The sequence below is a fragment of the Lissotriton vulgaris genome, chromosome 1_1, assembly GCF_964263255.1.
Source record: "Lissotriton vulgaris chromosome 1_1, aLisVul1.2, whole genome shotgun sequence".
NCBI lineage: Eukaryota > Metazoa > Chordata > Amphibia > Caudata > Salamandridae > Lissotriton > Lissotriton vulgaris.
The window spans coordinates 957,082,403-957,226,581 of NC_141685.1; the positions used below are offsets into that span (position 1 = coordinate 957,082,403).

Below are 144,179 nucleotides of genomic sequence, written 5' to 3' on the forward strand. Positions count from 1 at the left end.
CACGCTGGTAGCTGCCCCTGGTCTGCGCTATTTACTAAAATATCATAAGGTAAGCTCAATGCTCTGTGCAGATTGAGCTTCCAGCATTTATACGAATATGGACCTTTTTTTGAAACTAGTTTTCTTTTTATATATTCTTTACAGCATTCTTTTTTTAACATCTCCATATCGGGAGGATTATCTATTAGAACATTTAAAAGTGACTGCATAACCTTTATGAATATCTTAAGGTAAGCGCCACTTTAGTATTCAGATTAAATCTCCAATATTGACATGAGGTTGGATTTTTGGTCAGGTGAATTTTCGTTTTCTACCTCACTCTTTTCCAGTATTTTAAACATCCCCATATCAAGCCGATCACTTTCTTAGAAGTTTTTACACTTGCGTATTTGACTACAGACCAGGAGGCACACACTATCCTTGCACCATCCAGGTATTAGAGGGATTAGTCTTACTTCTATTCCTACCCTGTTGCGTGCAGTATAGATACAATTGTAAGACATTGTGTCTTTTTCCTATTTCCTAGATTCGTGTCTCACTTGATTACACCGACGAACCCGCTTTGGACGACGCTCGATAGATTCATCGATTTTAAATTCAATTCAATATCGGCTGCTCAATGCGAGTGTTTTAGGTAATTTGTGATCACTGAAAAGCCTTAGACAGAATAAAAAAACATAATTACATTTCTAGGAAGACTAAATATCTGTGGTCTTTATATTTTCAGACGCATGCAATATGGATTGCCCATCTCGTATATTGTGAAGGACTATTTAAGTCAAAATCATCGTTTTTGATTTTTATCAATATATAAGGTAAACTTTTTCTTCGCAATTAATTGACGGGTGTTTTTGTTGAAAACTTGATTTATTTTTTAAGTTTCTTCAGGAGTGGCTCACCCTTCACTTGTGTCCCCCCCTCTTTTTTTCATCTTCGGTGATATGAGATAGTAACATAATTTGTTGCCTGAAGAAGACTTAAAAATTCAAATACGATGTATCTAAGAATATTATAAATAGTCAAAAGATCCATCTTATTGTCCTAACAGCTAATTTCACTCTTATTTGTATACTTCAAGTGATGACAATACCAAATAAATCTAAATCTAAATACAATGAATTTATCTTCACAGAAAACTCTTTTCCTCATTCAAACGGCAAATGGAAAGCAAGGTATTTTGCGCTTTACGCATTTCATGATTTAGTAAGTATTCTCATCAATGAATAAAATATTGAAATCTTTTAGTAGCAGAATTGCTCTATATATTTATAAGCCCTATATAATTAGGAACCTATATAGAAGAACCATATAAAGATGTTTTAACATTTTATAAATTGAGAAACCCTTAACACAAATGTACTATCATGTTTTTGTTTAAATATGACATCATTATCTAAACGCTTTAGTCCCTTCAATAAGGATATGAGTTCATCATCTTGAGAATACCTATATGTATATTCCCAATTGCCTTCTTTTTTATCCAACACATATGATTGACCTTGAGAATATGAGCAATGAAATAATTGAATTAGTTTCTCGCTGCTTGTCAAAAAATGAGAGGTTTATAATTGCTAATGTTTTTATAAAATGTTGAAAGTTTCACATAAAGGTTGTGCAATCGCCTTCTTTTTTATCCAACACATATGATTGACCTTGAGAATATGAGCAATGAAATAATTGGATTAGTTTCTCGCTGCTTGTCAAAAAATGAGAGGTTTATAATTGCTAATGTTTTCATAAAATGTTGAAAGTTTCACATAAGGGTTGTGCATATTTGCTCATGTATTTTGATTAGTGTAATGTTTGTGTAAATGTACCAAAAAGTATCTATTATGTATATTTCTTTGTATCTTTATAGGTAATACGTGGCTACTCCTGAAGAAGGCGCTGGTTGCCGAAACGCGCGTTGATAATATTGTTGTGCCACTGTGTTGTTGTTTTTTTTTAAAATAAGTTTTCTTTTATTTTAATAATGTTCGTAAAAATGTATGATATTTTTTGTTAACTCTTGATGTATTGGCTTTTGGTCTTTAAGTCACACATCTTTTTGAACAACATGCTATTATGTATAAACCCTTTTGATTGAATAAATAAAAAGCAGATTTTTTATGTCATTGATTTTTTCTTCCTCTCTATTATTAGATTTGACAAGCAAATAGTAAATTGCCTAGGTTGTTAAATCACATATGAGACAGATTCTTTAGCCATTCTGTTCTCCGTGACTTTGTGGTGTAATCTTTTTCGCAGACCCACCACCGGTGTTGGTATTGCTGGGGTATCTAGTCTAAGTTAAGGAATCTATCACTAACGTGTATCTTTCATATGCACAAGTTACTACTTGTGTAACGATATATCTGTAAGAGACATTAGTTAGTGATAAATTCCTTACCACCCCAATCATCTCCCCGTTCTGTGAACTGATTACTAGGGTTAAGGACATCCCTTTCAGGGCCCTAGTTTCAAGCCACCAGTGGTCAGTTTCTTGCATGGCTCTGCGTTCCTGGCGCGGAAAGCCGTGTACTGAACTGACATCAGCACGCATGAGTGGCACCTTAGTAGTCTCTTTGACGCCATCTCGGGGCATACGACACCAGCGACCGACGCGGAGCCGCACAACGCCACCTATTGACACACAGGGGTACTGCTAGCAAAACTTTCTGATCCAGTCTGACGCCTGGGGATATTCAAAGGTAAGGAATCACTAACTAATGTCTCTTACAGATATATGGTTACACAAGTAGTAACTTGTGCATCAGGCACCTTGGGGGCTTTTGGGTGAACAGAGGCAACCACGCAGGCATCGCACAGGACCCTGCCCTGGGCCCAAGACACCGGACTCTGGTCCCATGGTGGCGAGGAGCCTCCTATCCGGATGGCTTCTTATCTGGCATCCTCCCCCGGATGAGTGCGGCTGCATTGAAGCCTGCCTCCGCCAAACTGGACAAGATACTGGCTGCCATTGCTAAGTGTCTGGTTGTGTTTGAGGCCAAATTTGACTCTTTTACCAATGGTCTGAAGATCATTCGCTAAAACCAATACAAGATATCTGAAAAGATCGACGCCAATACGCAAGCCCTGGAGGAGCTGCGGACGGATTTTGAGAAACAGACAAGGAATGTCGAGGAGAGGGCGTGCATTGTTGAAGGTAAATTTGAGGATGCCGAGGGCCACTGGTGCCATAATACCATTTGTCTTATTGACCCTCCCCGAGTCTGGGGTAGGTGCGGACCCGATACAGTTTCTGGAACGTTGGATAAAGCTGGATTTTGCCACCACTATGCTTTCCCCTTATTTTGTGATCATGCATGCACACAGAATCCCCGCCCGCGTCCCCTTCCAGGGGCACTCCCTAGGCCTACGGTGGTAAGGCTCTTGAATTATCGGGACCAGCATGCTGTGCTGCCAGCGGCTCGGGATAAAGGTACTGTGCGGTACAAGAATGTCAAAGTGATATTTTTCTCGGACTATACACGGCGCCAGTGGGTTTCCTTCTTTCAGGTCAAACAGGGGCTGGATGAGGTGGCCTCAGTTGCTCTCCTTTTCCCTGCTAAGCTGCGGGTATCAGATGATCAACATACCCACTTCTTATCACGGCTGGATGAGTCCTGGGTCTGGGTGGTCTTTCACCAGGCACTCTCAAGGCTGCTCGCCCTTCCCTCCCTCCTCAGAGCCAAGGATGATTCAAGTTACTGACACTGTTCGCCTACTGCACCAAAAGCAACCGAAGAGAGGGACACCCTCTCCTGCCCAATGCCAGGAGGAGCAGCACAGTGCTTTCTTTAACATCATACATACTCACATTTGACTCTGCAGCCTCTGAGGACAAACTATCTGGTGGCTCTGGCTCTGATGCCCCCCAACACGGTCTTCACAGCTCTGTCTATTTAGGACCTGGTGTTGACTCATGCCCTGTGATGCCTCAGCTGTGTCAGTGCTGCAGTGACTTTCCTTCTTCAACTTAGAGGCTGTTGTTCGACTGACTTTGTATTGGTACTCAGTGTTATGCTCCTTGTTGAACTGTCGATCTGGGAATCCCGACCTTCTACAGTTTTCTGCTCTGCCTTTGTCCACATCCCTGCACTTACTGCAACAGCCTCTGCTGTTGGAGTTTTTATGGTTCTAGTGCTTTTCTCCCTCCTTTGCCCCCCCCCCCCGTTTAGGTGCTTTTGTTTTTCTTTCCTTCGAAAGGGTGTTTCTCGGTTTTGGATGGTTGCACAGTTGGCTGTCCTATGGGTGCCTTTCATGACCATTCAGGGTTTAGTTGGTGCCCTTCTGATCATTTACATTTCCGCCAGTAAGGTTCTCCCTATCCCTTGTATGTGGTGCCTGTATCCTGGCAGGTGCCACCATTTTACAGTCTTTTTTAACACGGTATGGTGGTTAACACTTATAGCTTCCTCAATGGAAGTCTGGGGAATGAACTCTGTGCATAAGTTCCATGCTGCCTTGGTCCGCTTGGGGGGTCCTTGTCGCACTTCTACAGGGGACGCATTTATTGTATACAGTAGTGGCTAAACTGCAATCCAAATGGTGGGGTTGGGTGATCGATGCAGGTTACTCAGCCTATTCCCAGGGAGTGGCACTCTGTATCAGGGAGGGGATACCCTTCAGGGTGGACAGGACATACGTGGCCGCAGACAGCCGCTTCCTATTAGTTGGAGGGACCATTAATGGATGCCCGTTGACCATCGGGGTGGTTTACATGCCTCACTCGGGCCATTTGTCTTTTTGGTCCTTGGTTACTTCTGCTATGGCTAATTGGCCAGTTGTGCCTTGGGTCATTGGTGGAGATTCTAATACAGTCCTTTATGACTCTGGATCATTCTACACAACTGCTGCCTCAATCTCCTGTGCTGTTGAATGCTGTTCCATTTCCTTAGCTAGTTAACCCATTGGACCCTCGCCGACACTTGGTGCATTAAATACCCAACGTGCTGTGACTTTTCTTTCTACTCCGCAGTTCACAAATTGCATTCCCGCCTAGATTGTTTTGTTTGTCCAGCATCTATTCACACAGCGGTGCCCACCATTGGTTACCTGCCCCAGCTGGTCTCAGACTCTAATTCCAGGTCATGAAGTTGGCTTGAGGGGGAGGGGGGCCTACCTCCCCGGTTCGTATTTGGTGGCTTCTGATCATGATGTGGGAGGACACGGGTATCTGTCAGATGCTGCTCAGGCACATTGACACCTTCTTCAGGGTTAATATGTGGTCGGCTTCCTCGCTGTTGGTGGACGGGAAGCATTTATAGTAATTACTAGAGGGATTTGTATTAAAACAATGGTCAAAGTGTGCAGGGTTCTGGTGAGGGAGGTTTCAGAAGCAGAGACTGACCTAGAGTGAGTGGAGCGGGCAGTGGTGACTGACATGGGGGCATTGGATGCCCTAAAAGAGGCACGTACCGATCACTATGACAAACTTGAACTGTTCCGCTGTAATGACCATGCTGTGTATGTTGTGAGAATACATAACTAGGGCAACAAATCCGGTCGCACATTGGCATGGTTGGTCTTGCCCCGTTGCTGTGACCCCAACCAGCTACTTACCAGCCTTCAATCCGGGGAGGTTGCACACACCCAATATTCTATTAATGTTGCTTTTCATGATTACTATGAATCACTTTATGTGCCACAGCCATTGGTCCCCTGATGACTTTCAGGCCTTTTCTGAGATTCCATTTATTTGTATTTTGCCAGAAGCTCGGCCAACCTTGGATGAGCCCCTTACAAGCCAAGAGATTGGTTCTTGCTTGAAGGACCTGGCTGTTGCAAAGTGCCGATCTCCGACAGCTTGCCTGCCCAATTTTATATTCATTTTGGTGCGACACTGGCGCCCAGGTTGCAATTCTTGTTTCACACATTATGATACTGGTTCTCTTCCCCCAACACTTAATGCAACACTCATTACCACCCTGTTGAAGTGTCATAAGAACCCAATGGAACTTGGCTCCTACTGGTCACTTTCCATCCTCAATACAGATTATAAGATACTTGCCAAGACTCTTGCCGTTAGGTTGCTACCATTGTTATCTGATCTCGTGCACCAGGACCAGGCGGGCATTGTTCTCAGCAGTAACACCTTGCATAATCTTCAAAGTTTGTGGCATGTCAAGGGGGAGTCTGCATCTTCCTTTCCCTATGCATAATGTCTCGCTTTGGACTTGGAGAAGGCTTTTGACTCTCTTCATGGGACTGTATGCACGATGTGTAGCAATATTGTGGGATAAGACCACAATGGCATTGGTGGATACACTTCCTCTACACTGCACTGACAGCTTCCGTTAAGACAGGTCTATGTATCCCTGGGGCATGACTGTTCCACAGGTATCAATCAAGCAATTAATCAAAGCATTTATATAGCGCACTACTCACCCGGAGGGTCTCAAGGCGCTAGGGGAGGGGGGTCCGCTGCTGCTCGAACAGCCAGGTCTTGAGCTGCTTCCTGAAGGCGAGGTGGTCCTGGGTCAGGCGGAGGTGGGTCGGGAGGGAGTTCCAAGTCTTGGCGGCGAGGTAGGAGAAGGACCTTCCCCCTGTGGTGGCTCTTCGGATGGGGGGGACGGCGGCGAGGGCGTGTCCGGTCGATCGGAGCTGGCGTTTGGGAGCGTAGAAGTTGAGGCGGCTGTTGAGGTATCCTGGGCCTTGGTTGTGTAGGGCTTTGTGTGCGTGGGTGAGGAGACGGAAGGTGATTCTCTTGTTGACCGGGAGCCAGTGCAGGTCTCTCAGGTGTCCGGAGATGTGGTTGCGGCGGGGGATGTCCAGGATGAGTCGTGCAGAGGCGTTCTGGATCCACTGGAGTCTCTTCTGGAGTTTGGCGGTGGTTCCGGCATAGAGGGAGTTGCCGTAGTCCAGGCGGCTGGTGACGAGGGCCTGGGTGACCGTCTTCCTGGTCTCGGTGGGGATTCACCGGAAGATCTTCCGTAGCATGCGCAGGATGTTGAAGCACGACGAGGAGACGGCGTTGACTTGTCTGGTCATGGAGAGGGAGGAGTCCAGGATGAAGCCCAGGTTGCGTGCGTGGTTTGATGGTTTGGGTGCGCTGCCTAAGGCGGGGTGCCACCAGGAGTCGTCCCATGCGGAGGGTGAAGATCCCAGGATGAGGACTTCCGTCTTGTCCGAGTTCAGTTTCAGGCGGCTGTTCTTCATCCATTCGGCTACCTCTTTCATCCCTTCGTGTAGGTTGGCTCTGGCGGTGGCGGGGTCGTTGGTGAGGGAGAGAATCAGCTGGGTGTCGTTGGTGTAGGAGATGATGTTGAGGTTGTGCTGGCGTGCAATGGCTGCGAGGGGGCTCATGTAGACGTTGAAGAGGGTTGGGCTGAGCGAGGAGCCTTGAGGAACGCTGCAGATGACTTTGGTGGCTTCTGATCTGAACGGGGGGAGGCGGACTCTCTGTGTCCTTCCGGCGAGGAAGGAGATGATCCACTCCAGTGCCTTCTCCTGGATTCCGACGTTGCTGAGGCGCTGCACTAGGGTATGGTGGCAGACAGTGTCGAAAGCCGCGGAGAGGTCTAGGAGGATGAGGGCCGCTGTTTCTCCGTTGTCGAGCAGGTCTCGGATGTCATCGGTGGCTGCGATCAGGGAGGTCTCGGTGCTGTGGTTGGCCCGGAAGCCAGACTGCGAGAGGTCGAGGGATCCGTTCGTCTTGAGAAAGGCGGCCAGCTGCTTGTTGACGGTCTTCTCGATGACTTTAGCAGGGAACGGGAGCAGCGAAATGGGGCGGTAGTTCTTGAGGTCAGTGGGGTCGGCAGATGGCTTCTTTAGTAGAGCGCTGAGTTCGGCGTGCTTCCAGCTCTCCGGGAAGGAGGCAGTGTCGAAGGAGGTGTTGATGATGTCTCGCAGGTGGGGTGCGATGACAGCGTCGGCCTTGTTGAAGACGTGGTGAGGGCAGGGGTCGGTCGGAGATCCGGAGTGGATGGAGTTCATTGTGCGGACGGTGTCTTCGGTGCTGATCGAGGTCCAGGCGTGGAGGGTGGTGGTGGGGGGCGGTGGTTCGGTCATGGCGTGCGTCGGTTGAGTGCTGAAGATGTTGTGTATGTCCGTGATCTTGTTGTGGAAGTAGGAGGCGAGGGAGTTGCGGAGGTCTTGCGAAGGGGTGATGTCGTTGATTCCGGTGTTGGGGTTGGAGAGCTCTTTAACGATGTTGAAGAGCTCCTTGCTGTTGTGTGCGTTGTTGTCCAGTCGTTCCTTGAATGCAGTTTTCTTGGTGGCGTGGATCAGTTGGTGGTGTTTTCGGGTGGCGAGCTTGAGGGCAGTCATGTTGTCCGGTGTTGGGTCTCTGCGCCAGGCTTTCTCGAGGGCTCTGCAGTTCTTCTTGGAGCTCTTGAGTTCGTCGGTAAACCATGGGGCTTTCTTGCTTCCGGGTCTGCTGGGTGGGGTCTTCAGAGGGGCGAGGTCGTCTGCGCAGTCGCTGATCCACTTCGTGAGGTTGGTGGCCGCTCGGCTGGGGTTCGTTGCGCTGGTGGGTGGGTCCTTGCTCAGGGAAGTCGCGAGCTGGTCGGCTGTGATCTTGTTCCAGCTTCTGCGTGCAACCTGTTGCTGGTGGTGGTGGATCGTGGTCCTTCTGAAGCTGAAGTGGACGCAGCTGTGGTCCGTCCAGTGGAGTCCGGTGGCGTGGCTGAAGGCGATGTCCTTGCTGGATGAGAAGACGGGGCGAGTGTGTGTCCGGCGTAGTGTGTGGGGGTAGTCACCAGTTGCTTGAGTCCGAGGTTAGCGAGGTTGTCCAGCAGGGTGGTACATAAAGAAGGGCTGCCCACTGTTTCCTCTGTTATTTGCCCTGGCTATAGACCTGTTGGCAGGTTGTTATGTTATGTTAAAAATTATTTCTATAGCGCGACATACACTGGGTAGGTTTCTTGGCGCTGAAGGACTGGGCGCTGCAGCAAAAGTGGGTTAGATGAGATAGGCGGACGTGAATAGCCAGGTTTTAAGCTGCTTTCTGAATTTAAGATGGTTGTCAGTTAGTCGTAGGGAGGTAGGGAGAGAGTTCCAGAGCTGGGGAGCCAGCGTTGAAAAACACAACCTGCCATGTTTATTTCGTTTATATCTTGGGGTGCTCAGGAGGCATTGGCAGGATGATCGAAGGGTGCTGGAGGGACTGCATTTCTTGATCTTTCTGGATATGAATAACGGGCCGGTGTCCGTCAGAGCTTTGTGGACAATACAGCCTAGTTTAAATGCACAACGTTGGCTCACAGGGAGCCAATGCAGTTGTTGCAGCAGGGGTTTGACATGGTGGCGAGGAGAAAGTTGGAATATGAGCCTGGCTGCATGGTTCTGTATCAGTTGTAGGCGTTGCACTTGATAGGCTGGGATACCGGCATACAGTGAGTTTGTATAATCCAGTCTGGAAATGATTAACGCCTGGACTACCAAAATGGCTGCTTCTTTTGAGAGGAATCTTTTTATCTTCTTTATTTTCCGCAGCATGAAGCAGCAAGCGGAAACCACTGAGTTGATTTGTGGGTTCATAGATAGATCCTTGCCTATCATGATACCCAGGCTCTTCGCAGTTGCTGCCGGGGCAGGAGGAGGTCCCAAGGATAAGCCAAAAGTTGGAGTTCCAAGGGCTGTTGTTGCCACCAGTCAGGATCAGGTTGGCAGGTTGTATGCACCGGTTCAGAGAGGGTGGGATATCTCGGTACATGGCCGGACACACACAATCTCATTGTATGCCGATGATTTACGGTTGTATGTCCGGGATGTCTCTATGGACTTGTCCTTCATCGCTCAGTCACTTTCAGATTTTGCCGGCGTTTCAGGACTTCAGGTTAACTGGGCTAAATCCTGATTTTTCTCGCTTCAGTCTTCTTGCCCTCATCCTTTGCTGCCTCTCCTTGCACCCCGGTTGTCATTCAAGACTACAACATTTCACTATCTGGGGCTCAGGTTCATTATTCACTGGTGGATTTTAGATGGTAGCTTGGGTAAAGCCACTCATGCTCTCCAGTCCCAGATGTCTTTCTGGGAATCTCTGCCACGGTTAGTGATTGGGGGGGGTGGCTTTGGCAAAGATGGTGGTTCTCCCTTGACTCCTGTATTATTTTGTTAGCCTTCCTCCTTTTATACCCAGCTCTTTTTTTCGGCAACTTGATACTTGGTGACTCTGCTCTAGGGTACTGGTTTCCACCAAGGTGCGCTTGCTATGCTGAGGACGCCTGTGGAGGCAGGAGGTCTTGCTCTTCTGGATTTCGAATGCTATTACATCGCAGCTCAGTTGCAATGGGTGGCCCGCTGGTTGGCAGGCTTCTCCCTTTAAGAAACAGGGCCTGGCGGGGATTGATTTCCAGAACGGGCTGCTGCATTATGCGCGCTATCCTTCCACGTGCAGTACCATTCAAACCACAGGCCTGTTTTGGGTGGCTAGGGTGGGTAAGCTGACGGTGGAACACACCCCTTTCAACCCCTTTATCCCTTTGGTGGACCTCCCAACAGCTACGGGCCGGTTATGGATAAGACAGTTCCTGGCTTGGCATACAGTGTGTGGCCTCTTCCAGAATGGGGAGCTGCAGCCCTTCCCTATCTTAGCGGCTGAGTATGACCTACCCCATAGACAATTCTTGACGTATGAATGTATTAGACAATCCTTACATCTGATGTTACGCATCTGGGATGTGATGGCGTCCACGCACAAATGTTTTCCACATCCTCCACATGGTGGGTTTATGGGGAAAACACATTAGATGGCTCTACAGCGCCTTTCTGCAGCAGAGTGATCAGTCAAGCACAGCGCTCCGGCCGGACTGGAAGGGAGATCTCTCCTATGCCCTGCGAGACTCAGACTGCCGTAGGGTACTTGAATACCGCTGCAGTGTCCTGAGTGACCCAGTTCCAAGTCCATAACAGGGCTTATCTTAGCCAGAATCAATAGGATTTTCCCGAATGCGACCCCGGTCTGCCCTCGCTGTGCCCTGCTCAGAGCGAATCTCCTTCACGTTATGGACTTTCCCTCCTGCAGTAGCACTGGGCTCAGATCATACAAATTCTGCTGACCACTATGGGACTTGCCCCCCTGGACTACCCAGCAGGCTTGCTTCTTGGCCGTTTCCCGTGTCCCTCCCTGGAATGGCCTGCTACTAAATTCTTGGACTTAGCCCTCATCTTGGCCAAGCGGGCGGTCACTATGTAGTGGAAGCATCCGACCGCCCCTTCTTTTGCTGCTTGATCCCAGGCGTTGCTTATGTGGGGCTGTGAGGAGAGTACACTGTTGCACAGGGAGGAGCGGGCAGGTTTATGGAAACATCTGATCTCACAGACCTGAGACCTGCTTCTTGAGCAAATTAAAACCATTATCAAAGACGACTCCCGCTTGCCTTGAGGGTTCTCTGTTGTTGTTTATACCACTTGCTTCATGATAGTTGGGCATGAAGGGATCTAATTGTGTTGGTGCCCCTCAGAGTCGGCATTGGCATGGTCGTAGCACAGTTTTCCCAAAGGTCTATGGGCTCTTGGGGGGGGGGGGGCTTCCATTTCCTCCCTGTTTATTTCCAGGACGCAGTTTTATGGCTATGCGATGAAGTTCAAGGGCACCGGGTTGGTGGAAGGATTGCGGGTAGATAGGGATATTCTAGTTTGTATGTTGTTTCTTTATACCTAAAAGTATGGGTGCATACTCATAGCCCGCACTGGCCAAGGACTGGCCCGTTACCTGCACTGTATCCTCTTTTCTTGGTTCATTCTGTATACTTTGTAAACAGTTTTGCACATACCACATGTACCTGTACACCAATAAAAATGTGTTTTAATTAAAAAAAAAGATTATTTTGAAACAGTAAATGAGGTCCATGCAGTGCCTAGAATCGTACTGATCTGGGACCAAACCATTGGTAATAAAGCACTACACAAATGCAGAGAACCTACCTTTTGAGTCTGTGCAATATGAAGTGCCTTATTCACAACAGGAAAACCGAGCCTGGATGCATAAACTCACAACATTACACTAGGTTCTCCGAAACTGGGGTTCGTTGAAACAGGAATTTCCAAATTCATAAATGTAGAAGTGGTCCCACATAATGTGAAAGTGTGTGGTGATCATTTTCCTCGCTACAGACTCTGCGGTGTTATTTTTAGGTGTTGGAGCTGGTTTCAGAAGCCCTCCATAGTTTGTGGAATGCCCTGGGTTTACTGTGCTGCAATCTCTTTGACTGTATAAATGGCCACATACTAAAGTCCCCTGCTGGGTCTAAGTTGACACTATGTGAAATAGGGTGACCAACCGTCCGTAAATTTCACGGACCGTCCGTGATTTGGATCTCACGTCCGTTGTCCGTGAGGATCCCTTTTACAGATGCCTTCTGTCCATAATTTTGGGTATTGGGGAACATCACTGTTCCCCTGCCAGAAGCCTCAGCTCCCTGATGAGGCTACCTTGCACTCCTCTAAAAACAAGCATTTGCAATGCAATAGGTCTCGCATTAGGAAAGTTTGAGCTATTGGTATTGTAAATGACAAATTTTGTATTTATGTGTTGGTTTTGAAAATAGCTAAATTAATTGCTTTGTCATTTACAATTCCAATAGTTTTAACTTTCGCAAATGTGACACCTATAGCATTTGTAATGCAATATGTGTTGTATTTACGTGACTTAGATGAATTGATATTACAAATAACAATGGCTTTTAATTTTTTTAAATAATTAATACTTAAATAAAAGTTATTGTAATTTATAATGGCAACAGCTTAAACTTTTGTAAATAACTTTGGTGAAGATAATGTTCAGTGTATTATATTGTGACGAAAATTCAAGAACAGAAGTGAAATATTGACATCTTTTTGTGACATTTGTAATAAAGCTTGAAACATTGAGAGTACATATTTGAACCAGTGATGCTGTGGTGTTGCTGAGTGATGCTGTGGTGGTGACGAGTGATGCTGTAGCGTTCAGTGATGCTGTGGTAGTGCATAGTGATGTTGTTGTGCCCCTGCGTGATGCTGTGGTGGTGCTGAGTGATGCTGTGGTGATGCAACAGAGTGAGGGCGATAGATAGATAGAGAGAGGGCGATAGATAGCTAGAGTGAGGGAGGGCGATAGAGTGAGGGAGGGCGATAGATAGGGTGGGCAATAGATAGAGTGAGGGAAGGCGATAGAGTGAGGGAGGGCGATAGATAGATAGAGGCAGGGCGATAGATAGATAGAGGGAGGGCGATAAAGAGAGGGAGGGCAATGGATAGAGTGAGGGAGGGCGATAGAGTGAGGGAGGGCGATAGATAGGGTGGGCAATAGATAGAGTGAGAGAAGGCGATAGAGTGAGAGAAGGCGATAGAGTGAGGGAGGGCGATAGATAGAGGGAGGGCGATAGATAGATAGAGGGAGGGCGATAGAGAGAGGGAGGGCGATGGATAGAGTGAGTGAGGGAAATAGATAGAGTGAGGGAGAAAGATAGATAGATAGAGTGAGGGCGATAGATAGAGGGAGGGCGATAGATAGAGGGAGGGCGATAGATAGAGTGAGGGCGATAAATAGAGTGAGGGCGATAAATAGAGTGAGGGCGATAGAGTGATGCTTTGTGCTAACTTAATTTTTCTGTTCGCAATTCTGTAACCGGATTGATACCGGACTACTGAATGAAGAGTCAGAGATTCTTAAATTTGATTGGAAAATAAATCCCTTTAAAACTGCTCATTATTGGCTAAAATGTTAATTTGCCTTTTATGAATTGCTCATGTTTATGTAGGAGCTCTCTGGTCATAAACGGTGGCAAAGATCCATTGACCTTTAGCGGAAATCCGGGTAACGGTAATATGAGATAATCGTGCCACATTTCCTAGATTTTCCAAAGCTAGATTACTGAGGGAATTCCCCTGCAACACAACCTAGCTTTTATTGACCAGCCTCTTTCAGCCATTGGCTTGAGACCTCGCCAATCAAGTCTTGGCTCCACACAAAAGAGTATTTTCCTCTCACCTAAAGCTGTTGGCAGTTTGGGCGCACCACTCCACCTGCAGTGAGTGTCTGAATTGGAAAGCATGAGAAAATATTTTAGACCTTCCAGACTATCAACTGCTCATGCACAAAGGCAGCCTTCTGCATTTCCTTCTTTACATGGGTTGGCACATTAAAACCATACTTACTGGCTTTGTCAATTTTTGGTAGCTAATGATTTCGTATAAAAGACTGCCTCCAAGGGTTCTGAGAATGTTACTTTAAACAATAGTTTATCAGCCAAAAATAGTTACATTGCAATCATGTTCATCTATTGAAAGTGCACTTTGACCTGCAGAAATTCTATTTTGCCCCAAATATATACTCTTTTGGTATCTTCAAACTCTGCTTATCAGGGAACAAACATGCCCACACTGCAGAGGCTCTTCAGTGTGTAACCGGTGTATATAGCAGTGTGCAACACACTATCTGTAAGCCATCTTTTTATTCAGTTGGTAAAAAAAGTTTCCCTGTTGACGGATTCATCTGTCTGTCCTGGATAAAGCACTTCTTCTCAGGAGAAGGCTGGACCAAGAAGGAGGGTAGGGACAAGCGCATCTGCATCCAATCAAAAGAGAAGAAGGACAATCATCTTCCCTTTGAACGTCTGAAGTCCTCTTTATTTCTAGGAGTCTTGTTATACCTCTTCAGGATGCTCTGCCTCTGCAATAACTCACGGTCCAGATACAGCTTTGGTGATATCTAAAACATTGTGGGTCAAGCGAGAGGACAGCCGGAGTCTCAGAACTGGCACTTTCCACCATAATAAGGGTATAGAACCACAAATCATTAAATTAGGTTCTAAATAAACAAGCTGATGTGCAAGATAACAAAGGCTATTTGATCGCCTAGGAGGTAGAATTTTAAAAATATTAACGTAGGCTTTTTGTTCTCAATTGAGTATCTCATTAGAAGCATATGCATTGTGGAAAAGGACAATAGTAATAGTAACTAAGGCTTTAAACAACCAGCCAGATACTGACGTTGATGCTATGTTTTTGTCCCCAGCTTTGCAAGTACTTCGAAAATGCCTGGGGTTAACTAGGGAACATATGCAGTTCAGCCGCCCATGTCCCTTTTAAACAAATGTCTAAAAATTACTAGTTTATACCTTTTCAAATGCTGCATTTTCGAAAGTGAGATATTGAACATTGAAGTTAAACTGCTTACTATTTGCACAGATTGTTAAAATATTATACCTTGTACTTTTTTTAAATGTCATTCCACTGTACAAATGGGAGCCATTTCCTGCCAAATCATGAAGATAACTTCCCTAGTGCAACAAATTCGATCCTTGGCCTGGCGTGCTCCAGCTGGCGAGGACGACTTGTTCCCCACTTCCTAAAATGCAAGCACCTCAAACGGAGGCTAAACAGGCAAAGGTAGCATGCATGTCTGATAAGGGCAATTGTCTGGTACTTGTAATACAGCAAGCAGGTAGTATACACCTTTGATATTTCACAACAGGAGACCGAACGGGGTTGATTGTCCTACTATTTACTGCACGGAGTCCGGAGTTGTTGGGCAGCTGATTAGCTGCTGCATGGGAGGAGGGGTGATGAGGAGGGGGGAGGTCTGAGGCTCGCTCAGAAGCCGATCCCTGTGGTTCTTGCGCCGTAGAGATGATCCCGGGAAACGATGAGCCTGGCCGATGATCAACTCTTTAACCCGGTAGCGGGGTGAAAGGAAAGTTAAATATGTTTTTGGAGGTGGGAGGCAGGGCACACTACGGGGAGATGGAGCTTCGAAGCTGAAAGCACAGAGCTCGTGCAATGGGTGCCGCGCTACAATGAATAGTTGTAAGTTATTAAACAAAACAGGCGAGCCATGCCCTGCAAAAGTAAGACCAGTTTTTTACGTACCTTTATATAGCGGGAAGTCGGCCTGAAAGTATTGGAACGCCGTACATGAGTAAGAGGGACCCTGCGGCCCGCGCCTGCCTACCGTAAGGTTCAGCCTCTATGTGACGTCAGGCGGGCGTACGCACTTCCGCGCAGGCGCAGAGTGTTCTTGGCCGCTTCTCCAGGTCCGCTTGCTGATGGCGTACAAGAGGCAATGGACGGCACTGGAGCCCCTGGCCGCGTCGCCCCCGCCCGCCGTAGCAGCACTGGAGCCCCTGGCCGCGTCGCCCCCGCCCGCCCGCCCATCCATCGGGAGCCGGGCAGAAGGAGCCCACAAGAAAACAGGGATTTCATCAAGAAAAGAGCCCGGTGAGGTAAGGGGGGGGGGGGGCGTTGTGTATGCAGTGTGTGTGTGTGTGTATGCGCGTGTGTGTATGTGATGGCGGGGGTGGGTTCTCTGTATGTATGGGTGCATGCGTGCATGGGCGCTCGTGTGTGTGTCTCTGTGTATGCGCATGCGTGTGTGGTGTTGGAGCTTCCGAGGGGGGGGGAGCGTGTGTGTATGCAGTGTGTGAGTGTGCGCGAGTGTGTATGCGACGGCGGGGGTAGATTCTCTGTATGTATGGGTGCGTGCGTGCATGGGTGCTCGTGTGTGTGTCTCTGTGTATGCCCATGCGTGTGTGGTGTTGGAGCTTCCGAGGGGGGGGGGAGCGTGTGTGTATGCAGTGTGTGTGTGTGTGTGTATGCGACGGCGGGGTAGGTTCTCTGTATGTATGGGTGCGTGCGTGCGTGCATGGGCGCTCGTGTGTGTCTCTGTGTATGCGCATGCGTGTGTGGTGTTGGAGCTTCCGAGGCAGGAGATGGGCACGGCGCCGTGCGCGCCACAAGATCAAATCTGCGCAAATCTGCGCTCGTGCCACTCTCGTGTCCACATTCCCAAAAACGGCTGACAATAGTTGTCGAGCAGACAGCAATCAATGCTTCGCATTGAATGCAGGTCGAGCTCGACCTAAAAAGAGGAGCCCCGCCCCGCCCATTGTCATTCTGATTGCCGCATACAGAATGACCTGTCCTCTTACTGCATGTGGTGGGCCGCCTCCTGCCTCGGTCTAGGGCAGGACATTCAGTCAGGTGGAAGAAATAAACTAAAACGCCCAGGCTGCTAGGTGAGAATCCAGTTTATGAAAAGGTGGTGAAAGAAGTTTAAAAAAGGGTTTATGGGTCTTTCACGGTCTCATCATTTTAAAACTGACACATTTTCAATGTTACATTCAACAAAGCCATTGGTTGCTGCTTTTTTTATTTTATGCAACTAGCAACCATTGACAAAGCCAATAGTTCTGGCCTGTGGGTGTAACACTACATGTTGTGTTATACATCTGGATGCAATGACAGAAGCAGTAAATTGCCAGTCGGGCGGCACACTATGCTAAGCACAGATTTTTGGCTTAGGTGTTTTAAGCCATGCCCTTAATTACATTGAACGCCCCCTTTGGAGTGAACCCCCAGTTTTTTCATCCCACTTAAAGCCCTGGAAACAACACCATGTCACAGTGGCACTGTGCATCATGCATGACCCATGACTTCCACTTTTTTCAGATTGTCTATGTACTCCCCCGCCCCACCCCTTGCTTTAGGAACTACCTCAAGGGTGAAGACCTGGATGGGCCTTTTCTGTCTGTAACTCAGCAAAGGCCCAGCTCATAATTACTGTGAAATGGTGTGTAAGTGAAGGGTTGGGTGGATAGCTGGATGGATTAGTGAAAAGCTAGATGGATTAATGAAAGGGTGAATGGATGGATAATGAGAGAAAGGATGGACCCAAGCTGTAAAACACCCTAAAAGCTTTAAATTGTACAATGATATTATGCAACTAGTCATGTATAGCATGAATACTGGCTGTCATGTAATGAACTTAAAATTATAATAATACTAATAAAAACAAAAAAAATAGAGAAAGCATGGACGGATGAGTGAGTGGAAGGAAAGGTGAGAGAAAGGGTAAATAGATGGATGTATGAGTGGAAGTGTAGATGGATGGGTAAAAGGATGGCTGGATGAGTGAAAAGGTGGATGGATGAGGGAAAGGGTGAATGACAGGTGAGTGAATGGGTGGATGGATGAGTGAACTGATGGATAGATTGATGAATTGATAAGTGAAAGGGTGAATGGATGGATAGGTGAGTGTGAAACGGTGGATGCAAGGCTGGATGAGTGAGTGAAAGGGAGGGTGGATGGACAGAAGGGAGGATGGATGAGTGAAGAAGTGAAAGGGTGAATGGATGAGAAAAAGGATGGATGGGTGAGTGAAAGATTGAACGGTGGATTGATGAAAGGAAGAATGAAGGAGTAAAAGGGTGGATGGATGAGAGAAAGGATGGATGAGTGATTGGGTCAATGGATGGATTCATGAATGGATGAGTAGATGGAAGGATGGATGGCTAAATGAAAGAGGGATGGAGAGAGAAAGGATGGATGGATGGATGGATGGATGACTGAAAGGGTGGATGGGTGTAAGGATAAATGACTGGGTGGATGAATGAGCAAGTGAATAGATGGCTGGATGAGTGAAAGGGTAGATGGCTGGATGGATGAGTGGAAGAGTGTACAGATGGATGAGGTGAAAGGATGAATGGAGGGATGGATGAGTGAAAGGGTGTATTGAGGGATGTATGAATGGAATGATGGATGGAAGGATAGATGATGGATAGGTTTACAAATGGTTGAATATTGATATGGATGGGCACACAGACGGAAGTACAGAATGAATGGTGAACGACTTAATGATGGATGAAAGAATGATTACACCTTGTAACCCCCATTATCTTAAGTACATTTCCTATAGATTGACTTTCACATTTATATGAGTCATTGTCTCTATATAATATGTGTGTGATGTAACGCACTTCGACACCCTGTCCTACTTACTTGGGACGAGTAGCACTATAAAAGAAATGAAATACACATCATGAGAGAGAGTCTATGTGAAGAGGAGGGCCACCATTGGAGTGTGTTAGCAAGGGCGGACCGGGCATCGGGCGATTCTCTGGGAGGTTGGAAAGGTAGGAAGGTGTGGGGGGGGGGGGGTTTGGGAGAGGAGAGCGATTTTGTTACCACAAAAAGACCTGCACATTTGCTCAAAGCTGCGTGCATACTGAAAAACCATGAAGTGCACACTTGTCTCAATCTAATATAATCTTCATTTCACTTGTACTTAAGTGGTTGTCTATTTACTTACTCATATAGTACTGCGCGACCTCTTCTGATGTCTCTGTAAAACCTACCTTTTGTTCTGAATTTTGACCTCCTGTCCTGAATTTTTGTCCTGCATTTTGACCCTTTGCCCTGAATTTTTACACTCACCATCCTGAATTTGCACCCATGCCAGTTGGTCACCCTAATGTGAAACCTTTTTAAAATAACAAAACATTTTTCATTACTGTACTCTTCTAGCATGCATGCATGCATGATGAATTAACTTAGTCTGATAAAATGTTTTATTTTGTTAACAAACAAAACACGTGAAGGATAGCTCAGCTTCCCAGTACAACTGGGCGGAGTCAACGTCCTTTGCTCCGATAGGAATAATAACATATAACACTGTTTAGTACCAGCTGCCGGACCTCCCCCACTCCATGCGAGAGAAGAGAGGTAATGTAATGGTGCCAGGGACATATACTGGTCATTGCTCAGCGATAGCACCAAAGGGAATGGGGCCGTGACGGCCATTCTGTAAAACCGTCAATGCCTCATGAAAGAAAATGTCCAGACGTAGACGGATCAGCTGTGGATGGCATCACTGGCCTCGTAGGTCTCCCTAGAGTCTCGTTTATTCCCAGGTCACTAGTCTCATACACTTCACAGTACTCATGCATTCCCTATCACAGCAACTTGCACTAAAATGGAGTCTCTATCACTGGCCTCACATCTGCAAGTTGGATCTTACTCATACCCCATGGCTAGACTCAGACACATTAATGGCGTCTCATTCCCTGATCACCAGCATCACACAATTCAGGGGATTCTCACTCATTCTCTAAGTGAGACTTTGCTGTTTCCCCAAATGCAGTGGACTCCTCCATCACCATCAATGCCAGGGTGCCCCTCCAAATGTCTGGTATCCTTGAGGTCCATTAGCTTCTTTCTAGATGGAATAAAGGACATGCCTCACCCCCTCTTGCCTATAGGTCATCATAATTTAATTCACAGTCAACAGTAAGGAAATAATAGTTTTCTTGAATCAAATCCCTTCCGCCATCTTGTGTTTGGGCTTGGAAAAGCATCTTGTGTTTCTTAATCAGAGTTTAGATATCAAACATAGGAAGTGTCAGTATCACCCTTGATGTTTTGGGCTGTCCATAGTGACCCACAATGTTCTACAGGCTGTATCTTCCCTCACAGTTTGTTATACGAGAGTTGTACGGTTCGAGAAACCATGATAATTTGCTGTGGAGGCAGGAAGGAGGAGATCCGGTAAAATTAGAATAGTCTTGCGCTGCAAAACTACTGTTACAGGTAAGTAATTTTTCGCTTTTGCTGTATGAACCTATTTTAGATTTGCATGCAGTGTATGTGTTACAAATCAGGTTTCCCACCTTTTGCCAGTGGGTGTGTAGAGCTACTAAAAGTAAACACATTATTTAAGAAACTAGCCTTTTGGCGTGCATGAATAACTCCACAGTAGTTCATGCTCAATGTGCTTACTGGCTCCTATGTTGCCACCTATGTTGATCGATGTCTGCTGAAGAAACATTACCAAGGAAAGCTAAGGAGGCTGCTTTGTTCCTTTTGGAATGTGCCTTCTGCCTAATTTACAAAGCATTGTACGCTGACGAGTAACATACGTGAATGCACTGCACGAACCAACTCCAGCTGAGCCTCTTATAACAGATTTCATTGATGTTTGTGGAGCATGTGACGGAAGTACCAGGTCAGACCTTCTTAGGAGTTTTGCCTTCATATACATTACAGCATGTATGACATCCAACCTACATAAAGCTCTCTGTATCACTAGTTCTGAGTCCGTAAACAAAAGATGGGAACTCAATGGTCTGATTAATGTGGAAAAAAGATACAACTTTAGAAATTAACTTTGGATGAGGATTCAACACTATTCGATCCATTTAATTGCAGATTCTCTACCTAACTCTACATAGTGTAGTGTCAACCACATATTTTCTGGAAAACATGAGGCTGGCAAGATAGCTAAAGCTGTCTTTAGGTCACACCTAAAAAGGAACCTATATTGTAAGACGTTTCACCAAAAACATAGGTACTAGCTTAAATAGAGGTTTCATTAGGAGGGCCAATACTATTTTCAAGTTGTACGTTGTTGGTATATATAGACCCTTTTTTAATCCTTCCACACACAGAGCCTCATTTATGAGAAGTGATGCATCGCTGCGTGAAAACAGCGATGCGTCACTTCTCAGTGCGCCCTCCTTGCGACATGATGGATGCGTCATATTTACTGTGTGACGCATCATGTCGCAAGGAGTTACAGATACGTCAGTGTTCACATGGGGCAAGCCCCATGTGAAAGGGCCTGCGCCAGTCTTACGCCTGCTGTGAGGCAGGCGTAAGATATTGACGCATTTGCACTCTAGAAGTGGCGCAGTGAAATCTCGTAGGTATAATGTAGCGCAGGGGTTTACAAAGTGAAGCTTCTGCTAAGATATGTCACTTTGTAAATAGGGTGCAACAGGGGGCATGTTTTACACCGCCGATGCGTCACAAAAAGTGATGCAACGAAAGCACAAAACTGTCACAAGGACTTATAATTAAGGCCCACAGTCTTTTGTTTTAGGATAGGGTGATAGAGTTGACAGTCTCCTAAGTGAGGTAAATATTGAAGTTTATATAGAATTAAAGGAGGAAAAGTTACCACCAAATATTTTCAGTAACAGCATTACGAAAACCATTTCCACTTAGCCACATGAATCCATTCTTTTTTAGTTTTACCGCTTCAGGCTTTAAGCTGTCGAATTTATTGACCCTGGGATCTGAATGTCTAACTGCCTTGGTGTATGGTGAGAATACCGGATAGAGATAGCAGATTATTGAGTGGAACTGCAGACATTTTCATCAGGTGTGAATACCACAGTGGTCTTCCACATATTAGGTGCTTAGAGGACTAGGGTCATGATAGCCTGTGAGGTTTTCTTGACTACCTGTTTGATTGGTGAACCTATTGGGTAGGATATACAAGCAAAGGTCCTAAATCAACTGATCCACAGAACACTGCCACAAGATCCATTTTGTGGGCACCTGGAGACATAGTCTGGATTGTTGTTACTGTCTGTAATGAACAGTTTTATGAAAGGCTGACCCAATTGTGTGAAAACGATTTGCATCACATAGGCCCTGATTAAGTTGGACAGTGTTTTATGACTGATGCCCAAAGACCTGTTAGCGCAGGGGTCTAGTTTCCGATTTGGGTGGTATTTAACACGCCCAGTAATTACCTGGTGCTTTAAATATCTCCCCCTTCATTAAACTGCGGCAGGTTAAACCTGCTGGAATTTAATAGGGGAAAACAGTACAGTATGTACAGTAACAAGCAGCTTTTGGTACGTTGAGCACCAAAATCTGAATGTTGTTCACCGAAAACTCGAAATAGGTGCTATTTATCACACCCAATAAATTCCAAACCCCAAGGCACTTACTACTCCGACCATTTCACAATCAGGATCATAGAGATCTAGTTCCTAGCGAAGAGTGTTCCTGCCACCTTGATTGTGTTTCCCTGACACATACTGGGCTACGTAGTGTTCGTTCTTTAGAGACCAGTGTCAAATGGTTGCTTTGCTAGGACACAGTTATTGGCTTCGTTCTTACTTGCTTATTAAACTGTGGCTGTGGGGATATACAATTTGTACTCATTTATTTATAAACTTTTATATAGCGCGAACATGATCCCGAGGGATATCGGAGCGCTGCACCGCGGTACAGGATCAACTTTAATATCCTATAATTTTTGGGTGTGATGCAGTACACTTTGCGTCCAGTCTTGTGCGTGGCCACTTCTATGGTTTATGAGCTTGATGTATGTAAGTTTGTCATGGCTTGTGGTTTTGAGTTTTCAGATGAACTCAATAGAATAATCCTTTCACACCACCTTCATAAGCCTCTGGCCCGAGGTCATATTTCGCCATCAGTGACAAAATAATGCGAGACTTCACCCAATGGCAGTGGTAAAATGGAGGGAGTAAAATGATGCTACTAGCTAGAGAACCAGAGACTCCGGAACTCCGGCGGTTTCTGTGGCCCTTGCCATAAAAGGACTGACGTGGTCCCATGGGTTGCTGTTGCCATGATGTGGCATGCTGTTGGTTGTATTCTGACAGCAACATCCACTGATAGCATTGGTTGCCCTTTGGCTGCCTTTTGGTTGTTGCTGCCCCCACCCATCTATAAAAGGGCGTTTGTCACTAGAGTTATCATATACCTTTTGCAGTGCCTTTTGTAATGCTTTCTAAAGTGCCATCATCAGTGACGAAGAGGCGTTCATCATAAAATAGCATAGTGATGACGTAACTCTACACATGGGAGAAATCATGAGATGTGAAGTCAGGAATGAGACAAATCCTGTAGTAGTATGTACGAGGCTCGCCCTCCTGAGTTACTGCAGTCGCATGTTTCTTGTGCTCTTCTGGAAAATGCTACAAATATCAAAGTGATGGAAGGAATACCTAAAATGAATCTCAACCATCGGCTTTTATTTGGGACCGCGTTCCTGGTAGTAAATGCTGGATGAACTCCTCAATTATGCCACCACTGTAGAATGTGCAATAAAAGTTTTATAGCTGCAGTGGATTCCGCCTTTGCTACTGGTTCCAATCTTTACACTATCTGTCTGGAGGCTGTCCACCCGTGGGTGTACAAACTCTTTGCTGCAGCCATTGTACGTGAATCTGGAACCATATTCGACTGAATGTAGCTAGGGTTTTGGGTGCTGAGAAACTTGCTCTCCGATCTTGGTGTGACTGACTGAAGGGAGCCAATGTATAAAAGACTTCAGCGCCCCCTACAGAAGCCATTGGTGTAATACCGGCAAAAACAGCTGTTGTGTTGCAATGGAGCCAATTTTTCATTACAAAAAATATTATCCTTATCTAACTAACTCTATCTGATTGTGGTGATGCAAAACTGCCTGGTATGCACCCTTCTGCATCTGGCGGGAGGTCTGTGAAGGATAGGACTCATAATCTCTGCTTACTAATCTTAAATTCTTTCTTACTTGTCCTTGGATACCTCATTGTATTTTTATTTGACCTTCCCTGGTCTGGGGATTATTGTGGAGTGACTATATCCTCCCCATCAGCATGAATACCTTGTAGTTCTTGGACTGGATTGGGGTGTTAGCCCTCAATGGGGTCTGACTCCTCTCTTAGGGGGGCCATCAAGAGTCTGGCGGTCCGTGGACCGCCAGACTCGCGGAGGCAAGGGCGAACTCCTTACTGCCCTATTATCACAGGGTAGTCAGACTGCCATTGCCCTACCGCAGCCGCCAGGGAACCGCTGCAGTGTTACTGCAGTCCTGCCAAGCATATTACGAGTTTCCTCTCCGCCATGGTTTTCATGGCGGTTCCTCCTCAATTAAACAAACAGGCCCCTTGTGCTTCTGTGCCCCCCTACATGCATGCTCCCCAGTTACTGCACGGAATGGACTTATTAGTCCATGCAGTGCAGAAAATCTTTTTGGTGTTCCCATTGCGGTGCTCATTTTCAGGGCACTGCCATGGGCACGTAAAGAAAAACACCCACCAGATACGAGTAATCTGGCGGGCGGCCTGACCATCGGTTTGGCGGTGCAGCATCAGGGCAGACCCGCAACTGTACCACCAAACTCGTAATCAGGCCCTTAGTCTTTAATGAATCCATTTTCATTGCATACCATAAGGAGCTAAAGTTTCCTCAAAACTTTTCTTGTATTTGGGCACCAACGTTTTTTGACATTGAAAGATTTCAACACCTTTTCGGCATTAGTCACATTTGGTGAACACTGATGACTTATCGATGTTGAGATTAGTGGGGTTTTTGGGGGTTGAATTTGATCAACTTTTGAAAGACGTTTTTTGGGGGATTCTCCAGGTCACCTTTTTGACATTATGAGTCTATATATTTTTTTCTTGTTGCAGAAGCCACAGATTGCTGAGCTTGCATTAAAACTGCATGCTACAATATGGCCGTAGGGTTGTTACAAATTTTTGTTTGACTCAATAGCCCTTCTTTTGGGGTTTCTGCTCCATTGATTGTTTTCCTACAGTTAGAATAATTTTAAGAACAGACATCTTTGTGCTACAACCTGGGACTCCTGGTGTTGTTTCCTCGTCTCGTTCCACTATTCGTTGGCTCAGTGTTGGTTCAACTTCTTCAATGTCAAATGTTTTGTTAGCAGTGTAGAAACCCATTCCCTGCGATGCAAGTACTGAAAGCACACTTGTCCCCTGAGCACAGGTTCTGCAGGGGACAAGTGAATACATGGTCCTTATTCATGACACAGTAAACACTTATTTTGGGGACAACATATGATTAGATGGTGTTACAGCTCGCATTTTGAACAGAATTGTCTCGCTTTAATAAAAATACTTTCTGAGGTGACGATGTGGGTCTCAATTTGCTGACCTCCCACGTACACATCAGAATGTGTTTGTGTCTTTAACCCTTTAAGTGCTGCGAACGTCCAACGGTCGTCGCGTGCACTACCTCACTAGTGCTGCGCACGACCGTTGGACGTCCGAATCCCGTTAGCGCGATCGAACGTCCGCACTGGGGCGGAATGTTCGACGCGCTAAACGGGTTAAATGTAGTTTACCAATTGACACAGATACACTGTGGCTTCCCCTTCCATGAGGTCCTATTAGAGTCCAATCACGGTAAGATTCCCTCATGCCTTTTGCCTTCAATGCGCCACCTCTTCACTTTTTTTCAAGTGTGCAGTGAAACAGCATGTTTTGAAGTGAGCATTTTCACAGGTGTTACGTCAGAGAAGTTTCTTCAAATGTTATTACTACATGTATTTTAGTCTTGTTTGAGAGGAGGCAGAAGACTAAAAATGTTATATGATAGGTCTTTCCATGTCGGACAGAATGCTGGAACTCATTTTTTCTACATGAGCAACCACCTTCATACCCAGAGCTAACATTGGTTAGCGTAGTAGGAGTTTAGGTTCTGAAAAGAGATCTTCAATTCAGTCCTTTTGAATTATGCTGTCGCGTTTTGGGCATAAGTTGCTAACGGAAACATTTTGACCACAACAGGACTACTGAGGAAACAGACCCATAGTGTCCAATTGTTTTTTTTTACTTTGGAACACCAATAGGTTTGTTGTTCACCTTCGGTAACTGTATACTGTTTTTGGCAGATCCATAGTTTGATGATTTTTCCATACATTCTGGGAGCAAGTTAAAAAATATCTCTTAACAAGAATTTCCATATATTAGAACTCGTGGAGACAAGTGGAGTTTTTTGTCCCCCAACAAGGTGTAAACCCTGATGATGAAGCATGCTACACAGGTGGGTGAGGGGTTTGCGTCCTTAAAATAGTAACCCCGTGGACTTCTCAGTCTCTTTGTGGAATGTCATACATTGTGATGTTGAGTATCTTAGTGAGAGGAGTATGTATGGCAGACCATCTATTATAAAATCCCTCTCAATTCCTCCTTGTTGATTTGTACCCGGTTCCGACACTACCATATAAAAAATGTGTTTTTTGTGACGTGTGTTATGATAAAAATCTTGGCACAAAAATACTAATATTACAACTTGGGGGAAAAAAAAGCTTCGGAATGGGGGTAGGGTTAGAAAACTTAGGCAAATAAAGTCAGAGCTAGGCAATAGTTTTAAAAAAAGTATGGAAGTGTCTTTTGTAAAATAAGTTATGTTTTACATATATATAATGAAAAAATGGAGAAGGATAAAAGTAGTAAATCGTAAAGGGATAAATTATGCAAGCCATATGGGCGTGTGACCCCATACAATATGTACATATAATACTTAAGAATTAACATATTACTCACAAGCGTATTTAGTGAAAAATTTGTAGATGCAGCAACACTCATCTACCTTTCAAAAAAGAGGAAAATCCGAGAGTATAAAATGGAATTTCCTGAAAGTAATGCACAAGATAGAGGAAATGTTAATCGGAAACACAGGTCTGTGGCGTTGATCTCACCAAAATGAGTACGCCTAAATAAATTTAAGATTAATTAATGCACCCAAGTTGCCACATGAAACCATGATATTCTCTTCAGGTTTTTAAAGCTCATGGTTGCGAAGCACACCACAAAATATGCCGAGTGCAAATCTCCCCGCAAACATTGATTCTAAAACTTCAGGACTATCTATAACCAGCCTGGAAGACCGTTAGAGAAACAAAAACAAAATGTCGGAACTATTGCCTACAACTTGTTTACAACACAAACCAATATTAAGGTTCAGAAGATTTGCACAGGTCACCGACAGTGGTTTTTGTTCCCTTTTTCTTCGGGGTTGGGCTAACCTCCAGTTCACTGGAGCGTTTTCTGTGTTTCAATCCCAGTAGTCTACAAGCTTCTGAATTTAATGGCAGAAGATACAATCTGAAGATGGCTGCCTTATTACCAGGCATTGTATGCTTTCCATCTGCATCAGGAGTCGTATTCACTCTGGCAATAGTGACAAAATAACCTTCCAAAAACTTGCATTTAAAAACAGAGGATGCTTTTCTGAGCCCAGCCACAATGTGTAAATCTAGCCTAGGTTCACGCCACAAAATAACTCATTCAGACTCTGCATATTATAACCTTGTAAACCTGGGCTACTTTGCGATACTTCCTTTAAATCGATCGAAGGTCAGCAATGCATCACCCCTCCACCCCGGGACAAATCAATGAGTCTGCAATGCATGATTAAGGCACATGTGAAGTGCTAGTGGTAAGGCGGATCCTCCTCGTTAGTGGTAAAGGCTGGCATGGACTCCCAAAATATTACAGCAGCCTAGAGCCGCTGGTGAGACTGCCAATGCTTACTGTGAGCTCTGTGGTTGGGTCTGTTCACTGTAGAGTGGCTGCAACTTCTTCACGTTACAGTTGTGGTGCCAGCCAGGGGCACGCATCTTGTCTATTCCGACACCTACCCCAACACCAGGAGGGCAGCGCACCAGGGGCAAGGGATACATGTGTTCTTCTCCCTCACCACAAGTGCGGCTGAGGTCAGTGCAAGTGCCTGGCCCATTCTATTACACAAGCAACAAGGATGTGACAGCAATCTGGGGTCCACAACTCTCCTGCTCCCTCACACTTGCACCACAGGTGTGGTGGCAGTCAGGGGCACAGTGGATCCGCACTCGTAGTCCATATCCACCAAGGTTTGCATGTGTGTGCTCAGGCTGCTCAGGGAGGTACCAGTCCCCGTCTGTCGATCTCGCAGACTCTGGAGGTAGCTCTAGAGGAAGAAGCAAAGAGTACAAGACACTTTAAAAAGAGGTGCAATTTAACAAACTGTGCCTTAAAACAAGTTTGCCCCTATGAAGCAGTCCTTCAACTCCTGCATTTCAAGTTTACTTTGGCTATCTCACTGTTTATCACTGCCCTGTGGCTCCTTTCCTCTGTCTTTTTTTTAAGAGACCCCATCAGCACCCTAAATGTTTTAGGTCTTGCCTACCTACAGCTTTTAACATCCACATGAGTCTGCACTGCTTCCCAGTCAGCCTTTAACTGCCATCCCCATAGAACCCTTAACCAACCTACCTAACAAAGTATAAGAATACTACTAAAACATTCTTAAGCCTGACGTAATACAATACAAAGATATCACAGAATTCTTGTTACTCTGTTGCTTGCTTCTTATTTGAAGGCTTGTCTTCCCCTTCTTGTGTTTGTCTTTCCCCAGGAGAACAGCCTCTTTACCCTCCGTTTGATTGGATGAGTTGTATCCATCCACTGCTCATGTTCAGGGAGCTACTTTTTTGTTTTTCTGAGCACTCAATGACAGAGCATGTGTGTCCTTGCTTTCTCCCTCGTGTGCTGCTCCCAAACTCAAATAATCTCCCCACATTCCACTTGTTGCTTCCACCTCTCCACAACTCCAGCTAGTCGGTCATTTCCACAGCCATGATTTTTTTTTCCTCCCCTATGCCTCAAGCTCCTTCATTACTCCCCAACCCGCTTTTCTTTGCTTCCAAATCCCTGTGTTATCTTTCACTGCCCACTCCATCCAGTAGCTCCTATTCTGCCCCCCGCTCATTCGGATGCAACATTTCTGCAACTTTTTCATTGTGTTAATTTTTTGGGGCTCAGCAGTTGCCATTTGCTGACGGGCCATTCAGTTTTTTAAATTAAAAAGATAAAAAACAAATTACTTACCTTGGGTAATGCTCTTTCTGGTGAGCACTAACCGCAGAATCCTCCCTTTTGAATATCTCCAGGGGCTAGACTGGATCCAGAGATTCTTCTCAGCACTTTCCCCGCGCCCCAGGAGGTGGGGTCATGCAACTCAGCATCAGCTTTATCCTGCCCCAGAAGTGACATCAGAGTCACGTATAAGCACCACCCCTGCACGCTGATGTCAGTTTCTTTCTTGACTGTGCGCTGTCAGGCGCTGAGCTTAACAAATGATCAGTTGTGGCAGTGTGCAGAGTCCTAGATTTGGATCTTTTTGAGATAGAAAAGACAGCATTTCAGAGATCGGAGAGATAGGAGGGGGGAATATTGCATGTTAGTCCGCATGCAACGCATGCTGTTACACTGGATGTTGGAATAGTATAATTTACTATTCCAACTCCAGTCTGTGCAACAGTAGGGAAGGTGTTGGATTTTAAATCTAACACCTTCTGCCTCCTCCTCAAGTCGTTGTTCCGACTTGCGGAGTAAAGGTATGCAATGTAACAACGCGGTCGTTGTAACGACCACGTTGTAATGGCATGCATTGTCTCGCATGCATGGTAAACACTGTTTACCAGGAGGGGGTGAGGAATCTTCATTTAGATAGAGTATCCACCAGAAAGAGTGTTAACAAAAGTAAGTAACTTGTTCTTCTGATGGATATTTCCAAACAAACATTACTCACCATGTGAATAAATCCCAAAGCAATACCTCCCAAGGTGATGGGTCTGAAGAATGGTTCGAACTAAAAAATTCCTGAAAGATCAAACGGGCTAGGAGACTCTCCGCTGGACATGGCTATCACTGCATAATGAATGCACTGGCACCCACAGTGCATCCCAACAGATGTCCAGACAGGCACTCTGCATGCCAAAGCACAGACATTTGACTCTGCTCAAATGATCCCTGTGACCTTCTGGAGGGTGCTTCTTGGGCAAAGCATAGCAGATTTTCATACAGTGAATTATCCACCACAATATGGTCTTGCATTACCCGTGTTTTCTCCAGAGACCCCACAAAGAGCTGACCTCCACCCGGTGTTCCTTGGTACGATCAAAATAAAATCTCAATGCTCTTTTGGGGTCAAAATTATGGATTCTCCCTTTCTCTTTTGAGGGGTGAAGCAGAGGAAAAAATGCTGGAAGAGTGATGGATTGGCTGACATGAAATGGAGTCACCACCTTCGGTAGAAATGTTGCTCTGGTTCGCAACACCAGCTTATCCGGAAAAAGGTTGTGTATGGATGCTGAATAAACCGAGAATGCAGCTCCCTCGTGCAACAATATGAAGTTATTGCAATGAGAAAGACTATTTTAAGAGTAAGGAGATACAAAGGACAGTTGTGCATTGGTTTATTTATTTATTTGAAGAGTTTTATATAGTGTTGGCTAGACCCAAAGGTATCAGAGCGCTTTACATGAGGAATCGTAGCATTACAAGTTGCAAATTACATCCGTTACCAGAGCATAGTAAAACATAGGCAAAACAACAGTGTTACAGTAATTCGTCGAAGGGAGGGGGAGGAAGGAGACATGGCGGGGAGACGGGGCGAACAGAGCCCAATGTCAGGCTGGGTAGGTGACAGCCGAGGTGGTGAGCCAGGGCAGATCTCCTCTATAGCTGTCTAGCAGCTCCATCCGGCATCAGCCATGTTGCTCAGTTCTCAGCGGTCAGGGAAAAACAAGGTTACATTAGTTACGGTTGCATCGACGAGACGGGGAGAACAGTGTCTAATATCCGGCTGGGTAGGTGACAGCCGATGTGGTGAGCCAGGGCAGATCTCCTCTATAGCTTGTCTAGCAGCTCCACCGGGCATCAGCCATGTTGCTTAGGTCTCAGAGGTCAGGGAAAAAACAAGGTTACATTAGTTACGGTTGCATCAAAGAGACGGGGAGAACAGTGTCCAATGTCCGGCTGGGTAGGTGAAAGCCGAGGTGGTGAGCCAGGGCGGATCTCCTCTATAGCTGTCTAGCAGCTCCACCGGGCATCAGTCATGTTGCTCAGGTCTCAGCGGTCAGGGAAAAACAAGGTTACAATAGTTACAGTTGCATAGTCAAACACAGAAGAAACAAGACCCCAATAAAGGAATAGAGGGAATGCGGGGCGGTAGTAACAGGGGGCTGAGAAGCAGTACAGTTCTGGCAGATCGGTAGTGGTAGAGTAATACATTGTGGGGGCCCAAGAAGTTAGAGTAAATGGGCCCATAGCTCGAATGGGGTCACAGAGTTGTTAAGTCCAGTGTCAAGATTAAGGGGTAGGTCATCTCGGCAATAGGGGGGTACCGTGCAGCATCGCGTTCCATGCCTCTGTCTGTGGTATCTGTAGTCCAGAGCGAACCATCCATGCGATTGTGAGGTGTTTAGCAGGCTTCTGCACTATCGGGTCAGAAGTGCGTGGATGCTGAAGATAAGTATACAACACTACAGGGTGGTCCTGTAGTAGTGACACTCACTTAGCTGTATCCTTTAGTCTATTGCTTATTCAGCACATCTACAAGCCTTGCTGTGGTCCTTGATGGCGTCTTTTACTATCCTCGAATTCCTGCATGTCTATGCCCATTAAGGGGGGAAGTAGTTAAAAAATTGTATAGGGCGTAAGAAAATAATTAAATTCCCTTAATTAATCTAAACCCATCAGGACGATCATAGAAAACTATAGATGTACAGAGCCATTCCAAGATGGCCGCTAGTAGCTGTAGTCCTTTGTTTGTCTCCCGTGCGCAGTCCTCTTTCTATTGCCAGCTTCTTAGCATGGAGAGCCGATAGCTGCCATTTTGCAGGGACTGTCAGTGAAATATATCTCTGAGCTCAAAATGGATGAGAAGGTCTTTTTTCAATATTTAAGGGGTAGTGAATTTGCCATGCAACTGGCTACGATCGATTGGGCAGCGAGGGGTTTTCCTTTACCTGTGCACATGCTGCAGCAGGCATCTTAATTATAGTGATCATGCTCCTACCGTTTGTGCCTGTGTTGATCAGGGGAGTCTGCCTCGCAGTATCCGCCGTGTCCTGGGCTGTATAGGTGGCTAAATCCCTGACCCGATGTTTCGAAGTCCGGCCCCAGCCACTCACCACTAAGACCGTTACCAGCGCCCAATAGATTGGTCTTTCGGGATTCACTCGTGGGCAGTGTAATGCGGCAGGGGGTGATCAATGCGGCCGCACAAGATCGCGTGGGTCCCGGTGTCACTGGAATTCAAGACGGGTTCGGAGTGTCCCGTACAGTTCTTGTCGCCGGTCCGTCGGCGCTGTTACGTCTCCCGTTGGGCCCCCGCTGAAGCAACACCGCACAGCTCACTTTCCCCGCTGTTGCTCGGATCGAGGTCCCTGACCACTTGAGGGATCAGAGTGTTGGAGGTCTCCTAGCCTCCATAGCGGCCGCCGCTGGTGCGTCCACCCGCCAGACGCCGTCACCACTCGGGAAACAGGCTCACTCTAGTTCCCGGGGCCGATGCAGACAACAGGCCACAGTTCTCTTTATCAATTTCTTGGGGGGGGTCGCACGTCGCCGAGGTCATGGGACGCTTCAAACGATGCCACCAGGGTCGGCACCTCAGAGCCGCAGGACACTCTTGTCGCCTCAGAGCCCCAGCCGGAGCTCAGCTCACACTAGCTGCATCCTCGGCCGCCATCATAGGCCTCAAGGCAGTCTGAATAGCTCTTGCGGAATTGTCCCTATGCAGAGCCTCTCCAGTCGCACCAATGGCGACTAAATGTAGCAGGGGTGACACTCCATGCAGGGTGGCAGTTTAGATGCTTGGATGCCCCAGTATGCAGAAGATTCGGGACGGATAGGAGATCTGAAGTCCACACCTGGATGGACGAATCAGCTCTCAAGCTGAATGGCTCTAAGACAGAGATAGTGCTGCTAGGGAATAAAGCCCCCTCACTCCCATTGACCAGCTGGCCTAGTTGTATGGGCGATCTCCCCAGTATGAAAGAGGAGATTAAGAGCTTGGGGATCTGGTTGGAACAAGATCTTTCGTTCAGGACCCAAGCTAAAAAAACGGCAGGAGTTTGTTTCGCCCTGTTACGTTCAGCCCACAAAATCTTCCCTCTTCTTCCTTTCCCATCTAGGAAGTTGTTGATTCAGGGGCTGATAACATTGTGACTCGATTATAGCAATGCCCTCTTTCTGGGTGCCGCTGAATCCACCTTTAACAAACTTCAGCAGGTCCAAAATGCGGCGCCCAGACTGCTCATGGGCACTCCCAGAACCGAGTCAGCTAGACCTGCCCTAAAGGCATTGCACTGGCTCCCAGTGTGGGAAAGAGTAAAATTTAAGGCACTCTGTACAGCCCACAAAATTCTCCAGGGGACAGGACCCCCTATTTTGAGAAATCTAGCAGTGCCATACAAAGCGAACAGAACGTTGCGTTCTGACCAGAAACATCTCCTCCTAGTCCCCAGAGTAAAGAGGGCACGCACGGGCGGGAGAAGATTCTCGGTGAACACAGCGAGGCTTTGGAATTCCCTACCTCTAAAACTGCGCGCTGAGACCTGTACTTTGCGCTTTCGCAAATGTCTGAAAACACATCTGTTCCCTGTTTGATTGCACCTGACTGACTGTTTTTATCTGTTGGTGTCCTGTTAAGCGCTGGGATGCCCTAGAGCACGGGTACTCATAGTACGGCCCGCGGGCCAGTGGCGGCCCGGCAAGCCGTCCCTGGCGGCCCGCTGACCTTCGAGACATCGTACCCGTGTTGTATTTTTAAAAAAAAGGAAATCGTGTCTTCAAACACTGCTGGTTGCTGCAGCGCGAGTCTAAGAGACTCTGCTGCTCTGTGGGGGCCGGCCTCCGGGTGATTCCAAGGATAGTGGAGCTGCAGGGGCCTAAGAAGAGGTTAAGTACAGCAAGGCCTCATTAACATACAAATGGTATTTCTAAAGAGCTGTGAAGTGCTCGGGTGGGGCTGTGTGTGCCAGGAGGCTATCTCAGCCCAGGCTGAGACACGCAGGGTGAGGTGAAGAGGGTGACAGAGGGAGGTAGTGGGACTTCCCACGTGGCATAAACAAAAGGCACACTTTGCATTTCTAAAGACGTTTTACATCGGGTATCCCAACAGAGGAAGCAAAATCATTTTTAGAAAGAAGATTGCAAGAGCAATAGGGGTGTCATGGCCCGTTGTACTAATTCAGTCTTAACTTCCACATGTTATATTATTCGAGAAACCTTAAAATGAGACGTGTTTGACAGAATCATTGATTATGTTTATACATTTGTAAAAGAATGTATGATTGTTTGACTGCGGTCTCAGAGAGGTAAAGCGTCAACATTGGTAAATAAAAACTGTGCAGGAACCTGCTGGCCATCATTGTACTGGCATATGATCATGAGTGTGTGCGTTTATGATGAGGCTGGACGTGTCGGCATTCGCAGGTGTGTGTATGGATATGTTTGTGGGTGTATGAAAGTGGTTGTCTGAAGGGTGGGAGTGGGCGTATACTTGTGGCTAGTAGCACATGATGGAACCTGAGTGGTCATATATAACTTTTAGTGGGCAGCTGTACGATGGTGAATGTGCTATCCTAAGATGTTAGGTGGACACATCTACAGTGAGGGTGATGGCAAACTATAGTAGTGTGTTAGCATATGATGAAGTTATTCGTGTTTTATATTGTGTTGTGTGCTACATTTTGTTTGAAAAAGTGGGTAACATAGCAAGACTGTATTGAAGTTGTGAGAGGTAAGGTTAACTGAGTATGACAGAACTGTGATATAAAGCAAAGGTAGAACCATAACTCAATAATTTCATCACTTCTTACATTTTAAGAAGACACTATTGTTAACATATTAGCTACCTTTAATTCCCTTCTGACTTCACATTTTTCTGTGAATCTAGGAATTTTTGGTGCATATTTTTTCACTTTTGTGTGCTGGGTTACAATGTTGCTTTTGTGGACGTATGACCTTGTGTAGTTCTACATATATATGGTGGTAGGTGCTTTTGTGTATGTTGGTGGTTGTGTGGATGTATGAGGGTGGGTGTGGGGACTTATGTTGTTACACATGTTTCTGAGTTACATAGACGCATTCCAAACTTGCCTGCAGTCAGTGCATGTTGAAGCGCTGGTGCGCTTCCGTTCGAGTAATTATGTTATTGCTGGCAATTCCTGTAGTGAAGGAGTATTGGGACCACTCAGTCCAATGCAGGTAAGCAATTGAAGCTGCCAAAGTATTGCGGTCCTTCAGACAAGCAGCGCTAGTGCTTAGGGCAGTGTCTTTAGAAACCACATTGTTTTAAAAAGAGGCAACGTTTCTCAGTCCCGGCGTCGCAATGAACAAGATGCTGGCACTCCCTTTTAAGAGAATTATGGTAATGGCAGCCCCTCACAGATAAATGTGCTGGGGCACTGGGAGGGAGTAAAAGGGAGGGAGATAGAGGGAGAGGGAGGGAAAGGAAGAGAGAGGGAGACAGACAGAGGGAGGGAGGGAGACAGTCAGTGAGAGGGGGAGGGAGGGAGAGGGAGACAGAGGGGGGACAGAGGGAGGGTGACATACAGTGGGAGGGAGACAGAAAGAGGGAGACGGAGGGAGACAGATGGAGGGAGAAGGGAGACAGAGAGAGGGAGACAGAGAGAAGGAGACCGAGGGAGGGAGACAGGCATATGGAGACAGAGGGAGGGAAACAGAGAGAAGGAGAGGGAGACAGGGAGGAAGACAGAGGGAGGAGGGAGACAGACGGAGGGAGACGGAGGGAGACAGATGGAGGGAGAAGGGAGACAGAGAGAGGGAGACAGAGAGGAGGAGACCGAGGGAGGGAGACAGGCATATGGAGACAGAGGGAGGGAAACAGAGAGAAGGAGAGGGAGACAGGGAGGAAGACAGAGGGAGGGAGACAGAGGGTGACAGAGGGGGACAGACAGATGGAGGGAGGGAGAGGGAGACAGACAGATGGATGGAGGAAGTGGGAGACGGAGGGAGGGAGGGAGACAGGGAGAGGGGGAGGGAGGGAGACAGAGAGAGAGAGAAAGAGGGAGACAGAGAGAGGGAGACAGAGAGAGTGAGACAGACAGACAGAGGGAGACAGAGGGAGAGGGAAGGAGTGAGACAGTCAGAGGGAGTGATAGAGAGGGAGAGGGAGTGAGTGAGACAGAGAGGGAGAGAGAGGGAGAGAGACAGTCAGAGTGAGACAGAAGGAGAGAGAGAGAGTGAGACAGAAGGAGAGAACGGGAGTGAGACAGTCAGAGTGAGTGAGACAGAGGGAGAGAGGGAGGGAGAGAGCTAGAGAGGGAGGACAGAGAGAGTGATAGAGAGAGATAGGGCGAGATAGAGATAAAGAGAGAGAGAGAGAGAGAGAGAGAGAGAGAGAGAGAGAGAGAGAGAGAGAGAGAGAGAGAGAGAGAGAGAGAGAGATGTGTGTATGCGGGGTCTGGTGGCTCAGTGGACGAAGGTGTCCGCTGCAGGGACATGTGATCAACCTCATGGTCGCAGTTTTTTTTGTTGCTCTAGCCCCGCCCCCTCCCCCACTGACCCCACCCCCACTGGTGCGGCCCTCGGACACAAACCACACTGTAAATTTGGCCCCCGAGAGAAAGTTTGTGAGTACCCATGCCCTAGAGTAACTGCGCGCTATATAAAATTTTAAATAATAATAATAATAATCTGCTGGGCAGAGCTGCACTAGAGTGCAGCCATCTTGCCCGGCTCAAAAAGTGTACGGGTAAACATAAAGAATGTGAGAACCAAATTAACGTCCATCTGTAGCATCATAAAAGGTTTTGGGGGGAAACATATGAACTGAACCTTTCAGAAAACGCATTACAACTGGTGATTTAAATAATGATGGGTAACCCAGTAAACAAAAACCTGAAAGGGCCGACACATAACCTCTAAAAGTGCCCATAGTGAATCCTTGCTGAGCTAAAGAAAGCACAAAATACAAACATCTGACAACTTTGCTTGCAATGGTTCTGTATGGTGAGGACTACAAACTTTTCTCAGTGTTTGAAATAAACAGATTTTGAGGCTGGACATCTGGCTGCTAGAATGACATCCACAACTTTGGAATGGAAGTAAAAAGCAGACAGTAGTCACCGCTCTGTCTCCACCAATGGAGGAGCAGATTGTGTAGGACTGCGTCCTGCTATTGTGACAGAAGACCTTACCAAAGCGGCAGCCTGGTTGGAGGACAGATGCTCCTGTCCAGAAGTTCCAAGTACCACACTCTCCTTGCCACTAAGATGACTTTGGCCCAGTCATTCTTGATCTTCAGAGCCCAGGCAGCAGAGGCAGCAGCGAGAAGGCACACAAGTGTCTCATGCATGAGATAGCCTTCTTGGGCCCTCCAGCATGTTCTTTGCCTCAGCAAAGAGATGGGGCCAGGGCTCTCACCACTGATGAAAGACGGCGTGCATCCCTTCCAGGTGACGCTGCCAATCATGATCTGCTGTTTTACTGGCTCAGTTTGTCCACCCTGGTGTTAAAAACTCTGGCAACCTTATTCACGATCGGGTAGATGCCCTGATGACTCAGTCAGTTCCAGAGGTACAGAGCCTCATTGCACTGGGCCCAGGATCCCCCTGTGCCCTTCTTGTTGCAGTACCTCATGGCATTGGTGTTTTCTGTGAGGACCTGAACCAGCCTCTTTTTAATCGATGGTAGGAAGGTATTCACTGTCAAGTGAAGGTCCCACAATTCCAACAGACTGATGTGGAGGCAAAGCCCAGAGTCCTCTGATCTCCACCAGTCCCACGTAACCTCCCCAACCCAGCAATGACGTATCTGTCACCACCGTCAGCTCTGAGAAGTGTAGGGATCAATTGCTGTTGAGCCACCATCACTGCAGATCTTATGCGGTTTCCTCCGAAACATGGATGGAATCTGACAGGTTCCCTTGGTGCTGAGCCCACAGACACTTCAAATCCCACTGCAGAGCCCTCGTGTGCCATCTGGCATAGTCCACAAGCAGGATGCAAGAGGCCAAGAAGTCGCAAGAGCCACACTCACTAAGATCCAGGGCCAAGGCTAAAACATCAGGATCATAGCCCAAATGTCCTGGACTCTGAATCGAAACTGCACCGTATCCACAACGACTCAGGTGAATGGCATATGCTTTGAAGGAGTCAGGTGTGACTTCAGCACGTTGGATAAGAACCCCAAACATGTTAAGAGGTCCATTTGGAGGTGGTCCACAACTGACTGCAGCAAGCCTGCCTTTAGCAGCCAATTGTCAAGGTACGTATGACTGGTATACCTGAGCTCTGACAGTGTGCTGCGACCACCGTCATCATTTTAATGCACACCCAAGGGGCAATAGTGAGGCCGAAGGGGAACACAGAAAACTGAAAATGCTCTTGGCCCGCCTACAGGTAACGCCTGTGTGGCTGCAGAATGGAGATGGTCTTTTAGGTCTAGGGCCGAAAGAACTTGGACCAACGTGAACATCCTGAATTTGTCCTTTTTTGGGAAAGAATTGAGAGTGAAAAGTCCTCCCTCCTTCTCCGGCACCAAGAAATAACAAGAGTAACAGCAAGTCCCTATTTACGATGCCAGAACCCTCACTATGGGTCCTTTGTTCAAAACAACCTGGACTTTCTTTTGCAGAATGGACAAATGGTACCTTGAAAACTTGTCTGCTGTGGATGGGGTATGCAGTGGGTTATGAAAGGAACGGTAGTGAGTATATCTTTGTTAAATGAGTGGATCATCCATTTCTCTTTAAAGTGCTCCAGTGCAAAGTCTGCCTAATCTTCAAGGAGATAGGTGCCATCAGCTACATCACCTGGAGGTCAGCAGAGAAGCCCATGGATCTCATCAATGCATATCGCCAAAGCACCACGCTGATAACTGCGTAGCCTCAGTGGTGTCCAGGTCAGAACAGATCACATACTTTGCTGCATCCTGGCACTCCTGGATAATCTGCACTAAATTGGTGCAAACCTCTTCAGGGACAGTCGGCAAAATCTGCCTGACCATATCCCACAATGCATGTTAATATCTTTCTAGGAAGTAAGTAGCATTGACAGAGCGGAGGGCTATGCTGGCAGAAGAAAACACTAGTTTTCCGAATGCTTCAATACATTTAGATTCTACGTCAGAAGGTATTGTAGGAAATTAGATTGGATTGACCTCCTTGTGGAGGTTTGGACATATAGACTTTCAGGTGCAGACACTGGTTCAGGAAGGTACATCTTCTGGGGTCGGATTGTAGTGTCTGACCACTTGCCTATTTACCAGTTTTGCTGAGATGCCTATTAATATGGCAATGAACACTTAAATATACGGGGGAAGTGGCTTCCATTGCCATTCTGGGCTGCAGACCGTCAGTTGGTGCATTAGTCTTGACCTCAATGGATGGGAGCTGTAGGTCCAAAACTTCAAGCACACATCATCTCTAAGATATGTTGATTTTTATGTCAGAGTCTGTGCTAAACACATTGTGGAGGGCTTGTAGGTGGTTTTGCAGTAGAGGCAGTGTTCTGTCTCAGTCAGAATGAGGCTGGACTGGGAGTGGTATATGAAGCTGCTTTGGTCGAGGTTGAGTCATGTTTCTTTAGGAGTCGTACATGATAATTCGGTCCTCCTCCGGTGTCAGGGCTAGCGTAGACACTGCAAAAACTAACCACTTTTCTTTTTCTTGGACTTACCTGAAGACTTTGAATGGTAAGAGGATCTGTTGTGAGAACAGAATCAAGAGCAGGAGCGGGTCCATGCCCTCAACTTCGACTGGGAGCCAGACTTGCGTGCCTTTTGCCGGTGTTAAGCAAAGTAGAGCTTATCCTCACACTCCCGAATAGCTTTGGAGGTTCATCCAAGTGGAGTCCTCACATGCCTTTGAATCTTGCAGTGGCCTTAGACACCAGAGGTAGACCTCATGGGATCCATCACAGACATCTACTGGTGACAGTCCCTAGAAGGCTGTGGTTTTAAGTGGTGACATGTTTCCTTGCACACTGAAGAAGAATTTGAGAAAAAAAGTTTGGGAGTGAGCCAAGGATCTGCATCCAAAGCCGTGGAAAGAAAATGACGGCCGTCAGCACATATGGATAGTGCTGTTATGCAGCTCCAATGTTGTCACTTCCGGGGTGAGACAAGGCTGATGCAGGGCTGCGCCATGCCACCTGCTGGTGTGCGAGAGCAAAGCTGAAAAAAATATTCAGATCCAGTATGGCACCTGGGAGTATTCACACATGCGAGGATTTTGTGGTTAGAAGTATCCACAAGAATATTATTATTTTTATTTACTGCTTTAAGTGGCACCCCCATCTAGAAATGGTAAATAAAAAAATGAATAAAAAGGTGCCCATGTCAATCTGTAATGTGTGATGACCGATGCACGTGCATATGTGGTCCTGCTTTTTTGGTGGGGGTTGCCGATGCTGTGCAAACCCAATAGGTCAGAAAGGTAAAACCTACTGGCTTTGCTAAGGCTTTTTTTCTGTCTGTGTCTTTCATTGCACTTTTTGTTTGTCTCTGCTTAGATGCGTGGCATTGATTCAGGCCTGCACTGCCTGCAGGGTCAGCGATTCCATTAGGTGAGGGAAGGCTAGGCTACTTTATTGTAAACCAATCACAAAAAGGGGTACACCAAGTCCAGAAACCCGCACTCGGTACCCAGAAGGGAAGGAAAACGTTTCCCTGATCAGCACAGGGGTGGCGGGCAGCAAAGAGTACACTCTCCCTCAACAAACTAAGACTCAAAATCAAAGAACTCCCATGCCTTGAAAAAACCAACTCCTGGTCTTCATGAAACTACAGGGAAAGGAATATGCTACTTACCAGTATGCATCTGTTCTTGGCATAGAGGGCTGCAGAGTGGTACATTATGAATAAACCGCCCTCTGGTGTTGGGCTCGGATGATTGCACTTTGTTTTTCTCTTGGAGAGTCTTTTGTATCTTGGTGACTCCTCCTTTGGTTGGTAGTGCGCATGGGCATCGGCTCCATCCTTAGATTGTTTTGCCATAGTAGGGTTAGATGGAGTAGTATGATAGAATACAGATAGGAATGCCCATGTAAGTGTATCTAAATAAGATAATGTTGGAACAGACACAGGTTTCCGGGGAGGCTGGGAGGGCATGTACCACTCTGCAGCCCTCTATGCCAAGAACAGATGCATACTGGTAAGTAGCATATTCCGTTCGAGGCATATGGGCTGCAGATGGTACATTATGAATAGACTATACAGCAGTTCTCTCCCTAGCGGTGGTCGCCCGTGTCTGTTGCAACTGTCTGAAATAAAGTCTTTAATACAGCTTGTCCCACTCTAGCTTGTTGTGTTGTGTGCACATCTACACAATAGTGCTGTGTGAAGGTGTGCGGTGTAACCCAGGTAGCTGCTTTGCATATGTCATCTAGCGGAACGTTTCCCAAAAATGCCATAGATGCTCCTAGTTTACGTGTAGAGTGAGCTCTAGGAGGAACAGTTAATGTTCTCTTTGCTTTCAAGTAGCATATTTGAATACATTTTACAATCCATCTGGCAATGCCCCCTTTAGAGATGGGATTGCCCTTATGTGTAGGAGAAAACGCAACAAATAGCTGTTTTGTCTTTCTGAAAGTTTGTTTTCTTTCTATATAGTACAATATTGCCCTTCTGACCTCCAATGTATGTAGGGCCCTTTCCGCTACTGTTTGTGGTTTTGGAAAGAAAACCGGTAATTCCACTGACTGATTGATGTGGAATGCAGAAATTACCTTTGGTAGGAATTTTGGGTTTGTTCTAAGAACCACTTTATTTTGGTGTAACTGCATGAATGGTTCTTGAATCGTAAAAGCCTGCAACTCACTTACTCTTCTAAGTGACGTGATAGCTATGAGGAAGGCCACCTTCCATGTGAGGAATTGTATTTCACACCTATGCATAGGTTCAAATGGTGGCCCCATTAGTCTGGTAAGTACTATGTTGAGATTCCAGACTGGGGAAGGTGGTCGTCTTGGTGGAATGACTCTTTTGAGTCCCTCCATGAAAGCTTTAATTGCTGGTACTTTAAACAGGGAAAGATGTTGCCTGTTTTGTAGGTACGCCGCTATAGCTGCGAGATGAACTCTGATAGAGGTGTATGCTAAGTTACATTGCTGCAAGTGTAGTAAATAGCAAATGATCTGTTTAGTGGATGCGTCCAGAGGGTTGATGTGCTTACTGTTACAGTGTATCGCAAACCTCTTCCACTTTGCTGCATAGCATGCTCTGGTGGTAGGACGTCTTGCTTGTTTAATGATTTCCATACATTCTGGTGGTAAATCTAAATATCCAAACTCTATGACCTCAGGAGCCAGATCGCTAGGTTCAATTGTTTGGGATCTGGGTGCATTATTTCTCCATGGTTCTGTGTAAGGTGCATGGGTAATAATCTTAGCTTTTGATGTGGTACCTGTGAGAGTTGTAGTAGCGTGGTGAACCACGGCTGTCTTGCCCACGTGGGGGCCACTAGTATCATTGTCATTGAGTGCTGCTGCAGTTTCCGAACCACTAACGGAATTAGTGGGAGAGGGGGGAAAGCGTAAGCAAATTTGTTGGACCAATTTATCCATAGTGCATTGCCCTGGGACCGTTGGTGTGGGTACCTGGATGCGAAGTTTTGGCATTTTGCTTTCTGATGATTGGCAAACAGATCTATCTCTGGCTGCCCCCATCTTTGGAAGAATGGCTGCAGTATTTGGTCGTGCAGCTCCCATTCGTGTACTTGTTCTGACTGTCTGCTTAGGATGTCTGCTATCTGATTTTGAACTCCTGGTAGGTGTTCTGCTAACAGATAGATCTTTTGAGGAATGGCCCATCTCCAAATGTCCTGTGCTAGTTTGGATAGTTGGAGAGAGTGTGTCCCCCCCCCCTGTTTTTGAATATAATACATTGCAGTCAGGTTGTCTGTTCTGATTAGGACTGCCTTGTTTGTTATTTGCATTTGGAAAGCTTTTAGTGCTAGAAATATCGCTAATAGTTCCAAGTAGTTGATGTGCTGTTTCTTTTGCTGCACACTCCACTTCCCCTGCACTGTGTATTTGTCCATATGCGCTCCCCATCCGGAGAGCGATGCGTCCGCTGTTATTATCACTTGTGGAATCGGTTCTAGGAACGACCGTCCTTTGGAAATGTTTGTTGTGTTCCACCACTTCAGAGAGCGATGCGTACGGTCGTTTACCAACACCAGATCTGTAATCTGACCTTGAGCCCGATTCCACTGTGTCGCTAGACACTCCTGTAGTGGACTTATTTGTAGTCTGGCATGTGGTATTAGCAGTATGCAGGAGGATATCATGCCTAACAGTTGCATAAACACTTGTGCTGGTAGTGAGTGTTGTGGTTGAAATCTTTGTATTAACCCGATCATTGTTTGTATCCTGATCGGATTGGGGTATGCTATTGCTGTTTCTGTGTCTATAGTAGCCCCCAGGTATTGCTGAATCTTGTTTGGTTGCAGGTGTGATTTTTTGTAGTTCACCGTAAACCCTAGGTGGTGCAGCAATTGAATTGTCTTCTGTGTGTTGTGAAGACATTCTTCTTGTGACTTGGCCTTTATTAACCAATCGTCCAAGTATGGGAAGACATGTATTTGTTGTCTTCTTAGGTGTGCTGCCACCACAGCTAGGCATTTTGTGAACACTCTTGGTGCCGTTGTGACCCCGAATGGAAGGACTTTGAATTGATAATGTTGTCCTTCCACTACAAACCTTAGGTATTTCCTGTGGGCTTTGTGAATTGGGATATGAAAGTAAGCGTCTTTTAGATCCAGTTTAGAAAGAAAGTCCTCTTTCTTCAGTAAAGGGAGTACCTGTTGGAGCGTGACCATGTGGAAATGTTCCGAATTTATGTATGCATTGAGAGGTCTTAGGTCTAAGATTGGTCTCAGGGACCCATCTTTTTTGGGGATTAGAAAGTATAGAGAGTATACTCCTGTCCCTTGTTGATGTTTTGGAACCTTCTCTATTGCATGCTTTTGTAGCAGTGCTAGTACTTCTTCCTTTAACAATGTCAGATGATCTTGACTCATTGGACGCTGTTTGGGGGGGATGTTTGGTGGGGTAGCTGTGAGTTCTAGGCAATAACCATGTTGGATAATCTGTCTCACCCACTTGTCTGATGTGATGTTTTCCCAGACAGGTAGGAACTGTGATAGACGTCCCCCGACCGGTGTTATGTGGTCTGGGGGAAGTTCTATGAAGTCACTGTTTTGGGGTTGAGGCGTTGCGGTTGTTATTATTTCCGCGGCCTCTACCTTTGTTGTTGTTACCCCTGTAACTACCTCTTCAATTACCCTTGGGTGATGTAGGTGTGAAAGAGATGGATTGCTGATTTGTTCCTGTATTTTTTGAGCCTCCTCTATAGGTGGATCTACGAAAGGAACCTCTTTGTGTTGGCTGCTGCAATGCTCCCATTGACTTAGCCGTTTCTGTATCTTTTTTCATTTTTTCTAAGGTCTCATCTGTGCTTGAGCCAAAAAGTGTTTTTTGATCAAAGGGTTGGTTCAATAAGGACGTTTGTACTTCCTGTTTGAATCCTGAGATTCTAAGCCATGCATGTCTCCTTAACATGACACTGGTGTTGATGGATCTTGCTGCAGTGTCTGCTGCGTCTAGGGCGCACTTAATGGAAGTATTAGTTATTATCTTTCCTTCCTGTATTAACTGATCTGCCCTTTTCTGATGTTCTTTGGGGAGATGTGTGATGAGTTTTTCTAATTCATCATAATGTGCCCTGTCATAACGTGCAAGCAGTGCCTGTGTATTGGCTATACGCCAGCTATTTGCCGCTTGTGATGCTACTCTCTTGCCTGATGCATCTATTAATTTTGACTCTTTATCAGGTGGAGGAGCCTCTCCCGTAGATAATGAGTTCGCTCTTTTACGAGCGTTTGAAACTACAAGCGAGTCCAGAGGTACCTGCCCTTTGATAAATATTGGATCCTTTGGAGCCGCCTTATATTTTTTATCAATTCTTGGGTTTAACACCCTAGCCCTCACTGGGTCTTTGAATATTTCTTCTGTGTGACTGAGAAGACCCTTTAGCATAGGTAGAGTACCTGATGTTCTTTGTGCATTAGGTAGCGTCTCTAATAGGAAGTCCTCTATTAGAGGTTCTGTATGTATATCTACCTTATGATATTTTGCTGCCCTATTAATGAGCTGTACAAACCCTGTGTTATCATCAGGTGGTGAAGGCTTTGAGGGATATAACTGTGGGTCGTTGTCATCATCTGACTCTACATTATAATTTTCCCATGGGTCATCCTCATCTGGGATAGTTTCATCATCCCCTTGAGGTTCTCCCTCCCCTGGATCACTGTCTACATCAGACTGAGGTGTAGATGGTCTTGGTGTAGAAGGTGCAGGAATATTTGGCATAGTGTGAGGAATAGGAGAAGAGGGTGTGACTTTAGGTCGAGGAGAAGTAGGAGGAGTTGTATTTGTCCCCAGTGTTCTCTTTTTTGAAGGAAGAGATTTGTCTTCTATCTGTTCATTCTTCCTCTTCTTCGTCACTACTTTGCCAGTTTGCGGATCGATAAACAAAATCTTTTGTTTGGGATCTGTCTGCTGCTCCTGTATCGGTACCGAAGGCCTTGGTTCCGAAAGGTGCTTTTGTTTTCGATCGTCAATGTTCGGTGTTTTCGGCACCGAGTGTTTACTCGATTCCGACTTCTTCGGTGTCGAGTGAGTCTTCGACGTCGAATCATGTTTCTGTTTCGACATGGAATGTTTCGATGCCGAGCTTTCCCTTGCATGAAGCTTCGGTGTCGAAGTCGATGTCAACCGTTTCTCAGATCCGACATGGTGGGAGACCGAGTGTTTCGGTTTCAGTTTCGGTTTCGTTGCCGGGCCCGAAGGCGGGGCGTCGGAAACTTTTTTCTGCGGTTTGACCGGGCTCGAAGGCGAGGTCGTTACCACACGGGGTCAGTTTTTTGGTAAGGGGACGTCGTCACTCACGGTTTGTTGCACATCGAGTTCTTCGACATCCGACTCGTCCCCTTCCGACCCCGACTGATCCTCCTGATCCTCTTCTTCCTCAAGTTGCTGGTCTCCGAACAGCTCCGGGATCGCCTCCGACTGCATTCTGGAAACCTCGTGTCTTCGAGCTCGACGGTTTCTAATCGTCGACTTGGAGGAGAATGCTGCGCAGGCTTCGCAGTCCCTGGATTCGTGTTCAGGCGATAGGCAGAGGTTGCACACCTCGTGTAGGTCCTTGTGTGGGAACTTAGCACCACACGTTGGACATTTCTTGAAGGGAGTCCTTTCCATGGACTCCGGGCTTGACTGCGTCGAGAAAGGCCTTTTGTTCGTCGATGTAGACCAAAGTTTTTTCTTCGATGTTGAAGTCGAAACGCGCCGGAATGGAAATGAAACGCGTTCGATAACAATACAGTCGAATTGGAAAGGGAATACGCGCCGATAAGTCACTTCTTTTCGAAGTCGATCTGGAGCGTCTCAATCCTCATCCGAACCCGATGGCGGAAAAAAACTATCTAAGGATGGAGCCGATGCCCATGCGCACTACCAACCAAAGGAGGAGTCACCAAGATACAAAAGACTCTCCAAGAGAAAAACAAAGTGCAATCATCCGAGCCCAACACCAGATGGCGATCTATTCATAATGTACCATCTGCAGCCCATATGCCTCGAACATAATTATTTTCTTTTATATGACCCTCACCCACTCTAATAGTGGCATGCTTCATCATCGGGTCCGCCCCAGCCCCTAAAACCCAGGGTGGGCTCAACCAACACTCCGGGAGCACTTGATAGATCCTACAGGGGGGGTTAAAGATTAAAAATACTTCCCTCTCACCAAGGTATCTCTTTATTAGTAGTGAAAGTGGGTATGGATTAAAAAGAAATGTATATGGGGCACACTAGGATATCATGGCCCTAAGACCCTCACTTAAGCCTTTAACATGTTTTAACCTCTGCTGCCTTGCGATGTGTGCCCCCGCCCCCTCCCCCCCTAGTTACCCCGGCCCAGTCACTCCTTCCAGAAGCCACCTTTTCTAGGACAGCACCCGGGAGGTAAGAAGTGTGATGCCCCCGCCGCGGAATGCACTGAGAGGGCGGAGGGCCACTTCTGTTCCCCGGTCAGTCCTTGGCTGATGACGTGCGTGACACCAGTGACTGGCTCACCTGAAGCACTCCCAGCTTAGCTCCCGCATTCTGGTGCCAAGGTGATTGTTGGGGCAAGGGTCGTTGGTATGGAATGGCAGTATTAGGAATTGGGCTGAATGGGTGGGGGATAAATAAAAACACACACGCCGCATGTTAAAAAAAACTGTAAAAACACTTTAAACTGGATCACTTGAGCCAAGTGATAGGCAAGCTACTATTCGCATGCCCTTACTGCAGACAGGTGTGTGCGTCATGGGGCTGGGCCTGGCTTGCCCATGGCAAAAGCGGGACCTAAGTTCTTCCCTGCCTCTGGTTCCTAACCTTTGTAGTTCGTTCCTTCCTTCCTTCCTTCCTTCCTTCCTTCCTTCCTTCCTTCCTTCCTTCCTTCCTTCCTTCCTTCCTTCCTTCCTTCCTTCCTTCCTTCCTTCCTTCCTTCCTTCCTTCCTTCCTTCCTTCCTTCCTTCCTTCCTTCCTTCCTTCCTTCCTTCCTTCCTTCCCAGCTCGCACCACCCTTTCCACCCTCTGGCTCCTCTGTCCCTTCCTCCCTCGCGCTCCTCCCCTGGCCCCAGCCCCCTCTTCTCCCAGCTCCTGGTCCCCCTTCCTGGCACCCCCGGCCGCTCCCCGGGGCCCCTCCTGCCCTCACTCACCGGCGCCAGTATATCCCCGGTGTATCTCTTCATCGGGTTCCCCTTTCGCCGGTAAGTCCCTTCCTGTGACGTGATGCTCTGCCGCTTCTTGGCCTCTTTCTGCCGGATGCGCAGCAGCTGGAGCCGCTTCTGTCGTCGGCTGATGATTACTAGAAGGGGTAAAGAGCGGGAACAACTGTTAATCATTGTGACCGGGCACAGTGAACACGTGTGAACTGTGAAAGAGCGTCACGAACGGCTGAGAGACAGCGAACCGCGAGCAGTTGTGTGTGTGCGTGTTTGTGAGAGAGAGACAGCGACACGTGGGCGCATTGAACCAATATGAACAGGCATGGATAACAGCTGTGAGTGGGTGAAACTCGTGAGTGCGGGTAGAGTGACCAGGCCTAACAGCAACTGTGAACAGGGGCGAGCGAGTGCAAAGAACTTGTCTGCGTGGGCACACAGTGATGAAAAGTGACCTGGCACAGTAACGAGAAGTGAGCGGGCACAGTGACGAGAAGTGAGCGGGCACAGTGACAAGAAGTGAGCGGGCACAGTGACAAGTGAGCGGGCACAGGAAAAAGAATCGAGCAGGCACAATGACAAGAAGTGAGCGGGCACAGTGACAAGAAGTGAGCGGGTACTGGGAAACGAAGTGAGCGGGCACTGGGAAAATAATTGAGCGGGCACTGGGAAAAGAATTGAGCGGGCACTGGGAAAAGCGGGCACTGGGAAAAGAATTGAGCGGGCACTGGGAAAAGCGGGCACTGGGAAAAGAAGTGAGCGGGCACTGGGAAAAGAAGTGAGCGGGCACTGGGAAAAGAAGTGAGCGGGCACAGTGACAAGAATTGAGCGGGCACAGTGACAAGAATTGAGCGGGCACGGTGAACGAGTGTGAGGGGTCACAGATAAACAGCCTACGTGGGCAGTTGTCAGGTGCTGGAGTGGTGCAGAGAGTAGGCGCGCGCAGTCACCGAGAACTGGCACGAAGGGACACAGGATAGCTGCGAGAGGGCACAGATGCCCTGCCTGGGGGCACACAGACCAAATGGGAGCAGGCGCAGAGAACAAGTGCCAGTTGGCACTCAAACAGGTGTGAGCAGGAAAAGGTCATGGGTAAGACAGAACGGAAAACGAGTGAGAGGGTTAAAAAGGTGCTAATATAGACAGCAAATGGGATCGAGCCTAACAAACGTGTGTATGTGGCTGTAAGGGGGGGCACAATAAATGCCAGGCACTAAAAATGTGCTAGCACGGAAGAACAGGAACAGAGAACTTGCTTGTGCACTGAAAATGGGCGCTGGGAGCAAGTGTGACAGCAGGCAGACATGAACAGGCACAGCACACAGGAGTGAGCTGGTGCAGTCAACAGGTGCTTGGTCCAGGAAGGGAGGATGGTACAACCCTCACAAAGTGGCATCCTTCTCATTCTGATTAACGTGTCTACTTCCTGCCTCAGTGTTCTTCCTTTCTCTCGATATGTTGGGTGGTGAGGGGGTCAAAAGTAGCCCAGGCTGGCTTTGTAAACAGTAGTGGGTACACACTTTTTCACACCAGTTTCTGCACAGCAAGCCAGAGAAGTAAATGTCAGCTGCAAGTTCAAACTAAGATCAAAAGAAGTGGTAGTGAACAGGTGCGGTTTTGAATGTTTGGAACACATTAATGTATACGAAAAAGTGACAGATGGAATGCATGAATTAATGTGAGCCACCACGGCCAGACTGGAATCAGAAATCAGCCCTGGCAATTCACCTCGACCAGCCCGTCAAGCACTGCTGCCGCATTTGTTACTGGGGGCCGATATTGCAGCATTGCTGCAAAACCAGCCCCCAGTAACAAAACCGGCTCCCACCCTTCCAACGCATGGGGAAAACACCCGGTGCCCACTTCAGCCAGTTTGGCCCTGTCAGCCAATTGTAATCTCTCTAGGTCACATCCCAGACCGTTATTTTGTCCACCAGCCACCTCAGTTTGGACCCAGCCATATGCAAGTCAGTCTTGACTAGGGGTGGGCAGAATTTGCGTAATCGTGTTACGCAAATCTCAGCGAACCGGTAAAAAATCTCTGCGAACACGCAGAAATTCCATTAACACGCGGAATTTCATGTTCGCAATTGCTCTTTGCGTGCTCGCGGGAAATATCTCGCGAACATGCATTTTGAGAACGCGAAGAAGCAAAAAAATTCACTAAGTCGCGGAATGCAGAATTTTGGGCAATTTTGCATTCTCCGCGGAATGCGAAATTCCGCAAGCGTAACAGAATTTACCGCCCAGGCCTAGTCTTGACCCTGCTCGAATAGGAACAGTCCAGCCCGGACTGCCAGGCCGGGTCCTCCCTGAACTGGAAGACAAGCAACACAGGACTGGTTTCACCTTGATTAGGGCTCATCAGCCGGGTATAGCTTGGTTTCAGTGGCTGATGAGCTCTAACATTAGCAAAACCGGTCCTGAGTTGCTTGTGTTCTGGTTCAGGTATACTTTAATGAGTAACCCTAAGCGGGACGGGTGTGCCCAGACGTGGGTCTTGTGCACACTATGTCGCTGAGATTAATTCAAGCTTTCCATCCATTACTTTTTTGTATACCGTAAATGTTTGGACGGCCCGTCAGGAGTAGTAAGCGCTATATAAATGCAATTACAATATAATACAATGCAACAATCATGTTTACACCTTTACAGCTAAGTGGAAGTGAATAGGTATTAGAATTTTCTGGCTCACTGGTTAGAGGCGGCAGACCCGGAAGCAGAGAACGGCCCGGGACCAGGGTTCAATTCCCGACACGGCAGGGTCGTGAACCAGGGTCAGCGGACTCGATAATTCTCGCCTCTGTGCCTACTCTAACCAGGGATCACATTCGGCAACTCTGGGCATTAAGCTTGCCTCATCTCTACAACGGCCCCCCACATTCGCCGGGGATGCCTGGTTTCACCTTGGAGATACCCAGAAGGGACCATCTCACAGGGAAAGCCAGGACGGGTTCCCTAGCGGTCTTCAGCGCCAGGACGCTCCCGGGCCACAGTGCGCTTTACAAGTCCCACACATTTACATTTACATTTAGCCGTGCTTTCAGCGGGGAACCCTTCAGTAAGTTTTCACTAGTCTATTTACACAAAAGCTTGTGCCAACTGACATTTAAGGCGGTCTTCTCTTTTAAGATAATAATATTACTAATTTAATTTAATTTGATTGTCATGTTTTGTGCGGACGAGGAAGTCCCTCTCCCTTGAGAGCTAGGCCTAGCTAACTTGGATGTACTCTCTAGGTTTGCATCTCTGAACTTTGCAGCTTGCGTGACGCATTTTAAAAGAGGAATGGCTGCCTCCGGCCAGAGATGGCCACTTCTTGAACTTTTCAATGTTCAGTGTCAGGATAGGGACAGCAGGGGGGAACACAAATATTAAAATGTTAAGCAGTTCCCAGGAATTCTTACCCCAGAGATTAACTTTCATCTTCAGTCGAAAAATGAGGGCTTTGTGTATGGCAGAGAAAGAGAGCGGCGAGAGAGATTGCAGAGCTTTAAGTGAGAGGAAAAAGGGAGTGTATATAAATGGCAAAAGAAGCTTAACGAGAAATCCTTTGCAAAGGCCATGGCCTATGTAATGGGCGTGGCCTAAAACTGAGTTCGTGTCCCATCTGTGTCTGTTAGTACGTGCAGACACAACAATGACCAAATGCCCCTTTAACAAGGCAGACCTCTTAATTGTAGCAATTCGGATATTTAAGTAACAACTCCCATTCTTCCCTTCATATTCACTTTCCTCCACTAAATCTGTGTATTAGTCACTTACACCCATTCTCTCTACACATCAGTCTGAAGCTCAAGAACATGCATGTCTCAGACGTCATCTACTTCCTCTCCATTGCTGTCTTTCCACTCTCTTCTTTACTTCCTTTCATTTCCTCCACTTCAATATTCCCCACTCACACTCAACCGACACGCTGCATTTTCTTTTCCTTTGGTGCTACCAATATCTCCCTAGCTATGTTCCTCCTTCAAACATAATTGGTGCATACGTGACAGTCACTCTGAGTGCTCTGCAGAGAGGCCAAGAATGAAATGAGCATATAGTCCAAACTCCTTTATAACACGCTGACACCTGCTGTCAGAAACTCTCTCTGCCTTCAGCCTTCTCTCCAGAGCTCTCAATCGTACCCTATCATGAACACCCAGACACATTCTGATCTCCCCCATACTGCTAAAGACTACTCAGTTTGCACTATACATGACAGCCACGCATCTGGAAACAGTGAGACATGTACAATGCAGCAATAAGTAAAACAGGTGAAATGTAACAGGGACTGCATTTCTGTCGAGTTAAAAAAAATCTGTGTTTTAGCTTAAGAACATGGATAGAAGGCCTGATGCAGATCTGTCTGTTTGAAGACCCGCACTACTTAGCACTACGAGTGACTACCTCTAGGTGGAAACAGACCACAAGGAAAAGCTACGTAATAAATTAACAGGAGCAGTGCCAAATGCCATAGCGTCGTCAAACCCCTGATGCCCCTTGTAAAGGGGGCATAACGAAAGGACGGATCCAGCACACACACTGCTAACATTACACCCAAAGTTAGATCTACACAGATTGAATGCAATGCGTGACATTTTCATAATTTCAGTGTAAATACGAGTGACAGTTCAACGACTGTGAGTGACACTTTCTGGCGAGCCAAAGCAGGCACCATCACACCAGCCGCAACCTGTCACTACAGGCTTTGCTGACTTAGTTCCCATGAGGCACAGGGTCAAGACTGATTTGCATATGGCCAGGTCTCAACTGGGGTGGCATGGTGAGCAAAAGAACGTTGGCTTTAACCCAGATCTTTTGACTGGGGGTGAATGTATTGATTTGTTCTGCATTACATCTATCAATTGTGTGTCTTCTGCTGACTTAGTGACACTTGTCACACTGAGAGGGTAATTTGACAGGCACAAAAGTGGCTCTCACAGTTTACCGACCAAAAACGAGTTAGTGCAAGTGACTACTAACACAGCTTAAAACTGTCAGTGAGCAGACAGACTGCTGTGTGATGCACAGTTCTCAGCTGTAACAGGGCAGGCAGGCAGCAGTGTTACATCCTGGTAAGGAATTCCAGAAGACTTGGATAGGTTACAGATGATAAGTTTATTCTTCTTAGATGGTTAGATAGGTTTTTCCAGTATATATGTAATCAAAGCCCCACCAGGAGCATCCTCTCTGCTGCTCAGCCAAGGATCCAACAGACAGTCCGCTCACAGCATACCAAACACTCCAATGGCATCACATTCACACTAACATTCCACTCACACTGGCTGAACAGCAGAGGCAGAGAAACAGGGAAGATGTAAGGTAAAAACCTTTGATATAACACACCTTCCCTCTTTATAAAATGAACAAAGAGAGAGCGGGGCTCGCACTAAGATCTACAGGATATTTGATTCTTGATTATTACCATCTATATATCCTTCAATAAATCATCTTCGTGTTTTCTACACCTCGGCATCTAATGGACTTATTTACATTATAACAGGCAGCTCAGAAGATGATCATGTCAGTCAACACGCGCTGCTAAAGCAAAAATTTTCTTAGCATCATTTAGCAATTTAGGCCAAGATTACCTCAGTGTCCCACTTCTTGCAAGGCAAGCCCGAGCCGACAACAGTTGACAGACCGTGGCCACAACACCTCGTGAACATTCTGGCTCAGCTGTAGGTGCAGCCTCTCGGCAGCTGAGGAACCACTTGGGTCCGGTCATGGAATAATTTTACCGCGGTACAAGGACAGCAGCTGCACTGCTATGATTGCCAGAAGAGCACCGCAAGTTCAAGTCAGCCGCCTGAGCCGGTGGGGTCGAATCTCATCACCATTTCCTCAGCGGCCCAAACTTCAATGAACAGATTGCAACTTCCGCTCGCTGAGCGCTTGCACCGCGAACGGCAAGATGAACCCACCTATTAAAGTCTGTCTCTCAAACTTAGGGCTCGAGTCGGGGTACCACACGGGTGGACGGCGTCCCCCCACTTATTTTACCGGGGGACACCGTCCCCATGCCAAACAGCTGGACTTCACTCTTTGGCCTCTCTGGGACGAGGAGCTCGAAGCTCACAGCACGCTGCTCACAAGCTGACTTCTCAGATGCGATCGAGCTGACTTCTCAGATGCAATCGCATCTACGGGGTGAGCGAGGGGAGGCAATGAGCCCGATGGTGCAAACCACCTTTCGTGACGTCACTTCCTGTTGTGACGTCACTTCCGGTGACAGCGTCCCCCACTTCTTTTTTTAGGGCTTGTGCCCTGCTCAAACTGATGGGTTGACCTAACCTGGCTGACACTATCTCATTGGGCAATGACTCCTGACATAATACAATGCCGATGGGTGTCATTATGTGTAACACTGTAGCAGAGCAGCAGCTAGAGCTGCAAGCAGCTGAGTCAGGCCAGGAGTGGCACGCACCGCGCACTGCCACAGCTTTCACAGGTGGTATGGTGCATTATAGCACCCTCCAATTTGACAGCTGAGGAGGCGCTATAATGCATGACTTTGCATTTCAGTGTGGTGATGCAGTTCCCTACACTAAAATGCGTTACTCTAACGCTTGATGCATGATACTTGGCAGGGCTGGATTTACTAAAGTCAAGCAGAGTAGTGCATCCTTGGTATGTGAGGAATTCTAGTTGCAAATGAAAACAGACAATGGGCGAGGAAGACACACCACAGCTTTCCTTTGGGCTCTTGTCTGCGGGTGGGGATTTGTATACTAGGCATGTCTCAAGCACAAAACTTGCACAAGACAAAGCTCACTCGCCTATGAGCCATGGCCTAACAATAAATCAAGTTTTTTGTACAGCACAGCAGTTTTAGCACAAGTTAACACACTTATCAGCTCCATGACTTGTCATATGTTTTTCCTATTTGTGCTACTCAGTGCTGTAGCTTTTTATCCCGCGATGAGAGATATTTGGTAAATCTGGCTCTCGATGTGCTAAACGTGGAAATACTGGATACAATTAGAACTCTTCTGTTTATGTCAAAGTCAGAGTCTTAGTTCCGGGGAGTGTGTGGGGGAGATGTTTGGGGTTACATACAAGTGCTTTCAGTCGGGTAATGCGAAGTGTCTGTCAGATTTTACCTGACATTTTTACATGCTAACACTGACAAAAAAAACACACACTCTCACGTCTATGTCTAGAAGTCCTTAAATAATGTTGATTCGTTTGAAAAAGATTGTGTTTTCAGTAACCAGAACAATACGCACTACTCTCTCCTTCCACCATCCCTTATATCCTCCTCAAGTCCTGCTTCTCATAGAATGTATTTTAACAAATTGTCCCAGCATGATTATTGGGAAATCTGAAGCTCACACCCAATCCCCGCCCTACCCCACCCAATCATACTGACCAAGCTACGCCCCTGGTTAAAGTTGCTAAAAACAATAGTAGCCAGTTACTTCTCAGAAATGATTTTCTCTAGCACCTCCCCTGGACAGCTTTGGTTTAGCTTCAGTCCTACATATTATCCAGCAAGGCATTCCATTGTTAGATCAGGGAAGACCCTCCTCAAAAATGCTTGTGCAAAACTATGGCAAAACATGCTTACGGTTTAACGAGGTCTCACACTCCTGTGAAGTCACAAAATCACCCACGGACTTAAAAAATAAAAAAAACAATTCTGATTGCTTCTCCAAAGGTATTATCAGTCTATTTGTAATGGCAATTTACATTAATGGGAGAGCTGCTTTTTAGTGTCTTGTGGGAGATTTTATATGTAGTAAAAATCATGCAGTATTGCATTTCATAAGCAGGCAAACATAGGTATAGTCAATAGGTCTGGGTTTAATGCACTAACACACCCAGCATTAGCACATTAGAGAGACACATAGGAGAGCGCCACCAGGAGTGGACAGAGAGGGCTACTGATGTAAAGTAGCTCCTCTGTGGTTTAATGCAAGCACTGCCGTGGAAGTGTGGAACATCCTTTACCACGAAACTTTCACAATGCGGTACCATTACCACGCAAGTTTTACAACGAAAGTTGTTACAACGACTTTCGCTGGAGGGCGCTCTAGGATAGGGAATAGTTTAATTTACTATCCGACACCTTCCCTACTATCCACGGGGACTGGAGTTGGAATAGTAAATTAAACTATTCACTATCCAGCGCCCCCCAACGCAAGTCGTTGCAACGACTTGCGTTGTAAAACCTGTGTCGTAACGGTACGCGTTGTAAAAGCATGCGTTGTACCGTCATACATCCGTGGAAGTAGGATACACTCAAACAGCCAGTATCATTAGGTGAAAGATTGACTTCTTCACTGGGCTGAGCCAAGACAGGATTGACCAAAGTCTCAAGCCAATGGTTAAAAGAGGCTGGTTGAAGAAAGCCAGTGTTTGAGGAAGGTGGATCCAACGCCCATTCTAAGTATATTGATAGCAATCATACTGTTAGGAACCTCAGCGGTCAAAAACACAGAATTATAAATGAGCTGTCATCAGTGGCCTCTGCTTGTACTAAGCTGGCCAAAAAGCGATGGACTGGGATGCGGGCAGAGTAATTACCGATGGTCGAGATGAATGCAATCGTCCCACGCATCACTTTCTTACATTCCTCAGTACGAAGTCGTAAGTACAGTGGGTATGCCAAGACGGGGGTCCCGTGCTCACTGTGCTACTGGATCAAAGATGCATCCTGCTGGAGTGGCGCAAATAGGCTAAAACCAGTCTGGGGTTGCTTGTGTTTCAGTTCAGAATGTCAGTTTGGACTGTTCCTATTGGAGCAGGACCAAGACTGATTTTGATATGGCTGGGACCTGTCTGAAGTGGCACTGTGGGCAAAAAAAACAATGGACTGGGATGACGGCAGATTATTTATCAGTCGCTGAGATTAATTCAAGCATTCCACCTACCACTTTTTTGTAATCCTCAGTGCTTTTACACAGAACATTAGAACTAGGTATTTTCATTTTTTGGGGTACAAATTTTGATTTTATTTCCCACTAGTACATGGACAGGTGATCTTGGGCTAGTTAACCATTCATCAAGTTATAGTCTCAAAAGCATAGTGAGTTTTGTTCACCTATTTTAAACTTCGAGAGGTGGCGGTGAATTATGACCGGTATGGCCCCCTCTTCAGTGCAAAGGATGTAGAATTTTTATTGAATCATTGAAAGTGATCTAAAAAGTTTGTCTATATGGCTCCTTCCTCTAAAAAGTAGAGCGGGGAAAAGCCCAAAGCCCCCAGAGATTGTCTGATCATCCTGCCCCAAGCTTTGGCAGAATTGTAATAATGTACGGGCGCGAGACAATGTTGACTCTTTCTGTATGAGTTTTCAACTTCCAATGCACTTATCAGCATTTTAATGTTTTGTTTAAACTATTAAGCTTCATTTTGTAGTATTTTAACAACTTAAATCAGGGTTAAACGCCACTAACACATTTTACGTTTAGTTAAGTGTATAAGAACTAACCTAACCTGTCTTAAAATAAAAAGTCTGCTTGTAGCCTAGGGCTTTGAAACGGCTGACGTGCAGCATATCAAAAATGCAGGAAACACTACAACTCATAACAAGCATTGGCAAAGCCAATAGGCCTGGCTTACATGTTGATGATTAAAATATTTCAAATGAATTCTATTGCTCTGAAAAAGCTAAGCAAAAAAGTATTGTTTTCTATCGATAATGCACTTGTGAGATAATGAATTGATTGTGTGATGATTCAGTTCACTTTTGAAATGTAAAGTAGTCCCTCATACATTCCAATTAGGCACTCAATGGGCGTTGGAGTGATACACCCAGTGCTTTAAATGAGCAGGAATCTCCGGTACTGAGTACCGGCACTTCTCAGATTTATCACTCTGAGTACCGGGACTTCTCTACGGCCGTGAACAGTACCGGTACTCACCAAAAGTAAGGCTCACTGGCTGTGCTGGTCAGCCGGAGTGGAATGTGCCTCTGGCAGCCAAGGCGCCGCTTCTGCAGCCCCGATCTTAGCCCCAGCTGAGCCCCAGCTGAGCTATTCAGCAGGGCTCATTTGACTAATGTCCGGGTGCTCACAATCACGCTGTGCTTGACAGAGCAGTGTCAGCTCAGGCCCTGGGCTGTCAATCACAGTCACACTATCCTGCGCATTTGTGCAAATTGTGTCAGATGACAGAGGTTTCCGACGGAGTAGTCAAAAAGAGCATGATACAACGAGTCACAACTTTCATGGAGAACCTGATGAGGCAATGAACGTTTTATTGATAGTGTAAATGTTATTAATGGATGAGTGAACAAGGGTGGATGTATGGATGGATGAATGAATAGATGGACAGATGAATGAAAGCATGGATGACTGGGTGAAAGGGGGTGGATGATTGGATAAAAGGGTGGATGATGGGGGGATAAGTGAAAGATTGGAGGGATGAATGAAAGGAAGGGAGGATGGATGAAAGGGTGAATGATGGATGAGTGAAAGGAGGGATTGAGTGAAAGGGTGGATGGAATGAAAAGGTGGATGGAATAAAGGACTGAAAGGGTTGGTGGATAGATGAGCAAAAGGATTATTAAATGAGTGAAAAGGGTGGATAAAGAGATGGATGAGTGAAAGGATGAACAGATAGGTTTGGAGATGGATGGTTGGATGGATAGGTTTGGATATGAAGGGTGGACAGACAGAATGGTGAAAACTAAATGATGGATGAAAGACTGGGGCAGACGCCACAATGTAAAGGTTAAATGGTGGACATCAGCAGGTAAATGGTAAGATGAAAGAATGAATGGATAGATCTCTGGAAGAGACAAGAGCTATCTTCTGGGGAGGGTCATGATGATTTGCTTCATTTACATTGTGCCATAAGAGCTTTGGGTCGAAGTGGGGGTATTTTCAGTGGGTGAGTGTGTGGATGGATGAGTGAGCAAGGGTGGATGTATAGATGGATGGATGAGTGAAAGCATGGATTGCTGGGTGAAAGAGGGTGGATGATTGGATAAAAGGGCAGATGATGGGAGGATAAGTGAAAGATTGGATGGATGAATGAAAGGGAGGGAGGATGGATGAGTGAAAGGAGGGATTGAGTGACAGGTGATGGAATGAAAGGGCGGATGGAATCAAGGAGTGAAAGGGTTGAGGAACAGATGAGCAAAAGGATTGATGAATGAGCGAAAGGGTGGATGTAGAGATGGATGAGTGAAAGGATGAATGGATAGATTTTGAGTTGGATGGATGGATAGGTTTGGAAATGAAGGGTGGACAGGCGGAATGGTGAAAAACTGAATGATGGATGAAAGACAGAATAGACAACAGAATGTAAAGGGTGAATGGTAGACATCAGCAGGTAAATGGTAGGATAAAAGGATGAATGGATAGATCTATGGAAGAGACCAAAGATATCTTCTGAGGAGGGTCATGGTGATTCGCTTCATTCGCTTGGTGCAATAAGAGCTTTGGTGCGACGTGGGGGTATTTTCAGTTTCTTCCTACTCATGTGCTGAAAAATATATGGTTTTGTGCCAAACAACAGCAATTAACAGTATGGCATTAAGAAGGTGCATCTAGTGCAAAAAAAGGAAATGTTAACATATTATCACATTTCTCTTTCATTTTGTGTAATGAGTTAACTTGCTTTGTTAATATAAACACATTTCTCATGTGTTTTGGTGTGTGCTGCAACTAATATGGAAGAAATCAAATATAATCGTGTCTTGCACTTAGTCCCGCCCCCTCACTACACCTCTAGCTCATTTTAATGAGTACCTGCACTTATTTTTTGCCATTTAAAGCACTGGATACACCTAACAGCCAGACAGTTAGGTGAGACAGTTATAATTCTCGGGGTGAAAGAAAAACCCACTCCATGTACATTTTAAAGAATTGGTATAAAGTGTAAGGAGACGCCTGTGCTGTCCTGCCAGGCCTAAAAACACAAGGACATGTGACCTAAATCTTGAGACTACTCATGCGGTTTGTTTCGGTTCCCTGGGACGCGACCTCTGTCCTTGCGTGAGGTCACGCTGCGGACTGCGTGCCCCATACAATGGAGGCAGTTCCCGCGCCATCCCCAGTTCTGGGTGCCCTGGGAGACTGTGCGGGGACTCCTGGTTGCAGCAATGTGCTTGGAGGTCTGCACGGCGATGAGGAAGACAACAGAGGAGGTGACCCCTGAAACGTCCCCGCCGCAGGGAGCCCTCAGACGGAGCACTTCCCAACCCGGCCTTTTCAGCCCCCGGCTCATAACTATTCCAGAGCCGTCGTCGGCTGAAAAGAGACCCGCCACGTCCTGTCTTTCAGTGGCGAGGCCGGCCAATGTTTTATCGGAGGTTCCTTACACTTGGCGCCCCCAAACCCCGCCCTGCTGCTGCCTGCCGGTTCATAATGCGTTCTTTATAGACAGGGCTGAGAGGGACCAAGAGAGAGGGCATGGAACTCAGAGGGAAAGGGGGCGAGGGGAGCGGAGGTAGGGCTACAGAGCTAAGGAAAGCCGGAAGGAGGAAGGCAGGGGACTGAGTGAGGGAAGGAAACAAGGAGGGAGGCGGGGAACTGAGTGAGGGAAGGAAACAAGGAGGGAGGCGGGGAACACAGAAATATAGGGGAACCAACTGAGAGACAGGGGATACGAGGGAAGAGGACAGTGAGAGAGGCATAGGAAGATATCACAACAAAAGGACATTATAAAGGTGAGTGATATAGTAAAATTTGTCACACAAAAGTTTGTGAAATTCCACAAAAATGTCACAAAATTATGCTTTCATAGCAAAATGTGGTTCGCCATTATCTTGTGTGACTTTAAGTGAGTGCAACTCGCGTAAAAAAAAAAAAAGGCCTTCAACATACAGACAGGAGACTGGGTAAAGCAGAAAATGTATGTGGGAAATTTGAGTCTCTCACTAGTGTCTCGCAAGACATTGTGAGGTGCACACTCACTTAAAAAGTTAAGCAAAATTGGGTAATTAGAAATTTCGAGAAACTTTGAGTACTTACTCAGGCCTAGTCATAAAGAAAAGAGGGGGCAGACAATGAGAAACAGAAAGTAAGTGTGACAGACATGTAAGGCCAAAGAAAGTGAGGGAAAGGAAACGTGCGAGTGTGGTGACAGTGTCAGGAACGTAAAGATTCAGGTAGAGGTAGATAGTGAAGAAGGACAACATTGTGAGAGGCAGTGGAACAGAGAGAGGCACAGGACAGATCAGGAAGGGCAAAAAGGATAGGAGGACCATAGTGAGGATTGAACCAGAGAGGGAGAAAAGGATTGGCATATTTTCCAATAGAGAAGATTCTTCCAAATGAGGATTTAGGATTCCCTCCACAGTTCTGAGGATTTTATGGTACCCTAACCTCAATCAGGCTTTAGTCTCTAGTTTTGTTTCAAATCCAAAATATTAGCACCCAGAATTGAAACTGAAAGCCAATGTCAACATTATTACCCCCCGGAAGCTGCAATCCATTAATCCAAAGCCTGTCTGCTGCCTTCCACCTTAGCAAAAGCAACCTACAACAAGCTCACCATTGCCAAAGCCTCCAACCGGAGCAGGGATCCCTTCAAATCCCTCAGGCACTGGATCAGCCTCTTCCATACCCTTTGATGCTTCGTTCAATTGCAAATTCTTCATTTTAAAAATAAACACCACAACGACAGCCATAACAGCCTTTGTTTGGGATCAGTCAGGTTTCACACTATTGTTGTTGTTATGACTTTAGAAATGGATTGTGTTTAGTATGTTTTTTCCCCAACATGTTGTCATTCCGGTCTCCCTCTCTTGTGTGTAACGACCACTCTGACAGAACCAACAGTCGCAGAACTTGCTTATATCCCCACTACTCACAAGGCCACCACATATAAAAATATACTCTCATTCACTATCATACAATTCATCTTCGGATTAACGCCCACATATGCATAGACAGTGATCCCTCGCTCAAGTCATCTTCCCTGAGGCATTCATCACAGGATAGACCATAATACTATAGAAGAAATCAATGCTGGTTCTCAACACCTCACCAGCTATTACTCATCACATCAACCTTTCCTATGGAAGAGAATTGAAAGACTAAACAACCACCACCACCTCATACACGATTACCAATCTGGTTTCTCACGACGATGCAGCATGGAGATGGCAGGGTCAACACAATGCATCATAGATGCTGTTGACCTATGCCTCCTGTTCTTTCTTGATAGCTGGGTAGCCTTCGACTGCACCAATCATCAATAAAAGATCAATATTCATTCCACCTATATGCAGCTGAACGACACTGTATTACACTGGGTTTTCACCCACTTTAAGGAACATCAGAGGAAGTGCATAATCAACTTAAAGACGGACTGCCCTCTTTCAAGGTCACCCTCATCTAAGCTTGGATGTCAAATGCCTACCTCAAGCGGAACCGGATAAACACAAAATACGGTCTTATCACCAAGAGCACTAGACAAGCTATAATCCAAGAGTCTGACGAGAAGGTGAATGGAATCACTGCATCTCTGAACAATTCACAATCCCTCGGATTCATCAACCACAGGAATCTTTTCTTCACAATGACCTTGCCAGGAAATGTCATGCAACCTGTACTCCTTTTACTCAGAATTAAGCCTTACCTGTCTGACTCGAAATTCAAATTCATATCCAAATCCTAGTCTTTTCAAACTTGGATGTTTGCAACACCTAACTTGCCAGAGTCCCTGACTCGACTTTAGCTTCTTTCATATGCTTACCACCGCCTGCTACTTGATTGAAAGTGATAAAGAGTAGATTCACTTTACTCCTACCTTCATGGGTCTCAGCAGATTGCCAATCCAGATCTGTCTCGCCTGCAAGGCAATAATAAACAGCACCCACCTTACCTGGCTGATTATTTAACCATCCCAGGATGTCCGTGCTACGCGAGAAGACATGTCACAGCCAGACTTACATCAAAATGTGCTAAAATGAAAAGGCCAGACGACCAGCCTCCTCATACTACACTCTGGGATCTGGAACCACATATCACAACACATCCGTCTCCCTCCCTGTCTCCTACACCCCCAGAAACGACCTGAAAACACGTATTGTCAAAGAGCATCTTACCAGCTTCCAATAAAGAACACCGCTCAGTCTATCATCATGGACCAAATTATAAAAAGTGACTCCCCCCTACATAAGTGCGCATCCTTGAACACCCCACCCAACCTGAAAGCAATAAGAATCTATATTAAAGGCAATACAATGCTACATAAACCTTTGTCGTCATTACATAGAGATCTGTGAAATACATGCTCTTTCCTACTTTATTGTTGGAGGAAGCTGATCGGCTCCGTCAATCAAAATATTACACATTGGCTAAAGCAAGAAAAAAAGTTTGTCTCAAAAACACCACACATTGCTGTAGTAGCCCTACCACAAAAAGGGAACTATTTTATGCGGACGTTCTCTTTTTATGAAACAGCTTAATGCTGTCACTCACAATGTAGTTAGCCAATTGCTGAAGTAGGCTAACCCAATGCTGTATGCCGTCTACTACAGTAGGTGGAATTCAAATGTGAATGGTACGAAAGACCAATAGATAAAAAGGTCTGGTGTAAAACACTTATACAGACCTAAAATGAACCAAAATAACACAAATTTCAAGACAATAGACGTACATCTGCCTTTCTCAAGTATTTAAAATGCTACAATTCATGGGGAGTTGCGCAGAATACTTGTCGGATTGTTGTGTTAAATAAATGCACGTTTTTATGCCAGAACAGATATACAAGTCTATACTGAGATATTATGTGTAAATATTTCTCATTTCATGTTTATATTCTTTATTTGTAACTCGAATAATATTTTACAATTGGGTGTGATTATGGTGTGAGCATTTCCAATACAACTATATTTTATTTCGCTCACATGCATTTTACGTGTCATAAGTGTCTGGGGCAGTACGTGTCGTCATATTCAAGAAGTCATTATTCTGAACCAGTCAATCCTGAGGAAGTCAGAAGGCAGTGTACTCAGAAAAGTGATCCAACCTTGAGAGGACAGTGAAAATTTCTTTATTTGAACCTTGAGAGGACAGTGACCGTGATCAGTGGCAGGCATCCAGTCCCGAATCCAAACTTCAATAGGCGGTTTGGGCTGTGAGACTTTTTGTATGGAGGAGGAGGGATGTGACGGGAAAGCTAAGGGTTCATATGTGAAGGGTAGAGATAAGTGGTTGGAGTCTGTGAGCCATGGGAGTGTTTGACTGCATGGGGGGGGGGCGTAGCGGGAGGTGTAAGCAAAGAGTACAAATCAGTCTTCATTTCTGGGCGTGTGCACAAAGTAGCATGGTTAGATCAGGAAAAGTAACAGTTAGAGACCCCTTACCATCCGTGTGCGAGAAGCCTTCTGCTGTCAGTTTCCACTGGACTACGATTCCCAGGATGCTCAGGGCCGGCCAGACTCCCAGGATCACACAAGTGTACCAGCAAAGAGGTGAGGAGCGTACAACACGAACCCGGTCGTATACATAGTACACAAGCAACAGCATCTCGATAAAGTAGTCCACGCACACCACTATAACAGCTGCCCCGAATGTGGCCGTGGACACAATGGTGAGGAGCTTCTGCCACTGCAATGTGAGCACGGCACAGAGCACTGCCATGCCCATTAGAAGGCCAACGGGTATCCAGACAGTGTGAGGGTGGTAGAAAGGTTCAAGTAAGACCAGAGTGGCAGTCGCCAGCAGAAGCCCCAACAGAAGGCCGCTCATGAAGAGCCCGACACTGTGCACTAGCATGGTAACAAGGCCACAGAGCAGACCGATGCCCAACGCAATGCCTGCGCTGACCTCCATGCTGAGCTGGGTGTCCAGTATACGCTCCTTGTAGCAGAGCAGGAAAATGACTGTAGATCCGAAGAGGAGGCCCGACAGGAACATGATAGCTTTGAAGCAGCGGTATCCTAGGAGGAGAAGCAAGAGAGGAGTGTTAAGGGGCAGTACAAGGACCACAATTTCCATGCATCATGCAGAACTACCACTATGATGGTGGCCTACCTCTGTGGAGACCACTGCCTGAAGGCCATTGCATGAAATACCTCCACAAGGGGCAATCTCTAGAGAGACCATCTCTACCTGTTAGCACCACTGCCCAAGGGACATTATGCAGAATCAACACCAACCGACAACTATGGTGACCATCCCACAACAGAACCACTGCCCGAGGAGACCTCCATCTCAAGAGAGCAGCGACTGAGGACAAAACTGCCCTCAGGGACCACCTAAAGAAATGATAAACATCTGAAGGTTCCACCATCAAAGTACATCACTGTCTGACAGGTACACCTCTGCCTGTGGCGACCACCCCTAGGAGCACTACTGTATGAGAGAACCACTGCCTGAGGGGACCACCACCAGAGAGCACCATTCTCCGAGACGACTACACCCTGATGGTACCCGTAACTAAGAGGGCCATGATGAGGCCACCGTCTGAGAGGAACTTGGAAGAGAAAACCACCACCTGAGAAGGGCATGATCTGAAGGGACCACTACACGAGGAAACGACCACCTGAGAGTCCAAATGCACAAGACGACAAAAGCATGAGGGCGATCACTGCCTAGGAGGACCACCACCGCCTGATGGGACCACCTGAGGGGATCACATGGTGCGGGAAACAAGGCCAGTCACACAAATGTATGAACCCTTTTGAGAGCGCAAGACCAGCCATGGGAACGCATGATAGCCTCGTTTTTGTGTGACAGACCTGTAATGGGCGCGTGAGACCACCCATAAATGCATGAAGACATTCACATCAATGTGGATTACCCCACTGAAGTGTATAAAGTGAACCAGGAAGCTAACTGCGACACCCTGACAATCTCTTTGAGGAAACCAGAGGCCCAGCACGGTCTGCTCAACACTCACCAAAGAAGCTGTAAATGATGCCGAAGAAGCAGCAGAGAGCACACACGACGGAGGGAACCACCTCATAGCTGCGCACAATCTCCAGGCTGCACGGGTTCGGGACCTCATCCTGTCCAGTGTCCACCGACTGGTGGTTAAAATGCCGGGGGTCCATGGTAAGCACCAGAGGTAGGAGTCCAGGATCCATGGTGACGGGGAGGCAGGACCAGGCTGTTCAGGATGCGTCATCCATCAGAGGGAGCTGAAGGGAGAGGTGACAAACAGAGAGTCAGAGAACATGCTGAGACACAGAAGGAAACCAGTGAGGCGCGTGAGTGCGCACTCTCAAGTAAGAAGGATCAGAGTGCTTCGACTGAACAGCGGAGGAGCTATGAGTGTTCATTCATTTTCAATAATCAATCCCCTGAATCTCAACGAAGAGGAATCACAGTCATTATGGACAATGATAAAATGCAGCAGAGTGGTAACAATACTGAATAAGATGGGTTGGCTGTAGAGAGTGGACCAAGAGGAGGTGCTGTCTCCGTTGAGCAGGCTGGTACTCAGTACAGGTGAGAGCTTGAGTACCTTTACCCGCCCAGAAGTGTCAGTCCTCATTATTGAGGTGGATCCACCTCTCAGACTGGCACCCTACTGCCCAACATGTCAACCTTAGCCCATCTCAGTGGTGTGCTTTGTCAGCAGCTTCCCCGCAGACGGTGGTATCCCTGTCTGCTTGGATTTTGAGAGCAAGGCCTGCAGTGCCCTGGTCTTTCAAGGGAACTGGTATGTTTAGTTCAGAAATCTCCCTGGTTGTTTTTTCTTGCCTAGCCTACATTTATTATGAGAATGAATGGCTTTATGCTTGCAGTGGGAAGGTTGCCATCCACGTGAAATTTGGAACTTTTTGAAATGCTTTGCATCACAAGATCTCCAATCTCACCATCTGTTTAAGTGTGTAAATGATCTTACATATATTCCACCTCGCAACTGGTTCGTTTCTGTGAGTTGCGGCACGAACATTATCAACACAAGCAGTATACCGCTGGATTCACGGTTCTTCTGATACGAGGTTTCTGCACGAACCAACTCTTGTGAAATAAAACTAGGAGGGCTAGGTATAAGGAATACAGAAAATGACACAGGCTACGCTACGAGTAGGCAGATAATTCGGGTACGCAAGAGTTTATACCTGCGTAATCAAAATTTTGTACACACCTACTCAACATAACACCACCTCAGCCGCCACATGATTTACACTTTAGCACTGTGGCGCAAATTAACATAAATTTTGCGTTGGGTTTGCGTGAACCTGCGTAAAATGTGTTTTTCTTTTACATTTACATTCAGTGCAAAACTTATTTTGCCCTGAGAAGTTGCATGAAAGTAGAGCAAAGTGCTGGTTTGCATCACAGTGTGTCAAGGAGGCGTGATACAGGTGTGACATGGACGTTCCCCTGCAACCCCTATAGTTTTAGATGCAAAACACGATTAACTAAGAATAGTAGACAGAGTTTTGTGCCCAAAAATAATGCCACTTGAAAGCAGGCGTTAAAAAAGTAGATATGCTTTCTCCTAAGTTTTCACACTTTCCTTGTGTGCTGCACCATATAACACATATTCAATGTGGGAAAAGTTTTAACGTTAGTCTAGGCACATTATATTGTACTAAAAGGGTACCCTTTTATTATAAAACCTATGCTAGACTCACGCAGACTCCTCTGCACTATGGCGCAAAAGTGTGTGTGTGGCGCTCGGCAACCTGTGTGCTAGGGAGAGAGGAGGATAGCGCCATATCTCTGTATATATGGCTCTTTCCGACTCATGCCCTCCAACGCAACGCAGAGCAGCAACATATGGGTGCTGTAATGCATGAAAGTTTTGTTAATCTGGGAGTGTATTCCATAAATGCTAATGTTATTCGCCAAATACATTTGAAAGAATGTGTCTACATCCCTACTAAATTTGTCATGCACCTTTATATTTAAGATATGATCTGTTAGGTGTGGGGGGTGTGTTCGCATTCCCTGACCACCAGGGTACTAGCCAGCGGATTCATCTCTCATCTGTCACACTATAGATAGGCAATACATTCCAGGAAATGGCCCCCTTAGGATTTGCACGGTATAGGCAGAAACTGCGTTTACCAAATGCACTGTAGTGTCCTCTGGAGGGTTCACTTTCTCAGATTTGAAACACACCAAGGGGCGCGAGAAAAGGGCGCCCCACTCAGCATCCTTGTGTTCAATGTTTATTGACCTTGGCGCAGAGTTTCAGACAGGATGCGAGGGTCCCTTCTGTTATTAATCAGCAAATTAATTTGGAGATCAAACTTTACGCTGATTTGCTGAATTTACATTAGAACCCTGATTGATGTAGTACCTAAGCTTCTGGAGATTTTTGGGGGTCTCTCTTTGTACCAAGTTAACAAGCAGGCTGAAAGTCAAATGACCCTTGAGAACACTAGCAAGCAGCCCACAGAGAAAAGCCTTGACCCTCACACTGGCTGGCCAGCAAGTCACAGTGCAACCACCCTCCTGCCACTCCCCCAGCACACCACCAATACCCCAGGATAGGAGTGCAGGAACACCACCACACTCACTAAATTGGGCACCCGACAGATGACCCTTTGTGGGAAAATCGAGAACCGCAGACACTTGTGTCTTCAAAGAAAAGCACTAAAGGCCAAAAAATCAAATGAATGTTTGCTATGGAAGAAAAAAACATCACAGTATACATCCGAGATCATGCAAAGATCTCTCATGATGAGTCTCTCTGAACAAGCAATGTGTTGAGTCTCTAGGGGTCATTATAAGGAAGAGCTAACACAATTTTTCGGAAATAAATGTAGTCTTACTTGCCTGAGAGGAAGAATCTGTTGAGGAAATTAGAGTTTCACCCCCTCACAGCTATCAGCAAGATAAATCAAATAAACATATCAATTTGGCTAAATGCACATTTGTTTCAGATCCGATCCTGTTGCATTTCGTACATTCTCTTATTGATAAAGTTTCGTGAATGTTGTCTTTTTGAATTTCTATAATAGTGATTTTTTTAAATCTGGACAAATAATGTTTTTCTTCTCTGCCAGCGGAATTTAGCACATTTCTTTTGGGCTTCAAAATTCCCAAGGATTTCCTTGCAAAAACATCCTGAACTACAAGAAAGGCAATGTATGCCAGACCTAAGGTTACAATATTTAACATCTCAGTTACAGAATGAGAGCATTGCTGGGGGACAAATATCCATACTGCGAGTATTCCAGTATTATTCAGAGTGTATTATTGTTTCATAAACTGAAGGGACTGGTTTAGAGAATATATGATTAAACTAATGTCAAGATGACCAGGCTAAAAATCATAGACGGCTGGGAAAAGGGTATAGGGGGTTTCTTAGATTGGTGCGGGAGGCCCCTCCCTGTGCCCGTATTTCAAATATGGTGCATTTTCTCTGTTTGCACGAGGCACACTTTTAAACAAGTGTGCCAGGTGCAAATAGGGATAGTGTGCCCTATTACAGCGAATGAACGAGCTGCCCCTAGGGCATTCATGAACACGCGTTGCCCTGAGGGCAGTCGCGCATGCAGCGCAATCAGTGAAATATAAAGTGCCTGCTTCAAAGCAACTCTGTGTTTCACAGTGCACGCTCCAAACTGCCTGTACTTGTGAAGAGGGATGGGTTAGAGATGCCCCTGCAGACATGTACAGTGAGTGACAACACCCGCCTACAGGGGGATGTCCAGGGAGTTCATGGGACCCCCCCCCCCTTTCCTCTCTCCAGAGGCTGCTTTCAGGAGGCACACTGATAATACGCCACCATTTTGTGGGCCACTCTGAGTGCACCGCCTAATGGCCTATTTGCGTCTGCATCTATAATACAGTGCGGGCACGGAGACAAAGATTTTCTCATTTGTATGATGCCACGCTCCCATGCAAATGAGGGAACGCCCTCTCATGACAGCGCTTGCGCTACACGTGCACCAGTGCGACCCCTCTGTAATACCATTATCCCTCGGGTGCACAAAACTGACAGAAACGCCCTTTATGTCCCCAGGTCATAATGTAAAACATGCCCCTGGACTTCAGGCTCCAGCCTGCACCTGGGCAGGATGAGGTTGTAGGCGGCCCCTCTCCCTGTTTCTGCCTATTCAGCATTTTGGGGATTGAGCTGCCCGGGATGTGCCTGGTTGAAGACAGCGCCCGTCAGAGTCTGGAGGAGGCAGAGCTGGGTCACCGCTGTTGGTTCTTTGTTCTCGTGTGTCAGCGGAGGCTATATGGCAGTTTTATTACAGATAAAATAAATGTGTCTTTTATCCCCATGGAGAGCTCCTGTAACTAGAAAAACACCAGTCCCCTCTTCCACAGATTCGTTTTTCGCTCATGCTGCTGGCACTACAAACGAAAAAGTTGCTGTAACTGAAAAATGCATTTTTCACTCATCTCATGGCCAAGTTACCACGGAAGTACTCTCTGCCGAAAGCTCCTCAGATGCCAATACTGTTCAGAAAATTATTTTTGTGACCAATCCTTGTGCTGTTAATTAATCTTCTTCAGTGGAGGTAGAGATGCACCATGCAGATAAGATTCCAACCTACCCACACCAAGATAGTAAATACAAATTATCTGATGAAAATGCCTAGTTCTTTCTCTTTACACCCCAATTCTGTTACAGGTGGTGTTTTTAACTTGTCTTTTTTGGTAGACAAATCCCTGCCTAATATTGTGCCCACTTTTCACAAGAATTGTTTATACTAGACTTGTGACTGTTGAAGCAAGAGTAGAGGATATGTTAAAAGCTGTGGTCACTAAGGTTGTCTTTGGCTAGTTCTCTTTGCCCTGACCACCTCAAAATATCTAACATACAGATTTCCCTCATCTAGCCAAGTGTTAGTCAGTACACTTTGGAAATTATGTTTTAAATGTTCCAGCTACCCATTGAGTTTTTGTCCCCATACCTACAAACAAAACACTTGTTGATTCTGCGGTAACCCTCCCTTATGTAGACAGTAACGTTAAATCTGATTTGGTTACTTTGAATCTTCCTCCCGCAACCATTCCCTTTTTTATGCATAAAATCTTGCACTGGCTACATAGACAGGTGAGGAGGTAGCCCTCACTATTTGAATAAATAGTGTTTGCCAGGTGAGCGTTTTGGTTGGGGCATCCACTTATTACCGATTAGATGACTGTATCATTATTAATTCCACACATCTTATGTATGTGCTTTATTTAAGTCATTGGCGTTCAGGCAGCAAGATTACTGCGGTCTCCTTGGGTAATTTTAATAGGCCCTCTTCATTGTCCCGCTGCCTGATCATTCTTCAGCTCTGACAGCTATCTTTAATAAACATGGATAATTTTCTAATTCCTACTCAAAATCGTCACACCGCTTTCGAAACTTTGCCAATGAACGACTCTCTAATATGGTCGATAGTAAAACAGTGTCCCATGGATTCATTAAACATTTTGCACACTTGGGATTTTGCACAACCATTGGCTAGCTTCGCATATGGCTATTTTGCACACCTGTGCAATTGGACAGTCTTTTGTTGACTTAACTCCTTTTATTAAAGGGGATTTGAACATCATCTCTTAGAATATTGCAGGAATAGCTTATAAATTATCGAATTGTTCTTTATTTGATTTAATAAAATCTTTCATTTTATTTTATCCTAGGAGACTTGGCCTAATAAAGAACATCATCTCTATGAATATGGCAGTGCTTCCTTGTCAGCTACTCTATCACTCTCTCAAAGAGCCAATGGGGGACTTTTAATTTTGGTGGCTGCCGCTCTGAATTGCGAGGTTAATTTGCCCCCCTCTGATTTTTCTAAACTTCCAGGATGTACCAGTGAAGTGGGAAAGAAGCTCTAGCATCCTAGTGATACATATTTATAATGACAATCTTATCCAAAATAATTACTGCAACTTATTAATTTCTTTAACTATGTTGATCAATGTTGTAAGTCTACTACCAACTCCTCCAGGCATTACTGTCTAATTATTATTGCTGGTGATTATAATGACATGTTGGAGTTCACACACTTGAATGATGATTTTAGATTCCTTGTGAGCAATAAGATATGTGTACGTTATTGTGACACAACAGTCTAGGTTGCGTACTCCCAGATTTATTACAAGAAAGGAACATGATTAAAGCTCAAGATGCTCTGGGACAGACTGAAAGCTGTAATTCTACTTTTGAAGGTACCATAAATTATTATTATTTTTTTATATCCAGTGTTTCGGCTAGCAATATTTTGTCAAACTTTTGTCAGACCCATGGGATATAGCTATCGCAACATCTTACTGCTTTCTTTTTCTTACCCCTGGCTCCACAAGAAAGCCTTTCACACGGTGAAGCGTGATTTGGCCCTAACAGAGGGAGGACTGAGACTGAAATAGGAATGTGTTAATCCCCCTTTTCTTTTAAAACGGCTTTTGTATTTTAACTCTAGCGATGTTTTTAAAGGTTTTCGAATTGGTCTTGCACTGTGGATATTATTGTTTTTGATACTTTTAATATATTTTTAAGTCTGATAACATATCATTGAGACCTAGCTCAAACCCTGTTGTCATGAGGCCTCACATATGGTTTGATAATTTGATAATTCTTGCTCCCAAGCTAATCAAAAACTGGCCCAGGATCAATCTCCCAGAGATAGGGACAAAATAGCTTTAGGACACATTACACAGAAGTAATTAACAAGATAAAGAATGAAATAAGGGGCACAGCTGAGGATGACTTATTTGTGGCCAGGTTAAACAATGATAATGGTTGTGAGGTAGGTATTTTAGCTTCTGATCATCAGCCGTTGGTGTCCATTTAATCGAATCCCCATGCTATTTTAAATAGACAGATTACTAAGGATTGTTAACACTGGATCATTGTTTTAATTCCAAATTGTTGAGTTATATAAAATGTTCATGTTTGGAAATAGATAAGCCAGATTTGTCTTTGCACATCCTGAGATTGCAACAAAAATGGATAACATTTGTTCCAAGTCTACATTTTGTCAGCTCAGCATACAGAAAATAGAAACTCAAGAACTATCTAAGCCTACTGTTACATCTAACATTAAAAAACAGCAGAATTTATGGAAACATAGCTTTTCCACTGTCCATAAAACCTGCAATTGTAATCAACTCACATGCTTTAGAACGGGCATAGCTCATTACTCACTGGCATTCAGTACGGGCCGAGTTGCACCAGAGAACTGAACTGTCTGTCCTTGTAAGAATGCTTCTCTTCAGACTGCGTTGCCCTTCTTTGCAGATTATATATCGCCTAAGCAATAGTGTATCATCCCTGTTGTTAAAAGTGTTAGCTTTGTTCAATGGAAACATGCTTTTCTTTATTTGCAGATGCTTAATAGTCCTTTAGTATGGTTCTCTGCAAGCCGCTTTTGTCAGCGGCTACAAAGATAAGGGCTAAGATGGTTTTGTAATTGTGTTTTACTATTTGCACTTATTTCATGATTATTTTTAACCGAATGAGGAACTGAAGAGATGATGTTGGTTTCCAAGGCTTTTGAGACATTTCAGCTAGTACTTAGCCAGCAGCTGTTGTGGCATAAGACATGTTGCTTAAGGACCTTAATCTGGATGGCTTGGCCCCACAATAGCAGTCCTTTAAAAGAAAAATAAAGGACCTCTCAAGTTGTCCATCTGCATGTGTGAGAAACTCGACCAATCCACGATTTTCAATTTGGTCTAGAGACAGTTTTAACTGTCTTATCAACCTCAGGGTTTAATAAAAAAAATATATCACACTACAAAAAATTTACGTACGTTTCGGGACTTTTGGCCAGCCCTCTTTAGCCACTAGTCTGTTCTTGTGCCATTCCTAATTTGCTTCCACCCACCACAGTATACAGCATGAGGCAGTGGGTCAGCCCAGATCAGAGCAGGTCTGTCTTCACTGCAAGTGATGGCCTTTTCCGCTTGCACATGATCATCTCCACTCAAAAAGAAGCCCTCCTCAGTGCCAGGGCTGGAAGGCCTATCTCTCATTTTATTGCATATTTTTATTTATTTATTTTTTGCCATTGGTCATTTTTTATTTATTTATATTTTGCAAACCTATGCACACCACCTTGTGACAATGAAATGTTTACTTTTTACACTTTTGTACTTTTAATATTTATCACATATGCCTGCAATAAAAGTTCAATAAAACAAGCATTTGCAATGCAATAGGTCTCGCATTTACGCAAGTTTGAGCCATTGCCATTGTAAATGACAATGCCTTTTATTTATGTTTTGTGTTCTAAAACATAAACAAAAGGCATTGTAATTTACAATACTAATACCTAAACTTTTGCAAATGCAAGACTTATTGCATTGCAATAAAGGACCTTCTAGACCACTTGTTAGATTGTAAATATCAGAGGAAGAGACCAACCTGCGACATCTTCAGAGTAGTGATAAATAGTGCAGTGAATACGATGTGTAAGTGTTGTAAATTACACAGACAGAAAGTGTGAAGTGGGAGTTACATATGATCTAGAGGTGGTGGTACTTGTGGTACTGGTAGTACTAGTGGTGGTGGTGGTACTGGTAGTGGTAGTACTGGTGGTGGTGGTGCTGGTAGTGGTAGTACTGGTGGTGATGGTAGTTCTCATGGTGGTAGTATTGGTGGTGGTCGTACTGGTAGTGTTAGTACTGGTGGTGGTGGTACTGGTGGTGGTGGTAGTACTGGCAGTAGTAGTATTGGTGGTGGTGGTACTGGTAGTAGTTGTACTGGTGGTGGTGGTACTGGAAGTGGTATTATTGGTGGTGGTGGTGGTACTGGTAGCAGTAGTATTGGTGGTGGTACTGATGGTGGTAGTACTGGTGGTGGTGGTGGTAGTACTGGTAGTGGTAGTATTGGTGGTGGTGGTATTGGTAGTGGTGGTATTGGTATTGGTAGTGGTAGTACTGGTGATGGTAGTGTTGGTGGTTTTGGTAGTGGTAGTATTGGTGGTGGTGGCACTGGTGGTGGTAGTACTGGTGTTGTGGTTGTACTTGTAGTCGTACTGGTGGTTTTAGTGGTGGTACTGGTGGTGGTGTTACTGGTGGTGGTGGTAGTACTGATGGTGGTATTGGTGGTGGTAGTGTTGGTGGCACTGGTAGTACTGGTACTGGTAGTACTGGTGGTGGTACTGGTTTTGGTACTGGTAGTACTGGTATTGGTGGTACTGGTGGTGGTCCTGGTACTGGTGGTACTAGTGGTGCTACTGGAACTGGTGGTAGTGGTGGTGGTGGTACTGGTAGTAGTTGTGGTGGTGGTAGTACTGTTAGTGGTAGTATTGGTGGTGTTGGTACTGGTAGTATTGGTGGTGGAGGTACTGATAGTGGTAGTACTGGTGTTGGTGGTACTGGTAGTGGCAGTATTGGTGGTACTAGAAGCGGTAGTATTGGTGGTGGTGGTAGTACTGGTGGTGGTGGTACTGGTGGTGGTAGTAATGTTGGTGGTAGTACTGGTGGTGGTGGTAGGACTGGTAGTGGGAGTATTTGTGGTGGTGGTACTGGTAGTGGTAGTACTGGTGGTGGTGGTACTGGTGGTGATAGTACTGGTGGTGGTGGTGGGAGTACTGCTAGTGGTATTATTGGTGGTGGTAGTACTGGTGGTGGTGGTGGTACTGGTGGTGGTAGTACTGGTGGTGGTGGTTCTAGTGGTTTTAGTGGTGGTACTGGTGATGTTGTTACTGGTGGTACTGGAGGTGGTGGTAGTACTGATGGTGGTATTGGTGGTGGTAGTGTTGGTGGCACTGGTGGTGGTACTGGTAGTACTGATGCTGGTAGTACTGGTACTGGTGGTACTGGTGGTGATGGTGGTACTGATGGTGGTAGTACTGGTACTGGTGGTACTGGTAGTGGTAGTGGTGGTACTGGTGGTGGTAGTACTGATGGTGGTGGTGGTAGTACTAGTAGTGGTAGTATTGGTGGTGGTGGTACTGGTAGTTTTGGTGGTGGTGACACTGGTAGTGGTAGTACTGGTGGTGGTGGTACTGGTAGTGGCAGTACTGGTGGTGATGGTAGTACTCATGGTGGTAGTATTGGTGGTGGATGGTACTGGTAGTGGTAGTATTGGTGGTGGTGGTACTGTTAGTATTGGTGGTAGTGGTACTGGTGGTGGTAGTACTGGTTGGGTTGGTACTGGTTGTGGTAGTACTGGTGGTGGTAGCACTGGTGGTGGTAGTATTGGTGGTAGTACTGGTGCTGCTGCTAGTGGTAGTACTGGTGGTGGGAGTACTGGTGGTGGTAGTACTGGTGGTGGTAGTACTTGTAGTTGTACTGGTGGTGTTACTGGTGGTGATGGTAGTACTGGTGGTGGTATTGGTGGTGGCACTGGTAGTACTGGTACTGTTAGTGGTGATAGTGGTACAGTGGTATTGGTGGTACTGGTACTTGTGGTAATGTGGTGGTATTAGTAGAAGTACTGGTGGTGGTGGTGGTTGTACTGGTGGTGGTAGTAGTGGTGATGGTGGTACTGGTGGTGGTGGTACTGGTGGTGGTGGTGGTACTGGTGGTGGTAGTACTGGTGGTGGTAGTACTGGTGGTGGCAGTAATGGTGGTGGTGGTGGTACTGGTGGTGGTACTGGTAGTACTGGTAATGGTGGTGGTGATAGGGGTACGAGTGGTATTGGTGGTACTGGTACTGGTGGTGATATTAGTGGAAGTACTGGGGGTGGTGCGTGTGGTACAGGTGGTGGTGGTGGTGTTAGTGGTAGTGGTGGTGATGTTAGTGGAAGTACTGGTGGTGGTGGGTGTGGTACTGGTGGTGGTGGTGTTAGTGGTAGAGGTGGTGGTGTTAGTGGTGGTGGTGGTACAAGGTAGGAGCTTGAGGCATGTACACAGGGTGAGGAGATTCAGGCAGCTACGGCTAGTTTATACAATAAGGATCAGTTTGAGGAAAAGATACACAGGGCGAGCTGGAACTGGAGGCATGTACACAGGGTGAGGAAGCGCTTGAGGGTTATGCCGAGAGGTGAGGAGCTCGAGCACAGCCAGGTTATACAAATAGAGGATTCAGAAGGATTCGGAATATATACACAGGGTGAGGAGCCCGAGGCATATAGACCGGTGGGTTAGAAGCTTGAGGTATGTACAGAACGGGTGAGGCGCTTGAGGCACTGACGGATAGGGTGAGGAGCCTCAGGTATACTGAAAAAGGGAAGCGAGCACGAGGCATGTTTACAGACGCGTGAGGAATTCTAAGCATATACACCAGGTGAAGAACGTGACCCACTTTTAGAGACTCTGGAGTGTTAAAACGTAAACAGGATGAGGACCTGCGGCACACAGATAGGCAGTGCGGGGACCCAGAGGCGTAGACAGTTTATATCACCTTCAAGTGCTATAAATAAACTGTTCACATGGACTAAAAAAACTAGCGCATAGAAGCGACTAAGCTTACAGGGAAAACAATATATAAATAATCGTGCTACATCTTAAGTCCCACGAACACAGGGGACGGCAGGAGTCTGAGCAAACGGCTGTGAAATTCCTAACACTTAAAAACTAGAAAAAGCATTGACGCTGCGTCTGCAGTATATTTTTAGCTGGATCACAAACCTGAATGTCCCCGCGTTTACCACTCACCGCATCATCACCGGCAGCGAACAGCAGCAGGCCGCAGCTCCCCAGCAGCAGCAGCGGGAGGCCCGGTAAAGTCCGGTCAAATGGCCAGTCACCGCATCATCACCGGCAGCGAACAGCAGCAGGCCGCAGCAGCAGCGGGAGGCCCGGCTCCATGGCCGCATCAGGCTCCGTCCCTCCCGCCCGGCGTCGAAGTCCCGCCCGGCGTCGACGTCACTTCCGTTGCCAGGCAACGGCCCCACCGGCACCAATCCCAGCGCGGCTCCTCGTCTGACGTCAGAGGAGCTGCGCTTGTGATTTGTAAGACTACTGAAGTTCCCGGGCTGCGGCGGTGTTTACGGGAAGGCAAGTTTAAATTTCCATACAATGACGCTGTGGGAGGCGGCGGTGATATGAGACAGCGCACCTTCTTGCACAGTGCCTTCCCACGCGTAAGGAGAGAGGAGCCCGGCGAGTGAGGTTGAGGGTGGGGGTGTACGCGCGTGTGTGTATGTTGGAGTGTGTTTGTGCGTGCGTGCGTGTGTGTCTGTTTAAGGGGGTGCGTGTGTGTATGCAGCGTGTGTCTGTTTAAGGGGGGGTGCGTGTGTGTGTATGCAGTGTGTGTATGTGCGCATGCGTGAGTGTGGCTTTGTTTGAGAATGGGAAAATGAGGCACGGCGACGTGCGCGCTCACGAGGAAGAATCTCCGGCAGGAGACGCTCGCTCGTCACAGTCTGCTGTCCACATTCCCCTGAAAGCGACGACATAAGTTGTCGAGCCATAGACAGCAAAGCTTCGCTTTGCTTTCGTCTAGGCTCGACCTAAAAAATTCACAGGCTTAGCAAGACTAGCCTTATTGGATTTCCAATGCTCATTTTTCTTTCCATCTTGTACTGTTTATCCTACTTTAAATTCAAGACTACAAGTACAAATAAAAAGAAATAAACCCTATATTGGAATCGGGATACTTGAGATTTCTTAATCAATCAATCAATCATCGGCGTTGGGGAGAAAAGTCAGCAACTGAGGCAAAAGCCAGTCTTTGGATAAGCCGATTGGAACAACCAGGTTTTGAGATTGCGTCTAAAGCTAAATTCATCGTTCATTGCTCGTAAGTCCAAATGAAGGGCATTCCACGCACGAGCAACAAGAAAACAGAAAGATGTAACACCCCATTTTTTCCTCTTAAATCGAGGAACAACTGGCAGAACTGCGCCAGAGGAGCGAAGGGTTCTTGCAGGATGATAGGGAGTGAGCCTATCGGCCAGGTACATAGGGCCAGACTTCAAGAATGCTCAAAGAGCCAATGTGAGATATTTGAACCAGATTCTCTCTCTGATAGGCAACCAGCGAAGCTCCTTAAGGTATTGGTGAATGTGCGCCTGTCTTGAAATTTCGATTAGCAGCCGTGCAGCCCGTTTTGCACCAAGCTGAAGTCTCTTCAGCAAGTATGCGGGGAGACCCAAGTAGAGAGTGTTGCCGTAATCGAGACGGGAAGTAATGAGAGAATGACTAACCGTCTTCTGAGCCTGTGCTTGAAGTAAATTAACGAATTTCTTTATTGACTTTCAAAGTACAAAACAAGAATCCACCACAGCTGCCTCATGAGTGTCAAAAGAGGTCTGCTCATCAAACTTAAACCCTAGATTTCACACTACCGTGGCCAGGGCCGATGGGGGCAGGATGTGGCTAGGCCAACAATCCCCATCCCAGGTGGGGTGTGATGAGCCAAACAACAGGATCAATGTTTTAAGATCTGAGTGTTGTCGACATAAGATACAATCTGGACGCTGAAAGACTCCAACAAAGAGGCCAAGGGAGTCGTATAGATATTGAAACAAGTAGGACTTAGGGCAGAGCCCTGAGGGACTCCAACCTTTAACAGCTTAGGATCAGAGGCAAATGGTGGCATCCAAACTCATTGGCTTCTGTCAGCCAAACAAGAGCAGACCCAGGCCAGGGCGGATCCACAGATGCCTATATTTTCCAGACGTTGGAGGAGAATAGAGTGAGACATCGTATCAAAGGCCACAGATAAGTCGAATAATATCAACTCAACCTGTTTCCCTTATTCACAGCCAACTTGATGGAATCTGTGACCTCCACCAGGATCAACTCAGTGCTAAAGCGGGGACGGAAGCCTGATTGGGAAATATGCAACAGCTAGCCTTGTTCTAACAAGTTAATAAACTTCGCCAACAACTTAGAAAGGCTGGCAACAAAGAGATAGGCCTGAAATTACTCCAAATAGATCGGTCCGCTGATCTCTGCTAAAAAGGCCTAGTCTGAATTCGAAGCATTCAGCATAGCAGTCTCAGTTTCTGTCTCTAGCCATCTCTTCTCACCACTGAGATTTGGTTAGAGTCAGCTACACAAGTCAACATTTTGAGCATACAACAAAATGGCTGCACGTTCCTGAACATGCACACGGGTCACGGGCAGGACACGCCAGCCCCAATCCCCATTTGTCAAAACGTCTCTTACATAACTCATACCTCACACAAATCCACTTGATGTGAAACATACCACAGACATGACACCAATCATACACAAACCGCATCTGGTGCTCATATGCACAGCAATGCCATGTTTACAATAAAGTAAACAGACACATGCAGTGCATGCAGAGCACATCTGCTCCTTCATTCAAGTCAACACACCCGCCCCCATGGATGTCAAATTTCCCAGATCCATGTCTGATGAGCAGCTCCAGTCCAGATTTTTAAGTTTAATTCTTCTATTTGTAGTCATGATTTAAAATAGAATAATTAAGACCAAAAGCTCCATATTTCAACAGGACTGGAGCAGCACATCACACATGGACTTGAGAACCTTGGAAAGGCCAGAGCAGGTTCCTGATACAAAGATATTATCTTTTTCTGCCTATACTGTGGGTACCTCACCCGCTACAATCATCTCCAGCTGTCCCATGTTTGGAATAGCTAGGGTCACCAGGTGGCTCTATGTAACTGGGACGCCACTTTTCTATCCCTGTACTTGGCTTTTTACATATCAGTAGCATTCTGGGAGAGGAGGCGTGGCTAGATGCCTATGGAGTAGGCAGTGGCGTCACTAGGGTTGGTGTCACCCGGTGCGGGTAACTCATGGTGTCACCCCCTCACGACTTACCGCATGGACCTCCTCCGCTCCAAGTCCGCCAGTGGACACAGATGGCAAATATATATATATATGTTCATACAGTTTCTCTTTGCTGCGGCATGTGATGAAATCACAGAAACATATTTTCATCTTGTGATTGACTGTCTCTTTCACTTTAAAATCTGGTTCCTCTCTTCTTTGTGGGCACTTAAAAGGCACAGCATGAATGCTCTATTTTCTAACCGGTAAGCCCTATAACACCGATTTTTCCTCCAACAGACCAGAAACCCAAAAGAGAAATGGCAGCCAGTGTACCCAGAGAAGCAGGGCCCCAACCTAGGGAATGACCAAAATAACAAATCACAAGTCAGCTGAAACACAAATCCACAGCCAAAAGCACAGGGACATAAAAGCTGCCTGTGCCAGGATGGACAATAAGGCAGCAGGATGAAGACCGGCCAGCAAAGCAGGCATATTTCAGCCAAAGCAGTTCACTTCATAGTATCCGTATGAAGTGAACTAACTGTGAAGTGAACCACCTGCAAGTGAAGTGACGAGTTCAAGGAAAGGCCTGCTCCCTGCCTTGAGCAATGACTCATGCTGTCCGTGCAACTGCAAGCACAATGCACCGCCCGAGTCAGGAAGGGCGGGGCCGGACACAGTCTATTTATTTATGCGTTTTTATATAGCGCAGACTTTACCCAAAGGCGTCAGAGCGCTACACAATAGGAACAGTAATGAAACATGAGGAGAAAATTACAAGTGAACAAATTTCAAAAGCAAACGTTAAGTTACAAGACGCAAAAGTGACAATTGTGAGCAAACAAAATGCATGAGGTTGCAAACGGTGCATTAAAGGAGGAAAAGGTGACATGTGTGCAGGTTACAAGTGCTTAAAAGATAAACTATGACTGATGGCAGGTTTTGAATTTTCCAATCCCTGAATGTAAGAGCTTCACATCCACTGTCTGAATGTCAGATGCATTATCTACACGAGTAATTAAACTAATAACAGTGTATAAAAGCAATTACTAATGCGTCTTTACTACTAAAGGAACACTATTGTGAAAAATTTGAATAATGAAATACTGAGCAAAACAAGCATTTACAATGCAATGGTTTTGCCTTTGTTAAAGTTAGAGCGATTGGCATTGCTCTTGACATTATTTTTATTTATGTTTTTTTTTTAACATAAATAAATGGCATTGTCATTTACAATGCCACTAGCTTTATCTCTTGCAAATGACACACACCAACACCCACAGAGAGCCCCCCAACACACACAACCCCCCCCCCCACACACACACCCACACAGAGCCCCCCCACACACAGCCACACAAAGCCCCCCACACACACCCACACAGAGCCCCCCCACACACACACCCACACAGAGCCCCCCACACACTGCGAGCCCCACCCCACACACTGTGGGCTCGCTGCGAGCCCCCCGCAGGCAACAGAGGCACGAAAACAGGGTCACAAGCAAGCAACAGGGTCACAAGCAAGCAACAGGGTCCCAAGCAAGCAACAGGGTCACAAGCAGGCAACAGGGGCAGACGGAGGCACAAGCAGGCAACAGGGGCACACAGAGGCACAAGCAGGCAACAGGGGCACACAGAGGCACAAGCAGGCAACAGGGGCACACAGAGGCACAAGCAGGCAACAGGGGCACACAGAGGCACAAGCAGGCAACAGGGGCACACAGAGGCACAAGCAGGCAACAGGGGCACACAGAGGCACAAGCAGGCAACAGGGGCACACAGAGGCACAAGCAGGGGCACACAGAGGCACAAGCAGGCAACAGGGGCACACAGAGGCACAAGCAGGCAACAGGGGCACACAGAGGCACAAGCAGACAACAGGGGCACACAGAGGCACAAGCAGACAACGGGGGCACACAGAGGCACAAGCAGGGGCACACAGAGGCACAAGCAGGCAACAGGGGCACACAGAGGCACAAGCAGGCAACAGGGGCACACAGAGGCACAAGCAGACAACAGGGGCACACAGAGGCACAAGCAGACAACAGGGGCACACAGAGGCACAAGCAGACAACAGGGGCACACAGAGGCACAAGCAGACAACAGGGGCACACAGAGGCACAAGCAGACAACAGGGGCACACAGAGGCACAAGCAGGGGCACACAGATTCATTCGTTGAACATAACCAAACATATGTACTTTTAACAACGCACGTTCACCTTGGTGCTGAACAACACCTCTTTTTTGTTACCCAACTCGTACTCGTGTATCGACCCCAGATGAATGATAGGCTGGGTGGACCCGCCGGGACTTAAACCTGTGACCATGATGTCGGACACAGGCCCCGGCAATGGAAGCAGTAGTCCACTGAGCCACCAGGCGCTGCCTCACAATGGGACGCCTGGAAACAGGTGGCAAGGAACGTATTCCGGTAATGCACCCACTGCGTAGTGTCCAGCTGTTTTCACACCCGCTGGACTCAAAGGCTTTTTGAAATGCTATAAATACATTTTTTAACCTAGTGACTAAAAATCCCACGCTATTTCGAGCAATCAGAATCGTTCAAGAGAGTACTTCAACTGCTTATGTTCATTCGTTCAGTAGCACAATAAATCACTTCTCTAGCTTTGATAATTCCGCAGTAAGGCATTCAAATGACCCAACTAACTACACAGGTGTGATAACCCCTTGCTCCACCTTGAACCTGCGGTGCCGTGACTAAGCCTATTTGCGTGGCCTGTGGAAGTGGTCCTCTATGCCGGGACTTTTAATTTCGGATGATTCCTGACCTTTCATCACACCATGACCAAGGGACATTTTCGAACTCTATATTCTTGAGTTAGAGCACCATTGCTACTAAGGTAGCCCGAGGGGCGGGATAGCCTCTCTGCTCGCTTTAGAAAGAATCTTAACATACATTTTGTACTCTCTTACCGGACCTTGCTCGGTACGCCATGTTCCTTTTGTGCCCTTTCCTTAGGATGCGTTGAGCTGGGTTTCTGTAAACACTACCTCGAAATGTGCTTGCAGGTTCCATTCCCCTATATATGTCGCCACCTCGGTATCTCGGTCCCATCTGTGGGTGCCGGGGATAAGAATGCGGTCCGCGGTATCCGCAGAAAAAACTTGTGGGCAGAGGGGAAGGCCCGTCTAGAGCCCTCCTGCGCCTGCTAGCTGCTCGTGTTCCTCCTATGTAATTTGATTTCTTATTCTTTATTTATACCAATAAGCTCCGCACGCGCTGCATGCAACACTAAGTTATTTATTATGCACGCGAAAAAGTGGCCAGGTCCACGGGTCCAGTTGTTAATAAAAAGGGGGAAGACCCGGTGTGGATCTCGGGTGATTGAAGCCACTCGGCAACACTACTAGCTACGCTCCCTTCCTGCCAAACGGAAATGCAGGCATCTGCTACTTTTTAAAAAAAAAATTTTTTATATAACTTGAGCGCTCTTACGCACAAAAAAAGGTTTGCTAGCACACGTACCTTGAACTTTTTTGGGAGATGCTGACGACGGCCGACGACGGCCTTGGAGCAGGAAGGCGGCCATGAGGAAACAAGCGGGAGGGGGCGGGAAAGGAGAGGCCGGGAGCTGACGAAAGGCGGCCATGAGGAAACAAGCGGGAGGGGGCGGGAAAGGAGAGGCCGGAGCAGGAAGGCGGGCATTAGAGAGAAGCGGGAGGGGGCGGGAAAGGGGGAGGAGAGAGCTGACGAAAGGCGGCCAGGGAGGAGAGAGCTGACGAAAGGCGGCCATGAGGAAACAAGCGGGAGGGGGCGGGAAAGGAAAGGCCGGAGCAGGAAGGCGGGCATTAGAGAGAAGCGGGAGGGGGCGGGAAAGGGGGAGGAGAGAGCTGACGAAAGGCGGCCACGAGGAAAAACAAGGGAGGTGCCGGCAATGCCGGACCAGACACGGGGGCGTTCCCGGCGTCCCGTGACGTCGGCAAAAGCCAAAGAATGTCGGGAACGCCCCCGTGTCTGGTCCGGCATTGACGGACAGGCCCCTCGTCCAATGGCAAGGCTCCGTTTACGGAGCCAGCCAATCAAGGACGAGGGCCGAACCAAGCCACACTATGGAACTCAACAGGATTTCGCCTGCGCCGAAAAGATGCGCAGAGCGCATCCTTCGCCGAGGCAAAACCTAAAAAGCACTGTTTCTAAACTTATACCTTGCAGTTAGCATGCAATTCCTTAAAGATGGTTCATAATTCATTAAGCAGGTATATTACAAGGATGGTAACCTGAGACCTATCTCACTCAAGAATGCCTGCAATGAAAGCAGTAACTCGCTGAAAGATACAAATCTGTGACCTGCATGGTGCATGCTTCACTTTGCAGCTGGGACATCACATTAACTCTTTATACTTTGTATGAATCAGGCTGGCCTGTAACTAGACTGCACACAGACCTCGCCAGCAAGTGTATTCACCACCAAAGTTATCTTACAGCTACAAATATGCTTTGGAATTTGTTGAGTAAACAAACATCTCTGCACCAGGTGTCTACAGTAGTGTAATCCCAATAAACTATTTTAAAGTGAACTTAAGTCTGCTCGGGAGAAAACAAAGTAGGTATAATACTGCAATATATATATGGCACTGACAGTGACACTCAAGCACAACAACAAACGTTACATAGGCAATGGTGGCACACTTGTGCAAGTATCTAAAGCAAACAAAATGTAGGAGTTAGCAAACAGTGTGTTACAACAAGAGAAAAGTGACGTGTTCATCATCATGTTACAAAGGAGTACCACACGCAGGTAGAAGGATAATACTGCAATGGCAGACACTCAAACACGAGAACAAACGTTACGTTCGTAGGCAATACTGGCACTTGTGCAATCAGATGTGCAAGTATCAAAGCAAACAAAATAACCATTACCGCGCAGTCTCCAGGCCTATCGTGACTGCCCAAGCCTAGGAAGGAAGAGAAAGCTTAGCATGGTGCACCCGCCCGAAGAGGGCCGTGTTTTCGTTTGTGGCAGTAAATAATGTACTAAATCTGAGTTCATTTGTGTGCCGCTGCACTGCACTGCCACATTAACTCACTTAGTTCATAAGTATTCTATTATAAATAAAATATGTAAATTATATTATTTCTCAGTCACTCTCACCGTCTCAAATTTGAGGAGAGACTACCGACCACGACAGCGCTCCGCTCGGCTCGGCTCGAATCGGGATATCAGACATCAGATGGTGCTGCAGATGATATCGTATTAATTCACCACCGCGCACCACGCGCGCACTCTCCCTCGTCTCTCCGACCTCCAGGGCGGGCGCGTCACCGCGCCGTGATGCGTCAGCAGGTCAGAGTGCGCACAGCGCGCGGGGGCTGTCCCAGGGCCGTCATTGGTAGAGCTAAGATTGACGGCCCTGGGACCAAAGTGCTGACCTGGTTAGTGGTACGCCGCGCGCATCTCCGCATCGCACCACCAGTGACGAACATCCCTGGTGCATGCGTGGCGTGTGCGCTTGCACTAACAGTGAGTCAGTCAGTGCACTACTACGCTACACTAGTGGCCAGGCACTCAGAGAGCAAACTAACTAGATTGGTGTCACCCCAGATGGGGTGATACCCGGTGCGGTCCGCACCCCCCGCACCCCCCTAGTGACGCCGCTGGGAGTAGGCGGCTCGGAACCTAGCTCCCGGTGGCAAGCCCTGTGCTGGCACCATCCTGATCATATACTAGACACCCAAGGGCCAATATAGTAAGACTGACCCCAGGAGTATGGAGGGATCTGACTGTGGATCCGGCACAGCCCTAGCGGAGGTGGAGGAGGTGAAATTGGCAGATGGGAGCGCTGAGCCCCGAAAACAAAATGTTGACCGGGGCCGATGGCCGAGAACATCCCTGAACGGCCGCAGATGCGGAGCTCGAAGTGGGCGATAGTAAACCGAGAAACTGCCCCGGGGACCCCTGCCACCACTGAGAAGTGAAAGGAGGCACTAGGGTGAACTTTCATGAATACACGGGTCCACCCAGATCAGGCAGGGTTTATTTCGGGCAGAAACACAGCTTTTAACATCAGAAGGTCACTGTCTATATTGGAGACAAGCAACCAGGGGGGTGGAGATGGAGCGGTTTTTGCCATTGACATAGAAAAGGCTTTTGATAGCCTGGAATGGGTGTACCTATACAGGCTCTTGGAGCGAATGCACTTGGGGCAAGATTTTATACGCTGGGTACAGGTGCTATATACGGAACCACTGGCAAGAGTACGAATGGGCCGAGCAATATCTTGGCAGTATGGGGTGGAGAGGGGGACACGCCAGGGATGTCCTCTCTACCCGCTGCTGTTCGCGCTAGCTATGGAGCCATTGGCTAGCCTAGCCCGGCTGGGAGAAAAATATCAAGTTTTAGAAATTGAAGGTTATGCACACAGCATTGCACTCTACGCAGATGACCTACTCCTTTTCTTGAGGGACTTGGGAGGGGAATTGCGAGGGGCTAGGGAAATGATGACATGGTTTGCTGGGTTGTCAGGGCTCAAAGTAAACTGGCAGAAGTCCAGACTTTTCCCACCAGCGTGGAACCAGGAACCGCTGGAAGAGTTGGGAGATTTGATGTGGGAACCCCATTGTTTAAAGTATCTGTGCATCAAGTTTTTTCACTCCCTAGCCAATCTCCAAGAAGGGAATGTAGGTGGGATGTTAAGGTCCTTAAATGAGCATGGCATTCTGGAGTTCCCTCTCTTTATTGGTAGCCTGCAGAGTGGCATTGCTAAACGTGATAGCCTTCCCACGCCTATTATATCTGTTTACTGCACTACCTGAGTGGACACGGAGGGCCAGGTTCCTGGTTATCTGGGGAACAGGCCGACGCAGAGTGGCACTGGTGACCCTAAAACGACCAACGGAGGAAGGGGGACTGGCGGTTCCCAACTTTTAATCATACTATTCAGCAGGGCAACTGCAATGGTTTACCCAATGGATAACAGGGAGACTGGCACCGGAGAAAGAGACGGGACCCTTCATACCGGAACAAAAGGTGCTCCTGCTGACACTTTTGAGGGTTGGGGAGCACCACGAGCGGGCACCAATGAACTGCATGGGGTCTGACGTTGCTCGGGGAGATGCCTACAAAAAACACAAACCGGAGTACCCTACTCAGGAGACCTTCCAATGACAATGCTGCAGGCTCTGCCACATGGGGGACAGTGGGGAGGACTAGAGGACTGGATACAGGCGGGGGGCCCCTAAAAAGGTAGAACTTTACGAGGAAGGAGAGCTCAGGTTGTTTGGGGACTTTAGAACAGACTGGGACATTCCTCATGGACATTTCCTGTTATATGGAGCAGTTACAACAGCAATTAGGAGAGGGAATGGGCACTGTAGAACCCAAAAGCCATGCTACACGTGGAAATATAGGAACAGCAGGGGGTACTGTCAAAGCGGTCACATGCCTATATAGAGCGATTGGCAGGGACTCCATTCAACCCCTGACGGCATTGAGTGGGAGGCGGACTTGGGTAATCCGATAGAGGATGAGGACTGGATCAATGCGTTAGTTAGAACATATAAAGTTTTGAGAAATGCACGATTCGAACAAATTAACTACTATATAGTCCATAGGACGTACCTCACCCTGGACGTATTAATAGATACTTCCATAGGGAAGATGCGTGCTACCCAAGGTGCGCAGAAAATGGAGCGTATATGATGCACATGTTCTGGAATTGCCCAGTGGTGCACAGATACTGGCAAGAGGTCACGACTGAAGTATCTGCAATAATAGAGCATGTAGTCCCAGGGAGGCCAGCACAATGCCTTCTCATCTTATTCCCCCACACAGCTAAAACCAGGGTTACCAATAGGTTTCTGGACCTTGCCCTCATATTGGCTAAGCGAGAAATCACAAAACACTGGAAGGCGTCAGGAGGTCCCCGTCTGGTCAGGTGGAGGCGGGAACTGAAAACATGGGCAGGAATCGAGAGCAGGGTGCTACTCAGAAATGCACGTAGAGGGATAGGAGCAATAGAACGGGCTAGAGCGTGGGAGGCAGTGGAAGAGGGAATGAGAAACCCAGAGCCAGACTCGGGCCAATCCTCACCCTCAACACGCTCTCCGCAGGGGACCCCGCCACGTCATGAACAAGAAGGGAACATGGAAGGGGCCCAATGACACCTTTTGCCTTGAGCAGAAGATGGCTCCAATATAGCTGATTGAGCATCATAAGATGAACCAGAACCAGTGGGGGAGCTTGTTGTCCCTGGTGTGATCATCTAACATGTATACATAAAGAGAACACAACAATAATGGCCCTGCAGTAAGGGGATGGGAGGGGGGAGTTAGTTGGGGAATGTTTATCAAATGGATCGAAATAAGTAAGACATGAAGGTCATGACTAATGTAAGCTGAATAGAATTCACAACACACTGAATGTAAGTGAGTACTTTAAAGATGTCTATAGACGATGAAACTTGATGAAAAATAATAACATCTGTTTAAAAAAAATCAGTAGCATTCTGGGGTCTGTAGTGTTACTTCATTTTAATTCAGCCAATTGGCCCAACACAACTGATGACAATTAAATCACTAAGTTCACACATCTCAAGCAGCCCGGACAATTTTCCTAGGTCCATACGCGAGTAGCTGTTTCCAGTGAAGGTTTTCTCTTCTGAGACTTATAATACGGTATACTCCATTTTAAAACAAGGACTACATGTCCCAGAATTCAAAGAAAAAAGCCTGGACTGCAGCAACTTCTTACGCATGTACCTGGGTATGGCAGCTATGGACCTCAGACGATGTCGTGTCACTGACTTGGAGCGTCTTCGCTCACGACCCTTTGCATTCTAGAAATTGTTATTTTAACTTTTGCGTCAAACTGTGAGGCAAGCACTACTTAACGATACTTATTATATCTCCGCGTGGCGTTGGCGGTACTGGGATGGTGCAGCACAGAGGAAACCGAGGGGCAGATTTACAATCCCCTTGCGCCACTTTTGCGTCATTTTTAACATGGGGAAAATGACGCAAAAGTGGCGCAATGGGCTTGTAAATCTGCCCTCGAATGTGCACGAACGCAATTGTACACGAGTTGTTGCCATTGGTTTAAAGCTTTAACCCGGAAGTGACTCCGGATAGCAGCGCCCACCTGCATTGACCACCCACACCTGGGGCAGCAACCCAGGAAGTTCCCACACTCAGATCTGATGCAGCTGTTGCCGAGTTTGCTCTCGGAGTTTTAGAACAAGGGGACAATGTTCCCTATATCTCTGTTCCTCATCAGTATCACAAAAGGAAATGTGGTTCAGCGGCCCCGTCACAAGCGGTATGTAGCTGTTCACCGATATTTAGAACATGATGTGCGGAGGCGCGTCAGCGAAACATGTAAATAAATGCGTATTTATTTTTCAAACTCCTTGAACAGCTACATATCTGTGTAGGCCATGTCGGGGATTCCTCCCCTCTCTCTACTTAACTTGGGCCGGCAAGTCCTTTCTTCTTGTTAAAAACTGGAGACCCTCATCCAATTAAAAGCTGGAGACCTCTTCTCTCGCAGTTGATGCTCCGACAGGTTTCAACAATGCCTTTTATTCACATCCTTAAGTTGGAAGGCCAAAATCACTGGTCATTTCTTAACAACGTCACGGTAATCAACATGTCAGCGATGACGTCCATGTTTACATTTTACATATTTACTTCATCTTGCATTATTTTTTTCCATATGTTGTATTTCTGTAGTTTTTTGTGTGCAATACTTCAGGCGCCTGTATGTGTATTGGTGATTTTCAGGAGAGAGTGGGGCTTCATGGCAGGAGTTACTGAGAGCTTCTAAGAGCGAGCTGGGGCTGAAGATAGTGAGAGGTTCTCACGGTGCCTGCCGGTGGGTCTGGCTACAAGCCCATCCGGTCACTGGCCTCTCTACAGCGTGCACAGAGAGATGGTCACGCATGTGCTAACTGTTTTATGTGAAAGTGTCTGAAGGCGGTGTATACAGCTGTTAAAATATTGACCGTGCCAAAGGAAAGAAAATGTTGTCTCCAGAGAGACAGTGACGAAGATAATGTGTTAGATGTTCAGAGGCAAGTTATGAATTGGGCCGGGTCCCGCCGGATCCCTCCGGGTCTCAGACCCGGCAGTAATTAAAAACATATGTTGACACGGGTCCATATCGGGCCCTATAATTATGTCCTCAACTTTATAGGCAAAGTACCCTGATGCGGTGATCAGTTACTCTAAAAACCAATCCATGTCAGCGTTGTAGTTTCCGTTCACATATGACATGTTTTAATTAACCTCGCCTTCCCAAAGAGTGGTTGCCGTTTCAAGAAGTTGTGTTTTTGTATATTAACGCCTTCTCTAGCTGTCTCTGTGAGTTCAGGCTGTGGGTGAGCTTACATAGCAGGCCACAAATTAGAGTTTTGCATTTCAGTTTGAAGGCAGTGATAGCGTCTTTCAGTGGGCTATACAGGGATTCAGAATACATGTTCATCCAATCCTTGGCCTCTCTGCAGATCTCATAGAGGAATGGTCTGTTTGCCAATTGTAATTGTATGTGAAAGTGTCAGAAGCAGGTACACAGCTGTTGAAATGCTGACAGTGCGAAAGTAAAAGAAAGCGAAGTGCTTACAGGTGAGTGGGTGCATTCTGTGTGGGGGGACAGTGAAGTGAAGCAGATACAAGGAAGTACATGCAGGAAAGGGTGAAAAGAGGGTGCGGAAGAGGAAAGAGAGGAGGTGTGAGATATGCAAATGGGGGATTTTACATAGATGTGGGGTGAAAAAGGGGGGTGGAGTGTGTGCTCTGCAGAGGAAAGTAGTGACTGGAAAAAAGGAGGGGGGCTTGAGATGCTCCCAAGACTACCACACCTTTCACGGATCTTTAAATGTTTAATTCACTCTTATTTTCAAAATTGAAAGATTTTCACTTCTAATTACAACAAAATCATTGTTGTCACACATTTATCTGTTACTGGTAACAAGCACTGGCAAAGGCAACAGGTTTGGCTTGGTTTAGGTGCATATCCATTACTGTGTGATCTGTATTTGAAGGAAGCTTAAAGTGAGGCACCAACATTCTGGTGGGGTGGTGCTATGGAAAGCACAGGATTTTACTTTACATGTGTCAATCCACCACACTATTACTTACACAAGCCACGCCGATTGCAAGGGATTCCTAGTTAAGCATATTAGGCCACGCCCCTTTTGGAGGCCATCTATTGTTTTCACCCCGCTTCCCTGTTCAGAGGGAGGATTTCAGAAAGATGAGGGGAGGAAAAGGGTGTACGTGTCTAACCGAGTGATAGACTTCAGAGTGCGTTGGTGGTAATGACAGCAGGGAAGTGACTGACACTCTACGAAGAAAACTATCCCTTCCACACACCTCAGTACTATTGAATTCACCGTTACTTATTGTCAGAATGTAAAACTTTTCAATTATAACTTTTTGCAAGATCGTTATTTTTCTAACTCATTTACCTGATACGGCCAACAGTCATTGACAATGCCAATACATCTGATCTCTTTTAGGTTATGTTCTTTGAATTCAGTAACCAAAAGGTCGCAGGGAGCAACCTATGTACTGAGTAGGTGCCATGCTGTGTGAAGCAAAGGACTCTAGTTCACATATTTTAAACCACACCCTTAATCACACAGACCTTGTCTCTCGGAAAGGATTCCTAGTTACACTTATTTGGAACGCCCCTTTTTAGAGACCCCCACTTTTTTTTATTTCATTTTACTCATAGCACTGACCGAACCTTCACACCGCTTCCAGTTGGGGTGCAGCAGGAATTGACCCGGAACTGGAAGGGCTTCTTTGCCAGGCTGATGACGCAGAAACGCACACTGCACAGGTGTGTGCCACCTCTGGGGTCGCCGCCAGCAAGAGAACACACATCTTGTGCAGAAGAGCGTGAAAGTACCTCCATGTGTGCCCTCCGACCCCCACCCCAGAGTAACATGAAGGTGACAGCTGTGGGGTTTCCCTGCCCTTCCTGTACCCCGCCCCACAACCGGACATGCAACAAACACAGCGAGAAGCCACTCCTGGACATGGTGGCAACATCTGGGCCCCATATGGGGACGGTGGCTGTCTGGAGCTCATCTGTTTCAACCCCCCCTCCCCCCCCAGCGGTTTCCATCACAAGCCAGCTGCCCTGAAAGCTGAGAGCCAAACTTTCATGTGTAACACAATCCTAACGGGGGGGGGAGGGGGGGGGGGGGGGGGTCAGCTTAAAAAAGAGGAGGGAGCGGGTATCCGGGGTGGGGAGGCGTCTTTTGTGCACTCGACTGCTTGGCGTTTGCCCCTCAAACCACAGGTAAAAATGTTATATGGTGTCCTCCTGTAATGTATGAAAGCCTGATTTGGGCTCTGAACTGCGATCGAAATGTTAAAAACAACACTTAGTGGACTCATTAACCCACTGAGCTACCCGTTTTTATCGTACTCTGTTGCACATGTCAGTATATCAGTTATTAAATGTGTTGTTCTTCTTACAGCTATAAATTAACAAGCAATGGCAAAAGCTATTGGCGTAGCGAAAATCTTTTTGCATGTCCATCAACGTAGAGTGGCTTGGAGTGCCGTAGAGTGGTGTAGCGGAGAAAAAAATGGCATAAGGAAGAATGGTTTACAGTGGAGTGGACTGGTGTAAAGTAGAGTGGCTTAGAGAGGGGGTAGACTAGAGTGGTGTTGAGTGGAGTGGCGTAGAGAGGGGGTAGACTAGAGTGGTGTAGAGTGGAGTGGGATAGACTAGAGAGAGAGAGAGGTAGAGTGGCACAGAGAAGAGTGAAGTGGTGTAGCGTTGACTGGCATAGAGTGCAGTGGCGTAGATTAGTGATGTATAGTGCACTGAGGTAGAGTGCAGTAGACTGCATTGGCAAAGAGTAGAGTGGTGCAAAGCAGAGTGTAGTGGTGTAGAGTGGGGCAGAGTTGAGTGGTGTAGAGTGCAGTGGCACAGAATATAGTGGTGCACAGAGTGCAGTGGTATAAAGTGCACTGGAGTAGAGCGTAGTGGCATAAAAAGCAGTGGAGTAGAGTGTTGTGGCATAAAATGCAGTGATGTAGATTGCAGTGTCGTAGAGTGCTGCAGAGAAGAACAGAGTGGCTCTGATTGCAGTGGCATAGAGTGTAGTGGCATAGAGTACAAGGTGCGTGGCGCTTTACCAGAAGGGCTGTGATTGTAGGAGAGGAAGGGACGAGCGCTGCAGGGGCTTCATGTTAATGAGCAGCTGGGAGTAGTGTGCTGCATAGAAGTGTGGAGTGAGTCCTGAGGCCTGGGCTAGTGACTTCTTCCAGTGTGGTGTACGCCTCACAAAGCAGGAAAGGTGTTATGTTAGGTTTGCACAGCCAGGGTAGGACACACTAACTGCCAGAGAATTTACAAGACTATGTTAAACACTGATCATATTGTGTTCTTGCACTGATCTTTATTTTCAAGGTCATGTGACCCTGCTCTGTATCCCTACCTCCAACGTATTCACAGGATATTGTGCATTTTGATCTAATCTTCTGTTGGTTTTATGTTCTCGTGAGCTGTTATGTTCGAGAAACGTCTTTTACGACTAAGCCAGAATCTTGCTGTGCCTTCACAGTGCCGGCAATAGAACGAATGCGCCTATAGCATGCATTCGTTCAGCACGAAAGTCGTTACAATTACTTGCTTTAGGGGGATGCACTGGTGAAATGCTATTGGATTTAAAGACCAACACATTCCCTACTGTTGCGCAGAATGGAGGTGGAATAGTAAATGAAACTATTCCAAAATCCAGCGCCTCCTAAGGCAAGTGGTTATAATGACTTGCAAGCTGAACGAAAGGCGCACTCGTTCTAATGACTGTGCTCAGTAGGCATGCATGCTAAACGCATGCAGAATAGAGTCATACATTCTGATTTTCTTTTTGACCCGTTTTGCCTTTCCTGTTGTATTAAGATTTTTTCTGGGTTCTGAATATAGAAGGGAAGGGATATGTTAGGCCTTTAATACTTTAAGAATGCTATGATCCTTAAGTTTCTGGCTGTTGTCCATTGAGAAGTAACATTCCTGGACCAGGCTCTGGTTGTACTTCAACAGTAAACTTCTTAGTCCTGCATGGACGTCCCGTGGATTGCTTGGACCTTCTTGCCTCTGGTTCTTTCTCGTCGCTCCAGGTGCATCTGTGGTTCACACATTCCCCGCATCCCTCTGCCTGGATCCATGGGTTTTGGTGCCTTGACTTGTGGGCTTCATCAGGTGTGAGGGGTGTCTAGATCACCCAGGTGAGGTTGTAACTGGGGGATAGTTTGTCAAGGCAGGTTTTGCGGAAGCGAGGTAGGGGGAATGTAAAGAAGTTGGGGGAAGACTTTCTGAGAGCGTTTTCGCATCTTGGAGCAGAGTTTTTGCTGATTTGTTTTGCTAGCAGCATTTTAATATAGAAGTGCGTAGGCTGCTCGGTAGCGTGGTGCTGATTACGAGTGGGAGACAAGGGTAGGCCTTCTTTGGGCGTTTTTATGCCTGACTGGGCCTATATTTTGACGACTGTTTGGTGAAAAGCTTTGTAGTATATTTCACCTTTTTTGGCAGAAGGTCCGACTGCGCTGCGTGAATTGTGAAGTAACTCAGTGGTTTGAGCAGCATCTAAATATCAAGTTGTGTTTCCTGATCTGGTGTAGGTCTGACTGCTACACATTAATTCCCCAAGTAGCTTGCGGGTTCTGCATTGTACCTAACTGTTTTTGCCACGGTTTTTGATAGGTCCAACACAAATAATAAGGCAGGCAGGGCAAGTTGGAAAGACCTTGATATTGCTCTGTAAATTGGGAGGTTTTATAGCACTGAGGAGTTTTTAGCCTCACTGAGGCTGCTTTAAGGTACCCCAGCCCTGTCACCTCCACCGCTATTCCCTGAGCCAGTCTTATGCTGGACTGCAGGCGAGCTTCCTTGTTGGTCTGGTGCGGCACCTAAGGCCGCCATTTTACCTGTAGCAACAGGAAGAATGCAGGAGGGAGAAAAGCATGCACACGAGCAGACTTATGTTATTCAAATTAATTCTTATGGGGTTCCCCTGGAAGCCACAGCTATTTCTAGCTGCTCCTCAAAGGGTCCCCCAGGGCTCTGTTATTTTTACTAACGCTCCAGAGTGCTCCTCGGCGCCAAGGGCTGATGTAGTGACGTCTCCCGTTTCAGTCTATACTTCGAATCCCTCTGCCCATAATCCCGGTCAAAAAGCAACACATTGGGTAGTTTGGGGCGGGTTCTTCCTTGCTTGTTACAAATTAGCACGCTTGTGCCCACTGCCACCCATAATAGCAACATACCCAACACCACTTGAGCTCCAACCAGCCCTGGCCAATCCATCCCAGAGCGCAGTAGGAAGTGAGGCTTTAGTAGTACCAGATGCTCCTGGGCAAGAGCTTTTGTGCAGCCGTGGCCCACCCTACGACAGCAGCCCCCTTGGTGCAGGAGACGGCGGGGGGAGTCGGGAAGCAGAAAGAAAGGCGAGCATACGCCCTGGGCTGTAGCAGTTCCAGTATCGGCCCTTTCACCTGGGGAAGAGATGGGGCTCCAGCAGAAAAGGAATTGGTGGTATTGTGAGATATTTCACCTAATCACCGAGAAACCTATTGGAGGAGAGAGAAAAAAGCCCCACAGAATGTTCCCATGAGCAGTATTTACCCAAAGTAAAAGGCACTCTAACAAACTGGGTGAAAGGCTTTACTGTTTGCGCGTTTCCCCATCTCCGCTCTCTGATGGCTAAGTATCTAAATGATGCTGCCAGGGTGCGAGAGGAGTTTGGGGGCAGCTGCATGAAGGAGTATGCTTGGGCTTTTCATCAGAAGAAAACCACAAATCCCAGTTTAAACTAGAATCAGACAGGTGTGAGCTCGTGACTGCAGTATATGATGCTTAGGAGAAGCCTGTCGGGGCAGCCAGTGCTTTCAGACGGCTTATGGGACCAAGGGAAAGAAGGGCACATGCTGGGCTCTCAAGAAACTTGCCGGCGGGCGCATGCAAATTCAAGCTGAGCTGTTCTTTGTACGGGGGAAAGGGAGGTCTGCATGTTCTAAACAGGGGCGGCCTTAGGCATGTGCAAGCTGTGCACCTGTACAGGGCCACCAAACCCCAGGGGCCACCACGCCAATATATTTCCTTAATATAATAATCCTCTGAGGATGGATACATATTTGCGTGGTGGCCCTGGCAGGGTTTTGGCGGCCTCCGACTCTGAACTGCTTCCAGACACCCGAACCCCCCCCCCCCCCCCCTCTTCACTAGCCTCCGCGCTCCGCCCCTCCCGGACCCCCTCTTCCAGGGCCCCCTACCTACGCTTCCTGCCCAGGGCCACCATGAGCCTAGAGCCGCCCCTGGTTCTAAATAAGCAGTAAAGCTAATTCCCCATCTAGTCCGGCTTTTGTACCTCATTAGATACATTTTCCCCCATAGGTAGCTCACCATCTTTCTTGGTGTTAAGTTATGTGTATTTGTAGAGCACGCTTCAGCTGTTATAGGGCTCAAAAAGTGAGGAGGAGGCTTTGATGTGTGGCGATAGGTCATTCCACGGATTAGGAGCGATGTAGGAGAAGGCCCTACCTCGGGATCTGGCTCTGCGTGTGATGTGTGCAAGCAGGAGTCCGGCCGAGCGGCGGTGTCCGAGTGGTTTGTGAAAGGAGATGCAACCACTCAGGTAGGCTTGGCCTGAGTTGTGTAGTGCCTTGAAGGTGTGAGTGAGGAGTTTGAACTCCACACGCTTGTGTACCGGGAGCCAGTAGAGCTCCTTGAGGTGCAGTGTGATGCGTGTGCTGCGTGGGAGGATGGTGTCCGTTATGACCGTATAATCCCTGTTGCTGGGCGGACTGTGCACAAAAATCACCATCAAGTCAACTGACGGAGAGCATTGGCCCTTAGAAAGATTCAGAGAGAGCTGCAGTTGGGCAGAGTAGATCTTTCGAATGCACGATCTGTTCAACCCTTGTGATTGTACCAAACACAGAGCCTGCAGAGTTGAGGATAATTTACAACTCATGAGCACCTATGGGAACCTCAGTTGGTGATGGCATAGAGCCAAAGCTGTGCTGTGTTAAGTGCACATCCATGAACAAGGCTCTCAAGATCTTTGAGGCACTCTGGAAAGCAGCCCTCTGTGCCAAGGCAGACACTGAGGCGTCGTTTAGACTGCTACCTGTACGTCCAGAGGATCCCCTATTATTGAGTTTCAGTTTTAGGGGATTCTCTTTTACATGTTCATGCCCATGGGATGCTCGGAATCTTGTGCATATTTTGAACTGTTTAGAACCTTCATAGAATGTTTCTTCAAGGAGGGGGTGGGTATTAGCTGGATCGTTCGTTACCTAGATGATTTCCTAGGCCTAGAAGGGTCAGTGGATGCTCAGAGTCCTTCACAACTTTTACCACATGGACAAGCTGGATACGGGTCCTATTAGCCAGAGAAAGAAAAACTACCGGCCCCACAACAAAACTGTTTTTCTTTGACACTGAAACAGACACCATGGAGGGTGTGTGTCGATTTCCGCAGAACAAAATGGCGGCCTTCAAAACCTCCATCAGACAGTGTTGCAGTGTGTGAAAGGTGACCCTACATCAGCTGCAAGTTCTAACCGGATAACGCAATTTCGCTATGTGCATCATTCCTATAGGCTGCCCTTTCTTGTAGGTCTATCTCCCAGGCAATCTCAAGTTCAAAGGTCGTTCATCATAGGACAATACGCCCATGGAGAAGCAGGATTTGGCCCTCTGCTCTGATTTCCTGAATAAATTCAATAGTTCTATGCCTGGCCAGTTCCCAGGGTAACGAGCAGAGAAATAGGCCTCTGTGTTGATGCAGTGGAGCGTGCTTGGTTTGGACTACTTCTGGGAACCCAGTAGTGATGTCAAAGTGGTCCAGACAAGTGTTTGAGTCCGATTTGATTAAAAATGTAACTGTTCTTCCAATCCTAGTGGCTTTGAAGATCAGGCTTGGTCGCTTTTGTGACTGGTCAGTGTATGCTCGTCTGATTCTATGTCCGTGGTGGGATAAGTTAACCAACCGAGAGCCAGGTGTAAGGTGGATCTTAGGTCACTGAAGCAGCTGTTCTTCGTTTGCTTGAAAAACAACATATTGTTGAGAGCCACCAATGTGCGAGATGCACTCACTGATGTTGTGCTTGCTTTGTCAAGTTGTAAGATAAAGGATTTCAGAAGTTTCCACTGGGAAGCTGTAACAGAAGCGTCACTATTTCTGGAAGCTTAGTGTTCAATTCTACTAGACCACCTCTCTCAAAGCTTAGCCCCTAGGACCAGGAGAGCACAGGAAAGTGGCCTTTGGAGGGAGGGACAGGACTGAGATTTTCACCTAATGGTCCTGGGTTGATTTTTTTTTCTTCTTCAGTGGTTAAAGGGTAACAGAAAGTCTGCAGCATATGTCTTCAAGCGTATAACCGCTATGGCTCGTTTTGCTAAGGTCTCAGTAGCCCATGATCTTTCAGGCACTTTCCACATCTTGAAGGCGTTAAAGGTTAGAGGATACAAACTCAGACAACCGTACTCCAGTTTACTTGGACAAGCTTAATAGTCCTTACTTGCCTTCCTTCTAAATGCTCATCTCATTATGAGACTGTTTTATTGAAGGCAAAATAAATTTGGCCTTTAATGGGGACTTGAATCGGTCACAAAGTCCAAGACCAACTTAAGCGGAGGTATCCACCTCACGATTGTTTGCTAGTCATTGATGTTTGCTATGGTTACTCTCTCTTTCTCGAAGACGATCAGATGGGGAAAAGACAACGCATAGTGCTAGAAATCGTGCAGGATCACGGGTGCTGCCAGGCCTTTGTTCTGAAAGACTTCACTTGGGCCCGCCCGGACTGGCTGGTTCTTACTTTACTTGTGCACTGGGAGGATGGGCCCACTCTCATGGTTCCAATTAGTCAGGGTATTGCCGAGAGACCCATCTTTGGCAGGTATTGATGCCACGCATTTTAGTTCACATTAACTACGGATAGGAGCGGCCATATGGGCAACTAGCTGTGGGGGTTTGGTATTAGCCCGGTCAAGGGTATTGGTAGTCGGAGATTGCACTGATACAAGTGCGACATGCCCCTGGATCCAATATCAAGGAGATCTATGTTGAGGGTGTGTTCTGCCATTTTATTTCATATTCTCTTCTTTCCTTCCCTAATTTTTGTGTGTTGGTACCAGTGTGTGTCTGGGTCTTGGACACTGATTTGTGCAGTGGGCTAGTAGTTTCTCTTGTGCCGGTGATCTTCGACACAAAGCAATAAGTGGTGGCTTAAGCATTAAATAGTTTGGCGTTGGAAGTCTTGAGTGGGAAGCTGAGGCGCGTCATGGAGAAGCTGGCATATGCTGCCGGAGTTGGTAATCCTTCACACCGAGGGCAGCGATCGAGCTGACTTTGACGCAGGATCTGTCGAACGGACAATGGGAGGCATTTCTTGGCTTGCACTAAGGATCTCAAAGGCAAGGTAGCCTCGTCCTGAATGGTCCCAGGACTATTTAGAGGTGTGGGGGATACCCGAAAGGACTGGATCATTCAGTAAAGCATCTCAACAGGTTCTTGTCTAAGCTCCTCAACATTGTATTCCTTAAGGAATTTTAAGCTGGGTTGGGTTCTTCCATAAGGATGGGGTGGATTTGTTTCCTTTATGCAACAAAGTTTTCATCACCGCCTTGGGATTGCTTGCATTGCAGTATTGTCTCCTTTTGAGGGCGTCGAATGGTGGTAGGAGTTCATCGGCCAGTGGCAGAGTGGGCTCATGATTTGGACACAGGCAGGTGGGCGCCACTCTCATACCGTAAACACATTGCATACTTGGCTTCGTACTCTAGGTGTGGGCCTCAGAGGGCTCTTGGTGCCACGAGGCTTGGGTACTGATGCGGCTGTGTAGGACATACATAATGTACTCCACTGGTGGCCCACAGGATGTAGGAAGATGGTGCATGTGCCAGGGGACAAAGATGGGGTCCAATTGTCAAGGATAATCTCTCGCAGGATGGGGGCATTTCTAGTATGATGTAGGGGTTCGCTAATGAGCAGGACCCGCCCCTCAGTTTGGGGGGGGCGATATTTTACACTAGGCACTGGTTTTGAGGTCTAACTATACCATGATACCCTGTATTGTGTACCTCACAAACCTACTATCAAATGTTAAGTGGATTTTGATATGTAAATAAGTATTTGGGCAGCGTGTACAATGTTTAATGGAATGGATACTAACTGTGTATTAAATGCTGGGCAAGATGGTTTTCCCTTAACATATCTTTAGTTTTGTGTCCACCGTTGGTTCTTGTTTTGGCATCATGGAAGCTCACTTGCCAAACGTCTCCACCCTCTGTTTTTGCGCCTGGTGATCTTTTTCTACCCTTATTTATTCATTGAGTTTTATATAGCCCAAACTAGACCCGAAGGTATAAGAGCGCTTCACAGATATCACAGCAGCATCTCCTGACCTCGGACGCACTTTTGTATACTTCTTTAATGACGTCAAAGACTGACTTATTGGTACGCACCATCGTCCTCGGTGCTTGTTTCACCACAATAACAAAAAACTGTGGTATTGACAATACAACAATATCTGTAAAAAAAAAAATACAAGAAACACAAAGATCCCTGGAGATGTTAAATAGCTACTAAACCATACGCATGTTGCTTTGATTCTGGGCTGAAATCCTTCACTAATGGGGCTGTTTGGGAGCCCAGACTTTAGTTGAATTGTGCAGCGGATATTTTCCACATGGTTTTGTCCACTGGAACTTCTTGTGCATCCAAATGTGCTGAAATAGAGGAAAATGCTGGCTATGAGTAATGCTTTCTGGACAGAGTCCATCCTATGACGGTGGACAGCGCTCTTGTGTACCAGGGTCTCCCTCAATATTGCTTCTCCAGACATCTGGGAGGGGGGCGGCCATTCCTTTGCTGCCCCCCCACCCCCCGCCCTGTCTGCTTACTGTAGGGTGTATCTCTGCTGATCTCCCTCTATGTCCTCTTGGGGTGTCTTGGAGCAGTGCTATGTGCTGAGTGTGTAGAAATAGCACACGAGCCAGAAAGGTGGGGGGAGGGGGGTGAATGGAAAACATTACAAGTACTTTGCCATCTTCTGCCAGAATCAGCACGGAAAGTACATGCTCCAAGGCTCTTACTCGCACCCTCCATCTCAGCACTGCTGCGTTTAGAGAGATATATCCTTGTGGCACACCATTACAAAAGTGCAATGTGCACGTATATTAAGTGTAGGTAGGCACCTCCCGTCACCATCATGCCATGGCTTATACATTAGTGATGATCCACCTTCCTTCTGCAGAGGTTCAGAGATAAAGTCCATTTAACCCGCCAAGTGGGACTACTTTTCCCCCCCTTTCATTGATTAGACTGAATAGACCAGTCACCCGCAGTGTCTGGGCACTGCACCACAAACTAGAGCCGAAGCAGTTGTTTGGGCTCCAGTGAGTCATTATCATTTCAGGAAGCTGTCAGTAGGCATGATCTTCACTCACATGCACTCCAGGGGCACACCATCTTTACAATCTCTGACACCATGCCCATTAACCTCGATAAAATGCTGTCAAGTTGCGTGTTGTGCCATGACTTTTCCTGCCAAAAGCCACAACACACCATTATCTTTGGTCCGATGCTTTCGGGGTATGCAACCAGGCCATATCTTTTTATCCGATGCTGTTGAGGTGCACCATGCGCCAGTATCTTTAATCGGGCACTTCGAAGAGTATATGGGGCATTACCTTAGATTGATTGCTTTAGATGTGCATATTGCAGCAAAGAATCACCTAGAGAAGGCCTCAAGCCTTGACCCTAAACGTACTCTTTATGTTGGCTTTCTTTTTCTGAGCTTTGGTGCTTCGAACAAGTTTGTGGGGACTTGCGTCTGTGTGTGTGTGTGTGTGTGTGTGTGTATATATATATATATATATATATATATATATATATAATATCGAATTTCAGAACATCAATCTGGCACCGTTTTAAGCTCCGCTTTGAGGGTGTTTTCTGAAAGTGGCCCTTGCTGCGCTCGGACACCACCAGCCATAGTCCTGGCTGCCCCTGTGCCCTCGCCAGCCTCTGAAAGCCGTGATGAAAGCTGCCCTTGTTTGCTTGGGGTGGGTGAGGGCCCCGCTTTGCCCCCGCCTGACCCGCGTGGTGAATACCACTCTTGTGCGTGGCGACCCCTCTGCGTGCCGTCACCCCTGCAGACAATGGCCGCCACACAGCCGGTGTCATGGCGTGCAGGAGGCACGCGGGGAGAATGCCCAACAAGCCACAGTGCCGTCACGTGCGCGGCTTCTCTCTATTGGGGAGGGGGTCTGGGCCGGGGAATCCGTCACACGTCTGTCTGAGGTCTCTGCGGGGACGTGGGGACTAGGGAACGTGTCCTGCTTCTCTCCATAGGTGCGGTAGGGCTGGGGCCGACGGCCACATTTCCGTAAGGCTCTCTTTGCAGGCCCGGTAGCTGTGGGGGCTGCGAGGCACGTCAGACTGTCCAGTGCGAGATCAGGGCGGTTGGGGGCACTCAGTCAAACACCAGGCTGCTGCCTCCGCAGATTGTAAATGTAAATGTAATGTATGTAAATGTATAGGCATTTATATAGCGCACTACTTACCCAGAGGGTCCCAAGGCGCTTCGACCGCTGCGAAACCCTTCCTGGCTTCCCTGAGAGATGGTCCCTTAATGGGTATCTCCAGGGTGAGACCAGGCATCCCCGGCGGTCTGGTGGGGCCGTTAGTGAAGATGAGGCAAGCTAATGCCCAGAGTTGCCGAGTGTGATCGCTGATCAGAGTGGGCACCGAGGCGAGAGCAGTCAGTAGAAAGCCGGACATGGGGCCTGTGCAGAGCCAGTCCCACACCAGGCCTCTACTTCGAATGGAGGGACTGGACAGACACTCTTGTGTCCGGCTGGCCTCAGATCGCGCCAGTCACATTCGGCCTAGTGCTTCGAACTTGGATAGCGCCTATCACGGGTCACTATGGCGCTTCTGGAATGCCGCTACAGCTTGGGTAGCGATTCCCCATGCCGGACCATAGCTTCAGTTCTCGAGTAGCAGGGGGGCTGGGTTAAAGCGAGTCACACCTCAGGCCTGTGCGTCTGACATGCCACTTTGACACAGCACGTCACATGTCGAGCATACACTTCTGAAACAAGCAGTTGTCACAAGTAGGCATGAACTTCCTAAAGGCCAGCAGAGTCAGTCAGATGCCAGGGCACACCTTGGAAGCCCTGGATACAGCAGGCTACGAGACACCCCGCTGCTTCTGAAGGGCACTGCGGCTTGGACATAGCAACCCGAAATCTGACTGGTGCGCCAGAAATCCGGATAGTAATGGGGCAGAGGTGCCGTGAGCCCGACTCCGAAGTCAAAGGCCTGAAGGGATGAGACCGAGTCAGTCACATGTCAGGCAAGAACCGTGGATAACCCTAATCATTTATAGATGTCGCCCCTGCAGCTAATCCCACTTTTTTTTTAACTGACCTCAACAAAAAAACACAAAAAAAGTGGTTAATATTTTTGTTTTAATAAACCCCAGGAAACGCAGGAATGCAGAGTCGCATTTAGCAACAACCATTTTATTTTTATATTAAGTTAAAACAGAGGATTTGTTGAGCCAGGCAGACCCGTAATCTCATTTTTACAAGCGAGTGGCTAGCAGCTAAATCTGCAGTTCTGAGGCGGGAGTAATATTATACAGCGTGCAGAAGGGCTGCCCCCGTCCCACCATCTGCTCGTGGGCAAGAGTGAGCCCCTGCCTGTATCAAATGCACAAATAATACCATTTACACAGGGTGGTGCGACTGAGGTGCATGCTTGGGTCCTAGCGCCTCGATAATACGAAGCATTACACGCACGACTGATGAGGTTTGACAGAGCTGTGTGGGTCCGATCACTCCAGTAATGCGGAGGGTTGCAGACAAGAGTGGGGTGCATTAACAGAGCTGTTTTCGGGTCCTGTCGCTTACATAAGGGCTGCCACAGGTCACGATTAAGGAGCATTGGCAAAGCAACGTGCGGGTCCGAGTCCTGGAATGGCAGAGGCATTACAGCTCAGGAGTGGGTATCTCAGCAGAGCAGTGTGTGGGTCCCAGTACTGGAGCAGTCGTGGCGCTTGGGCTGGACTGAGAGGCACTAACGGAGCTGTTTGGGCCACATTACTTCGCCAGCAAAGGGTGGTGCAGGTAGATAGAGGCGCAAAGAAACAGCAGTGTGCGGGTCCTACTCCTTTGACGGAGGTGCACTGGCAGAGCTGTGCGTGAGTCCCAGTACTGGAACATCAGGGAGCTCAGTGGGCGCGGATTCTAGTGCGTTGTCAGAGCTCCGGGCTCGCACAGTACAGGAGTGAGTGCTGTGCTGGCAAGCACGGTCGGCGCAGCGGGGGAGCTGCATGTGAGTTCCGGTACTGGGCCAGCATCCACTGCCACAGGTCACATTGAGGTGCATCTGAAGAGCTGTAGGCAGGGCCCACTGCCAGGGAGCAGAGGGCGCCGCTGATCAGGGAGGCGGTGCTTTGGCAGGGCAGTGCTTGGGTGTCAGTACTGTACAAGCGGGGTGCTGGACAACATCACAGCCCCGCAACACTACACAACATTACTGAAAATCCACAAAACTGGCTTACATCCAAACTACACAATTTACAGAAAGCTCCCAAGCCAGCATCACATTCATCAATTATAATGTGCGGGTTGTTATCGCGAGAGCTCGGAGGGGCGCCCTCCAGCCGCCCTAGTACGCGGAAAAGCAAACACAGGCACTACTTGGTGCAGCAACAGGCTCTGGAGCCGGCTCTTCTGATTGGCTCTTGCCCGCTCCTCTGGGACTTCTGGAAAGATCTGGCCCGAGGCCCTGGCTATTTATGCGGCCCTGGTATTTCCCCAGCGCTTTTAATATCTGCAGATGCCTTTAAAAGAATGAAAACATACAACGGTCGTTCCCACCCTCCCCACGCGAGAAGGCCATGGTAGAGGTAGGTAAACTACGAAACGTAGTTAAGGGAACCTGCCTAATTAAGCAGGCCAAAGCACAAGTCATGCCCTTTGTGCACAAGCACAGCACTCTGGAGTGTGGGCTCCCTGCCCAGGGCTAGGAATCTTTGTATCGTCTCTCAGATCAACAAGGCTAACTGGAGCCCTCTTACGCCTGCGTAGGCATTTTCATAATGTACTACATGTGGTGTAAATATCCACTCACTTCATAATCCAAGGCGACTGTGGTTTATGGTACTACTTCTGAACGCCTTACTTCTTCCTTGTTTTACCACCTTCTGAACTCCTCCGTCATTGTTTTACGTCCTCTTAGCCCTTGTTTTTTGCGCTGGGGGACTCTAGAGGAAGACCAAGGTCACAATGAAGTGGTGTCAGAAGTGGGATGCACGAGTGAGCAACACTGAACTTGAACACGCTTCGGGCGCTACAAAGGACAACAAAGAAGGCCTGAAAAAAAGGAAAATCTGGGCAGATGGTACACCCCCTTAGGGAGACCGGCCACTTCTCAGTAGCTCGGAGACAATGGCCCTCTCGGGCGCACGACCTTGGTATCTCAGCGTGCAGCTTGCACAGGCGTGATGAACATTATGCTGTTGGGAGATGGTTACAGGAGGCACCCTGAAGAAGTGGGTAAGGAAGGAAAGGATGGCGGCCGTACCACTCACCAGTAAGAAGCAGGGTTTTTTTGTATTACCCAAGATATCCTTGACTACCCTGGTGCAGGTGCAAAAATAGTTGTGTTGTAGCAGCATTTAATATAATTTGTGAATGCCTCTGGCAAGGCCTAAAGGGAGTTGAGGGTTGCATTGTTTATGTATTGCCGCATACACCCGTGAGGACGTGAAGTGCTCCATTTTGCTTCCGGTTCCTGGACGTCCATCAGAGTGCATGGTTGAAATGGAGTTTAGTCTATATGTGACATGCTGTGGAGGTAGGCTAGAGTTACTGTTGTTTTGGAACATACCGGGTCGCGCACTACAGAAAGGGGTGACGCATGCCTCCCAGGAGGCACTGCATGCGACGGTGGAGCCCCAGTGAGTGCACCAGGAGTGGCACGTCCCTGGAGTCCCAGTGGACGGAGCATCCTGTCCCTCCTCCGGAAGACCACCGAGCTTCAGAGAAAGGCTCTCGAGGTGAACCACTGGTTCTGCCTCAAATTGGCAGTCCGGGCAAGGTACATAGTAACCCTCTAAGAATCACAAGGGTAGACAAGTACAGGCTCTTACAGCTGGCTTAATAGCGAGTCAGAGACGCTACTGTTGAGGCAAGCTAGAGCAGAAATCGAGGTACCCACATTTGTGGAGAGTACCACTTTTAACAAGCATTTGCAATGCAATAGGTCTCCCATTTACGAAACTCTCGTAATTGCGACACCTATTGCATTGCAAATGCTTGTTTGCAAAAGCGCCCATTGAGCGCTTTCACTTGAATGTCGGTCAGCGGCACCCCTTTCCATAGACAAGCCTTGTCTGAAGAAAGGGGGCAACTGCCAATAAAGTAAAAGTGCGGCATGGGGCAGTTAAAAAAAAAAAGTTAATAAATAGTCCAAAAAATATATATGTATGCAGTTGCGTTCGCCGCCACAAATAAACCAAAGGCATGGCTGCCACTGGATGGGCGTGCCTTGCTATGACAAAATGGATAAAATTAAAGCAATGGGAGAGAGCGTGAGTCAGGCAGGAAAAAAACATTTAAGCAAATAGCGCTCAGAGGCTGTAATTAAAGGCCACAGGGTAACAACACATGTAACAGGAGGTGTCCTCATGGGGAGGTTACAAAATGAGACAAGGCGGTACTAAGGAGGGACTACTAAGTCTATTGACCAATATAAAGCCACAGTTTCCAAAGGACAATGACACAAACCAATGAAAAATATGGGCGGAGCTTCAAGTCCATACCTGAATACAGCATGCCGCGCAGAGCAACGCATGCGCTGCCCAGACTCGACCTAAAAAGTATGGCTGGATCTGGTTGGTACCTGCATATATCTTAGTGCCCAAGGAGGACAGTCACAGTGTATTATCTCACAAAGTGCCTAGAGCCCACTGTACTTCATTACAGGCTGAATGTTGGCCTAAGCTATGCTGTATCCGTGAACCAGGTGAGTTTCAGGCAGATGTGGCCTCAGACAAAGGCTCTCTGTTTTAGCCACCTTCGGCTCAGTAGTTTCTCCGACCGTGGGCTAGTCGGTCTGTCCAGATTCCAACTGTAGCGATTCAATTCTACATTGAAGAGCTATGGGGAAGCAATGGAAGTGGTATTGTCCCACCTACAATTCTTCTAGTAAGAAGTGCCCCCAGAGACACTTTACCGTGTGTTTGATTCACAGTGTTTTTTCTGTGTTTGATCAGGGAGAGTATGGAGTGCGAGTATCCCAGCCAGCACATCGCCCCTTTGGTCCGTACATCTTGAGCTTTGCGTAGAGGTTGGTTGTGTGCGTATGTCTGCCCATGGCTCCTCTTTGATAACGGATGACCCAGCACTCATAGGATTGGAGTGCCAGGGCCTTTCACCTGCGGCAGGAGGTGCAGCTTTTCATATCGGGCTGAAGTAGCAAGATACAAACGCGAAGAAACCAACACGCCAATTAAAACATTTGCAGAAACAACGGGACAAGCCCAATCAACATTAGAAACAAGTTCAAGTTCAGAGATTTGTATAGCGCACTACTCACCCAGAGGGTCTCAAGGCACTTGAGGGAGGGGGGTACTTTACTTATCGAATATCCAAGTTTTTAGTTGCTTTCTGAAGGAGAGGGGATTCTGTGTAAGTCGGAGGTGGGTGGGGAGAGAGTTACAGGTTTTGGCTGCTAAGTAGGAGAAGGATCTACCCCCCATGGTGGATCTATGGATGCGCGGAATTGCGGCGAGGGCTTGGTTGGACGATCGTAGTTGGCGGGTGGGGGTGTAGAAGGACAGGCGCGTGTTGAGGCATTCGGGTCCTAGGTCGTAGAGGGCTTTGTGTGCGTGGGTGAAACTCTTGAAAGCACCCAAGTATGCTACATGGGTGCTATCTTGGATTTGGATGCAGTATCTAAACCTTGCTCTTTGAAGTCCTGGTGCTCTCCAACCCTCTCTGCAAATGCCCACTCTTTCTCTCATTTAGAACATTGCTGAGGCCTCCGTTTGCTGAAGTGTGACATAATGCAGCTTTTTGATGACCCCCCCCCCCCCAATCTTAATTTGAGAAGTGTGAAGACAACACAACACCAACTGTGAGGGCTCATGGCCTGCTATCAACCGCTCAGAAATCTCAATTTACATCCTTCCAGCAGTGCATAATTTGAGCCAGTGGTTTCCGGCACCGAAACTTAATTGTCAATACAAGCACTTATGACAGTCTGCCACATGGTGGCGCTGTTTATCTAAATTAGAGCTTAGCTCAACAACAGTGTTTTATTAATTCATTAAACATTTAAAAAAAGACTAATACCTGCAGCCCATGCCACTCTTCTAGTGTTGGGAGCCCGGAATAGTCTGAATAGATGTACTTGTATTGCGTGATGGTTAGCGGTTGTGTTGGTTTAGTCATTGGCGGCGCTGGCAGGGGCAATGGGTGGAGCAAGCTGCAGTGGCCTCCTAACAGGGCCCTGTCACTTATTTTCTTTATTTTTTTTATACAATTTAAGCACTGCGGTTTTCACTACCATATCCTTTATTGTGTCTAAGGTAAAGCCTGCACGTAGTTTATTTTTCTCTCTTAATTGAATTTGCAACGTAAAATGTTATTTCCAGCTCAAACACATCAAAAGTTACTAAAAGCAGCAACACATGCTGCTGCGCAAACGGAAGGCCCATTGCAATATTTGACTAGTCGCCATTCAGTTGTTTATTGCGATAGTTCGATGTTGAACTAGCCAGCACAAATGAGATTAAACCTTCGGCCAGACAGTGTAAACAAGAGACAAAATAGTTGAGCAACACTATCACAATATGCTGAATTACTCTGCATAACTTCCCTTTCCAGGCCGCCAGTGGCCCTTGCCATGGGCGACTGCCTCCTCACAAATCCTCTTAAATGCCCAATATCCTGCCCACCGAAACGCATTACCCCTCTGAATTCAATCCTTCCCCCACCCCCCAGGTTGCTCCTGAAGCGTACCAACATTCTCCCTAACAGTAAGTGGTGTCGGAGCCAGTGACCTACACCTCCCCGTGACCTGGTGAGGATGGACGCATACCGCGTGACGCACGACGGTAACGGCGCGGTTCACCTTCCAGGCCGACCTCAATGGCAGGTGCTTGTAGCCCGGCAGGAACGCAGCCTCTTGAACCGGACAGACTCCCCAGGAGCATGGTGCGGCCGCGGGGCTCTGCCACGGCACTCTTCATACCCGTGCTGGGCGTTACGAAGACCAGGCACGAGGCGGGGCCATGCCAGCTTGATCCCACCCGTCATGTAACCCAGTCCCAGCCCTTCCTGTGCCCTCGCCACGCTACTTCCGGCTGCCAAAGGTCATGGGAGGTGGCAAGCTCTATGGGCCAATGTGCTGGGTGGTCCTTCATAGGCATGGTGGTCATTATACAAAGATCTGTTTTTTCAGTTGACCTCCTGGCAGGAGAGCGCCCCCCCCCCCTCCCAAATGGGAGCATATAAAGCTGGCATTAGTACTCCGTTTTCCACAGAACATAGAAAATACGCTGGAGTCTAAGGCAGAGGGGGCAGGCAAACCACCCTTTTTTACCCTAGTCAAAAATTGCTATTAATACTGTAGTTTAACAATTAATAATCCCCTAGGCCAATCATGAGGTTACAGAGCATTTGGTGGCCCAGTGAGCTGTAAACTAGAAGGTGACATTTATTGTTCTCTGAAGAGTACAAGTTCAAATTAAGGCGATTCGACGTTCTACCCTACCGAGGTCAGTACATTGGGAACTACTGGATTATAGCAGCCCAATTGATTTGCAGTGTTAAGTGCTTAGAAACGAAAGAAGAGTTTTTTTAAGCGCTGTATAAAAACGTTATTATTGGTGGTGTTCTAATCTAGAATTACTCTTCGTCTGCTTCGTCCGGCGTCCGTGGTAACCAGTAGAATGCATTGTTCAAAATTAAACCACCCGCGTGGGCCATCTGGCCTCCGATTGGTCTATTTAAATCACAGCCCTTCAAAGCCAAAGCCCTATTTTAAATTATGCATTCTCATTTGTTCTGCTCCAATTAACGAAGACGCTGGGATATTCTCGTGTTTACATATGAATCCAAAGCGCCAAATCCAACATGAGAATCTGGATCCTGGCTAGGGATGGAAGCAAGCTGGACATGTCTGCTTAAAAGGTTGTGAGGAGAGAATCAGGAATGGAGAGCGCGTTATAGCAGAAGGAAGGCCCCGACCGTGGCACTGGTACTGGGCTTCTTGTGACGGGGGCTGAACCTCGGCAGTTGGTACCCCCAGGGGTTAGCCGCACAGCAGACATTCTGAGCCCCCCCCCCCTCGCTGCCATGGCAGATGCTATTGGACCGTTACAGCACATGGGTTACAGCACGCACAGCCACCGTTCTAACGTCTTTCATACATAGAAAGGGTACATACATCACAGGCACCAGCGGTGAACAACCCTCATACACAGAGGCGCAGCAGTGTGAGCGCACATTTCTCACACTGAAGAGTCAGAGTACAGATAGTGACGTAGCTCAGGCTTCCCTCCCCCACAGAGCAGATAACATACAAGCAAAGCCATGTAAGCCTCACCTCACCCACAAACAGGCGCAGCAGCATTGGTGTAAGCACCCCTCACAGCGAAAAGATGTACAGACGGCACACAGCAGTGCAAACCACTCGCATGTACAGTCCGCAGCAATGCAAGCTTCTCGTGCACTGACCAGTCCAGCACAGACCGCAGCAGAACAAGCGTCCCTCATACACAGTAGTATTACATTCAAGTATGGTAACAGCCGGACATATGCTTCGTTACAAATCTTGCTTCGCACTGCTATTGCGATGTTTCCAAACAAGACGATGAAAGGTTTATAAACCTAAAACGAGAAAAGGAATTCAAAAACATCGAATCGAATGTATTTAAAACAACACACACACACACACACACACACACACACACACACACACACCTGCTCCTCACATCAGAACTAATAAAAATATGTTTTAGAATTAACCGTGCCATAACAATACAAAGCAAATTAGTAAAGGGTCAAAATAATGTCAAACTTTAAACTGCAAAGTCTACAGGCTCTTTGTAGCACAGGAAGCTGGGACAGTGCTCCAGCTGCAGCATGGGTGTCCAACAGAGGGCCAAGATGGCCAGATACATGGATGATGTTCAGGAAATTCACACTGGGTAAATGTAAATATATTAAATGCAAATGGAAACCACTGAGCTAGTCAGGGATGTGGCCCATTTAGACTTACTAGGACAGCCCCCTACTCTACAATAAATGAAGGCAGGTGATGGAATCTGAACATCCTGTTTATCACTCTTGTCCTGGAACAGGCTGAGTGTTGTAGAGCTTACATTTAGCCTCCATCTTAGCTATTCTTTTTAACTTGGCACATTTTTGTAATGGTGGTTTGCACATGTTTTTCCCTAATAGGAAGAATGGCCATGCAGAGAGTTATTCCTGGTAGATAGTGTTGCCCTGTAGTCTGCACAATTAGTTCCAGGCACACATATTAGAACATGATGCCCTTGTTACATTTTTGTGCTCGTAGGAGACAACTCGTTCTTTGCAGACTAACTAAAGACACGGTCTGCACCTCTGGCACAGTACGATAAGGATGGTGTTTTATTATTTAAATAGCGTCCATTGTGAATTTGGTGATATGCACTTCCCACCGAGGTTATCATGGAAACTACCGTGACTGAGATACAGCACTACAGGCCCCAACCATCATCCTGAGATGGAAGATAGCCGTGCAAAAGAAGTGTGCAGGGCTGCTCACTACGACAGGTGCATTAGTTAATGAAAGAGCTTTTATGTAGCGCAACGTTTACTCCAAGGAGTATCTTGGCGCTGTATGCGGAGGGGGAGTGCACCTACCAGGAGAAAGGAGCTTGATGTCTCAGATGATAGCAATTCCGAGGAATGAATGTACACTAATGCACTGAGCCAGGCTTCCTGACACATTATACCAAGGTATTGGGTTAGATCAATCCAACAGGTCTGGCAGAAGGGTACTCCCGATCTGTTCTCACTAGTGTTGCAGTATTCGTGTTAGAAATGAGTAACATTAGGAACAATTAACACAATTGAATTGTTTGTGTTTTTCACCATTCTAATATTGCTTATAATATTGATTTTCATCTGCTAAATAATTCCAGCTCATGTTTTCTTTACAAGAATTAAACCTTTCCAATACATTTTTGAAAATGTATTCTCATATTTTTACATTGTGACACTTTTGGCATGCAATGCAAAAGTGACTAACGAAAGGGTTACATCTGTTTCCACAAATTCCCTGGGAATCGGAGTGGTCATTGTGAGAAGTTGGCCCGATATGCAGCGTTCGCTATTCTAGCGACCGCTATGTATCGTTCCAAACGACCCTTATGATGATTGGTTGTAAGTCAACCTATAGACCAGCTATCCTAGTAGCGTGGATACGAGCAGTCTAAGGCTAAAGACTCGAGAGGGCGTGTTAAGCCAGCTGTTTACCACACATGTACCCCTTGAACACCCAGTGAAAGGACACCACACAAGTGTTATGAAAATAAACAGGATATTTATTAAGATTCACAACAGCCCTGTACTCTTTATGAGGACAGGGTACTAAGCACAAACCAAATCTCTTAGGAAAATACTTCAAGTGCACAATTAAACAAGTGTCCGAGGGCACGGAAAGTTTAGTGGTCTCGGGCGGACCCGATAAGGCAAGTCGGAAGCGAGGGACTCGGGACCCTAGAGTAAGGAGGCTATGCAGGCACCGAAATGCCGAAGTTACCTAGCCACGAGGGCTGCGGCTGCACAAGTCTTACAGGCGTCGGGGTCTTCGCTGACGAGCCAGGAGCCGGAAGGAAAAGGAGTTGCTGGCCGGCGACCAGTGATGATTAGTTCGTAGAGATCCAAGCCTGGATCAGAGATCGATGATACCTGAAAGCAGAGGGGACCAAGTTCGTACTACTAGCCAGTAGTCAGAGGGTACCAGGAAGGCACCGGTTGGCCGTCACCTCGACCAGGTGAGTGGGCGACGCTAGGCTCTGCAGTCTCACGGACCAGGAGGCGTTGTCGGCGACCAGGATGGAGGTGCGAGCTGTCCCACGAAGGATGATGCTGTCGGCGTCGCTGGGCCCAGGATTGGGGCAACAAGCCTTGGCAGATTTCAGGGCCACGGGGTGGGCCTAAAATGGCGTCTTGAGTGGACCAGGAGGGTCCGGGGTGCTTCTCTCGGAAAAGGGAGCAAGGGCCGGTCTGGAGCAACCAGACCAGCAGTGTTGGTTGTCGGATGTCTTCAAAGAAGGGCACAAGCCAGCGGCTAGTGACCAGACAACGTGCTGAGCAGCGAGCAGAAGGGCCCCACGCAGATCGTGGAGATGCTGGGAGACTGCACTTCGGTGCTGGAGCGGCTCAGGGTCGGGGCTTCTCGGACCCCAGAGCACTCACCAGAGAATTGCTTCGATGGTCGTGCTGGTTTAAGAAAGCGTGCAGGTTTTGATGATGGCCGGTCCCTCGAGGTCTCGTCGCACCCACAGATCACAGCTGAGCTGATGACGTGGGTAGAGGTCAGAGGTGCCAGGGAAGCCGGTTCTCGTCGAGCTGGGCCGTCGGATCCTTGAGGAAGGACTTGCAGCAAACCGCAGTTTTCTTAGATGGTGCCCGCTGATGCAGGGTGACTACTCCTTAGTCACAAGGGAGAAATCTTGAGAAGAGTCTTGAAGGTCCTTTCATGGAAAGTAGTTCTTGATTCAAAGATGATCTAATTTGGAAGGGTCCCCGCTCCGGCCTTTATCCTAAAGAAAGGGGTGGGTACATGACTAGGTCCTGCCCTAAGGGTGGGACCAGGAAGGGGGGTAGTTACACCCCTCTCCCCTGCCGGACTTTCCCCAGGCCAGGGCTGGCGCCCCTGGAACTGGTTCTGACCGGCGGATGCGTAGTGAGCACCGGGGTGCCACTCCGCAGTCACCTTCTCGCAAAAGCCCTACCTACCCAGAATACACAAACCCTGTCTGGGACGGTGCGAACACCGCCCTTGACAGGAAACCCTTTGTCCAAGCGCTCCTCGCTGGAAGGACTCCCAGCAGCAGGAGGTCAGACTCGTGTCTGTGGTGGCAGCATCCATTTTGTGGAGCTGAGGCTTCAGTTAACTTTAACCGGGGTTCACAGTTACGTACATGTCGTGTCCCTCTAGAAGGGCGGAATGTTAACCTCGTCGCCAGTATTGGTGAGAGGGCAGCATCCCGATTCGTATGACACCTTACTCGACATGCCTTGATAACGCGACACCGAAGTTACCGATGTGGTACGCGTTATCATGGAACAGCCATTGGGTCTTGATTCCGCAAGCTGCAACCGGGCTCGGCTCGGGCCAGAACCTAGTTCACACGAGCCCACGCACTCTGCCTTCAGGATTGTCAAGGCCTGCCATAGGAGTGACTGATAGGAACTCGGGTGTCCATTGTATGGTTAGATATAGAGCTACTATACCTAAAGCAAAGGGTGATTACACGACTTTGCCCCAGCTGTCATGCAGCCAGTTGTGTCAAATTTAGGAGGCCAGCCAGGGGTGGCATAATACATGCTGCAGCCCCTGGCGGCCCTGGGTACACCTATGCCCTGAGTTACAGGGTCTGATAAGGCGGCCCAGTACCAATTGGTAAATGCACCTAGGGTACATATCGTAATTTAGAAAGAGAACAGCCAGGCTGTGGGTCTGATTAGCAGGCCCACAGCCAGAGAAAGTCGTAAACCAGTGAAACAAAAGCAAAAAATCTGGGTGATCATAGGATTGCAGACCCTACTCTCCTACAGTCATGGTCAAGGTTGCCAACAACATCTATAGCTCTGAAAGGTTAGGAGTTAGCATGCGGAGACTGCAGCTCCGCCCGCTGCCAAGACGACTGACAGCACACATGACTGGCTCAGCCTCCTCCTTCTCAACATGGGCTCCCTCCACAGACACGTCACAGAAATCTGGGAACTTCTTGACTCTGCCTCCTCTAACATCGCCTTCCTCAAGAAAACCTGGACGTACCACGGTTTGGGACGGGACATCGTCATCGCCATTCCCAACGGCTACAAGTTCACCCGCAAAGATCGCACCGACCGACCCGGAGATGTCATGGCCATCGTCCACAAGAACTCCCTCTGCCTGACCACCCACTCGGACGACCCTACGGTAACCATAAAACACCTCCACTTCCAGACCAACTGCAACTCCACCCTCTGTGGGACTCTCTTCTACAGATCTCTTGGCCCATCGCACCCCAGGATGTTGCATCCACCAATTACATCCTACTTAGGGACCTCAACTTCCATCTGGACAAACCCAATGACCAGAACACTGCATCCCTTCTGAAGAACCTCACCAACATTGGTTTCAAGTAGCTAGTCACCTCTCTGACCCACGCAACAGGACCCACGCTCAACCCTGTGTTCTCCGCAAGTGAAAACTTCACTTACATTTACACCAGAGATCAGCTGCAGAGTGCCTCAGGGCTCCTTTTTGAGCCCCATGCTTTTCAACATCTATATGGCCCTGCTTACAGCCATCGTCAGGAGCCACAGACTCAATATAGTTTCCTACGCCGATGACACCCAGCTGATTCTCTCTCTCGCCAACGAACCCACCATCGCCAGAAGCAACTTTCACAATGGGATGAAGCCTGTGGCCACCTTAATGAGAGAGAGCTGCCTCAAGTTCAACTCGGACAATACCGAAGTCCTCATCCTGGGGCCCAAGACCTCTGCTTGGGAAGATTACTGACTACTGGTAGCCCGCCGACCTAGGACCCACCCACTGACCACACACAAAATCTTGGCATCATATTGGACTCTTCCCTCACCATGAACCACCAGATCAACGCCGTCACCAAATCATGCTTCACACTCTACGCCTGCTTTGGAAGCCTTTCAGATGGATCCCCACTGAGGCCAGGAAGATGGTCACCCACGTACTCATCAGCAGCAGACTAGACTACGGCAACGCAGTCTACACAGGCGCCACCCAGAAACTCCTCAGGAAACTTCATAACGTGCAGAACGTCACAGCCAGACTGGTTCCCAACATCCCTCGCCGCAGCAAGATCTCCAAACACCTACAAGAAATTCACTGGCTCCCAGGCAACAAAAGTCACCTTCAAGCTCCTCACACACGCCTACAAAGCCCTTCACAACACTGGACCAGCATACCTGAACCACCGTCTCTCATTCCACATACCCACCAGACACCTGTGCTCCACTCAACTGGCCCTCACCACCGTCCATCGGATCTGCAAGACCAGAGCCGAAGGAAGATCCTTCTTCTACCTCGCTACCAAATCCTGGAACGCCATGCCCCTCCACCTCAGGCTCTCCCCATCTCTGACACAATTCAGGAAGGATCTCAAGACCTGGCTGTTTGAATGAACCACAGCGCTCAGTCGGACCTGCAAACTCCCTCCCCCAAACCCAGCGCCTTGAGACCCTGACGAGTGAGTAGCCAAGTACGGATTAATTGATCGATTGGTACTGTGAGCTAGCCCAAACCAACTTTTATTGATGATATTAGTAGACTCAGTCTCTATATTGTGAAGTTTTGTTGACATAGTACACATTCCTACTAAATTCGTAGGAACCCTAAAACAATTGGATTATGACCACCCTGCTAAGCAACTATCAGGAGTTGAAATATAGCTCACTGCTTACGCATGAGGACTGTGAATCATATGGGCCTTGAGAAAGAACCTTCTGGTACGAAACATGTTGTGCACACGTTTACATAGTTTTTATCCAAGCCATTTTTTAAACAATAAAATAAAAGGGAACATTTCAAGAAAAAAACAAATAAAAAACAATTTGTTTTGGAAAAACAAGTCCCTGTGATTCATGCTGTAAGTAATTGGTCTCTCTATAGGGTTATGTACTTGGGTGGTGCATTTCCCTGTTGCCTCATTGCACATATTAAATACATCAGTGGAGTGGAGTGGTGTGGCTTACTGGTTAGAGGCGGCAGACTCGGAAGCTGAGGTCGGCCCGGGACCAGGGTTCGATTCCCGACGCGGCAGGGTCTTGAGCCATGGTCAGCGGACTCGATAATTCTCGCCCCAGTGCCTACTCCAACCATGGGTCCCACTCAGCAACTCTGGGCAATAGCTTGCTTAATCTCTACTAACGGCCCCATCAGCGCCGGGGATGCTTGTCTTAACCTTGGAGATGCCCAGGAGGGACCATCTCACAGGAAAAGCCAGGATGGGTTCTCCAGCGGTATAAAGCGCCGGGACGATCCTTTGCTGGGGCAGCTGTGCGCTTTACAAGTATACGACATTTAACATCACTATAGCTTTGCCTGGCACTGCTCTTGTTGAGTTCATGCCTGTTGCCAATGGCATTTCTCTATGTTTTATTGTTTACTCCAGCATTAAATAAGCTTTTGCCATCCCCCTTTCTTTGATAATATAAGGGTGTCCAACATCCATCCTGTTTCATGCCCAATGTTCAGAGTAAGTATGAACAATCTATAAATGGGTTCCATTACAATTCAATGCCGGTAAATGTATCTCACGCATATATCTTGAAATGTGAAAGGCATTCAGATAATATTTATCTAATATCTGTGAGATAGGTCTGATAAAAAAAAAAAGATGTTCCCCTAATGGTAGCTTCATGGTAAATGTACATAATGCCCTTCTGTAGGGTGCGCTGGGATGCCCATCTTCAAATCTCTAATATAACTTTCACATTTGTTTTCAACGTCAAAATCCTGCCTGTCTCTAGAACAGGTACGGCACAGGCAAGCAGAAGTGCAAGCTTCAATCACACACAGAAGAGCTGTAGCAATACCACCAGCAGAACCACCTTCCATCACATACAGAACTGCAGAAGCACAGCCAGCAGCAGTGCAAGCTTCAGTCATACAGAGAACAGCTGTAGCATAACCAGCAGCAGTACAAGCTTCTCTCGCACACAGAACAGCAGTGCAAGCTTCAGTCATACAGAGAACAGCCGAAGCATAACCAGCAGCAGTACAAGCTCCCATTACATACAGAACAACATTCCAATACATACAGGACTGCAGAAGCACAGCCAGGAGCAATGGAAGCTTCTCTCCCACAGAGACCAGCTGTAGTATAACCAGCGACAGAACAAGCTTCTCTCGCACACAGAACAGCAGTGCAAGCTTCAGTCACATACAGAACAGTTAAAGCACAACCAGAAGAACAACCTTCTATCACACACAGAACTACAGACCACAGCCAGCAGCAGTAAAAGCTTTTCTCACGCATAGGACTGCTAAAGCACCGCCAGCAGCAGTGCAAGCTTCAATCACATAGAGAAATGCAGAAGCAGAGCCAATAGCAGAACAAGCTCCCATCACATACAGACATGCAGAAGCAAAGCCAGCAGCAGTGCACGCTTCTCTCACACACAGAACTGCTAAAGCACCGCCAGCAGCAGTGCAAGCTTCAATCACATAGAGAAATGCAGAAGCACAGCCAACAGCAGAACAAGCTCCCATCACATACAGAACTGCAGAAGCACAGCGAGCAGCAGTGTGGCTTCTCTCACACACCAAACAGCTAAAGCCCAGCCAGCAGCAGTGCAAGCTTCAATCACAGAGAACTGCAGAAGCACAGCCAGGAGCAATGCAAGCCTCTCTCTCACACAGACATGCTAAACCATAGCCAAAAGCAGTGCATGATTCTATGACAGAGGGCAGTGGTAGTATTACTAGCAGCAGTTCAAGATCCCACCACGTGCAGAACTGCAGAAGTACAGCCAGCAGCAGTGAACGCTTCTCTCATGCACAGAACAGCTGAGCTAAAGCACAGCCAGGAGCAGTGCACGCTTCTGTCATGCACAGAACAGCTAAAGCACAGCCAGCAGTAGAACAATTTTACATCACATACAGAACTGCAGAGAACAGCGAGCAGCGGTGAAAGCTTCTCTCACACACAGAACAGCTAAAGCACAGCCAGCAGCAGTGCAAGCTTCTATGACCGAGAACAGCAGCAGCATAACCAGCAGCAGAACAAACTCCCATCACATACAGACATGCAGAAGCAAAGCCAGCAGCAGTGCACGCTTCTCTCACACACAGAACAGCTAAAGCACAGCCAGCAGCAGTGCACGTTTCTCTCATGCACAGAGCAGCTAAAGCACAGCCAGCAGCAGTGCACGCTTCTCTCGTGTTCAGAACAGCTAAAGCACAGCAAGCAGCAGTGCACGCTTCTCTCGTGTTCAGAACAGCTAAAGCACAGCAAGCAGCAGTGCACGCTTCTCTCGTGCACAGAACAGCTCAAGCACAGCCAGCAGCAGTGCACGCTTCTCTCGTGTTCAGAACAGCTAAAGCACAGCCAGCAGCAGTGCACGCTTCTCTCGTGTTCAGAACAGCTAAAGCACAGCAAGCAGCAGTGCACGCTTCTCTCGTGCACAGAACAGCTCAAGCACAGCCAGCAGCAGTGCAAGCTTCAATCATATAGAGCACTGCAGACGCACAGCCAGAAGCAGAACACGCTCCCGTCGTATACATAGCTGCAGAAGTACAGCGAGCAGCAGTGCATGACGTCCTTATGCAGAAAATGCACAGAGTAGCAGTTCGAGCACACCATGTACAGCAAGGCCAGCAGCAGTGAAATCTTCCTACTCGGACACATGGGATACAGCATGGCAAGCTTCAATGCAAGTTTCCTCGTTCCATTTATATAGCACTACTCGCCCCCTCACTAGGCGCTGAGGCGTCTACAAAGCATGGTCAACGGCATCAGTGCAGACTTCACCACATAGAAAGGGGCACGGCACAGCCAGCAACATGCAAGCACCTTCGTCACAACAAACTGGCAGAGCATACGTCACAGCAGTGAAAACTGTCTGAGGTACGTAGAAAAGTTACACGAAACATTGCAGCGACTTAACACAGCTTAGAGGCTTAAGCTCTCACGGGACACACACTCCTCCCAGTACGACGGACTTAACTTTCTGAGTCCAATGATAGCCGTGTGGAGTCTGCAGGACAAGAATAGCGCATAGACGCTCCGCACTGGTGATGGTGAGCTAGTTCAGAAGAGTTATTGTTACTTAATGCATTGTGGCAGCTCCCAATAGGTGTAGTTGTTTTTGAGAGCTCCCCTCTCCCCCTTCCTTGTTCGAACTCACCTTGAACCCTTGCCCACTCCCAAAAAATAAAGAACCAGTTACCCCTTCCCTCCCCACGCATGGAGCCCCTCACATGAAGCTTGGGGTTCAGAAGTTGGACAAAAGTTTAAAGTACTTACCGCAGCCTCCTACGTCCCTCGCCGTCCAGAGGGGGTCATCGGCTGCTCTCACCACAGCTCGAGCCCTCCCTCTCCGGGCGAGCCTCGCCGCCACCACGTCTAAAGGGGTGAAAGTTCCCGGAGCCGTGCTTAAAAATTAGACAATGTGTAATTGTTTGCGTTGATAATGTCTGGGTTATACAGTTAAATGTGATAACAAAAAAAATATATAGAAAATCGGTTGAGTGATGAGGATTCAGATCAGGAAACCCGAAGAAAAGACAGAGTAGCTCCTCTGCATGGCTGGGTGCTCCCTATGCAGTCTCGGCGCTATACTGAGATCCAGTCCCAGAAAGGCGCTTTCAGATCGAGCGGCCGCCTCTTGACCTCCAAAAGTCTGCACCCTATAGCGAGGAGTCGGTCGATCAGCCCCAGGGAACCCCCGGCACCGAGCACCTCTTTCTTCTTCTGAATTCAAACTGTCCCAGGGAGATCTCCTCTTCTTCCAACAGCTGAAGAATGACATCAGCAGCCCTGCCACCCTCGGACCGTACCATTGCGTACGGAGGGGGGATGCGCAGCAAGCCAGGGGGGGTTCACAATGGCTTCAGGGGCGTTTCTCGCCGCAACATTTCGTTCCAACGACAGCTTCCTCTAGCGTATCTCACAGACTGCAGGCAGCTCTTAGTCGTCGTTTTTCAGTGGTAAATAAAGATTGTCGGAAGAAGTGCACCCCTTAGACTTTGTGAAGACTTGGTAGCTTCCAGAGGGGGATAATTACTTTATTGTCTGGAGCAAAAGAGGTAATTTTATACTGAGGCTGCCCAGGCTGGCTGTGTGGGCTGCCACAAAGTCCCACGGCTACTAGAGACGCCCCTTTCCTCAGAAGCAGCAGGAGGCTGACCCCTGACCTCAGAAGTTAGCACCAAAGCACACGATCTAGGCTTAGGTTCCTGTTGGCGGGACTGGGCTCGCGCCAGGGCCCTGCTGAGTTTTTTCCATCTGTTTAATTCGGAGGGAATTCTTGGCTGCGTGTCGAAGGCGATATATTTTAGGGTGGAACAAGTTCACTTTGGAGTTGCTGTGACCTGCTAAACGCATGTTCTTGTCTAATCAATTTCACTATTAATCTCTTTCCACAGCTTTAGTGTCTACCTGTATATTTCAGAGCCTCTTTATGTAAAGCCACCTTTACATCTTGGGGCAAGATGGGATTTCTTCGTTATTTTTACGAATCAAATTCAGGAAATGCTACAAAAACCTCAATACTAACCACTAAACGTTGTAAGCCTACTAAATCTGTACGGTGGTCAGTCACATCTAACTGGGATGCTGATTTGCGCAAACTGTCGGATTCATTGTAGAATTTTCAGTCAGAAACACTGGGTTATGATCTTGGCTTCCTCACGTTATGATCATACGGTGTGATTTTGGACAGATTACTTAATCTTCTTTAGCCTCCACCCTCAGCTAATAACATTGTGAGCTCTTAGAAAACAGCAACCTTCAGGCTTTAATTACTGTATGGAGAATTGGCTATAAAAGGGCACAGTAAAATGAAGATGATTGGTTCAAACCACGTTCTCCAAGTCTGTTTTTGTAGATACTTTGCTACACTTTAGTGGTTTCTGTAGACTAGATGGCACTCGAATGGTTTTTAAAAAAACATTTATTTATTTATAAATTTTATATAGCGCTAGAGAGCTTTACATACACAGGGGAACACAATTTGCATTACATAGTAGGACATAGGGATGCATAAAATTATAAGACAAACATTATAATTAGGCATACATTACATAGCAAGACATAAGGGTGCATGAGGATATAAGCAACACATTATAATTAGGCATACAGTGAAGGGCAGGGAGGACGTTCAAGAGGTTGAAACAGTCCCATAACCACATATCCTTGATGGACAAGTGAGCAGGGAGTCCGCTGGTTATTGAAGTCTAGGTTCGTTGACTTGGACGGTAAAGTATTTCTAGATGAGAAGGAATTTAAGGTCCCTTTTAAGCAGGGGAAGGAGGGGTTGCATCTGAGGTCAATCGGAATGAGTTCCATATCCTGGGGTACGTTACCAGAAAAGGATCAGGACTGAGAGGTTTTCCTCTTCAATTTCGGAGGGATGAGAAGAAGTGAGTTGGAGCTTCTCAGGGATATGGATCTGCCAACTTTAACCAGTTTGCTGTTTAGGTAGTTGGGGAATTTGAGTGAAGGGTTTTTTGTGTAGTGCAGGCCAACATTGAAAGTATTTGCTACAAAATTCAGTTTGAAATTTAAACATGTGTAAAGAGCTATAAGTTAACACAAGCATTGGCATAGCCAATAGGTCTCGTCTTTGGGAACTTACAAGTGTTTAACCAGAGATATTGACTTTACCTATGTCTTTAAGCTGTGCTGGACAGAAGTCTGCAGCATGCTGAAAAGTTATAATAAAGAAGTGTCAGAAGCATTTTTGTTACTTTAGATATAACCAAAAAAACATTATGTACAACTGAACGACCATATTAAAAAAGTATTAAACATGATGTCTTGAGTTTTTTTGACCTTTCAATGCTGGCACCTTGTATCTGCCTGTACCAATGGTTGCTTGTTGTGTTTTTTTTGTTATGGGGGGCATAAATAACAGGAGGGTGAAGGCCCGTCAGGCAGTCAGTTAGTCAGTGAGAGTGAGCAAAAGAGTCAGTCAGTGAGCGAGTCAGTCAGTGAGAGAGAATCAATCAATCAGTGAAAGTGAGTCAGCCAGTCAGTGAGAGAGTGGGAGAATCAGTCAGTCAGTGAGAGAGGGAGACAGTCTGTCTGTGAGAGTCTGTCAGTGAGAGTGAGTGAGTCAGTCAGGCATTGAGAGTGAGTCAGTTAGTCAGTCAGAGAGAGTAGGAGAGTCAGTCAGTGAGAGTCAGTCAGTGAGAGTCAGTCAGTGAGAGTCAGTCGGTGAGAGTCAGTCGGTGAGAGAGAGAGTGGGAGAGTCAGTCGGTGAGAGAGAGAGTGGGAGAGTCAGACAGTGAGAGAGAGAGTGAGAGAGTCAGTGAGTAAGAGAGAGAGTGTGAGAGTCAGTCAGTGAGAGAGAGAGAGTGGGAGAGTCAGACAGTGAGAGAGAGAGTGAGAGAGTCAGTCAGTAAGAGAGATAGTGGAAGAGTCAGTCAGTGAGAGAGAGAGTGGGAGAGTCAGTCAGTGAGAGAGAGATTGGGAGAGTCAGTCCGTGAGAGAGAGAGTGGGAGAGTCAGTCAGTGAGAGAGAGAGTGAGAGAGTCAGTGAGTAAGAGAGAGAGTGTGAGAGTCAGTCAGTGAGAGAGAGAGAGTGGGAGAGTCAGACAGTGAGAGAGAGAGTGAGAGAGTCAGTCAGTAAGAGAGATAGTGGAAGAGTCAGACAGTGAGAGAGAGAGTGAGAGAGTCAGTCAGTAAGAGAGAGAGTGGGAGAGTCAGTCAGTGAGAGAGAGAGAGTGGGAGAGTCAGTCAGTGAGAGAGAGATTGGGAGAGTCAGTCAGTGAGAGAGAGAGTGGGAGAGTCCGTCAAGAGAGAGTGAGTCAGTCAGTCAGAGTGAGTCAGTGAGAGTGAGTGAGTGAGTCAGTCAGTGAGAGTGAGTCAGTAAGTCAGTGAGAATGAGTCAGTAAGTCAGTGAGAATGAGTCAGTAAGTCAGTGAGAGAGAGTGGGAGAGTCAGTCAGTGAGAGAGAGTGGGAGAGTCAGTCCGTCAGTGAGTGTAAGCGAGTCTGTCAGTGAAAGTCTGTCAATGAGAGAGTCTGTCAGTGAGAGTGAGTCAGTCAGTCAGTGAGAGAGAGTGAGTCAGTAAGAGAGAGTGGGAGAGTTAGTCAGTGAGAGAGAGTGAGTCAGTGAGAGAGAGTGGGAGAGTTAGTCAGTGAGAGTGAGTCAGTCAGTCACTTGGTGTGAGAGAGTGGGAGAGTCAGTCAGTGGGAGAGTCAGTCAGTGAGATAGAGTGGGAGAGTCTGTCAGTGAGAGAGAGTCGGAGAGTCTGTCAGTCAGTGAGTGTAAGAGAGTCTGTCAATGAGAGTGAGTCAGTGAAAGAGAGTGGGAACGTCAGTCAGTGAGAGAGTCTGTCAGTGAGAGTGAGTGCATCAGTCAGTGAGAGTGGGAGAGTCAGTGAGAGTGAGTGAGTCGGTCAATGAGAGAATCAGTCAGTCAGTGAGAGTCTGTCAGTGAGAGTGAGTCAATGAGAGTGAGTCAGCGAGAGTGAGTCAGCGAGAGTGAGTCAGCGAGAGTGAGTCAGCGAGAGTGAGTCAGCGAGAGTGAGTCAGCGAGAGTGAGTCAGTGAGAGTGAGTCAGTCAGTGAGAGTGAGTGAGTGAGTCAGTGAGAGTGAGTGAGTGAGTGAGTGAGAGTGAGTGAGAGAGAGTCAGTCAGTGAGAGAGAGAGAGAGAGTCAGTCAGTGAGAGAGAGAGAGAGTCAGTCAGTGAGAGAGAGAGAGAGAGAGAGAGAGAGTCAGTGAGAGAGAGAGAGAGAGTCAGTGAGAGAGAGAGAGTCAGTCAGTGAGAGAGAGTGAGCCAGTCAGTGAGAGAGTGGGAGAGTCAGTCAGTGAGAGAGTCTGTCAGAGTGAGTCAGCCGTTGAGAGTCTGTCAGTGAGAGTGAGTCGGTCAGTCAGTGAGAGTGAGTGAGTGAGTCAGTGAGAGTGAGTGAGAGAGAGTCAGTCAGTGAGAGTGAGTGAGAGAGAGTCAGTCAGTGAGAGTGAGTGAGAGAGAGTCAGTCAGTGAGAGAGAGAGAGTCAGTGAGAGAGAGAGAGTCAGTCAGTGAGAGAGAGTGAGCCAGTCAGTGAGAGAGTGGGAGAGTCAGTCAGTGAGAGAGTCTGTCAGAGTGAGTCAGCCGTTGAGAGTCTGTCAGTGAGAGTGAGTCGGTCAGTCAGTGAGAGTGAGTGAGTGAGTGAGTCAGTGAGAGTGAGTGAGAGAGAGTCAGTCAGTGAGAGAGAGAGAGAGGGAGTCAGTCAGTGAGAGAGAGAGAGAGAGTCAGTCAGTGAGAGAGAGTGAGCCAGTCAGTGAGAGAGTGGGAGAGTCAGTCAGTGAGAGAGTCTGTCAGAGTGAGTCAGCCGTTGAGTGTCTGTCAGTGAGAGTGAGTCGGTCAGTCAGTGAGAGTGAGAGAGTCAGTCAGTCAGGGAGACTGAGTGGGGGAGTCAGTCAGGGAGACTGAGTGGGGGAGTCAGTAAGTGAGAAAATCAGTGAGTGAGAGAGAGTGGGAGAGTCTGTCAGTGATAGTCTGTCAGTCAGTGATAGTCTGTCAGTCAGTGAGAGTCTGCCGGTCGGTGAGAGTCTGCCGGTGAGAGTCTGCCGGTGAGAGTCTGCCGCTGAGAGTCTGTCAGTGAGAGTGAGTGAGTCAGTGAGAGTGAGTGAGTCAGTGAGAGTGAGTCGGTCAGTCAGTGAGAGTGAGTGAGTGAGTCAGTGAGAGTAAGTGAGAGAGAGTCAGTCAGTGAGAGAGAGAGAGAGGGAGTCAGTCAGTGAGAGAGAGAGAGAGAGAGAGGGAGTCCGTGAGAGAGAGAGAGAGAGAGAGAGGGAGTCCGTGAGAGAGAGAGAGAGAGAGAGTCAGTGAGAGAGAGTGAGCCAGTCAGTGAGAGAGTGGGAGAGTCAGTCAGTGAGAGAGTCTGTCAGAGTGAGTCAGCCGTTGAGAGTCTGTCAGTGAGAGTGAGTCGGTCAGTCAGTGAGAGTGAGTGAGTGAGTCAGTCAGGGAGACTGAGTGGGGGAGTCAGTCAGGGAGACTGAGTGGGGGAGTCAGTAAGTGGGAGAGTCAGTGAGTGAGAGAGAGTGGGAGAGTCTGTCAGTGATAGTCTGTCAGTCAGTGAGAGTCTGCCGGTCGGTGAGAGTCTGCCGGTGAGAGTCTGCCGGTGAGAGTCTGCCGGTCAGAGTCTGCCGCTGAGAGTCTGTCAGTGAGAGTGAGTGAGTCAGTGAGAGTGAGTGAGTCAGTGAGAGTGAGCGAGTGAGTCAGTCAGTGAGAGTGAGTCAGTTAGTCAGTGAAAATGAGTCAGTAAGTCAGGAAGTGAGAGTGAGTGGGAGAGTCAGTCAGTGAGAGAGAGTGAGTCTGTCAGTCAGTGAGAGAGAGTGAGTCTGTCAGTCAGTAAGAGAGAGTGGGTCTGTCAGTCAGTGAGAGAGAGTGGGTCTGTCAGTCACTGAGAGAGAGTGAGTCAGTCAGTGAGAGAGAGTGGGTTTGTCAGTCAGTGAGAGAGAGTGGGTCTGTCAGTCAGTGAGAGAGAGTGAGTCTGTCAGTCAGTGAGAGAGAGTGAGTCAGTGAGAGATAGTGGGAGAGTTAGTCAGTGAGAGTGAGTCAGTCAGTCACTTGGTGTGGGAGAGTCAGTCAGTGGGAGAGTCTGTCAGTGAGAGAGAATCGGAGAGTCTGTCAGTCAGAGAGTGTAAGAGAGTCTGTCAATGAGAGTGAGTCAGTGAAAGAGAGTGGGAACGTCAGTCAGTGAGAGAGTCTGTCAGTGAGAGTAAGTGCGTCAGTCAGTGAGAGTGGGAGAGTCAGTGAGAGTGAGTGAGTCTGTCAGTGAGGGTCTGTCAGTGAGAGTCTGTCAGTGAGAGTCAATCAGTCAGTGAAAGAGAGTGGGAGAGTCAGCCAGTGAGAGTGAGTGGGAGAGTCAGTCAGTGAGAGAGAGTGAGTGAGTCAGTGAGAGTGTCAGTGAGAGTCTGTCAGTGAGTCAGTGAGAGTGAGTCAGTCAATCAGAGAGAGTGTAAGAGTCAGTCAGTGAGAGAGTGCGAGAGTCTGCCAGTGAGAGTCAGTCTGTCAGCCAGTGAGAGTGAGTCAGTGAAAGTGAGTCTGTCAGTCAGTGAGTGAGTGAGTCAGTGAGAGTGAGTCATTGAGAGTGAGTCAGTGAGAGTGAGTCAGTGAGAGTGAGTCAGTGAGAGTGAGTCAGTGAGAGTGAGTCAGTGAGAGTGAGTCAGTGAGAGTGAGTCAGTGAGAGTGAGTCAGTGAGAGTGAGTCAGTGAGAGTGAGTCAGTGAGAGTGAGTCAGTGAGAGTGAGTGAGTCAGTGAGAGTGAGTCAGTGAGAGTGAGTGAGTGAGTCAGTGAGAGTGAGTGAGAGAGAGTCAGTCAGTGAGAGAGAGAGAGAGAGTCAGTGAGAGAGAGAGAGTCAGTGTGAGAGAGAGAGAGAGAGAGAGTCAGTGAGAGAGAGAGAGTCAGTGAGAGAGAGAGAGTCAGTGAGAGAGAGTGAGCCAGTCAGTGAGAGAGAGTGAGCCAGTCAGTGAGAGAGAGAGAGTCAGTCAGTGAGAGAGAGAGAGAGTCAGTCAGTGAGAGAGAGTGAGTGAGCCAGTCAGTGAGAGAGTGGGAGAGTCAGTCAGTGAGAGAGTCTGTCAGAGTGAGCCAGCTGTTGAGAGTCTGTCAGTGAGAGTGAGTCGGTCAGTCAGGGAGACTGAGTCAGTGAGTGAGAGTGAGTGGGAGAGTCAGTCAGTGAGTGAGAGTGAGAGTGAGTGGGAGAGTCAGTCAGTGAGTGGGAGAGAGTCTGTTGGTGAGAGCCTGCCAGTAAGAGTCTGCCGGTGAGAGTCTGCCGGTGAGAGTCTGCCGGTGAGAGTCTGCCGGTGAGAGTGAGTGAGTCAGTGAGAGTGAGTGAGTCAGTCAGTCAGTGAGAGTGAGTCAGTAAGTCAGTGAAAATAAGTCAGTGAGTCAGGGAGTGAGAGTGAGTGGGAGAGTCAGTGAGTGAGAGAGAGTGGGTCTGTCAGTCAGTGAGAGAAAGTGAGTCTGTCAGTCAGTGAGAGAGAGTGAGTCTGTCAGTCAGTGAGAGAGAGTGAGTCTGTCAGTCAGTAAGAGAGAGTGAGTCTGTCAGTGAGAGAGAGTGAGTCTGTTAGTCAGTGAGAGTCAGTCAGTCAGTGAGAGTCAGTCAGTGAGAGTCAGTCAGTCAGTGAGAGTCAGTCAGTCAGTGAGAGTGAGTGAGTCTGTCAGTGAGAGTGAGTGAGTCAGTGAGTGAGTCAGTGAGTGAGAGTGAGTGAGTCTGTGAGAGTGAGTGAGTCTGTGAGAGTGAGTGAGTCTGTGAGAGTGTGTGAGTCTGAGAGTGTGTGAGTCTGTGAGAGTGTGTGAGTCTGTGAGAGAGAGTGAGTCTCTGAGAGAGAGTGAGTCAGTGAGAGAGATTGAGTCAGTCAGTCAGGGAGACTGAGTGGGGGAGTCAGTCAGTGAGTGGGAGAGTCAGTCAGTGAGTGAGAGTGAGTAGGAGAGTCAGTCAGTCAGTGAGTGAGAGAGAGTGGGAGAGTCTGTCAGTGATAGTCTGTCAGTGAGAGTGAGTCAGTGTGTCAGTCAGTGAGAGTGAGTCAGTCAGTCAGTGAGAGTGAGTCATTCAGTGAGAGTGAGTCATTCAGTGAGAGTGAGTCAGTCAGTGAGAGTGAGTCAGTCAGTGAGAGTGAGTCAGTCAGTGAGAGTGAGTCAGTCAGTGAGAGTGAGTCAGTCAATGAGAGTGAGTCAGTCAATGAGAGAGAGTCAGTCAACGAGAGAGAGTGGGTCAGTCAGTCAGTGAGAGAGAGTCAGTCTGTCAGTCAGTGAGAGTGGGTGAGTCAGTGAGAGTGAGTGAGTGAGAGTGAGTGAGTCAGTGAGAGTGAGTGAGTGAGAGTGAGTGAGTCAGTGAGAGTGAGTGAGTCAGTGAGAGTGAGTGAGTCTGTGAGAGTGAGTGAGTCTGTGAGAGAGAGTGAGTATGTGAGAGAGAGCGAGTCAGTGAGTGAGAGAGAGTGAGTCAGGCAGTCAGGGAGACTGAGTGGGAGAGTCAGTCAGTGAGTGAGAGTGAGTGGGAGAGTCAGTCAGTGAGTGAGTGGGAGAGTCAGTCAGTGAGTGAGAGAGAGTGGGAGAGTCAGTCAGTGAGTGAGAGAGAGTGGGAGAGTCTGTCAGTGATAGTCTGTCAGTGAGAGTGAGTCAGTCTGTCAGTCAGTGAGAGAGAGTGAGTGAGTCAGTCAGTGAGAGTGAGTCAGTCAGTGAGAGTGAGTCAGTCAGTGAGAGTGAGTCAGTCAGTGAGAGTGAGTCAGTCAGTGAGAGAGAGTCAGTCAATGAGAGAGAGTGGGTCAGTCAGTCAGTGAGAGAGAGTCAGTCTGTCAGTCAGTGAGAGAGAGTCAGTCTGTCAGTCAGTGAGAGTGAGTCAGTCTGTCAGTCAGTGAGAGTGAGTCAGTCAGTGAGTCAGTCAGTCAGTGAGAGTGAGTCAGTCAGTGAGAGTGAGTCAGTCAGTGAGAGTGAGTCAGTCAGTCAGTGAGAGTGAGTCAGTCAGTCAGTGAGAGTGAGTCAGTCAGTCAGTGAGAGTGAGTCAGTCAGTGAGAGTGAGTCAGTCAGTCAGTGAGAGTGAGTCAGTCAATGAGAGCGAGTGGGTCAGTCAGTCAGTGAGAGAGATTCTGTCAGTCAGTGAGAGAGAGTCAGTCTGTCAGTCAGTGAGAGTGAGTCAGTCAGTGAGAGTGAGTCAGTCAGTGAGAGTGAGTCAGTCAGTGAGAGTGGGTCCGTCAGTGAGAGTGAGTCCGTCAGTGAGAGTGAGTCAGTCAGTGAGAGTGAGTCTGTCAGTCAGTGAGAGTGAGTGAGTGAGTCAGTGAGAGTGAGTGAGTCAGTGAGAGTGAGTGAGTCAGTGAGACAGCGAGTCAGTCAGTGAGAGAGAGTGATTCAGTCAGTGAGAGAGGGAGAGTCAGTCAGTGAGAGAGTGTGTCAGAGTGAGTCAGTCATTGTGAGTCTGTCAGTGAGAGTGAGTCGGTCAGTGAGACTGAGTGAGTCAGTCAGTTAGGGAGACTGAGTGGGGGAGTCAGTGAGTGAGTGGGGGAGTCAGTGAGTGAGTGGGGGAGTCAATGAGTGAGTGGGAGAGTCAGTCAGTGAGTGGGAGAGTGAGTCAGTGAGTGGGAGAGTGAGTCAGTGAGTGAGAGAGAGTGGGAGAGTCTGTCAGTGATAGTCTGTCAGTGAGAGTGAGTGAGTCTGTCAGTCAGTGAGAGAGAGTGAGTCTGTCAGTCAGCGAGAGTGAGTCAGTCAGTAAGTCTGTCAGTCAGTGAGAGTCAGTGAGTCTGTCAGTCAGTGAGAGTCAGTGAGTCTGTCAGTCAGTGTGAGTGAGTCTGTCAGTCAGTGCGAGTGAGTCTGTCTGTCAGTGAGAGTGAGTCTGTCAGACAGACTCACTCGCACTGACTGGCAGACTCACTCGCACTGACTGACAGACTCACTCGCACTGACTGACAGACTCACTCGCACTGACAGACAGACTCACTCTCACTGACACAGACTCACTCACACTGACTGACAGACTCACTCGCACTGACTGACAGACTCACTGACTCTCACTGACTGACAGACTCACTGACTGACTCACTCTTGCTGACTGACTCACTCTTGCTGACTGACTCACTCTTGCTGACTGACTCACTCTTGCTGACTGACTCACTCTTGCTGACTGACTCACTCTTGCTGACTGACTCACTCTTGCTGACTGACTCACTCTCGCTGACTGACTCACTCTCGCTGACTGACTCACTCTCGCTGATTGACTCACTCTCACTGACTGACTGACCCACTCTCTCTCACTGACTGACTCACTCACTCTCACTGACAGACTATCACTGACAGACTCTCCCACTCTCTCTCACTCACTGACTGACTCTCCCACTCACTGACTGACTCTCCCACTCACTCACTGACTCCCCCACTCACTCACTGACTCCCCCACTCAGTCTCCCTAACTGACTGACTCACTCAGTCTCACTGACCGACTCACTCTCACTGACACTCACAATGACTGACTCACTCAGACACACTCTCTCACTGACTGACTCTCCCTCTCTCACTGACTCACTGTCTCTCTCTGACTGACTCACTGTCTCACTGACTCACTCACTCTCACTGACTCACTCACTCTCACTGACTCACTCACTCACTCTCACTGACTGACAGACTCACTCGCACTGGCTGTCAGTGAGAGTGAGTCAGTAAGTCAGTGAGAGGAGTCAGTAAGTCAGTGAGAGTGAGTCAGTAAGTCAGTGAAAATGAGTCAGTAAGGCAGTGAGAATGAGTCAGTAAGTCAGGGAGTGAGAGTGAGTGAGCACTGAACTTTAGAACTACCGCCTCATCTCGCTCCTCCCATTCCCTGCCAAAGTCATTGAGAAAGCCGTCAACAGTCAGCTCGCCGCCTTCCTCGAATCCAACAAATCCCTCGACCCTTCACAGTCCGGCTTCCGATCCAAACACAGCACCGAGACCGCCCTCATCGCAGCAACAGACGACATTCGAACACTACTGGACAACGGAGAAACAGCTGCCCTCATCTTACTTGACCTCTCCACAGCCTTCGACACAGTCTGTCATAGCACCCGTATACAACGACTCAGCAACGTCTTAGTTCGAGGAAAAGCATTAGACTGGATCATTTCGTTCCTCGCCGGAACCCAGAGAGTCCGCCTTCCCCCTTTTAGATCGGAGGCCACCGAAGTCATCTGCGGCATACCATAAGGATCATCACTCAGTCCCACCCTCTTCAACGTATACATGAGTCCCCTCGCATCCATCGCACGCCAACACAACCTCAACATCATCTCCTATGCAGACGACACCCAGCTGATCCTCCCCCTCACCAAAGACCCTAACACCGCCAAAACCAACCTACACGAATGGATGAAAGAAGTAGCCGAGTGGATGAAGAACAGCCGTTTAAAACTGAACTCGGACAAAACAGAAGTCCCCATCTTAGGCTCATCCCCCTCCGCCTGGGACGACTCATGGTGGCCATCGGCCTTGGGAAAAGCACCCATACCTACGGACCACGCATGTAACCTAGGCTTCATCCTGGACTCCTCCCTCTCGATGACCAGACAAGTCAACGCCGTCTCATCATCATGCTTCAACATCCTACGTATGCTCAAAAAAATCTTCAGTTGGATCCCCACGGAAACAAGAAAGACGGTCACCCACGCACTGGTCACAAGCCGACTGGACTACGGAAACACCCTCTACGCCGGAACCACAGCCAAACTACAGAAAAAACTCCAACGCATCCAAAACGCCTCAGCCAGACTCCTACTAGACATCCCCCGCCAAGCTCATATTTCCGGTCACCTGAAAGACCTCCACTGGCTCCCCGTCAACAAAAGAATAACGTTCCGTCTCCTCACCCACGCACACAAAGCCCTCTACGACTTAGGACCCGTATGCCTCAACTCGCGCCTATCCTTTTACACCCTCACCCGCCAACTACGATCGTGCAATCAAGCCCTCGCCTCAATTCCACGCATCCATAGATCCACCATGGGGGGAAGATCCTTCTCCTACTTAGCGGCCAAAACCTGGAATTCTCTCCCCACCCACCTCCGCCTCACACAGAACCACCTCTCCTTCAGAAAGCAACTAAAAATTTGGATATTCGATAAATAAGTACCCCCCTCCCTCAAGCGCCTTGAGACCCTCTGGGTGAGTAGTGCGCTATACAAATGTTAAACTTGAACTTGAGTGAGTCAGTGAGAGAGTGGGAGTGGGTCAGTCAGTCAGTGAGAGTGAGTCTGTCAGTCAGTGAGAGGGAGTCTGTCAGTCAGTGAGAGTGAGTCTGTCTGTCAGTCAGTGAGAGTGAGTCTGTCTGTCAGTCAGTGAGAGTGAGTCTGTCTGTCAGTCAGTGAGAGTGAGTCTGTCAGTGAGAGTGAGTCAGTAAGTCAGTGAGAGTGAGTCAGTAAGTCAGTGAAAATGAGTCAGTAAGTCAGTGAGAATGAGTCAGTAAGTCAGGGAGTTTGTGTGAGTGAGTGAGAACGAGTGGGTCAGTCAGTCAGTGAGAGTCAGTGAGTCTGTCAGACAGTGAATCTGTCAGTCAGTGAGAGTGAGTCTGTCAGTCAGTGAGAGTGAGTCTGTCAGTCAGTGAGAGTGAGTCTGTCAGTCAGTGAGAGTGAGTCTGTCAGTCAGTGAGAGTGAGTCTGTCAGTCAGTGAGAGTGAGTCTGTCAGTGAGAGTGAGTCTGTCAGTGAGAGTGAGTCTGTCAGTGAGAGTGAGTCTGTCAGTCAGTGAGAGTGAGTCTGTCAGTCAGTGAGAGTGAGTCTGTCAGTCAGTGAGAGTGAGTCTGTCAGTCAGTGAGAGTGAGTCTGTCAGTCAGTGAGAGTGAGTCTGTCAGTCAGTGAGAGTGAGCCTGTCAGTGAGAGTGAGTCTGTCAGTGAGAGTGAGTCTGTCAGTGAGAGTGAGTCTGTCAGTGAGAGTGAGTCAGTCAGTGAGAGTGAGTCTGTCAGTGAGAGTCTGTCAGTGAGAGTGAGAGTCTTTCAGTCAGTGAGAGTGAGTCTGTCAGTGAGAGTGAGTCTGTCAGTCAGTGAGAGTGAGTCTGTCAGTCAGTGAGAGTGAGTCTGTCAGTCAGTGAGAGTGAGTCTGTCAGTCAGTGAGAGTGAGTCTGTCAGTCAGTGAGAGTGAGTCTGTCAGTCAGTGAGAGTGAGTCTGTCAGTCAGTGAGAGTGAGTCTGTCAGTGAGAGTGAGTCTGTCAGTGAGAGCGAGTCTGTCAGTGAGAGTCTGTCAGTGAGAGTGAGAGTCTTTCAGTCAGTGAGAGTGAGTCTGTCAGTGAGAGTCTGTCAGTGAGAGTCTGTCAGTGAGCCAGTCAGTCAGTGAGAGTGAGCCAGTCAGCCAGTGATAGTGGGATAGTCAGTTAGTGAGCAAGTGGGAGAGTCAGTCAGTGAGCGCGAGTGAGTCAGTCTGTCAGTGAGAGTGAGAGTGAGAGAGTCAGTCTGTCAGTGAGAGTGAGAGAGTCAGTCTGTCAGTGTGAGTGAGCGAGTCAGTGTGAGTGAGCGAGTCAGTGTGAGTGAGTGAGTCAGTGTGCGTGAGAGAGTCAGTGTGAGTGAGAGAGTCAGTGTGAGTGAGAGAGTCAGTGTGATTGAGAGAGTCAGTGTGAGTGAGAGAGTCAGTGTGAGTCAGTGAGTGTGAGTCAGTGAGTGTGAGTCAGTGAGTGTGAGTCAGTGAGTGTGAGTCAGTAAGTCAGTGAAAATGAGTCAGTAAGTCAGTGAGAATGAGTCAGTAAGTCAGGGAGTTTGAGTGAGTGAGTGAGAACGAGTGGGTCAGTCAGTCAGTGAGAGAGAGTGAGTCTGTCAGTCAGTGAGAGTCAGTGAGTCTGTCAGACAGTGAATCTGTCAGTCAGTGAGAGTGAGTCTGTCAGTCAGTGAGAGTGAGTCTGTCAGTGAGAGTGAGTCTGTCAGTGAGAGTGAGTCTGTCAGTGAGAGTGAGTCTGTCAGTGAGGGTGAGTCTGTCAGTGAGAGTCTGTCAGTGAGAGTCTGTCAGTGAGAGTCTGTCAGTGAGCCAGTCAGTCAGTGAGAGTGGGATAGCCAGTTAGTGAGCGAGTGGGAGAGTCAGTCAGTGAGAGCGAGTGAGTCAGTCTGTCAGTGAGAGTGAGAGAGTCAGTCTGTCAGTGAGAGTGAGAGAGTCAGTCTGTCAGTGTGAGTGAGCGAGTCAGTGTGAGTGAGCGAGTCAGTGTGAGTGAGAGAGTCAGTGTGAGTGAGAGAATCAGCGGCATACCATAAGGATCATCACTCAGTCCCACCCTCTTCAACGTATACATGAGTCCCCTCGCATCCATCGCACGCCAACACAACCTCAACATCATCTCCTATGCAGACGACACCCAGCTGATCCTCCCCCTCACCAAAGACCCTAACACCGCCAAAACCAACCTACACGAATGGATGAAAGAAGTAGCCGAGTGGATGAAGAACAGCCGTTTAAAACTGAACTCGGACAAAACAGAAGTCCCCATCTTAGGCTCATCCCCCTCCGCCTGGGACGACTCATGGTGGCCATCGGCCTTGGGAAAAGCACCCATACCTACGGACCACGCATGTAACCTAGGCTTCATCCTGGACTCCTCCCTCTCGATGACCAGACAAGTCAACGCCGTCTCATCATCATGCTTCAACATCCTACGTATGCTCAAAAAAATCTTCAGTTGGATCCCCGCCGAAACAAGAAAGACGGTCACCCACGCACTGGTCACAAGCCGACTGGACTACGGAAACACCCTCTACGCCGGAACCACAGCCAAACTACAGAAAAAACTCCAACGCATCCAAAACGCCTCAGCCAGACTCCTACTAGACATCCCCCGCCAAGCTCATATTTCCGGTCACCTGAAAGACCTCCACTGGCTCCCGCCAACAAAAGAATAACGTTCCGTCTCCTCACCCACGCACACAAAGCCCTCTACGACCTAGGACCCGTATGCCTCAACTCGCGCCTATCCTTTTACACCCTCACCCGCCAACTACGATCGTGCAATCAAGCCCTCGCCTCAATTCCACGCATCCATAGATCCACCATGGGGGGAAGATCCTTCTCCTACTTAGCGGCCAAAACCTGGAATTCTCTCCCCACCCACCTCCGCCTCACACAGAACCACCTCTCCTTCAGAAAGCAACTAAAAATTTGGATATTCGATAAATAAGTACCCCCCTCCCTCAAGCGCCTTGAGACCCTCTGGGTGAGTAGTGCGCTATACAAATGTTAAACTTGAACTTGAGTGAGTCAGTGAGAGAGTGGGAGTGGGTCAGTCAGTCAGTGAGAGTGAGTCTGTCAGTCAGTGAGAGGGAGTGAGAGGGAGTTCCCTCCAGTCCAGGGGGCTGGACTGGAGGGAACTATGCATACATACTGACCCGGAGGGGAGGTACATCGTAGCTCAAGGGCAGCTGTGTGGCAGTTCAGTGGTGCTAGTTAATGTGTATGGGCCGAATATAGACACGCCTGATTTTTTTCAGAGAGGTTTGGGCTCTAGCAGAGGCTGCAGGGTGCTTCACAATCATCTGGGGTGGGAGACTTCAATGTGGTGCTGAGCGACTCTCTTGAGCGCAAGGGAACATCTAGACAGCTGCACTCCCATGCAAGTCTCGCGCTCCGAGACATAATGGTCGAAGGAAATTTGATAGATTTATGGAGAGTGCGTCATCCAGATACCCGAGAAGGCACATGCATTTCCAGCCAACACGCGGCATGGTCCAGACTAGATTTTTGGCTAGCATCCCCGGATGTTGCAGCATGGACCACGGAGGTGAGCCACCTTGCCAGGTCCTTATCAGATCACTCTCCGTGCCTCCTGGAATTAACTCCCCCGAGCACTGTCCAACGGGCATTTAGCTGGCGGCTCCCCCCGCATGCCCTGCCGGATGCTGCCTTTAATGAGGAGATTAGAGGCGATATTTCCGACTACTTCACTTTAAACACGGGGTCGGTGTCCACAGATTCGACCCTCTGGGAGGCATTTAAGGTGGTAATTCGAGGGCAGTGTATGATGGCACTGCCTGGCTGCCCTCTAGGCCAGTAGGAGGACACCTGGTATTTTATTTTGCCAACCATAATGTTGGTTAGAGTTCTAATTTTGTAGCTATGACTGATGGTTGCATTGCTGGAAAGCTTATTGTCAATACATTTGGCCTGAGTTGGTTATTCTGGCAAGCCAGTGAGAAAAGGCTCAGGCCTGATTGGTTCAGTGGTAAAAGTTATGTCCGAGACCATAGGTTTGATCTATTAATCATCCAATGTTATTTGACAAAGGCAGTAGGCTTGGCTTATTTATTGAGAAAAACCAGGGCCGGACTGGGAACAGAAATTGCCCTGGAAAACTGCTCGTCCGGCCCCCGGGGGGCCGTAGGGGGTGCAGTCGAGCTGTTTGCAAGTTTCAGCAGATTTTGTTACAAAAGTGGCCGATATTGAAGGCCCCTGGTAACAAAAACGGACCCCAGGGGTCCAAAACTGGCCCCCAACCTGGCGGCCCACTGGGGAGATGCCAGGTGCCCACTACGACCAGTCCGGCCTTGAGAAAAATACAACTTAAAGCCAATACGCTGTTAACGGTGGATAGGTGTCACGCTGTGTTACAGACTAAAGACAGGTCTTTTTTTCGCATGAAACCTCACAGTTTACCATAGTAGCCAGGGATTTTGGTGATCTTCATCCCATGACAAACTCTGGGGGTAGAAGACATGAATTGTGATGATCCATTAGGCCCTTTTGAGGGGGTTGTATATTGTTATACCAACTGTCATTTTGGACATATTTATACGTTTAGAACCGCGAACTAGCATATCCACACTTCAGTATGGTGTCAAGCCAATGGCAAAGCGTACAGGTCTTATTGGTTCATTTTTAAACATGTCAGATTTCATAGATTTTTTTGTTTATTTGAAAAAAAATATGAGAAGGCCAGTGATTACTGTGAAAAGCATGTTTAAAGGCAATACGCTTTACAGCTTTTAACAGTGGATTGCTACAATCAATCAATCAATCATGGACATTTGTATAGCACGCTACTCACCTGGAAGGGTCTCAAGGTGCTGGGGGGAGGGGTTCGTTACTGCTCGAAGAGCCAGGTCTTGAGGAGCTTCCTGAAGGAGAGATGATCCTGTGTCAGCCGGAGGTGGATCGGGAGAGAGTTCCATGTCTTGGCTGCCAGGTAGGAGAAGGATCTTCCCCCGGCGGTGGCTTGCGGATGCGTGGTACGGCGGCGAGGGCGAGGCTGGTCGATCGTAGCTGGTGGGTGGGCGCGTAGAAGGTCAGGCGGTTGTTGAGGTACTTGGGACCCAGGTCATGGAGGGCCTTGTGTGCGTGGGTGAGGAGCCTGAACGTGATCCTCTTGCTGACGGGGAGCCAGTGCAGGTCTCTCAGGTGGCCGGAGATTTGGCTGTGTCGGGGGATGTCCAGGACGAGTCGTGCGGAGGCGTTCTGGATGAGCCGGAGTCTTTTCTGTAGTTTGGCTGTGGTTCCGGCATAGAGGGTGTTTCCGTAGTCCAGTCGGCTGGTGACGAGTGCCTGGGTGACCGTTTTTCTGGTTTTGGTGGGGATCCATCGGAAGATCTTACGGAGCATGCGCAGGGTGTTGAAGCATGATGATGAGATGGCGTTGACTTGTCTGGTCATCGAGAGAGAGGAGTCCAGGATGAAGCCCAGGTTGCGTGCATGGTCCGTTGGTTTGGGGGTGGTGCCCAGGGTAGGGGGCCACCAGGAGTCGTCCCAGGCGGAGGGCGATGATCCCAGGATGAGGACTTCCGTCTTGTCAGAGTTCAGTTTCAGGCGGCTGTTCTTCATCCATTCGGCGACGTTTTTCATCCCTTCGTGTAGGCTGGTTCTGGCGGTGGCGGGGTCGTTGGTGAGGGAGAGGATTAACTGGGTGTCAATGGCGTAGGAGATGATGTTGAGGTTGTGTTTGCGTGCGATGGCTGTGAGAGGGCTCATGTAGACGATGAAGAGGGTTGGGGACACTGCGGTCAAAACATGCAGCCAGATATTTAGTTAAATGGAATCTCCTAGATTACCACAGTAGGCAAGTGTTTTGGTTTTTGTTTGTGACTTACATCAACAAACCATGGGAATAGAAGATTTACAATATGATAATCCTTACTAGGCCTTCTTAAGAGCGATTTTACAAGTTTTTGACAAACGTTTAGGACAAATGTACCTAATGGTAGGCTAGTGAAAAAACGTATGTTCAGTGCATTAGTTACTAGCTGTTCATATCGACAAGTCATTAAAAAAAGGCTAAAGGTCTGATTGATTTAGTGTGAAAGGTTAATGCAGATGCCATAGTTCTGATCTGCTGTAAGTTACAGCAAAGACTATAGGACTCATTTATTTATTATCAAACACACCTATTAAGATCAATGCACCTTTGAGAGTGGATGTTTAATTTACTGTGTTAAACCTGCAGGCATTTATTTTGTTACATGAAATATTAATGACCTTAGTAGGCAAGGATTCTGGCGTTAATTACTCCCTCTGACAAACCCAAAGGGTTAGAATATATGCACTGGAATCATTCTAGCTGTAATCTCTACAGAAGGTCTGACACACTTACTTGCCTTCCAGGATCGTATATTAAAATACATTAAAATTATATCAATATATATCCATCCAAATTTAACCAAAGAGGTGACAGTGGTATGCTGAAACGCTATCGGTGAAGCTTGTTCAACCTGCCCAAGTAAATCAACTTTGCTATTAACTCTGTAAGTGCACTGCTTTTTTGGTCAAAATGTGGATGGATTTCATTCTCTGGCTTCTCTTGCCTGTTCCAAGGATCTACAACATTTTCTCGGGCCAATGAAGGGGGTGGGGAGAGGAGAGGCGGAAAGAGAGAGAGAGAGAAAAATTATCTATCTATCTCTATATATATATATATATATATATATATATATATATATATATATATATATATATATATATATATATATAACGCTCCAACTCCTCTCCCAGTTCGAAGAAGACAACAGCACTCGAGGGGTTCTTTCTACCATGCAAGGTTTATTTTCGCAGGCGCTCTACACATGTGGGTAACAACAATCAGTACATCACAGTGAGTTAAATAAGACATTTTCTCTTTCTTTTTGTCATAGAAACAGACAGAGGACAATCCCACCATGGTCACTCTAGGCGCCATCTTAGAATGGTGCACATACTAAGATATTGGCAGGTTGTGCAATTAGGCCCATAGATGGGCAAATCCATATGGAAAAGTGGGTATTTGTAACATCTCAAATGTTTAAGATATAAACAAACAAAGAATAAAGCCGTGGATCGGCTAAGGTCCTCAATCCTAGTTCGTCAATTAATCCACCTGTGTGTACATATATACAACCATGCTTATCTATACATGTAACTGTGTATACAGAACTGTACAACCTGAGTTCATATACATGCTTATCTGGGTAAAAATTCAAGATCCCTTGAACAATTCATTTTCATATTCGCTAGCATGTACTGGTTCTAAGTACAGAATACTTATATATATTTGTGTGTATATATATATATATATATCACTACCTACCTACCTACCTACTGGCGGTCGTCAGTAGTTAGTTATAGTTAGGACCTATTTTTCATAGGAAATTTGCAACATTCTATTTGGAATAACTTTGGCGCCAGTTGACGAATCTTCGCAACATTTTCAAAACTGGTGGGGCGCTCCGGTCCGCTCCTACCCTGAAAGTCTTGGGGTGATTCATGAAGTGTGGACTGAGAAAAAAAGGGAGTCCTGAAACGTGTTTCCCCCATGCAATTTTCCATAGGTACCGTTCATCGCGGCTACAACCCGAATGGTTGAACGGAATTACACCAAATTGGCAAAGTTGTAGTCCTTGGTTCAGACTCATGCCTTTTGCTTATATGGTGTAAATATGTTCAGTAGTTCCTGAGAAAATTACAATTAAATGTACATATATATCTATGGCCTCGGTGGATGCGCGGATTATAAGATTATAAGCGCACCGTCTCGATCACGCGCAGAATACTGATTGGCTGTCAAGTGGTTGTCAACATTCAGGAAGTGTTGGCAGCCATTTTGTGCCTCAGTAGAAGCGAGGATCTAGAAATGAGTGGAACAAGTGTTTAAAACGTATAAAGGGGGCAGGTAAGAAATATTTTGACCCTCTAGACCTGCTTAGGGGGTCGCACAAGAACCCCTAGGGCCCAAAAAAGATTCTTTTTTTTTGTTGAAAAAATGAAGACATGTGCAGTGGGTGGATGGATCAGTCGGAAAAAAATATAAAAACGAAGTGCGGGCTCCTTTGCTTGTTTAAAAGTTAGCTATGTGGGAAGGAGGAATCCCGGGGTCTCAAATATTGTTTGAAGTGGGGGCCGAGAAAAAAGAGGGGTCTGAAAACGTGTTTTCCCCATGCATTTTTCCATAGGAACCGCTCATCACAGCTACAGCCTGAACGGCTGAATGGAATTACACCAAATTTGGCAAAGAGGTAGACCTCTGTTCCGACTCGTGCCTTTTGCTTAAATGGTGTAAATCCGTTCAGTAGTTTCTGAGGAAAATTATAATTAAAAGTACATATATATATATATATATATATATATATATATATATATATATATATATAAACATACATGCCTCAGTGGATCCGCGCATCTTGTGCGCACTATAAGCGCACCGTCCCGATCACGCGCTGAATGCTAACATTCGAAACCAGGAACTGTTAGCAGCCATTGTGTGCCTCGGTAGAAGCGAGGGTCTAACTTTGGGTGTGGTTCCGTCGTGAGCTATATGAGAAATCAACTGATTCGGGTGTCCGTGTTGTAGTGCTGCCGTCCCCCGGGTCTTACACTCAAACGTATCATTATGTCTGTAAAGTCCCACAATATGGCTAACATGGAAGGTACAGGGTATCACTGACCCTATATTCATCCATAGGTGCACACATAAAAGATGGTGGACATGACGTATTCCTGCGAATATGAATATGTTTGTTGTGCATTCAGTGGAGTGTTGTAGCTGTAGTAATACATGGCTGTAAAAGGTTTAAGTTGCAGTTTTTGGCACATGAAAGGCAGATAATATATATACGTATGTGGTCATTCAGGTATACTGTCCAACTTGGTGCTGGAAATCAGTGTTTGAGGCTCGAAGTTGCGTTCACATCCTGTTATTGTAGAGTAATGACGTAATCTACACGTGCCTGAAAATGTACTGGAAATACGGTGTTCATGTAAATTGCTGATATAGTTTTGGGTTGACTTTGCACTAAATAAATATGCTAAAAAAAAAAGGAGGACTAGCCCACACTTACTGTCAGAGGTAAGATGGTTGTATACGCTATTTATAGCACAATATAATGTGGTAGGGAGCAGGAGCAGCATTTTACAAACATAATAAATACACAGAGACAGATAGATAGTTGAAGTGCGTACGGGCATGTGTGCTCAACTCCATTTTATTACGTTGCTGTTGGTAACAAGTAGAATAGTAATCATGATATCATACATAGCTATTCAATCATAAACGGTTTATGACTTCTGCTGTATAAAGGTAGGAGCACTACATGTGAAATAATACACAGAAGATTTTATTGCCAAGGGTTCATGAGTTGTGGTGCACTAAGGTATGGTCGGTTTGTGTGGAACCTGTGATGATGCGTGGTTCAGGCAGATCACACTGGTAAGAATGTCTTTTGGCTACTGAATTTTGCCTTAATACGGCCACGTGGCGATTATTTATGATGCACTGAGTTAGGTACGTGTGGTACTCAGCGTGTTGCCTACTAGACTGCATGATCTGTAATCACGATTGAAATAAAAGATGAAACATGTATGGAATACATTGTCGAAATATGTATGTTTTAGAGATATTATAGTTCAAGTTGTGACCTGTGCTGTCCACAGTGTAGACTACCATTAAGTGTGCCTTTGCACTTGCAGCGTGAATTTTGTTTGTCAACTAAACCTAGAACTGATATAAAAGAAGTTTTTAAAGGAATGCTACTAAAGGGATATTGTGTAAGTTTGAGGGACGTTATACTTTGTTTGGTACTGCACTCTATAAATAATGAATGAAGAATCAGTTGAATTCTGACTGAATATGGCCATGTGGCGATGAATTATGGTGCACTGAGTTAGTATTAACTTTGGGACTGAGCGTGTACATAACCTGTGATGATACGTGGTCCAGGTAGGCCGTACTGGGGATAATGTTTTGACTACTGAATTTTGTCTTAATAAAGCCTGTGGTGATTATTTATGGTGTACTGAGTTAGTGGTACGTCTGGTGTTAAGCGTGTGCTCACCCTGTTATGATGCGTGGGCTGCACTCAAAGTATTGACTGTTGCATACTGGACTGCATGTACTTTGAGAGGAAAAAAAAATCCATGGATGGTTATCAATTCTTCAGCAACAAAATGATCAGAATCAGATGATTTTTCCAGTGGTGTAACCATTATTGTCTCCAAAAAAGAAATTCAGTTTCCAATGAAGAAAAAGTGAGGTTCAAATTGTGACATATGCAGTCCACAGTGTAGACTGTCCTTAAGTGTGCCTTTGCACTTGCAGCGTGAATTTTATTATTCAACTACATCTAAGGGATATTGTATAGGGTTTGATAAATGTTATACTTAGTTTGGTACTGTACTCTGCAAATAATGAATCAACAGTCTAAATTATTGTGAGCTCTGATGACCGTAGTGCATGCAGGAGGCAGCGATTAGCAAGAGCTCACAGCCACGTGGCGTTGACTAGAGCTGCACAGTATTGGTAATTTAGTGTGTGTGCAGCCAGCGATGATAAGTGGTACACAGAGTTAGCAGCACCTGAAGCAACAAGGTTCTGTGGAGTCTGCGATGATGTGTGGTCCGAGCAGGACGCACTGGTAGCACACTTTTTAAAATCAAGTTTTCTTATAAATACTGAACAGCAAGAGAAACACACCAGACGATGGACTACCCTTCCTGCACCTCTATACCAGTTACTTATTAAGTCAATGTCCTGCGCTACAAATCCAGCCACCAACCGCCCTGTGGTGCCACTGTTATCCAGATCGTGAAGCAATGTTTAAATGGAGTGCACAGGAATATAGGAAATTTCCAGGAATTTGCTCTGAGTGTGTCCAAAATGTCTTTATTGTTCAGATATAAACAGTTCACAGAAAACAAAGGAATTTCAGAAAACGCGTTTCGTTCTCATGGAGAACTTCATCAGGGCTTCTTAGTGGAATACCCTTGTTGAAAGAAAGAACATATAAGCCCTCATAAGTTGCAGGTACAATAATGATTTTGTACAACGTACCGGAAACCGCTTGAAGAATAACAAATCCTGAAAACAAGCCGAATGCCGACCGTAGTCGTACCCCCGAATACATCAGGATATTCAAAGAAATTTCTTCTATCAGCAAAGTGTTAAAACATTTTATCTCAATTCGATAAGATGATCGAATGACTGGTACTGCCCACGTTGCTTTACAATTGAGATCAGATACTGCTCAAAACTGTATAACGAAAAGCAGTAAAATAACAGCATCCAGTAATGGGGAAAAACCCTTGTGTTGTAGAGCCTCCAAACCAGGAATCCTTTTTCGA

At 47.3% G+C, this 144,179-nt stretch overlaps 1 protein-coding gene across 1 annotated transcript; it reads right to left on the reverse strand.

Moving 5' to 3' along the window:
- Nucleotides 1–24,959: 24,959 nt before the first annotated feature.
- Nucleotides 24,960–120,991, reverse strand: LOC147748276 (transmembrane protein 198-like). The gene is made up of 6 exons (XM_086959689.1): nt 120,503–120,991; nt 65,597–65,837; nt 64,059–64,634; nt 47,797–47,945; nt 25,553–28,179; nt 24,960–25,411 (listed from the first exon to the last, which is right to left on the reverse strand). The coding sequence occupies exons 2-5, from the start codon at nt 65,781–65,783 to the stop codon at nt 28,030–28,032; spliced, it is 1,062 nt and encodes a 353-aa protein (XP_086815815.1). The 5' UTR covers nt 65,784–65,837; nt 120,503–120,991; the 3' UTR covers nt 24,960–25,411; nt 25,553–28,029.
- Between the last annotated feature and the right edge of the window lie 23,188 nt (nt 120,992–144,179).

What these genes read in the sequence shown, in the direction of transcription:
- LOC147748276 (XM_086959689.1), bottom strand. Translation starts at nt 65,783, where the DNA reads ATGGATCCTGGACTCCTACCTCTGGTGCTTACCATGGACCCCCGGCAT. An exon ending in CATCATTTACAGCTTCTTTG is followed by an intron (nt 64,635 to 65,596) that starts GTGAGTGTTGAG and finishes TTCTCCTCCTAG; the next exon opens with GATACCGCTGCTTCAAAGCT. An exon ending in AGGCTTCTCGCACACGGATG is followed by an intron (nt 47,946 to 64,058) that starts GTAAGGGGTCTC and finishes TACCCCTTCTAG; the next exon opens with TAATCATCAGCCGACGACAG.